We start from the raw sequence: 144,179 nt of genomic DNA, 5'->3' as shown, positions 1-144,179 counted from the left end.
TGTAGCAAAACAAATGGACTACAACGATGAGGCTGTGCTGCTTCCCAGACAAGTCTATGGGCTGAAACTTGACTGCTCCCCACACACTGCAGTAATGAGATGGTGAACCAGTGATGCCAAGTCTATGCACAAAGCCCGGTGTTCTATTCTACACTATAGTAATGAGAAGGCAACTCTTTCAAACAGGGTCTATAGGTAAAACACTCCCTTCAGAATCCTTTAGTAACAAGGCTGTGTCCCACTCCCTCCTCAGCAGGCTCTATAGAGACTGAGCTGGAGTTTGTCAAGTGCTTAATGTACAATTGTGGCAGAACAGAGTATCATTCCAAAGGCTGTTCAAATTAAAATCTTACTTAAACCATCACCAAAAAAAGTAGGCCAGGATATGCATTCATCCTAAGTATAATGACTATTTTCTAAATTAGAAGATATAAATAGATTCTTATAATATATAAAATGTCTAGGATAGCGTCAAAATTACTCACCATATCAAACACCGTGGAAATCTCAGCTTAAATGACAAAAGATAATCAACAAATATCAATGTGAAGAAGTCACAAATATTGGAATTGTTGGACAAATATTGTAAAACATTCTTGAATAAATGGAAAAATAGAATGTCTCAGCAAAGTGATATAAGATGTAAGACAAAATCATACAAATTTTAGAACTGAAAAATATAATAACCAAAATATAAATCTTACTAAGTGGCTCAATAGCAGGATAAAATTAATAGGAGAAAAAAAGAGTGAATTTGAATTTATATTAATAGAAATCATTCAGGATGAACAAGAGAGAAAAATAAAAAAGTAAGAAAAGGATGAACAGAACAACAGGACATCTGAGATAGTAACAAAACATCAGAAACTGCAAAAGAAAAGAAGGAAATGTGGCCTGGAAAACTGTTTAAAGAAATAATGGTTGAACACCTCTCAAACTTTGGGAAAAACATAAGCTTACAGATCCAGGAAGGTTACTGACAATAGTTTTATTTGTGTAAAGACAAATAAATCTATGCCCAAGGATATCATAGTCAAAACTGTGGAAACTAAAGACAGAAAAAAATGGTGAAAGCATTTGGAGAGACACAATGCATTATCTATAGGAGAACAATTCAAATGGTATTGAATTTTGATATGGATGTCAGAAGGAAGCAGCACAATTGCTTTCAAGTGCTGAAAGAAAATTACCAATAAACTATATTTCTATACCGAGTAAAAGTATTCTTGAGTAATGGAGGTGAAACAAAGACATTCTTAGAAAAAAGAGAAAACTACAATACTTTGACAGCATTGTCTGCCTCAAAAAACATTTGACAAACTAAAAGAAAATGATAACAAAATGAGTCTGAAATAGCAGAAAAGATAAAAGAGTAAGGAATAGATAAATATGTGGATAAAGATATGCTTGTCTTAAATTTTTGAATTATAACTTACTGTTAAAACCAACATTAATGTAAATAACACGAATAGCTTACGGACATTATGCTGAGAAAAAAGCCCATTGCCAAAGGCTAGATTATATGTGATACTATTTATTAATTTTCTCTAACAAAATGATAGTCATGAACAGTTCAGTAGTTGTCAAAGGTTAGGTTTGAGGTAAGCATATGACTATTAAGGTGCAACATGAGGAAATTTCTCTGTAGTTATGGAACAACTTTGTATCATGAATGTGCTGATGAAATTCTACATGTAAAAAATTTATAAAATACTACTCAAACATAGTTTTTAGTCAGGCATGGAAACTCATGCCTGTAATCCTAACACTTTCGGAGACAGAGGTGGGAGGATTGCTTGAGGCAGGAGTTTATAACCAGCCTAGTCAACATAGGGAGACCACATCTCTATAAAATAAATTTTTTAAAAAAATTAGCTGGCCTTGGTGGTGCATACCTGTAGTCCCAGCTACTCAGAAAGCTGAGGTAGAGGACCACTTGAGCCCAGGAGTTGGAGGCTGCAGTGAGCCATGATTGCACCACTGCACTGCAGCCTGGAAAACAGAACAAGACTTTGTCTCAATTTAAAATAATAATGATAACAACAACAATAATAATTTTTAAAAAGGAATGCATGTAAAAATTGGTGAAATCCAAATATCCAACCATGTTTATCTGAGTTTAATTACATGTCAATGTCAATTTTTTGTTTTTGACAATGTACTGTTGTCCTGTAAGACATGATCATTGGAGGAGCTAGATGAAGAATACATGAAAAATCTTTGTACTATTGTTGCAAGTTTTTATGAGAAAAACTATTGCAAAGTAAAAACATTAAACAACAAATCAGGATGTATTTCCTTCTCTTATTTTCTGATAGATAAATCTTTTCTGCCATTGGTATTATTTTTCCTAAATATTTAGTAAAGTTTACCAATGAAGTCATTTGAATTTTGAGTAGTTTGTGAAAACAATGTGTATTTTTTTATTCAATCTGTATATTATATATAGGATCCTATACATTTTCTAATTTCTTTAAATTATACTTTAAGTTCTGGGGTACATGTGCAGAATTAGATATTTCTCCTAATGCTCTCCCTCCCCTAGCCCCACACCCACCAACAGACATTTTCAAATTTTTAAGTACCAGTAACTTGTCCATTTTATACATATTTTTAATTATTTAAAGTATGAAGTATAAAGCTCTTAAACATTCATAAAAGTATCAAGAAAGTTTTAAAGTATTTATTAACATTTTAACATCATTACACTTAGCATACAACCATGGGTTCTCTCTTATTATTGATTCTGTAATTCATAGTTTCTCTTTTTGTATTGATCAGTTAATTAATCTTTTATTCCTGTATTAAAATAGGCATAGATTAATTTCATTGACTTTCTAAATTGTCCACCCTATCTCTATTTTATTGGTTTCTACTCTTTTCTATTCTTCCTCTGCTTATTTTGTATTTAATTCACTCTTCTTTTTTCTAATTCTTAGGTACTGAGGTTACTGTTTTTAGATTTTAATTTTGTGTAACAGAAACCTATAGGACTATAGATTTTTCTTTAAGCACAGCTTTAGCTGCATCCCAGAAATATTGATAGGCTGTATTTTCATTTATAACAGATATACAATAGATTGTATTTTTTAAGTCAATATTCCTCCCAACATTACCAAAAATGAAAACATTATAACTGCTAGTAGATCATCAATTAAAGAAAAAATGAGAACTATGCAAGGACAGGGTTGGACTCTTGGTACATTATTCATTAAACAATATTGCCCCAAAATATATAAAGAAAATAAATGGACAACTATTTAAAGGCATACTGATATATCCTAAATTGTGGTGAGATAGGTTAGCCTAATTCTCACTAAAAGTGATAGACTAAGTAAGCATGTATTTGTCCATTCTTGCATTGCTATGAAGAACTACCAGAGACTGGGTAATTTATAAAGAAAAGAAGTTTAATTGGCTTATGGTTCCAGGGAGGTACCATACACTTTTTCAAACAGCCAAATCTTGTTAGAACTTTATCATAATAATAGCACCAAAGGGGGAAATTCACCCCCATGATCCAGTGCCCTCCTACCAGGCCCCACCTCCAACATTAGAGATTACAATTCAACATGAGATTTGGGTGGGGACACAAATCCAAACCATATTATTCTTCCCCTGGTCCCTCCTGAATCTCATGCCCTTCTCATATTTCAAAATACAACCTTGCCTTCCCACCAGTTCCCCAAAGTCTTAATCCAGCATTAACTCAGATGTCCAGAGTCCCAAGTCTCATCTGAGACAAAGCAAGGTCCTTCCACCTATGAGCCTGTAAAATAAAAAAAAAAGTTAGTTACTCCCACGATACAATGCAGGTTTAGGAATTAGGTAAATACTCTCTTTCCAAAAGGGAGAAATCAGCCAAATAAAGGGGCTACAGGGCCTGTGCAAGTGTGAAACTGACTGCAGGTAGTCATTAAATCTTCAAGCTCCGAAATAATCTTCTTTGACTCCATGTCTCACATGCGGGATATATTGGTGCAAGGGGTGGGTTCCCAAGGCCTTGGACAGCTCTGTCCTGTGGCTTTGCAGGGTTCAGGTCCCATGGTTGCTCTCATGGGCTAGCATTGAGTGTCTGTGGCTTTTCTAGGCACATGGTACAAGCTATTGGTGGATCTCCTATTCAGAGGGTCTTGACAATGGTGACCCTCTTCTTGCAGCTCCAGTAGGCAGTGTTCCAATGGGTATACTGTGTGTGGGGGGGCTTCAACCTCACATTCCTTCTCTGTGCTGCCCTAATAAAAGTTTTCCATGAGGACTCCACCCATGCAGCAGGCTTCTGCCTGGACATTCAGGCTTTCCATACATCCTTTGAAATCTAGCAAGAGGTTTCCAAACCTCAACTCTTGCACTGCATGCACCACACAGGCTTAAAATTATGTCAAAGCCACCAAGGCTTACAGCTTTCATCCTTTGAAGCAGCAGCCCAAGCTGTATCTGGGTTCCTTTTAGAGACAGTTGGTGTCTTCGAGTTGGAGTGGCTAGGATGCAGGGAAAGGTGTCCTAGTGCTGTACAGGGCAGCAGAGCCCTGGGCCTGGCTCTGGCACAGGAAACCATTTTTCCTTCATAGTCCTCTAGGCCTGTGATGGGAAGATCTGCGACAAAGGTCTCTGAGATGCCTTTGAGGATTTTTCCCCGTTGTCTTGGCTATCAGCACTTGCCTTCTTTTTAGCTATGCAAATTTCTGAAGCCTGTTTGAATTATTCCCCAGAAAGTGGAGTTTCCTTTTCTAACATATGGCCCGGTTGCAAATGTTCCAAACTTTTAGGCTCTGCTTCACTTTTAAAAATACGTACTAGTTTCAATTCATTTCTTTGCTCACTCATAGGAACATAGTCAGTTAGAAGCAGCCAGGACACATCTTGAACTCCTTGCTGCTTAGAAATTTATTCTGTCAGAGACCTTAAATCATCACTCTTAAGTTCAAACTTCCACAAATTCCAAGGGCAGGGGTAAAATGCCTCCAACCTCTTTGCTAATGCATAGCAAAAGTGACCTTTACTCCAGTTCCCAATAAGTTTCACATTTTCACCTGAGACCTCCTCAGCCTGGCTTTCACTGTCCATATCACTATTAGCATTTCAGTCACAGCAATTAACAAGTCTTTAGGAAGTTCCATACTTTCCCTCATCTTCTTGTCTTTTTTCTGAGCGCTCCACATTGTTCCAACCTCCTCCTGTTACCCAGTTCCAAAGCTACTTCCACATTTTCACGCATCTTTATAGCAATGCCCCACTGCTCGGTACCAATTTTCTCTATTAGTTCAATTTTGCATTGCTAAAAAGAAATACCTTAGACTGGGCCATTTATAAAGAAACAGGGTTTAATTGGCTCATGATTCCACAGAATGCACAGGAAGCATGATGCTGGCATCTGCTCAGCTTCTGGGGAGGTCTCAGAATATTTACAATCGTGGTGGAGGGTGAAGTGGGGAGCTGGCACTTCACATGCCTGGGGGCAGGAGAAAGAGAGAGAAGGTGGAGGTGCCACATACTTTTAAACAACCAGATCTTGTGAGAAATCTGTCTCCAGAAAAGCACCAAAAGGGGAAATCCATCCCCATGATCCAATCAGCTTTCACCAGGCCCCCACCTCCAACTTTAGAGATTAAAATTCAACATGAGATTTGGTTAGGGACACATATCCAAACCACATCAAAGCACAAAGCAATAAGGATATAGACAATTTGTAAAATATTAACAAATTATAAATATAAATCAAATCATTCACTAATGGAAGTATATCAATTTTCTATAAGCATACAGAGTCTGCTTCAATTTGCTCACATACAAAGTCTCAAAAGAAGGCTCAAAGTAACAAAATAAGCTGTATAATTATCTGCATACTTTGTTGTCAATAAAAACTTATGATTTCAAATTCTAAAATTCAAAAGTTTAATGTTTTATTTAAATTGTTTTATTTAAAATTAAAATCATTAAAAGTTTAAGCTTTTTTTTAAATTTATTTTGAGACAGAGTCTCACTCTGTTGCCCAGGCTGGAGTGCAGTGGCACAGTCTCAATTCACTGCAAACTCTGCCTCCAGGATTCAAGTGAGTCTCCTGCCTCAGCCTCCAGAGTAGCTGGGATTACCAGCACATACCAACAAACCTGGCGAATTTTTGTATTTTTAGAGACGGGGTTTCAACATATTGGCCAGGCTGGTCTCAAACTCCTGACCTCAAGTGATCTGGATCTGCCCTCCTCAGCCTCCCAAAGTGCTAAGATTATAGGTGTGAGTCACCATGCACAGCCATGAAAATTTTAAAAATTAAAAAATATACTATTCTTAAGGGATAAATCTGTAGCAATAAGTAAGTATTTTTTCTGTAAATGCAAATGTTTTAAACAACTTAGTATCAATAAGTTAAGTAACTATTTCAGAAAGCAGGAAAAAATGTTTTAGCCAAATCAAAAATACAAAAGTATGAAAACAAAGAATGTAATGAAAAATTAATAAAATAAAAATCAAGAAAAGATCTACAACACTAAATGCTAGTTCTCTGAGTTGAGTCATAATGTAACTCAACATAAAGTAACTCAATATTTAAATTTTAAAACGTAGACAAAGCACACAATGACACAAGGTATTCAAGACAAATTTTGAACATGAATGTAAAAAATATCAGTTATTATTAATAAATACTAATGGTAAGAATCTCAAAACTATCATAAAATGATAATACATGATAACAGAATTACTAGAGAAACACTTTAAGAGGATTGATTTCTCACTTACATGGGAGTGGATTAGCTTTTGAGAGAGCTGGTTGTTCAAAAAACAAAAGTCTGTCTTTCTTGGTTTCTCTCTCTTGCTTCCTCCATTACTATGCGACCTCTTTGCACAAACCCACTTCCTTTCGGGTTCCCTCCGTGTGTGGAGGCAGCATGAGGCCCTCACCAGATGCTGCTGCCCAATCTTAAACTTTTCAGCCACCAAAATAGTGGGCCAAATAAATTTCTTTCCTTATAAATAACCCAGTCTTAGGTTATTCTATTACAGCAGCACAAAATGGACAAAGACTATATATACATATAGTATATACATATACACATATAGTATGTATATGTATATACACACACATAGATAAACATTACATACACATGTATACACACACACATACATGCACATACCCACAAAAAACTCCAGTGTTAAACAAGTTTATAGGTACTGTGCACTAATCTCACAACACCCATATAATTATAATTGATGAAAATTTTTTTGATAGACAAAAAGGTCAGTCAGAATAAAAAACCTAGACATATGAGCACACATGTGCATAATTTTTAGATAATACACTTTGCACTACACAACAGCTAGGAAAACAAAGGTAGAAAGGATAATGCTAGGATAGCTACCAAATATGTATGATAAAATTGTAGTGAAAATTCACACTGGACATCAATTCCACATAGTTTAAAGACTTAAATATGAAAAGCAAAAATTTTGAGATGAAATGTATTTTAATACCAGGATATTGATGTATTTCTAATGCAGTGTGATCATATAAGAAAAATCCTTGCTATATAAAAATATTAAAAGAATATTATAATGAAGTTATGAACTAATTAAAGGATAAACTGGAAATGGCAATGTTTTCAACATAAACATTTCAATAGCTATTGATGTCATCAATATATTAAGTATCCTATAAATATACATTCAAAGAACTCAGTAAAAAAAACATAGTTGAACAAGTACATTTTGGACTAGAAATTCCTAAGACAAAACCCAAGTTGCTAATAACATATAAAAATTTGTACATCACTGCAAATTAGAAAAATGCAAAATACAACAAAGGAATTCCATTTCATACTGATTTGATATTACCTTCGTGTAGCATACATGTTGGAAGTGTGCAGTCTTGTGGATGCTGGAAGTGTAAATTATTGCAGCAACTTAGAAAAGAAACTTGGTATTTGTTACAATATTTTAATTCTCATTTTCTACTACAGGCCCAAAGAGATGCATAGAGTAAGAGTAGTATGTAAGCTTGAAAACAGCAAAACACGAGAAGCAATCTAAAGCTATTTTGGGAAAATAATTGATAAACAACTTGTGATATATTCATAGAATGATGTGTTACACAGAATTAACCAAGAGGAGAGAGCTAGCTCTTAGTAAGTAAAAATAGGTAAATGTTTGAAAACCATGATGAACAACAAAAAAAGTAAGTTTCAAAATGATATGTACAGCAAAATAGATTTTATAAATTATAGTATTATATGTTATATATGAGAAAACATTTGTATAAAAGTTTAAAATTATATATGGATAAGTACTCAAGAAATACAAGATAGTAGATATACCTTAATAGGAAAGAGAAAATATAATCTAATATTAACATTTCCTGAAATCCGCATAATTGTTACATGATTGGATGCTGCATTATTTTTAGTATATTTCTGAATGTTTTACAAGTTTCATAATTAAACACATGAACATTTTTCAAAGAGATGGAAATTACCTTTCTAGATAAAGCATTATACTTTTGGAAGTTCCTGTCACTTTAGATGTTTATTCAATTAAAAAAATAATCCTGAAAAAGTTATGTGGGCTGTTTGAAAAACCAAAACAACCTTAAGAAAAAAGATAATGAGAGATGTGGGAGGTATGGAATTCTAGATCAGGGTGGAAATATTACAAAATTGTTTGCCATACTTTTTGTATTTATAGAACTAATTTGTACCTTTAGTTATACAATTGTAAATTTTTTTGGTGATTTTGAATGTTTAAATCTAATTTAATACCATATTTGGAATTTTATTTAATAAATATTTTTGAAGGTATAAAAAATATATGTAATAAACAAAAATTAATATTTCTACTCTTTTTGCCAGAGGAGATTTGGAATATTCCTAATAGAATAAAAAGATAAATGTTTGAGTTAATGAATATCCCAATTACTCTGATTTGATCATTACCCATTGTATACATGTATCAAAATATCACGTATACTTCAGCAAAATGTACAATCAGTATGTATGGGTTTTTAAAAATTCTCCTATTTCTATCTCATTCTCAGTAGTATCAACTTTACATTTCTCATTTCTTTTATCTACACAGTGACCTGGACAGACTTTTATGTACCTTTTAATATCTGGATTTTTCCTATATTTTTATAAATAATAAAAGTAAAATATAAAAACTATTTTAAACAAGGGCCAAAAAACCTGTTTTCAATGTTTAATTCTTTACCCTTTTCCTTACACGGAGGAACACTTTTGACTTTTTATATGTTTAGCACATTGGATGAATACTTCTAAGTATCACAATGATAAATATCTTTTTATTGCATTTATTGATTTTTCAAAGGTAAGCTTCAGCTATTTTAGCCCTGATGTCAAAGGTGTTTGTACCTTCTAGCGGTAATTTTAGTGCTTGCAAATAATATATTTAATATCTATATCTTAGTTCAATAATAATAGGTCTTTTATGTTGGCACCCCATCATACACACTGAGGAAATGTGTCCCACACCGTTTTTTTCACATCTTATCAGTCCCACCAAATTATCTCATAGATAAATTAATTATACATTGTTTTACATTAATATTTTTGTAACTTTAAGTTATGCATGATCTATTGATTTTGAAAGATACAATAATAATTATAATAATTAAAGTAAGTTAGAAAATTTCTAACTTGCAAAATGTCAACGCTGTAGTCAACCTGAATTAGAGCTTTCAGCAAACACTATGATTCACAAGCTCTTTAGCAAAGCTGTAAATATTTCTCCTGTAATAATTAAAAGGAGATAAGAATTAAGAGTCTGATGTCTGAGGATAGCAGAGAAAAACTATAAAATAAACTCAAATTACTAACCTATATTGGACAAATAATGATGACTCACAACAAAGAGGCATTCACTTTCCAGCTCTGCTTTGCATTCTCTTCAAATCTATAAGACTACTTGTTTTGAACATGAATATTAATCTATTGATTCATGGAAGTAAAATCAACTCTCTGTACTCACGGCATCTGAATTTGCAGATTCCACCAACACTGGAGAGATCATATTTGAAAAAAAATAAAAATATAACAATAAAAAATACAAAATACAGTATAATAAGTGTTTACATGGCACTTATATTGTATTGGTTATGAGTAATCTAGAGATGATTTAAAGTATACAGGATGATGTGCATAGGTTAAATGTAACTACTACAATATTTTATATAAGAGATTTGAGCATCCATGGATTTTGGTATCTGTAGGTTCCTGGAACCAATCCCCCATGGATACTGAAGGCTGACAGTACTGGCTATCACTCCATTCCTCTGCTAATTCTTCCTCCTTCATATGGTTCATTTTCAGCAGGTACATGTGCCTAAACATGTTATAATGATTATTTTAAAGATGTAAATTGGGTCACAAACAAACACGTGTCATAATAAGGAGAATACAGCATGGGTATTGACTTTCCAGCAGAAATATACCAATCCAAGTTAGATATCTTAATAGTTCTTATAAAATAATTTTCCAATCTAAACCTAGGGTACCTCAAATTTTGTAACAGTCCATAAGTCAATTATCTTGATTTCTACAACCCTTATTATCCAGTTCCAACACAGATTCTTCTCCTTTACATGTTCTAAAATGGGGCCCACTCAGCATGAGTTTATTGATCATGGGACGCCAAATTTCTCCTGTTTTCCAGAAATTTATGGAACTCCGGACAATTGCTGTCACCTCTATTCCATACGTTTTCAAAATATTCCTTTTTGTATGCAATAATTGTTACTGATGTTTTGAACCATTTGATCAGTTCATTGTCTTAAACTGGAAATGTAGGCTCCTTATTTTAAAACTGTTATTTTTGAAAGAGTCAACAGTATCCCCTGTTAGTTTAATCAAGATGTAGAAACAACTCCAATTTCTGAATATATGATCTTTTATCAATATTTTTACTAGTGTTTATCCAAATTTACACATGCATAGACATAGTTAAACATTTATGTTTGGTCTGTGTTTGTAAGTATTTCCACTGGAATTTGGAAATGGGGAAGGTTTTATTATTATTATGTTAATCTATTACTTATTAGTTACTTTTGAAGTTTTCCTCATTTACCACATCCAGTGGTCACCAGATCGTTCATTTCTAATGCAAGAAGAAATCTACAAGTAGCGTGCATTTTAAAAATCAATAAGCAAATATACTATATTATTCAAAAAATGACTTATAACTTAAAATTATTGCAGTGATAAAAGGATGAAGTCCTAAAGCTTCATGAAAATGAGTTATGATATAACTGTTTGCTACCTTTAACTTAAGGTAGCTCTAAGTCTTATGTAAAATGTGGAGAAATCATGACATAGTAAATTATTTTTAAGGAATTGTATCTGTGATATTTTGACACAGATTCTTGCGATATTGTCCAGGTTGGAGTGGAGTGGCTTTTTACAGGCACAATCATAGGAGCTACAGCTCCAAACTCCTCAACTTAAGTCTCCTGCCTCAGACTCCAGAGTAGCTGGATCTACAGGCATGCACCGCCATGCCTGGCTTGCAACATTGTAATTTTTTACTTCAATTTCAACTGTGGGTAAATGAATACAAGTACAGTGAAGGGGGTGAGATTTAATTTTCTTGATACCAAAACTAATGGTAAATGGTTTGCACTTCTAAAAAAACTTATCCTTTGGTAAATGCAGTACAAATCAATGAAACAAATATGAAAATTGCACGAAAAGAAAATAAAGAACTAAAGAAATGTTCTGTATAAATTTTGTTTAGTCATATAATGAGCGTGAAAGAAAAAAATTTTTATGCATTCTACGCTATATTAAACTCTAGATTGTTTTAAATAACCACAAATTTGACTATTATTTCTTCTAAATTAAATGTAAGTTGAATTATGAGCATGGTTAACAGTGAAATTTCAATCTGTTTTATGATGATTGATTTATATTAGTTTCATTTAAATTAAAATGAGTTATTTGAATTAAATTCAATCTTCTTTTAAAAAAATCTTCAGTATATTTCTACAGGCCAACTTGCAAATACGGAATGATAGCATTTTAACATGTTTGACTAGTCTATGAAAAATGGCTAATGAGTTCTTTCTTTGGTATATCACTGTTGAAATGGGTAATAGATTTATTTACATGTTAAAATATATGTGTTTTGGCTGTCAATGTAGTTTTACATTGTGACTTTTAAAAAAAAAGTTATAACCTTCTATATAGGGAGTTTTGTCAGAAACTTGCCTTTAAAAATTTAAACACATGCTTTTTTTTCTTTAAGGCTTACTTTAATTGGTTTGTTAAAATATGACTAATTGATTTTTATTTCTACTTACAATATTCAAATATATTGATAACATTTTCTACCTTCTAGTTCCCATTTGGTGCTTTCCCTTAATTTATTACATAACAATAGAGATCCCTCTCTTTCAAAATTGTGCTCACTTAGGTAGTTAGTTACTTTAATTTTACTTAAGCAATTTTTTAAGACTAAAGACAATAGTATCTCAGGCGTATGTTTCTAAATATTTCCTTTAATACGAATATCTCTTTTCATAGCTGTTATACATTTCCACACTTCTTTCAAGACAGTTACTGATATGACATCTGGTTTATAGCAGCATTCCGAAAATGTAGACTTTGTTCAATTGAAATAAGTGTTCTGACCTCTACCCTGCCTTTTTCAAGAGACTACTGGGTCCAAATATATCATGATTTTGATCCTTTCCCTTTTATCTGTGAATAGTGTCATCCATTCTTGATGGAAGAGGGTAATATGGACAGAGTTCATGGCTATAGTGTGCCATTACCAGAACAATATCAATTTAACACACATGTACCATCAAAAAGAACTCCATATTCTCCTACTCCCTGAAGTGATACTTATATGCTGAGATGGAAAGCTACCTAAATCAGTTAACACTGCACTGTATGCATAGATCTGCTATTTGGGCATCAGAAGAAACAATAACATATCTTTCATAGGCAATAACATGGAAAGAGAAAATGAGGTTGGATGACTTGAACACTTGAATCCCAGCTCAACGAGCAGAAGCCACAAAAAGGCTGTTTCTCTCTAAACCATTACACAACATTCTGCAAGAAATGGTATTAACTAGTAAGAAATCGTTCAAAATACAAATGTATGTCACTACATAGTTTATTAAGTTCATGGTCATTACTGGAAAACTTGGAAGAAACTTTTCAGTTTCTCTGGTGTTATCAGACACAAATATGTGGTTCTACAAAGTCATTCAAATAGATAAAATAATAATAATAAATCATTCTCTGTTTTGTTCTCATTCAGATTCCTCTAGATTCCCGCCAGTACTCCCCTCAGGGAAGTTTCCAGGGCTGTATCTGTTCATTTTGTTTGAAATCATTTTATTTTAATACATGTAGAGTTTGTTATCATAGACACCTTGTTTGCTACATATTCAGCCTTGTCATGGCTCTATTCTCATCGGATTTTCTCTTATATATGTACAAATTATATTATCACAGTGTTCAAAACTACACAATTATTAATTCAATTTTTATAAACTTCTTATACATACCAGCTGGATTAACCCCCCCCATGTGTTTCTTTGTTGTGTATAAATCCCAGTACTGCAAGACTCTTTTGCTAAGATGATTAATATTCTTACAACTTGAGTACTATTTGTGACTTCTTAAAGTACAATACAAAGAACGAAGCACACATGCAGAGATACAGATCTATGATCCACTGCATTAGCATTTCCACTTACTATCTTCTCCCATTTCTAGTTGTTCCTTCATTTTATCTCCATCTTCCTACAGCGAGAATTCTTTTACTGTCCTTTGTAACTGGTGCTTCTTATCCAGGAATTACGGTAATATCTTAAATTGTCATTTTATTTATTTATTTATGTATTTTTGAGACATAATCTCGCTCTGTCTCCCAGGCTGGAGTGCAGTGGCACGATCTCCGCTCGCTGCAACCTCTGCCTCCCGAGTTCAAGTGATTCTTCTGCCTCATCCTCCTGAGTGGCTGGGATTATAGGCGCCCGCCACCACGCCCGGCTAATTTTTGTATTTTTTTAGTAGAGAGGGTTTCAACATGTTGACCAGGCTGGTCTCAAACTCCTGAACTCAGGTGACACCACCCCCCCCACAAGCCCCCGCGCCACGGCGGCCTGGGATTACAGGCGTGAGCCACTGCGCCTGGCCTTAAGCTGTTATTTTAAACTGCTATGTTCTGCCAGTTTACCTTAACTGAAGCTTAGCTCTTCTCCAAGGAAATCTTTTTTTTTTGAAGTCCTCCTAAATGGTATTCCTTATTCCCTCTCTCTTACACCTGAGGACTGCAAGGTAGATTTGTTGTCTTACTTTCTCACTAGTCTTATTTCATGACCATTATTCCATTATCAAATTAAGAAAAAAAAAATCTATATCATCTTCTCTACCTCCACATACCTCTCTGACACTCCCTAATTTATTAAATGCTTCCAGACATGATTTGTTATGTATTTCTTCGCTCCAGGCTCAACCGTCTTTATAGATAATTTTTTTTTATTGTGGTAAGAACACTTAACATGAGATGTACCCTCAACAATTTTTTTTAGGTTTAACAGTATTGTTAACAGGCACAATATTGTACAGTAGATCTTTTAAACTTACACATCTTCTATAACTGAATCTTTATACCTGTTGAACAGCAACTTCTCATTTTTTCCTCCCACAAACCCTTGACAACCATAGTCTTATTCTGTGTTTATCAGTTTATTTCAGATTCCTCATATAACTGGAGTTAGGCAGTATTCGTCTTTCTGTAACTGGCTTATTTCACTTAGCACAGTGTCCTCCAGGTTCACCCATGCTGTCATGTAGGGCAGAATTTCCTTCTTCGTTAAAGCTGAATGATATTCCATATCATGTCTACCACATCTTATTTATATTCATCCACTTACGGATATTCAGGGTATTTTTCTGTATCTTGACTATTGTGAATAATGTGCAAGGAATATGAGAATGTGGGTTAACTCTATGAAATCCTGGTTTCAATTACTTTGGCTATATATCCAGAAGTGGGACAGCTGGATTATATGGTTGTTCTGTTTTTAGTTTTTTGAAGAAACTTACAGGGTTTTTCATAGTGGCTGCATCATTTTACATTCCCACCAACAGTGTAAAAGGGTTCCAATTTCTCCACATCCTTACCAACACTTTTTTTTTCCCTTCTTTGTAATAACAATCATCCTGATAGCTGTGAGGTGATATGTTCTTGTGGTTTTGATTTGCATTTTCCTGATGATTAGTGATGTTAAGCACCTTTTTTTTACTTGTTGCCCATTTGTATTTCTTCTTTGGAGAATTGTCTGTTCAAATTCCTTGCCCATTTTCTAATTGGGTTATTTATTGTTTGTTTTTGTTTTGCTATTGTGATGTAGCAATTTATATTTATATATATTATATTTTGGAGAGTAACTCCTGACATGATACATGGTTTTGATAATATGGTTTGCAAATATTTTCTCCCATTTCATGCACTGCATTTTTACTCTATTTTTTTTCCTGTGCAGAAGTTTTTTAGTTTTATTAAATCCCACTTCTCTATGAATGTGGCCAATGTAACACTCTTAAAAAGAAAATCCTAGAATCTGGTCAATTCCAACTCACCCACCTCTCCCATGTTACATTTCAGAAAGTTGCATCACCTTAACTTCAACGAACCGTATCTATTTATCATCTAAACTGTGACTCTCCTGAGAGTAAAAATTGGCATTATAATAAATATGCCAGGAAAATAGTCACAAATGACTACCTTCTGGGACATGATAGGATATATGGCAATCCACAATCTCTTCTCTTCATTAATCGTATATCATTGAAATACAATTTCAAATGAATATGCCATTTGAGTTAAAAAAAGAAAATAATAGAATTATATGGGCATATTAAAGGCTTACTTGAAATACATATGCGTGTGTGTCTGTATATGTGTGCACAGTAATAATGATTGGACATTCTCAGCATAAATGCCTTTTTATATGAATTTGTGTTTTAATTTTAGTAATTCATTATTTCTAATATTTTACAAAAGTATTTGGCCATAACAGAATGCAAATAAAAGACAAAATTACAAACACAAACATAATGTTTTATCACCAATAGTTTAAGCAATAATAATGTAGATAATAGACTTGCATATATTTATGGATATTTTGACATTTTTAGATTTTTATTAAAATATCACAGTTGCACATAATTTTAGGTTACATTGCAGTACCTGTGATATTTTCATACATGTATACAATGTAGAATAATCAACTCAGGGTAAATGCCCTTTTGTGAACCTGCAAATTCATATTGTCTTCTTGGGTGAATAATGGAGCTTCCTCCAATGCCTAGTTGTCATTTTCTAACAAGTTTAGAATGGACAACATAAAAGCAAAATTCAACTTTCCTCTAATGTACTGTGATAACAACTAGTAGATAAATGTTTTCATTTAGTTAATAAAGGCAAGTTAATCGTCCCTGTGAACCTACTGGATCAGGTTGATGGTATTTCTATGCCTGAAGGAAGCATTACTCTCTCTCTCAAATACCTGCTAAGCAGGCATTTTATGTTCCTGAAAGATTTGTTGGGCCCATAAGTGGAGAAACCCAGTGCTGACTTATCTGCTTTCTTTTCATCCTGTCTGAGAACTTCTGTTTTCATGCAGAGGATGCTTCCAGGTCAAAAATGCTTCCAGAAATAAAAATAAATTTGAAACTGCCCAAAAGGAAGCATACCTAGTCCCACTTTCCAAGCGAGAGATTTTTCGGAAAAAAAAATGTTTATGGACTTTCTCTCCTAGTCACGGTTTCATAGTAGGAATAAACATGCTATAGAAAGCAAGTTGTTTCTTGATAAAGGAGAAGGTGAATTTGTTAAGTCTTCCAAGAGCCCAGAGCAATTCTTCGCAGCCCTAATAAGTGTAGCTAAAGCTGACAAGAGCCAGCTGATTGTCAATCTGTTGGTGAAGGCAATGGCCTAACTATTGGGGCAGAATAGTTTTACCTTCCTTAATATCTTCAATGACATAGAGATTTGAACTCCCATGTTTTGATAAAAAAAAGAAGCTGAAGTCCAGAAATGAGACAATGATGAAGGTGATTGTATTAGTCAGGATTCTCTAGAGGGCAGAATTAATAGGATAAATGTATATGTATAAAGGGGAATTTATTAAGGAGTATTAACTCAACACAATCACAAGGTGAGGTCCCACAATAGGCTGTCTGCAAGCTGAGAATCAAGGAAGCCATTCTGAGTCCCAAAGCTGAAGAACTTGGAGTGTGATGTTCGAGAGCAGGAAACATCCAACACGGGAGAAAGATGTAGCCTGGGAGGCTAAGCCAGTCTAGTCTTTTCAGGTTCTTCTGCCTGCTTTTATTCTGGCTGCGCTGGCAGCTAATTAGATTGTGGCCACCCAGATTGAGGGTGGGTTTCCTTTCCCAGTCTGCTGACTCAAATTTAATCTCCTTTGGCAACACCCTCACAATTATACCCAGGAACAATACTTTGCATCCTTCAATGCAATCAAGTTGACACTCAGTATTAACCATCACAGTGATGAGAAGTCTGTTGGCTGTGTCACTGCTTACAAGTTTGATGAGAATGCCCAAACTACAAAATTCCCATGGTGTCTGGCATAATTGCTGGCTAGATGTGCTTAGAATGCATGAAGAAATATTCTGATCATTTGACTTGGAAAAAAAACATACTGTTTAGAATAGACCTTTAGGGATGTTTGAATTAGAAGCCATTGACAGGGAACCAGAGTATTCGTGGATAAGGAGTGGGAAGCTACTTCTGGGTGCTGGGGACCCTACCCTTCACTGTGCTAAAAGAACAGGACAAAATCAATCATGTGATTTCTTGGTAAGTGTTGTGCCAGTCTAGAGATTCTGGAAGGTAAATTCTTCCTTTTGTTTGCCTCCTGGCTCCATGCATCATCCCAAATTCAAATTAATGCTTTCTACATGTCCACTCGATTTTAGTTAATACCTTCTCCACATCAAAATTCAGCCACTGGCCTTGAGGTGGGGCACCAGGAATCATAGCATTTCAACACCTGGGTTTTGATGTGCCTGGATTTAGATCTGCATACACTTTAAAGATCCCACCGGCATTTCCTTGTGTCAATAAACTACCGTGTCTTCTGGAGGGCATGTATTTATGTTTTCTAGATTAAAAATAAGTGACTCATATAGCTGTAAATCTGTTTTAGAATCAGTTTATTTTAATCAGCTTTGTGAATAGTTAATGACATAACATGAAAACAACATAAACATAGTCGAGAATAGGGAGGGAAATAAAGTTGATAATCTAGTAAATAGTAACAATGTATAAATATTGACATATAAAATTATTTTAAAGAAATGTATTTATGCTCCGAATGTGTGATATATCTACAAACGGGACAAAAATAATTGGCATTCAACAGACTCAGAACCAAAAACAGTATATTTAATTGGACAATGTCTTTCTCCATCACTGGCTAGTGATGACTATTATTTTGCCAGGTGAATATATGTCAGTGAATGTTCACTTTCCTTTTTTGGTAATCAACTTTATTATTTCTGTCATATTACTTTTCAGGACTGAATATTCAGCCATAATACTATCATTATGACTGGTACCTTTCATTCAATAATAAAAAGAGTCTGTTGTTTCAAATTAGAACACCAGTGGAGACATTATTTTCATAGGCACAGTGAAAGTGTGATTAAATTAATCAAAACTCTCTGATTAAGAGAATACTTCCCTTGTATCAGTCTCTGATAATTACTCAAAAACCATCGTGTTGCATGATATTTTAGTTGAAAATATTGTTGCCCATGTTTTCTTAGCTGCTTCACTTTTTATGAATATATGACTATGCTTGCTGGTTTAGGATTTATAAAAATATTGCAGATTACTTATGCCTACAACCAATCTGTGTTTAAGTGAAGTGTCTGCTATACGTCTCAATTATGTATTTGTATAACCAAGGGCATGCTAGAAGTCCTCAGTAAGAGGACTAAGAAAAAAATGCTATATATTTGTTTTCACTTTTAAAGGAAAATAAGAAACCTACAAAAACCCTGGAAATCTCTTACCCACATTAACAGGAGAGCAAATAACTCCTTTTGTAGTGGAACATAATTATCTCTGCTTCAGAGCTTACAGGAAATGATTTCACAGACTAAAAATAAGTATTATCTTGTTAAATATTTTCCTATTTTTAAAGCTCTCATCATATGAAGAACTAGTGTAAAATATATAATTTTTATTTAAAATGTGCTTTAAATATGCCAGTAATCCTACGCATACATTTTTCCGAAGGCCTCTTACCTTAATGAGAAAATAGGAGCTGTCAAACGAATCTTGTTCATTATCACACTTCAAATCATCAACCTAGGCTTTTGTAGTGATAATATGTATGTTTATATTTTTACAAAGTGATGTGTTTACTATGGTCTTATTGTTCTTATGTAAGGACAACACATTCATTAAATTATTTTTTGTTTTCCACACTCTATACCTTTTGCAAAAACTTGACTTCAGCATTTCGACCCCCCCCCCCACTGTCATTAATTCCCAATGGCCATTTTCACTGGAAAATTCCCATCAGCAACATATAAATATGCTCTAGCTGTTCTCAGAGGAAATAGCAAGCAAAGACTCAAATACACCCTACTCTGGCTGCCATTCCATTTCTGTCTTTCCATTCATGGCAGGGGAAATAGCACTTCTACTTAATCACTTGTCTCAGATTCTCTCTGGAAGCCCTTTCACCCCTCGTAACTGTATGAAAACTGCTTTTGCATGATTTCTATACCAAATGCAATCGTCTTTTTTCTGGGCTCTTATTGCATATCTTCTAATTAGCATTTGAGCTCTTGATTTGAAAGCACTCTCCATTATTGGCTTTTGTGATAACTCTTGATTGAAATAGATCATTTGAACATTAAATTATTTAACATCCTTGGAGTCATATATTATTTAGCTGAAGATCATACCTGAAGATTTGAGTATAACAATATTGTAGCTTCTCACCACGGTGATTAATTACAAAACAATCAGCAGACACAGCCCTCTTTTCCTAGCACACATTTATCAATGACTATATTTCCAGTTACGGCCTTTAATTACAGTAGGTGGAGACTAGATTAAATTGAAACTATAAACTCTACTGGGCTCAGAGAGGTTTACTTATATTCTTAGGGCTGATATGCACAGGTGATGTATTAAGAGAGATATGTAAATTACCACGAGAATCCATCCATACTCCCAGAATTCTATAAATCATTCATTATAAGACAAAATAAACATTAACTTCATATTATATGATATATAAATGCAAAGTAAATTTGATATATGCTTATTAAAATTAATTTCTCAAAAATTCCTATCACGCTAAAATATGTTAAAATACATAAATTGGTTAGAATTATGAAAATTATAACAGTTTCGAAGAAAAGCAAAAGGACAAAGTAATCAGACTCAGCCAGATAAATGGTAGGAAGGTAAATTCATAATTTCCAATAAATAACTTGCCTATCAGAATAACCTTAGAAATAAGTTGATGAAGATGGAAGTGATGGAGAAAATACTAAGTGGATGAGTACCCCAGCTTTTTTATTTTCAGGTAAGAAAGCTCTGAGACAAGCACTACACAGTCTCCCAGAGGTTTCTAGTTATACAGTTACAACCTATTCTCTGATGCAATTTGCATTGCCTTCCACCGGCTGCTCACTTTCCCATTCACTCAACATTGTTTGCAGGAATTACCTCCTAAATGAATTACTTGCAACCAAGTTCTGCTTCCACTTAGAAGGTGGAAAGCCGCAAGTAGACATTGCTTCCACCCTAAAGCAAACAAACAAACAAAAGGCAACAGGGTAGTCAACAGAATCCTAACATTTCTCAAGTGCATCAGTCAGGAAGCTGTGGTTCCAAGGTTACCAGGTGAACCAAGGTGCCAAGCCTCTCCAAGAAACACAAGGTGGAGCATGGTACCAAGGACTTTGTGTTTCTTTCTTTAGAGTTTCATGCTCTAGAAATGTGAAAGAAGAAAACAATGAAAACTTTACAAATTCTTCAGGGTCAAATGTTGTCAAGTAAGAGAGCGTAGTGGGAGCCTCAGACATAATGGAGTTTACACTAACTTGTGAGGTCTTTTTCACCTCTAGATACTCATGAGATAAACTACATGCAGGGCAAAGAGCTGAGAGAGGAACCTTTGGTTGGACAAAGGCACAAAACTGACAAACGTGGACAGTGACATGAAGCCCTGACCATGTTCTGGAACTTTTCTCTCAGAAAAGTAAACGCCATAAACAGCTCCATTATGGGCAGGAAACAGTTCTGCTCCCAGCGTTGTAGAATAAGTCCACTGCCTCTAGGTAGAAGTAGAAGCAATCTACCTCTGGGGGAAGAGATAACAAACTACCTCTGCTGTCACAACAAGCTTTGCACAAACAAATAAGCAATATCACTGGGAAAGAAGCAGGATACTACCATCTTGGACCTAGTCTCAGGCAATGGTGCACTGCCTCTGAGGGAGGAATAGACCCAAAACCTGGCAGTCTCTGGTGGAGAGCAAGAAGCCTACTGGGGTTGATTGATTCAAAGCACTGATTCAAAGCGAGATCAGTATTGTCATGGTAAGTTGTGAAAACTGTTCCTGCCCAAGGCTCTCTCAGACACAAGGCAGATAATGGCTGTCATAAGTCACACTGAAAAAGCTCCATTTGTAAAGGCCAAGTCAATGAGGCTGACGAAGTGGAAGACAGAACCAACCCTACCTCCACTTTGACACCTGCACCCATTAACAGAAATGACAGTCTACTGTTTATTGTGGAAGGGACAAAATGATATATAAACACTCTCTGTGGCACAGGCTTGTTCAGAAATTACGGAAAGCGGAAAGTAGATTAGGAACACAAAAATCTCTTCAGCACCCCAGACCCCACATCCAGTATATGGTACCAGCTGACCAAGATGAAAGGAAATTGACATCTCAGTATAAAGGTAATAAATGTAGCCACAACAAAACCCAAACCCAACTCAACTCCTGACAACAGTGACTAAATACTTTACAATTACGACTTGACAAAAGAAAGGACAGACCCATTTCAAAACATAAATGTTTACCTCATTCTCCACTGTTCATTTGCACATAATTTTCATTCTAAAATCTAAGATGTGTTACATAAAAAAGTTAGAAAAAATAGCCATTGTTAAAAGATAAAGTAGTCAGCACATCCAGACCTTGAAATTATCTAAATGCTGCAACCATCAGACAGAAAGATGGATTTATATGTTAATGCTAGTGATGACTTCAATAAGTACGTCTATAGGAGCTGTTGTTGAAGAAATGACTGTAGTTTCTATTTTGAGCATGTTAAGTTTAAAGTAAGCATGTGAATATTCCTACAGGCTATTGCTAATATGGGACTTGATTACAGAGACATGAGCAAAAATACAGAAGACTTAGACTATATAAGCATCTGTACAGAAAAATCTTAGAGTATGTGATTTCTAGGGGATAGCTTTAAAATGATTTTTTTAATGAGACAACTTAAAAAACATTTATATTTAGGATGTGAATACTTCACAAATGAAACTGAAATCCAGTTTGTTATCAGTTTAGAATAAAAATCAACTGAAAGATTCTATTACAGATTACAAAGGAGGAAAGAATTTCAAACAGAGCACGTGAATGGAAGACGACACAAAACCAAACCAAAAAAAGAAAAAAAAATACAAGGCAATGAGATGTGCCAAACATTGAGTCCCTGTGTTTTTCTAGGTAGTGGTTTTACTAAACTGATGGTAGAGCAGGTGAAAATTAAAATATATTTTACACTAAACATTTGGAATAAAAAGATTTTTAGGGACTTATTTTATGACTTAATATTTAATACATTATAAATACACATAAAAGCAATATTGATAATATGTTCATAACTATATACTCTAATTATTGAATTCACTTTAGTTTAATGAGAAAAGTAAAAATTTTATATCAATAAAAATAAATACTGAGGAGCAACAAATTGTGCATACAATTATTCTTGTTATTTAGAATAAATGACAAAATGGCATCCTTAAGTCCTGGTAAGGGTAATTTAATAAAAAAATCAATGTCTTGGTCGGGCATGGTGGCTCATGCCTGCAATCCCAGTACTTTGGGAGGCCGAAGTAGGCAGATCACCTGTGGTCAGGAGATTGAGATCAGCCTGGACAATATGGTAAAACCTGTCTCTACTAAAAATACAAAAATTAGCCAGGTGTGGTGATGCACGCCTGTAATCCTACCTACTCAGGAGGCAGAGGCAAGAGAATCCCTTGAACCCAGGAGGTGTAGGTTGCAGTGAGCTGAGATGGAGCCACTGTAATCCAGCGTGGGTAACAGAGTAAGACTCTGTTTCAAAAAAAAAAAATTCAATAATATATACAGATAAAAATCAGCAAAACAAAAGAATATTAAATAAATCAAAGCTGCATCATTGTATGCTCAATAAAAAACAGGAACAATAATATTTTACTAATAATATTAAACAGTTTATATTTTAATTCACAAGTAAAAACTACATTTCAATTCTGTCATTTATTTTTAAATTAGCATTTGTGTATAGAATATCATGTTTAAAAATATTTATTTATATTTTAGTAAAATGCAAATTAGGTGGAAAATTATATGTATGTATATACTCATACACATGTAAGTGTGTTTGTGTTTATTTGATCTTTCTTCTAAAATTGCAATGGAGAATATTGCGGAGTAAGCAATATTCTTATTTTGATTGCTCTAAGTTAAATAATTACCATTTTCAGATATTTCATCAGAAGTAAAATTAAAACATTGTTATTTATACTGCCTTTCTTTTCCTGAGCATCAATAAAATATTCACGTTTCTAGTACCATTCAGGGCCAGATTTATTGTTAATCTGTCCACCATAACTATTTATTGATATTGTTTCCGAAATAATAGACATATTTCTTCTTTATATAACCCAAAACACGGATATATAATAAGTAGTTTAAAATTAATATTCACTGATTAACTTATATTTCTACCATTTATGTTGCCAAACATGCTACAAGCAAATACACTCTAATAGAGAAAGTTTTATTCCATTTTTATCAGTTTCTATTTAGATATAGACTATTTTGTGATAGAAGTTGTCACCATACTTTGGGAATCCATGATAAAACCGTATTGTTTAAAAGTCTAAGAGTAAAACCATTGTCCATATGGTTTTAAAATTTTAAACAGGTTTAAAACAACATTGTAAGCAAATCTAAAACAACATTTTGAACAAATTTCCACTGGGAAAGAGAATCTAGCACATTAGAAGTCTGTTTTTATCTTGAAATTTAGAAAATTTTCTGCTATTAGTAAAATGCAGTTGGAATGAGAAAATTCACATTATTTGCAAATTTCATTACACGAAACACTACAGAAGTATCAACATAATCGAGTAAATCACATGGTTAACTCACAACCTCAACTGTGCCTGTGGCAGAAATGAGAGACTCATTTTCAAACTATATAAAATTTGCTTCACATATATTCAGCAATCCCCTAAATTTTTTTCAGTATGTTGGTATTGATTGTTTTCCTGAGATTTTAAACCAATTAAGAAGGAAAAATTTTATGCATATTATTTTTAAAGAGAGAAAATTGATATTAGTTCATAAATTTAAAATTCAACATGGTAATATACCATAATGATAATAAAAGCTCATTTTTCCTTTGGTTTATTTTATGTCTTTTTTAACCATTAGAAGCATAGTGCTTTATATGTCTGTTTCTGAGGCAAAACTATAGTATATTCAGCAAATTTTAATTAAGATTTAGAGAAGAAAATCCATGAAAACTTAAAACCTTGGCAAAACATTATTTAAGATTCAGAACACATATTTTAAAATTTTATTTTTGATAATAGCACATAAAAAGTCTCATATCATACTTACATGGTTTTAGGCACATGAGTATCAAGACCTACTTTTGTAAACTCTTGGAAAACACATTTGTGAAGTAACATTATGTCCTTCTTAAAGTCCTGTAATCCCTTGACTGATACATGATTTGTACATCTATCTTTCAGGCCCTCCTACACAATCTAAAGTATATAAGCTCCGCTTTTTTTCAAAAAAATGTCCATACCTGCTAATTGCTTCCTGAGTAGGTTTTGTTGTTATTTCAATGAAAGGTATATTTAGCAAACAGATTTAGCCAGCAGCAGATAAAACAATTAGTACAAAGATCTTTTGTGAAAGAAGGGGCTGGCAGTACACCCGCAGCGAAGGCTGAATTTGTAATTTAGAAAACAGATTTAGCAAGTGGCAGATACAACAATTAGTCTAAAAATCTTTTTGTGAGAGAAATAGCTCACAGAATAGAAAGAGGGAAGACACATTTGCATAAAAATGATATGTCAATTCCACTAAAAAGCAAATCATTTTCCATGTTTTAACCTATTCTTTTCCTTATTATTTTCTTTTTTCTCATATATTATAGGTGGTCAAGGCAAAAGACTATTCAGAAATCATGAAATAAGTATTATCGTCTCATCTGATAGGACCACTAAATTTTTAAAGAATAATCACTGCCTTTCCCTGGGTCACAGTATGTACTAGATTGTGGAAGGGGATGAACCCTTTTCGCTTTTCTCTACTGATTTATGCTTTGTTATTCATAGTTTGGACTTCACAAATAGAATTGACAGTTAATAAAAAATGTAGAAACGCAAACTAATGTGGCCTTTCAATAAGAGTAACTTTACAGGATATCATTCGTTATTAGATTCCCAATATAGAAGAAAGGAAATAATATAATTAAAATGTAATAATAAATTATATATATAATTTATATATAATATATAATTTATGCAGATATAATAAAAATAATAAATAGTATAATATAAATATAAACAAAATAATGTAAATAGATTACAGAATGAACTCACAGTAGGTCTCATTGGAGTCTATTAGCTTCAAATTTCTTCCTCTTACTTAAGAAAGGATGCCAATAGTGTGGACACTGGATCCTCAAGGCTAGGCCCTGTGCAACTCCTAAATCAAACTGTTGTCAAGGGATCTATAATAAAAACCAATGGGGTTAATTAAAACAACAGAAACTGTTGCTTCTGTTCAGCAACGGAAGACCTTACTTGTTGAGGTTGAGCTGCCCTTGATGAAAAGTCATTAAAAGCCCTAAAGAACCCACAACTATTGCCAGGGACCTTTCTTGACATTTACAGTTATAAAGTTCTTGGGGCTTACACGGTTTTAAATAATTTAATGATTTCAGAGATACCATGTCAGTCATTTAGGTTTAGAACTCATTTGTGTACATTTGATGTAGACAACCACTTGTGTGTTGGCCATAGTGTTTAACCATCAAGCCTCATGGATAGTTCTGCAACTATTTCACTCTAAGCTTGTTCCAGCTCATGGACAATGGGAAAAAGCTCATAGACCCAGACTGTTTATTAAATTGATATTACACACATATTTATATTTAATTTTTATTTATGTAACTCTACAGGTGAAATCTACTTAATTTACTCAATTCAGAAAAACGCTTTGTACAAAATGCACATTCTTATTCATTTCTCAATTTCTGTTTGTTACTCATACTCACTCTGGCATTTTACTTATTGTTGTTCAATGTTACTGTTTTCTGTGTTTGTTTAGTTCTTCATTACTCTCAAAGGAGTTGACAACTATTTTATATAATGGGCTTTGCAGGCAATATGGTCTGTTGCAACTACTACAATTTTGCCATTGTAGTGTGAAAGGCATCTGAGATAATAGGCATGTAACTGGGCGTGTTGAATCAAGTTTCAATAAAACTTGATTTACAAAACCAGGGATCAGACATGATCTGGCTTATACTAGCCATAGTTAGTCAATCCTTGCTTTAGGGAACCATCAATCAGTGTTAACTTGCATACATTCACTCATGATGTTCATGCTGGCGGAAACCTGATTGGCTATGCACTTAGACAATAATTGCTCACTATAAGGCAACCCATGAAATATGAATTTAGTGTTGAATAATAAAATATCTAAAAAACCAGTATTTTTAATTTAGTGAAAAATCTTCTAAGGCTTCCTGTACTCTGTCATAGTGAAACATATAATTTTATTTATAAAATGATTGATACATTTTAAATTTTACATTTAATGTGTGATGTCATATATTATATATTACATATTTATATATAACAATTTCAAACTGTTTTCATTTTTAATGATTATAAATATAACTTCATACACTTTGGAATAAGGATATTGAAAATAAAAGAAATTGAAGTACTAAATTAACCTACCTCCATATTTCACAAATAGGAAACTGATACCAAGAATGCCATATATTTTATTATTCTAAGGAAAACAAGATTGGGATATGATTTATTTGATTATGAATTATTATTTTTAAAATTTTTGCAAAATTTGTTATTTCTTTTCCCAGTTAATTGATTGATCGGATTCTGACACAGCACAAATTCTGTCAGCAGCCTAAACGATCAAATATTCTACGTATTACATAAACCCCAGTTGTGATGGTTAATATTGAGCATCAACTTGATTGGATTGAGAGATGCAAAGTATTGTTCCTGGGTCTGTGAGGGTGTTGCCAAAGGAGATTAACATTTAAGTCAATGGACTGGAAGAGGCAGACCCACCCTCAATCTGGGTGGGCGTCATCTAATCAGCTGCCAGCATCGCTAGAAAAAAGCAGGCAGGAGAAGATGAAAGAACAGGCTTATTGAATCTTCTGGCCTTCATCTTTCTCTCATGCTGGATGTTTCTTGCCTTTGAACATCAGACTCCAAGTTCTTCAGCTTTAGGACTCTTTGCCTTACACTAGTGGTTTGCCAGAAACTCTTGGACCTTTGGCCACAGACTGAAGGCTGCACTGTTGGCTTCCCTACTTTTAAGGTTTTGGGACTTGTACTGATCCATCACTGGCTTTTTTGCTCTTCAACTTTCAGATGACATATCATGGGACTGTACTTTGTGATCATGTGAGTCAATTCTCCTTAATAAACTCCCTTTCACATATACATATATCCTATTAGTTCTGTTCCTCTAGAGAACCCTAACTAGTATACCAGTAATATAGTTTCTTTCTTTATTTAAATTTAAACATCATGGCTTACATTTTAATATAAATATTATTTATAAAATTAATGATCATTAAATAGAGATAAGTATATGTTGCACTTTTACAGCTTAAATCCTAGCAATAGGTTATTTTTCTTTAGTAAGATCATAAACTGAAATTGCTTCTAATACAGCAAAATACTCCAGTTGTGGTCTATCTATTGTTTAGACAGTAATATGGATTTTTTTGTAATTAAAATATCTACCTATTAAGTTTTAGAGGGTTAGATTTGTCTTCCAAAAATGGCGGAGACCATCAGTAGATAGTTTGACATCGATCATATTAATTAACATTGAAAATAAATCAGCTAATTCAGCATTTCCATAATCAATATATTAAAAAATATATAACAAATTGTCCTTGAGATCAAAAAATTAAAATTTAACACTAATAAATACAACCCAAAACATGTGTCATTTAATTTAATTCAATAGCTGAGCTATTTGATTTAAAATATGCATAATGAACTGGTAGAGTTCCCAGATTCCCCTCACAGGACGTGCAACAGGGGTGTGGCTCACCTGTTGGGTTGCCCTGAATCTCAAACCCTGAGGGAAGGGGGAGTATGCAGATGGATAGATGCCAAAGCCCAAGTAGGTGTGTGTTTCAAGCCTTGCTGCCCGCGGGTGGGTAAGTATTAACCACCTCCCGCCCAGATTTTTGTCCAGCATCCTGGACGACTCAGCTCACATGAACTGTTTGAAAGGTGATGAATGTGGAGACTTTATTAAGTAGTGGAGGTGGCTTTAGGGATCTGGAGTGGGAAGGTGGAGTTGCGGGGAGATAATCTTCCTCAAGAATGGCTGAACTTCCCTCGACCTTCAAACACTTCTTCTCTCCTTCCTCTGCCACTGTTTGCCATTCCCTGATGCTCTGTTCCTCTGCTCCTCTTGGTGTTCAGTCACTTGTGTGTATGCCTGCTAAGGTCTCGGGTTTATACCGGCACAGTATGGGGCGCTTGGCAGGCCAGAGTGGTCTTGGAAAATGCAACATTCAGACGTGAAAACAGGAGTGCCTGTCTTCACTTAGGTCCGCAGGCACAGGCCCGAGGGTGGCGCTCTCACCAGAGACTCTTACCTTCTCTACCCAGCACTTCCCTGCCCTCCTCCCGTATCATTTCCTCCCTCTGAAGAGGCACACCTAACTGCTGTTAGAATATAGACAACGACCGGTCTTAGCTACTTCATGTTGACAGGGAACGTTGTTTTGGGGAAAAGGGAAGTCAGATTCCTTCCAGAGTTCTACCTAAGGGTTCTTGGCAAAGGGGAGCCATTGTCCGAGGCTCCGGTTACCTGACCGTTTGGAGTTCGATAGCCTCTCGGTGTGAGAGAAGAAACAAAACAAATTTTTATAAAGTTACGTATGCATAGGTTAAACATGCGTCTTGGACAAGGAAAGAATTTAGTGCCAACAATTACAGAAATAAGAAGTGAAATATATTAATTATTCTGAAAACACTGTCGTGCCCCGTGATACAGAACAGAACAAAGGTAAGAACAGCAAGCATAGCCAAGACTATATAGAGGATGTCCATGGAAGGTTAATTATTAACACTTATCTTTTGTGATTTTTAGCTCGAGGTCCCTGATCTCTTCACGTTGGTACTTTGGGTACTCTTCTGGGTTGACAGAAGTGGCTCCATCCATTTCCCAGGCCTTTACTTGGGTATAATAAATTCAAGAATCCATTCCAGTGACCTACTATAAAAGACCGAGGTGACCACTTTCAGAAGGTTCTCTAAAGTACTATCTGGTCCCAGGGCCTGTTCCCTCAACTTCCTCCTGATATCAGGGGCTGCCTGAATAATAAACTTATTCTTTAAGATTAGTTGTCCCTCGATGGAATCAGGAGACAGAGAGGTGTGCATTACCAAGCCTTCTCTTAGCCATTCCAAGAAGGCAGTGGGATTTTCATCAAATCCCTGATCGATCATGGACAATTTAGCATAATTGGGAGGCTTGATCCTGGTCTTAAGACCCCGATTATGCATACCTAGAAGTGTCTCCTATTCCAGTCTCTCATCTCATCATTGGGATCCCATCCAGGGTCATTCACTGGTACTGCTTCTCTACCAGTTAGATAATGTTCACCGTCTTCCCTGATGCTATATGTTATACAAAGCTCCTCCCCAAATCTCCCTGTCACTTGCAAAGTGGCTTGCTTCTCAGTATGCATCAGAGTCTGATTCACAAGTAACATAATATCTCTCCAGGAGAGTTCAGATCTTTGGGTGAAATTCTGGAAAGCCTCTATATATCTGTGAGGGTCCTCTACAAACTTGTCAATAGCCCCCTTAATTTGCTTTAAGTCCTATAAAGAGAAGGGGTCTGGACCTTACTGGGGCCAAATTCACCAGGCACTTGTTGCAGAGGCAAGAGTAAGACTGGGGCTTGTCTAGGGTGAGAATTTCTTGGAGGGGAAATGTGAGAGGCTGAAGCTGGATAGGGAAGTTGGGGAGGACCTGAAGGAGCAGGGTTGGAGGGAGCTGGCTCCTCTTCTGGGGGAACCTCTGGGGTTTCTTTCTTTAGTTGCTTGAGATTGCCCCTGGTAGCCTCTCCCGAAGTGGCAAACAGGAGGGCTGGATCAATCCTACACTGTTGGCAAAGATCAGGATTGCCCTGCAAGATATAGAAAGCCTGCACATATGGGTCCTCAGACCACTAGTCCTCATGTTTACAGAAAAGGTCCAATTGCAGGATGGTATTGAAATAAATGGTTCCTTCCTGAGGCCAAGCCAGTCCTTGCTATAAATCATAATTTGGCCAAATCTTTGTACAGAGGACTATGAGACATTTTTTTTCCTCCAGATTCTGAGGGTCAAAGCAGTTCCAATGGTTTAGAATACATTCCAGAAGAGTACAAGCTGGGGGTGGTGAAGAGAGCTGGTTACTCATTCCGAAAGATAGGCTATAGAGCCGTCCCTCACTTCCCTTCCTTCTTTCAGCGAACCTCGGGGTGTGGAGAGAGAAAACAAGTGCCCTCCCTTTCTCTTCCATCTTTTTATCCCTGTGTCCAGGTGACCTTGGCAGGTACTGCTCATGGGTGCCAATGCAGCATGCACCCATAAAACAGGGAAAGCGTAGAGAACAGGAATTTTCTGACCTTACCTTCGCCTCCATCTTTCCCTGCTGTTGACAACCTTTGAGTTTCCTAGGTCTCATTTACGCCACAGAGCATGGCCTGTTTCCGTGGGGTGGGGGCTTTGGTCAGCAGGAATTGGTCCTGTCCATTTACATTGTGCCTATTGCCTGGCTTTGGATCCCTCAGATCTGGTTTTCCTTTCTAGGGCCTCAGCCTGAAGCTTGTAATCAAGTTTGGGACTCAAAAGTATTTCAAGTGGCTGCATGAATCAACTATCTCAAATGAGCCCCGCTAAATTTGCAGTTATCAGCCAGTAGGGGTCGCTTCTCCATTAACTTCCCTAACAGAAGCAGCGTGCTGGGGAAGAAAACCTCTTGGAAAAGGAAAACAAGAGAAAACAGTTTAAGGAACAAAAGGGGAAGGTCCTGGGGGAAGAACCCCTTGCTCAGCGCAAATGTGTCTCCTTAATCATTGTATGCTTCCCCTCTGTTCAGACAGAGCTGAATTCCTTGGCCAGAGTAGAGTTCCACTGGCACACCGGGCAGCAAGCGCCAGCCAGCCAACCGTGCAGGCTCCCAGTGGCAGCTGTGGTTTTTCCCCCGCCCGTCGTGGCCGTTGCCGTGGCCATTTCATCTGGGGGCTCCATCTGGGATATTCATCAGAAGGGTGAGTTGAAATGGAAAACTGTCGGATCTGTCTCTTTTCCAAGACCCTGCCACCTCTCTCTTTCATGCTCTGTTTCCTTTCGGGGAGGTCTAACTACCACATGGGTCGGGAGTAAAGCCCCGGGGCAACTGAAGGCATCTTTTGCTGGAAGGCCCCAAGGGTGAGCTCCATTGGTCAAGAACCCCAGACTTCCTTTGGTGTCTTGTCTTCTCTCATGGTTTGAAATGGTTCTGATCTTTCCTTTATAATGCTAAGCGTTTTGCTACAGATTACGGCTGTAATACTAAATAGAATGAGCATTTGGCTCAGCCATCAAAGGTGCAAATCAGAACAACATGGTTCTGTTTCCACCCCCACATCCACAGGCACTCAGGGAACTTGACAAATTCATGCCCTGTCCCCTCCCAGCTTGGGAACCTGGTCATGTTCACTGCATGCAAAAGCCATGTTCACTGGTCACGAGGGGCGGGAGAAAAACCACGGCTCTCACAGTAATTTGTTACAGACAACAGAAAAGCAATAGGGAAATAATACATTAACATTATTTAATCTGCATATCTCTGTAGGTGTATCAATCTCTTTCTATATATGTATAATTATAATACATATATCTATGCATCTTCCAAAATGATTTAAAAGTGTCTTGAATCAAAAACTATTTTATTTTTTGAGACAAAGTCTCACTATGTCACCCAGGCTTAAGTGCGGTGGCGTGATCACACCTCACTGCAGCCTGGACCTCCACGCCTCAAGCAATTCTCCTACCTCAGCCTCTTCAGTAGCTGGGACTATGGAAGTTCATCAGCACACCAGGTGAAGTTTTTGGAAATTTTTTCATAGAGGTGAGATCTCATTATGTTGCCCAGGCTGGTCTCTAACCCCTGGGCTCAAGTGATTCTCCTGCCTTGGCCTTCCAAAATGCTAGGATTTCAGGCATGGGCCACGGCACCCCAAAAACTGATTTTAATTTGGTACATTTTATATGCCAGGCATGTCCTGAGTAGCTACTTATGATAGAAGTTAAGCTACGGGTAAATGTAAATGACCATTTACATTCAAGTAAGCATAACTTGATTGATTTATTTGGAGTAAGTGGTACACTTATTCCAAAGAAAGAGAGTGAATAGTAGAATTTAAACTAGAATTGGGGAAATGTCACATCACTATTCACCATAAGCACTAATTTAGAAGTTTCCACTTTCCCTTGAAGGCTATTGAGGGTTATTAAATAATTTTATGATCAAATAATATAAAATGAAAAAAGTAGATACAAGTAGAAAGCTTAAGTGGAAAAACAGTCTTCTTCATTCAAAGGGTCGTATTGCTATTTATTGGCGTCACTAGAGTAAAATATTCCGTGAGGTGTATTAAAAATCTTGTTAAATTGAAATTTGACATAGCATTTTATAAAATATAAAAATTTAAATATGGTAGTTCTCTAGGGAGTTTATATCGGAGATGCAAAACCCATTTACCTTTAAAGGAAATCTTAGAAGCTGCTAATGTAGCTATGGTTTATAATATTATATGTCTGTTTTGCTCACCAGTCTATCAGGTAATTCTTCAAGCAGCAGACCCCTGTAATGACCAAGGATTCCTGGCCCCAAAAACACCAGACAGTACATGCAAACTTATGAAATATCATAGGCTTTCTCTGTTATAGCTGACAAGTGGGATCTCAACCCACTACACCTAACTTTGGTGTTTATTCAATTCCTTACTCATACTTTATGTATGAGTGTGATTAAATGCCTGCTAATTACATGGAGTATTTTTAAAATCAGGAGCTCCTTCTATTTATGAACAGAAATGCTGTATGCAAAACCAATGAAAGTAAGATTTGGCGGTTCTCATTTTCACATGACTTTGTATAAACCCATATGAAAACTGAATAAACAGAACTGTACCTTTACTTAATGAGGACTCTAGTCTCATATTATTTATGTCTGCCTCCTGATCTGCCATGCAAAAGGTAAGGTCACAGGAAATGGGTGATATTTTATGGTCATTATATATTGAATATGTTTGTTAAGGGGTCCAGGATAAGCTTTTATATGGTCATGCCAAATAAAGGCACAACTCTGTAATTAGATTTAACAAATCAATCAGTGAAAAGATTGGAAAAGAGACTCTGAGCTAATTTGCTCACTTTAAAATAAGGTATTTTGTTAATTGAATAAATCTAACCAGGTGCAGGATTTTGAACTGTGATTAATTTTAAAAAGAGAGTGATATAAATAGAACATTTAAGAGGTAACAGGGAACAAATATCTTCAAAAAGAAGAAATTTTAACGTGAAAATGTGAAACTATAATACTTTGGGAAACAATAACAATTTTGTAATTCACTGAGTTACAATTTTGGGCCCTCAGCTCATTTCTCCGAGGAGAACTAAACTCACCTACAAGAATAGGTTTAGCAACATAAACTGGTCTTATTGAAAATTCTTTATTTTTTACACATTTAACTGATTTTCCACATCTAATTAATAAAAGATTTTCAATGGAATCTTCAGATTCAGATGTTTTTGGACTAGTGATGATAAAGGATATTATCTGGGTTTCCTACATTGTCAAGTTTTGCTTAATTTTTTTGTATTTCTTTCTCTGCCACTAATGAAATCTGTTCTCTGTATGCCTTAAGATTTGATAAGTCCTTAGTAACATACCAAATGTTTACAATATTGCATGTGTTCAAGATTTGTTATTTTAAGAAGTTGAATGATTGCATGAGATTTAGTAAACAGGGAAATCGTTTCTGAATATTTACAATAAAATGACCAGGAAGTCAAATCTGGCAAACATGTTTTTGATGATTTTGTATCACTTATAACAAATACATTATAGAAAAAATTAGCAAGTGAATTAAAAGTTACATAACATCCAATTTTTCTGGTGATTTCATGTGTGTGTGGGTTTTGTTTGTTTGTTTTGAGACAGGGTCTCACTCTGTCACCAAGGCTGGAGTGCAGTGGTGTGACCTAAGGTTACTGTAACCTCCACTTCCTGGGCTCAAGTGATTCTCTAGCCTCAGCCTCTCTAGTAGTTGGGACCACAGGCTCTTGTCACCACATCTGGCTACTTTTTGAATTTTTGTAGAGACAGGGTGATATGATAAGACTTTACGTCCCCACGCAAATCTCATCTTGAATTGTAATCCCCATAATCCCCACATGTCAAGGGAGAGACCAGGTGAAGGTAACTGAATCATGGGGACAGTTTCCTGTATGCTGTCCTTATGCTGGCCTTGTGATAATAAGTGAGTTCTCATGAACTCTGATGGTTTTATAAGGGGCTCTTCTCCCTTTGCTCGGCTAGTCTCCTTCCTGCTGCCTTATAAAGAAGGTGCCTTGTTTCCCCTTAGCCTTCTGCCATGATTGTAAGTTTCCTGAGCCTCCTGACCCATGCTGAACTGTGAGTCAATTAAACCTCTTTCCTTTATAAATAACCCAGTCTCAGGCAGTGCTTTATAGCAGTGGGAAAATGAATTAATAAACAGAGTTTTGGCACTTTGGCCAGGCTGTTTTTGAACTCCTGAGCTCAAAGCGATTCTCTTGCCTCGGCCTCCCACGTACTGGGATTACAGGCATGAGCCACCTCACCCAGCCAAATTTATGTTGAACACTGAATTTATAGTTTTTGTATTAGTTTTCTATAATCCCCACTCACTCAACTTCAACATCTATACCCAGGCAGTGTTGAAATGCATTAAGTCCTCGCATAACATCGTCCATAGTTTTTGGAAACCACAAATTTAAGCAAAACGATGTGTAAGAAAACCAATTGTACCATAGGTTAATAGATATAAACAAGAGTTAAGATCCTACAGCATGTTTGTTGTCACAAAAACATCTCCAAACTTCTAAATAAATACCTCCAGCCCTCCTAATATAAAGTGTAAAATAAATGTGAGCTATATATATATATAAGAAAGATTAATACAAACAAGTATGATAATTATTTACCCAGTGTTCAGTGAATCAGTCAGTGACTGTGGTTTTAGTGGTGGTGGGTTAAAACCAAGAATAAATGTTTGGAAAATGAAAATTATCAGGAGCATCTCCATCCAGCACTCAATTCAAAAATAATCACAAACATGGTGCGTTCACTGTGTGCTTTGATTCCACCTTGTTTATTAAAGTGCACTTGTGTAATTATAATCTACTTTACAAATTTTTATTTTACAATCATTTATACGCATCATTCCTTTATTCAGTCCACTTATTCTGCTTCAGGGTCACAGGTCGCAGGAGCCTCTCCCAACAGCTCAGGGCACAAGGTGGAAACCAGCATTGGACAAGACATCATCTTATCTCAGGTACACACACACAGACATTCACTCCTCCTGGGATGATGTAGACATACCAATTCACTTAAAGTGTACACCTTTGGGATGTGGGAGAAAACCCAATTACTTGGAGATATTTGAGAACCTGCTATATAAACTCTTCTTATGCTACATAAAATAGGTAATACCTAGAATTTATCAAAATTAACTCTAACTAGATATTAATTTAGTCATTTCTAAAGTCTTAGTGGGTTGCATAAAGCAGTGCTGTCAACTGGTGATATAAAGAAAGTTTTAGGCCATACTCCCTTTCCCACTGTCACCAGTGGTATCAATTTTGTCTACATTTTTTCTCTCTGGCATGTTTCTGCAGTTTTCCTTCTATTAACTTCTTTTCTCTTCAAGACTGCCCATAGTCATTAACAAACATGTTCTTATTGCGGAAATAGAAGAAAGATAAATATGCAGTGTGATCTCTACCGCTTAATCAAATATTTGTCATTATTCAGGGTACTTGGAGACATTTTCAGCTGTTGAAACAGCTGCAAACTTAGGGATTTCCAATGGAAGCAAAGAGAGAGAGATTGATACTCAGATATAGTAATGTAAAATACTCTCATTTTACTAACAAAAAATTAAAACTCAGAGCACTGGTTGACTTAGCAAATGTCATCCATATATGTTGGGGAAAAGTGAATACTTGAACTGGTATGCTGACAAGACAGTGCTTTCCATTCGGATTTTCACATGTATGTCCCTGCAATATAACTTTGCCTATTTTTCAAGATATTTTCTAGCCCTTCTTTTAAGAGGTAAGTACAAGCTGGGCTCGGTGGCTCATGCCTGCAATCCCAGCACTTTGGGAGGCCGAGGCAGGTGGATCACCTGAGGTCAGGAGTTTGAGACCAGCCTGTCCAACATGGAGAAACCCCATCTCTACTAAAAATACAAAAATTAGCCGGGTGTGGTGGTGCATGTCTGTAATCCCAGTTACTCGGGACGCTGAGACAGGAGAATTGCTTGAACCCATGAGGTGGAGGTTACAGTGAGCCGAGATTGCGCCATTGCACTCCAGCCTGAGCAACAAGAGTGAAACTCCTTCTCAAAAAAAAAAAAAAAAAAAAGAGGTAGGACCAATTTCTTCTTTCTATGATATGATATATATTTCTTCTTGCTATAAGTTCTATGATTATATTATTTTTGCTTATGTATTATGAGATAATAAATTAAGATCTCAGTAATTTTAAATTTCTAGAATTTTATATTATTTTAGTCATTTTTGGGAATGACAGAATCTTTCACTCACATTTCTGCTTAATACCTTTAGTGGATGAAATAGCCATCCTCTTTCCACAGGCTGGGAGACACTTTTTTCCTTGTATTCTTCCTCTACTCGCTTCTGCAGTGGCGTGAGGGTATCTGAATAAACAGCCTAACACTCATCGTTGCTTATTCACTGGAGAGTGGGAAGAAACCCTAAATTAAAGGGAGGGACCCAGCTGAAATTTCCTCATTCTCTTTTCGCATTTTCTCACCTCATGCAGCAAGCACAAATGGTTAACCTTGCTCTCCACATACAGTCCTTCAGAATCCCATTCATTTATTTAGCTGCTCATGTAAGTGGACTTGCAGTGGACAGAAGAGTTCTCCTTCAGCATCAGGCCCAATTTCTCTCTCCAAAAAGTATCAAGAAAACATTTTAGGAGGTACGGGGAGAAGTACCATCTATATAAAGCTTTACTACCTTTCCCAGTTTGTTAAAGATGTTTAAATCCACATTATCAGTGAAATCACCAAAGAGGAGGAGATGTACGTTGTACCTCAACCCCACAGCAATATGATCCTGGCAGCAATAATGCAACATGGGTTTGCCAGACATTATTATAGTTTATATTTTGCTAATGAGGAAATGGAAATGATACAACTAATCAAAACATACCCAAGACTCAGACCCAGTCCTTCTCATTTAAAATCTGCCTCTTATCCCATATAGAAAAACATAATTATTAATTTTCATATTAAGCTTAGGAAATTTAAAAAGTACTAATTGGGTCTTAAATTTGCAAAGGTATCTTTCAAGTCTAAATTTTCATTCTGCTCATATGCATAAACTTCCACTATATATGTGTGTGTTTGTGTGTGTGTGAGTGTATATATATATGTATACACACTTCTCCTATCCTCATGTCCTTATGCAGTTTTCTTGGCTTGGAATGCTTTGCTTTATCTATTCAAGGTTCATTTTAAATTTTGGGATTTTTCTTTTTTTAATTTTAGTTTTTATTTTTTTTCTTGATTTCTTCTAAAATTAAAAACCAGGATACATGCGCAGAACGTGCAGGTTTGTTACACAGGTATATGCACGCCATGGTGGTTTGCTGCATCTATTGACCCATCCCATAAGTTCCCCTCCCCTCACCACCCAACCCCCACAGGCCCTGGTGTGTTGTTCCCCTCTATGTCCATGTGTTCTCAATGTTCAACTCCCACTTATGAGTGAGAACACGTGGTGTTTGGTTTTCTGTTTCTGTGTTAGCTTGCTGAGGATGATGTCTTCCAGCTTCATCCATATCCCTGCAAAGAACATGATCTCATTCCTTTTTATGGCTGCATAGTATTCCATGGTGTATATATATCACATTTTCTTTACTAAGCCTATCATTGATGGGTTGGGATGCCTATTGTAATCACATAAACATACATTAAGAACTAAATAACAAATCATTTATCTCACATGTATTCAAGATTTCATGATATTATGAATTTGAAGTAAAATATTAAGTTCTATACCACCCTTTTTATTATGTATAATCAGTATTAATAATACAAAATGAAGTCATAACTGTAAGTATTTTATATCTAACATCTTTCAAAGTAACTTTAAGATATGTAAAAAAAAGAATAAAAGTTCAATGCTCAGAAGCTGACACAGAATTTAAGACAGACTTAGATTTCACAGAGTAGTAATAATATCAGGTACTCAAAATCAAACATATGGAGTCCCAAGGAAATTTGTCTTGTCTCTTTAGATCACCACTTTCCTTTTCAGAGGCATAAACAATATCTCATTCATCTAGATTGCCAATATATTATACAAATACATTCTAAGATATTTTAGACATAAGAAATACACTAGTGTAAAATCCATATTGCAGTGTGATAAAGATTTGGTCAGAAGTCAATTTTTTTAAAGGTTGCACCAGAAAATAAGAATATATACACCATGCAATACTATGCAGCCATAAAAAGAATGATATTATGTCTTTGTTTTTTTTTTTTTTTTGATATGGAGTCTCGCTGTGTCGCCCAGGCTGGAGTACAGCAGCGTGATATTGGCTCACTGCAACCTCTGCCTCCCGGGTTCAAGTGAGTCTCCTGCCTCAAGCCTCCTGAGCAGCTGGGACCACAGGCATGTGCTACCACACCCGGCTAATTTTTGTATTTTCAGTAGAGATGGGGTTTCTCCACATTGGCCAGGCTGGTGTCTAATTCCCGACCTCAGGTGATCTGCCCACCTCGGCCTCCCAAAGTGCTGGGATTACAGGCGTGAGCCACCATGCCCGGCCAATATTATGTCTTTTGCAGAGACATAGATGGAGCTGGAAGTCATTACCCTTAGCAAACTAACACAGGAACAGAAAACCAAATACCACATTTTCCTGCTTATAAGTCGGGGCTAAATGATGAGAACACATGAACACACAAAGGAGAGCAACATGTGCTGTAGACTTTAAGAAGGTGAAGGGTGGGAAGAGGGAGAGGATTAGGAAAAATAACTAATGAATACTAGGATTATTACACGAGTGATGAAGTAATCTGTGCAACAAATCCCCATGACTCAAGTTTACCTGTGTAACAAACCTGCACTTGTACACTGGAACTTAAAAGTTAAAAAAAAGAAAGATTACTACTAAAAGCTGAGTCAAGGTAAAGTTGATTTTTTTTATTGTCGATTATTTTGGCTTATTTCTGATAGACAAGTTCTGAACTTGTTAGAAAATACAAAAGGCCACATATATAGGTGAAGTTGTAAGATGCTTGGCAGAGAAAATAACATTTGGTAGCACTGACCGTGTTTTTAAAGTTCTCAGTTTATGTCAAAAAATTTCAAGTGAATACCTCTAGAGCTTTTCTGTGTACTGCAACTGCTAGCTACATGTGGCTATTTGAGTTTAAATTAAATGAATCTAAAAATCCAATTGTTCAGTCCACTAGCCTCTTTTAATAGCCATATTGGCCTGGTGGATAACATAGCACAACGAAGATGTAAAATGTATCTTTCCTCACAAGAAGTTCCATTGGTCAACAGAAGTCTAGATAGAGAGATGAGTGAATATATGGAGTTTGGAATAAAGTATAGCTAGATAAAAAATACCTGCTACAGGCACAAAACCAAGTGTCCCTTTGGTATTCTACTTTGTACATGTGAGATATTCAGGCATCCCTGATAAAGAGGCCTCTGAAGACAGCTCCAGTTTATCCCTAGAAAAACCTTGTACTTTTGATGTGTTACATACAGAGGATACAATATCTTGCAACTTTATGAAATTCTTTCCTTGGATTCATTGCTTTGAGGATCTTTTTCATTGTCTTTGAGGTATTCTTACCATAAGAAGAATGAAAACTAAAACAAGCTTCAGGTGCTTTTTTGGGACTGGGCTGTCTGCATTGAAAAAGCATAGGTTTGGTTGTATTAGGACAATTTTTCTCCATAGAGTTTTTTTTCATACTCTTTTACTTAGCATTTATATTTTAATGTCTATGCAACTTAGGAAAAAACACAATGAATAAGTTGCCTAAAATAACTGGCAAAGTCAGAGAATATGATTGATTAGTGAATCATTTTGAAACAAAAGCAAGTTTAGTGTATAGGAGGGAGTTGGAATAAGGGAGATGACAGATAGCATTAATATTGTAGAAAAAAGAGGAAAGAGACACAATTTGCCATGTAATAGTTAAGATAATGATGATCTAGAAGGGAGATAAAATTCTGTCCTCTTAAAAAGTTTGAAGAATCTTATAATCAAAGACTCAGAAGAATCCTTGATATAGATGTTAACATCACCGAAGATGATTTCCAGGATCATGTAAAGAAAAAGCTTATACATCTCTATGTATACATCTTGACAGGGTCATACAAGACAATAGTAGATGGCTACGATAATTAAAAAGGGTGAGAGATGGCGGGGCGTGGTGGCTCACGCCTGTAATCCCAGCACTTTGGGAGGCCGAGGCGGGTGAATCACGAGGTAAAGAGATCGAGACCATCCTGGCCAACATGGTGAAACCCATCTCTACTAAATATACAAAAAATTAGCTTGGCGTGGTGGCGGGCACCTGTAGTCCCAGCTACTCGGGAGGCTGAGGCAGGAGAATGGCATGAACCCGGGAGGCGGAGCTTGCAGTGAGCCGAGATCACGCCACTGCACTCCAGCCTGGGTGACAGAGCGAAACTCTGTCTCAAAAAAAAAAAAAAAAAAAAAGGGTGAGAGACACAGGATATGAAGTTTAAATATTAATAAGGAAAGAGAAACACGGATTGATGATGTGGAATGGCACAGAGGAATAAGAACACAGTCAATGTTACAACTACTTTTAGTGGAAATCCAAGAGGAAAAAGGAAAAGCCCTCACAAAAAAAGCATCAGGGCCGAGTGTCTGAAAGAGAAATACATGCATATAGTATTTGCAGAAATAAGGGTAGATCAACATGGGTTACAGTGCAAACTATTGTACACAGAGAATAAGTGAAAGTAACTTTTTAATGAATGAAATAATAATTTGCATATAAAGAACTTATGCAAGTAAAGAGATGAGTTGATTTACATAGTGGTAGACGTGATGAGGGGTAATGATTGAAACACTTGATTAGGAACAAAATACATTCTGACATTTTAAGTCTAACTTACCCGACTGAAAAGAGAGGGTTTATTCTAAACTAGAATATGACCATCTGACTTAAATGATTATCTAATCTTCTGCCAGAGTTTAAAAAACTGTGTAAATTCAAATTGTCATCATGAGATAGGATGAACTCATTTACACAGCATGATATTTGCAAGCTAAAATTTTATTCAATCTTTGTGTCCCAGCTCAATTGTTTTCTCTTTAATAAGACTTGCTTTGATCCCTGTTCATGACTGGATTCATTTTGATATAAGGGGCATAGAACATCAAATTCTCCAAAGAAAAAAAGAAGACATAGAGAGGCAGACAGATGTCACAGAATTACAGAAATAAATGAAAAGCCAGACAGAGAAAGGGTAGGAATCAGGGTATTACTGAAAACAACAGGAAGAGACCATACAATATAACACCAGCATCTGAAATTAACATAAATCGACTGTACTCTACTTTTCTTCATCATTCTGTTTTACTTATTGATTCAGTTAACTGGGATAAATCTCAATTTATTTCCATGCAAAACCACAGGACACTGTCTAGTCAATGACTGATTTGACCATGTGTAAGAAGTAACTACACTGCACCATCCAGCATTGAATGGAGAAAGGAGATTATGAGGGACAGTGGTGCATTCATTGACACATTGTTCATTCATTTGAAACTCTTGAAAGAACAGATTATTTGAAAGAAGAGAAGAAGCAGAGCAGAAATTTCAAGAAAACTCTAAATTATCCCTGCCTAAAAGTTATCTTTCTTTTCTTTTTTCTTTTTGTTTTCTTTTGGTTGTTGTTTCAAAGACAAGGTCTTCCTTTGTTGACCAGGCTGGAGTGTAATAGTGTAATCCTAGCTCACTGCAGTCTCAAACTCCTGGGCTCCAATAATCCTCTCACATCAGCCTCAAGAGTGGTTAGAACTACAGGCATGTGCCACCATGCTCAGCCAATTTTTAATTTTTTATAGAGACGAGGTCTTCTTACATTATCCAGGTTGGTCTTGAACTCCTGGCCTCAAGCAATCTTTCCACTTGGCTTCCCAAACAGCTGAGATTAAAGACATAAGCCATCTTGCCTGGCCATGTTTCTTATCTGAAATGTAGTAGGACTTTATTTATACATACAGCAACTGATACACTTATCAAAGCTTCCCCCATTATAGTAATGAAAGCACATATCTGTCTTTATAAATGTACGTTCCTTGAGGTAAGGTCAATGATGTATCCTTTTAATGTCTTCCCCACTCTCCTTTGGTGACTTCTCATTTTTTAACCAATTGGTGAGTGGTTAAATATGTGACAGAAGACTCAGTCCTTTGCTTTTCTCTAAACACATTCACTCTCAATATGACCCCATATCTCCATGTCTTTAAATATAAAGCTGATGGTGCACATACCTCTTCTGTAAATTCAGCCTAACTATCTTTAAAAACCTTCAAAATTTCAGTTTAGATGTCAAGAAGCATCTCAAAGTTAACATGCCACTAACAGTTGGCTTAGAATCTTTTCTCCCCAATCTGTCTTGTTCTTTGGTATTTTCTGTTTCAGCAACTGATACCATCAGTTGACCCTGTGGCTAAAACCAAAAACCTATGATTCTATCATGACACCTTTCTTTTTCTAATACTGTGGTATAAATCCCAGTATTTAACCTATCAGAAAGTTCTATATTCAAAGTCATATTTTCAATCCAACCATTTTTCTCCACCTGCAATCCTAAATTTAAGCAAGATTGCCTGTTGTCTAGTCCAGTGGTCTTCTGTCTGCCCTCCTGAATTCTACTCTCCCCCTTTTCTGTCAATACCCAGAAAGTTGACAAACTGAGCCTCCAAAAAGTAGAAATCAGATTGGACTATGGACTGCTTTCTAAATATCTCTCAGACTTACCCTGGTTTATTATCTCTATATGATCAGGTTATTTGCCAATTTCTGACATTATCTCACTTTTTAATGTTCATATATCTATTACTTAAATATATTTTACAATATTTAACATATGATTAGGCTTATTTGGATGTAAACATTGAGCTGCATGTAAAAATGCTATTGTTTCACATTTTTAATATTCTCATGAATACATTTACCTCTTGTCATGTTATTAACATTTTGATGAGCTGTGCTTGATCACTGAGCAATTCCCACCTGTTAAAGATAATTTCTGTAGGAGAGAACACAGTCTGCTGTCCAGCAGTTACTTACACTTGTCTTCCCTTCTAAAATGAAATCTTTTGTTGTAGTCATATCTCAGTAACATGTTTCTTTTAATTTTATATATTAGTTCAATTGTTACTTGAAATTGATGGTAGGTAATGACAGAGATGCTAAAATTTTGGTCACAATATATTTCTTAAAATCTTTGGGCACCATCTACATTTATAAAATATTTTTGACATGCGACTTTTCTAAACATAACATTCACAATAGTAATGATGAAAAATCTGATAACCTTCAGGTTATAGTTTGAAAATTAATGGTGCAATGAACAGTTTCTGAGTAAGTATACCAGATTTTAAATAAATGTTGTATATTTATGAGAAGAATTTGGTGTCGGAAAATAAATACAACAGCTGCTTTTTAATGTTATGTAGAAATTATGATTCTAATCTGTTACATTTAATAGCACAATACATTTGAAAGAATGTACTACTAAGTATTCATGTTACTAAGCATTTTTGCACAATAAGCTTCACCAAAATAACTCACACTTTATGTTTTTGAAAATAGATTGGCATTTTTTTAGTGAGTTCCTTTCTTTCTCTAACATGTGCCACTGTCAAATAACCTTGGGCTTGGTTAGAGGAAAGATTTCCACTTTTGTTTCTTAACTCTTCAAGTTAGCCATCCATATCTCTGTACTACAGGTAAAACGTTTTTCCTCTGAGAAGTGACACATCAAGGGTAGACACCAGGGATTAATGCCCCCTTTGCTTAAATACTTTAGTGAGAGAATACAATCACCATTGCTAGAATAAACAGCAAATCTTACTACGTTAAGACTGCATTGTAAATGTTGGCACTATTGACAATAGAACTATCCATGTATAACTTTTGTGGTTATGGTATTAACATACTTTGTTTTACATGGGTAATAAATTTCATTTATTTATTAGGGAATATTGCACATATTCCTTAAAAATTCCAAGATAAATATTCATCACTATTTATAATCTAGGTCCAATAAAAACTTATTGTAAAATGTTATCATTTTAGGAATCTTTTCAGGGCTATTAAAATCAACCAAAGGTATTCAACAAATTGGGAAGTATTACTTATTTAAAATGACTCAACATTGAGTAAGAGCAGGAGCAGTCTGACATGTTATTACCTGGGTGAACTGCTATTTTCTACCCAGATCTATGGCATGGTACTTTAACTAGAACAGGCTGTCTGTAAAAATCAATAGCTTCATAAACAGAGGAATGTAACTTGATTTGAACATCTGATAGTTTAGTTTCCAAAATATATAAGAAACTCAATAGCAAAAAAAAAAATACCCTGATTAAAAATTAGAAAAAGGTGTACATAGACATTTCTCAAAAGAAAACATACAAATGGACAACAGGAATACTAAAGAATGTTCACTATCACTAAGCATCAAAGGAATGCAAATCAAAACCACAACGAGATATAATCTCACACCTGTTAAAACGGCTACTCTCAAAAAGACAAAAGGTAACAAGTATTGGAAAGAATATGGACTAAAGGGAATCTTTGCATACTGTTGGTGAGGATGTAAATTAGTATAGTCATTATGGAAAACAATATGGAGGTCCTTCATATAATAAGAATAGGATGAATGTAAATTCCAGCAATACCACTTGTGGATATATATTAAAAGAACTGAAGTCAGGACCTCAAAGAGTTACCTGCACTCACATGTTTATTGTAGCGTTATTCATAATAGCCAAGGTATGAAATCAATCTAAGTGCCCATCAAGGAATAAATGGATAAAGAAAATGTGAGACACATACACATACACACACACACTGGAATATTATTAGTGTTAAAAAGAAATAAATACTACTATTTGTCACAAGGTGGATGAACTTGAAGAACATTAGGCTAAGTGAAATAAGACAGTCACAGAAAGACAAATATGTTATGATCTCACTTATATGTGGAATCTAAAAAAGTTGAATTTACAAAAGCAGAGAATAGAGTGGTGGTTGCCAGGGGCTGGGAGTGGGAGTATTGCTGAGATGTGAGTCAAAGAGCACAAAGTTTCAGTTAGGCAGGATGAATAAGTTCTGGAGATCTAATGTATAGCAATGGTGACCATAGTTAATAACACTGAATTGTATATTTGAAATTTGCTAACAAATTAGATCTTAAATGTTCCCACAATACACACACACAAAGATACATGTAGAGTGATAGATACATCCATTCACTTGATTGTGTTAACCATTTTACAGTGTATACATAGATCAAAACATAGCATTGTACAGGTATTCCCCATTTTATTGTGCTTTGCTTTATTGCACTTCTCAGATATTGTGTGTTTTACATATTGAAGGTTTGTGACAATTCTGTGTATAACAAGACCATCAGCTCCATTGTTCCAACAGCATGTGCTCACTTCATGTCTCTGTCACATTTTAGTAATTCTCACCATATTTCAAACATTTTTGTTATTATCATATCTGTTACAGTAATCTGTGAGCAGTGATCTTTGATGTTACTATTTAATTGTTTTAAGGCACCACAAACCATGCCATGTAAGGTAGTGAATTAATTAATAAATGTTATATGTGTTCTGACTGCTCCATCACCTGGTTGTGTCTTTATCTGTCTTTCTCTCTTCAATTCTCCCTATTTCCTGAGAAAAATACAATATTAAATTTAAGCCAATTAATAATCCTACAATGGCTCCTAAGTGTTCAAGTGAAAACAAGAGTCACATGTCTCTCACTTTAAATTAAAAGCTAAAAATGATTACACTGAGTGAAGAAAGCATGTGAAGAAAACATGATTAAGCTTGGCGAGGAAGGCTGGGAAGGACAACATTTAGGCATCACATACCAAAGAGTTAGCCAAATTGTGAATAGAAAGAAAATTTTTTGAAGTAAATTAAAAGGGCTCTATCGGTGAACACACTAATAATAAGGAAATAAAATAGTCTTATTACTGATAGTAAAAAATGCTTTAGTGGTCTGGATAAATGATTCTGGAAACCATCCAGAACATTCCATTCAGCCAAGCCTAATCCAGAGCAAGGCACTAAGTTGCTTCAATTCTATGAAGGCTCAGAGAAGTTAGGAAGATGTGGAAGAAAAATGTGAAGCTGGCAAAGGTGGATCAGTGAGGTTCATGGAAAGCAGTTGTATCTACAGCATAAAATCCCAAGATGAAACAGCAAGTGCTGATGTAGAAGCTACAGCAAATTATCTGATGAATTAGTTAAGATAACTGATGGGAGATGAACCAATAGCTAGACTACCAAGAAATGAAGACAGAAGACCCAAATAAACAAAATCAGAAATGAAAAGAAGATATTACAAATGATGCCACAGACATACAAAGGATCATCAGAGACTTTTGTGAACAACTATATGCTGACAAACTGAAAAACCTAGAGGAAATGGGTAAATTTCTGGAAACATACAACCTACCAAGATTGAATCAGAAAGAAATAGAAAACCTGAAGAAGCCAAAAATAAGTAGCAAGGTTGAATCAGTAATAGAAAGTCTTGCAACAAAAACGACCCATGAGCAAGTGGATTCACAGCTGAATTCTACCCAAATGTACAAAGAACTGGTATACCAATCCTCCTGAAACTGTTCCAAAAACTGAATAAAAAGTATTTCTTCCTGTCATGGTTTTTGAGGCCAGTATCATCCTGATACCAAAACTAGACAAGGACACACACAAAAGAAAAATATAGGCCAATATCCCTGATGAACATTAACACAAAAATCAACAAAATACTATCAAATGGAGTCCAACAACACATCAAAAAGATAATACACCATGATCAAGTGGAATTTATACCAAGGATGCAAGAATGGTGCAATATATGCAAATCAACAAATATGATATATCTCATCAACAGAATGAAGGCCAAAAGCCACATAATTATCTCAATAAACACAAAGAAATAATGTAATAAAATTTGACATCCTTTCAAAACAAAAACTCTCAACAAACTTGACACAGAAGGGATATGCCTCAAAATAGTAAAGGTCATATACAACAAACCCACAACCAACATTATACTGAACAGAAAAAGATGAAAACATTCCAGCTAAAAACTGGAACAAGACAAAGATGCAAACTTTCACCTTTCCCATTCATCATAGTACTAAGTCCTAGCCAAAACAATTGGCAAGAGCAATAAATAAAATGCATACAAATTGGAAAAATAGGAAAGGAAGTTCAATTATCTTTATTCACTGATGATATAATTTTGTACCTAGAAAATCCTGAAGTTTCTGCCAAAAGACTCCTGAACCTAATCAACGACTTCAGTAAAGTTTCAGGATTCAAAATCTAGTTACAAAAATCAGTAGCATTTCTGTACATAAATAATATAGCTAAGAAAGAAATCAAGATGACAGTACCATTTACAACAACTACACTAAAGTAAAATACCCAGAAATAAATTTAACCAAGAAAGTGAAAGATCTCCACAAAGAAAACTGCAAAAACGGATGAATGAAATTGAAGATGACACAAATAGAAAAATATCCCATGCTCATAGATAAGAAGTATCAATATAATTAAGATGACCATACTGCCCAAAGCAATCTACAGATTCAATAAAATCCCCATCAAAATACCATAATTTTTCACAGAATTACAAAAAATTCTAAAATTTATATGGAAGCAAAAAGACCCCAATAACCAAAACAATATTAAGAAAAAGATCAAAACTGGCATCACGTTATCTGACTTCATAATATATTACAAAGCTATAGTAATCAACATAGTATGGTATTGGTAAAAAGATGCACAGACCAATTAAAAAGAATAAAGAACCCAGAAATAAAGTCATATATTTACACTCAACTGATCTTGACAAAGCTGACAAAAACTTACATTGGAGAAATAAACCCTTCTTTAATAAACAGTGATGAGAAAATTAGATAGTCACATGGAGAAGAATGAAACTGGACCCCTATCTCTTACCGTACACAAAAATCAATTCAAAATTGATAAACAACTTACATTTAAGACCAAAAACTATAAAACTACTAGAAGAAAAAACCTAGTGCAAACTATCATGGACCTTGGTCTAGGAAAGAATTTATGACCCAGACCCCAAAATCATAGGCAACAAAAACAAAATAGACAAATGGAACTATTTTAAGCCAAAAACCTTCTGCACAGCAAAGGAAACAATCAACAGAGTAAAGTGACAGCCTATTGAATGGAAGAAATATTTGCAAACTATTCATCCAATGGGAGACTAATATCCAGAATGTATGAGGAATTCAAACAACTCAACAGGAAAATATAAATAATCTCATTAAAAATTGGAGACAAGACATGAAATGGTATTTCTCAAAAGAATACATACAAATGGACAGCAGGTATATGAGAAAATTTTCAACATCAATGAAGAAACACAAATCAAAATTATAATGAGATGTGTTATTAATCCAGTCAGAATAACTATTGTAAAAAGGCAAAACAATAACAGATGTTGGTGTGGATGTGGAAAAAGAGAAACGCTTATACACTGTTCACATAAATATAAACTTGTACAGCCACTGTGGAACACAGCATGGAGATTTATCAAAAAACCTAAAGATAAAATTATTGTTCAATCCAGTAATCCCACTATTGGATATCTACCCAAAGGAAAATAAAGCAATATATCAAAGGACACCAGCACTCACATGTTTATTGCTGCACTATTCACAACAGCAAAGATATAGCATCAACCTATATGTTTGTCAATGGATGGATGAATAAAATGTGGTGTATATATACAGTGGAATACTTTTCAGCCATAAAAAAATGAAATCGTCATTTGCAGCAACACGGATGGATCTGGAGATCATTATCGTTAGTAAAATAAACAAGGCACAAAAATACAAATATGGCAAGTACTCACTAGTATGTGGGAACTAAAATCTAGTTGATCACATGGAGGTTAAGAGTGGAGAAATACTTAACAGAGATTGGAAAGGATGAGTGAGAGCTGGGATGATGAAGAGAACTGGCTTAAAGGGTACTAAATGTAGGAGAAAAAGCAAGAGAACTAGATGTGACTGAATTGCTGCAATTTCATGATAAAAGTTGAACGAATGAAGAGTTGTTTCTTATGGATAAGCAAAGAAAGTGGTTTCTTAAGGTGAAATCTGCTCTTGGGGAAGATACTGTGAACATTGTTGAACTGACCACAATGGATTTAGAATACTTGTATGGTAAATATATACAATTTTTATTTATTAATAAAGCTGAGGGGAGAAAAATCATATAATTGAGTCCAGAGACATTGAATAAAGACATTTTCAGATAAGGAAAAAAGAAATAATTTATCACTGGCAGAGCTGTTTACCAGAAATATTAAAGTGGGAACTTTAGGCTGAAAGGAAATATCACCAGGTAATAATACAAGTATATGCAAATACAGAGAAAGCACCAAAAATGCAAATATTTAGGTAAATATAAAAGTCCATATACTTCTTTTAAGTTCTTTATAAATAATAAAATTGTATACAATAATTATTTTAAAAATAAGTTTATAACATATATAGATGTAATGCACAGGCATAACTCATATTGTGCTTTGTTTTGTTGTGTTTTAAAGATATTGTGTTTTGTTTTTTTCACAAGTTGAAAGTTTATGGCAAACTTGTGTAGAACAAGTCTATCAACACCATTTTCCAACAGCATGTGCTTACTTTGTGTGTCTGCACAAAGAGATTTTTTAGCAATAAAATATTTTTCAATTATGATATGTACATTGATTGTTTCAGACATAATGCTTGCATAGTTAATAGAATACATTATAATGTAAAAATAACTTTGATATGCACTAAGAAACAAAAAACTTGGTGTGACATGCTTTATTGTGATAAGAGCTTTATTGCAGTGGTGTCCAACCAAAGCCTCAATATCTCAGAGATATACCTGTGTGTGACAATCATAGCCGAAAGTTGAGGAAGATGAAATGGAGCTATATTGAAGCAAATTCTCCATAGTTTAAGGAATTAAAGCTACTATTATTCTTAAATTGAATGCTATAATTTGAAGTTCATATTGTTGTTCCTAGAGCAATCACTAACAAAATAAATCACAGGGACAAGATGGCCACCTATAAGCCAAGAAGGGAGGCCTCAGAAGAAACCAACCCTCCCTACACCTTCATCTCAGACTTGCAGCCTCTGGAACTGTGACAATAAATTCCCGCTGTTTAAACTACTCAGTCTGTGGTACTTTGTTATGACCACCCTATACACAATACAGTCACCTAATAAGATTCTGTTGTAGCATTATAAATGCATCAGTCAGTTCTGAAATGGTTAAAGAATTATAAGCATCAAAAGAAACAAAGTCCTGAATGATTTCAAATCATAACATGAATAGAAAATCCCCAATTAAAAAAAAGTAAAAGAAAATAAATCAAAAAGTATAGTGGATTTGAATAGCTCTTTCTTCAAAGAAGAATTATATATGGCTAATAATCATATAAAAAATGCCCAACATCACTATCCACTATGAAAATGCACATGAAAACAAGAAACACCACTTCTCAAACACTAGAATGGCTTTAATAAATAGGCAAAAGACAACTTATGCTTATATATTATTTTTCCAAAAATGTCTCAAGTATATGATTCTGTAACTTTTTCTTTTAATGAACACTTCTATACAAACTTAGCTCTCAAACATAAAATCAAAAGGCCAAATCCAATTGAATAAATTCACTGCAATTGCCAGTTCCATCCTTTTGGAAAGTTCTGTAAGTTTAAGTGATTACATGTGAATTCATCAGGTTGAAATTTCAGTTTTTACAACCACTTACTTATATTCAAAGGGCTTCCAATTTGAGTCACCATTATCATTAATAATAGTACTATAGGGATGTGGAGATAATTACCATCAGTCTCCCTTATATGGAAAGTTATTGCTTGTATCTGAGATGGAACATATAAACTTCCCTCTCAATTTGTGCCTTTTTCAGAAGCAGGAAAGAATCAGTAGTCAATGTGCTTTATAGGGTACAGGAATATTATAAGTCTTGGTTTATTCAAAAACTCAGCCGCAAAAATTCAATTCTAGTAAGATAATCAGATCATTTATCTCCATATCTGGCACTTACTGTCTATAAGATAAAATCTTATTCTCCTTTAAATGTTAGTTAACTAGATTTTCATAATTTTTATGTAAATCTGGAAATTATGAAGAAAATACTAGGAGTTGTAGATAATTTTTGAGGAAGGAGAGAGAGGGTTTTCTTGCTGATTATTCCCAAATCTTTTTCAAACATGTACACATGGCAGTCTCAACTAAATTCAGGTAAGTGTTGGGTAGGAACATTATTTATTATTTTATTTTCCTTTCAAAATGCTAGGCTGTGCAGAGATACTTTCATAAACTGAGGAATTGTATGATGATTCATCTCAGAAGATTAAAAATTAATAAACTTGTTCTGAAAGAATCAGTATGAAGGGGCAAATCAGGCTTGTCCAATATTCCTCTAGTGTAGGGATTTGTAACCCTTTTCACACCAAAGACTGGGAAAATCCAGTGAAGCTTACAGGCTTGTTCTCAGTATATGATTTTTACTGAAGTAAAACATACATATCATACAATTTTCCACTTTTAAGGGTATAGTTTAGCAGTGTTAAGATCTCCAAAATGTTTTTATCATGCAGAATTGAAACTCTGTATGGATTAAACAACAAAGTTCCTTTCCCCCTGTTCCCAGCCCCTGGTAACAACTATTATGCTTTCTATATCTACACTGTAAATAGTGTTGCTATGAACATGCATATGCAAAGATCTCTTTGAGAACCTCACTTTTTGGGGGGTAAATACCCAGAAGTGTGATCGCTGATTATCGTATGATATTGGTATTTGTAATTTTTTGAAGGAAGTCAGTATTGTTCTCCATAAAGGTTGCACCATTTTACAATCCAACCAACAATGCACAAGGGTTTCAACTTGTCCATATCCCTGCTAACACATTTGTTACTTTCTGGTTTTGTTTGTTTTTTATGGTTTCTATCCCAATGGATGTGTGGTGATATCTCACAGAAAAATGAATTTCTCTGATGATTAGTGATACTGAGCATCTTTTCATGTTTGCTGGACTTTGCATATCATCTTTGGAGAAATGTTTATTCAAGTTTTTAACCTACTTTTAATTGGGTTACTTGAACTTTTGTTCTTGAATTGTAGGAGTTCTTTATATATGCTAGATATTAACCTCTTATCAGCTATGTGATTTACAAATATTTTCTCCCATTTCATGGGCTCTCTTTTTACTCTGTTCGTGATATCCTTTGACAAATGAAAACTTTTAAGTTTGATGAGGCCTCATTGGCCTATTTTTGCCTTTGTTTCCTGTGTGCTCACTGTAATTTTTATACATTTATAAAATAAAATACTTAGGATTACAAATAAATTTAATTATTTTGAAACATATTAGTCAAACTATAGAGATTATAAAATTCAGTTATGTATGTGATCATACTGACACATCAAATGATGAAGTCTTAAGGCTGGACTAATAAGTAGCAAAATATTGTGGTAGCTTTGATTTTAAATGTGAAGCAGGTTCACTCTGCACTGGTTCCCAACTTGCTTTTGTTTGATGAGATAGAACACCTATACATAATGAGTTATATGAAGTAGATTTATTACTTACAAATATACAGAAAGAGACAATAGAAGCCTAGTATTGCTTGTAAGCCAGACTGCCATGGATCAGGAAAGCTGCCCAGGGTAGACAGAGTCTTATCTGTGCATACCTTAATTGCACCATGGCTAAGAGGCCCTGGAAACCAGCACATAATGGGTTTTATAACCACAGAGTTCCATGGATCACTGGGTTAAAGCATTGAAGGACATTCTGTTTCTAGGGAAGGACTGGGAAAGAGACCAGGCTGTTCCAGATAGTTCTTTCTTATCTCAGGACATTGCATTCACAACACATTCTGCAATCATTCTTGAGAACTCTAAGTGAGAAAATGGGGAGAAACGGGTTGGTCTAAGGTCACCCAGAGAATTATTCTCCAGTCAACATATTTCAGTATATCTGCAGCAAGGTAATGTGATATGAAAATATACAAAATTTTAATTGGCAACAAGATAGGCCAGGCACTCTAATACTACTTTGTATTGTTTGCATATATCTAAGATGTACTAAATTTCAGTTAGATATATTAGTGAACATAAAGATTTAACTTTTTTGTTCCCCTACAAAGTTCATAGGTTGAATCCCATTGTGGGCTGTGGATACAGAACCATTGTTGTAGTGCTTGGGTGCATGGTTCAACAATGGCTATTAAGAAAAGTGAAATACTAATTTTCCCCCACCACATACCCCTATTATACTCTTCGAGGGCCTTCTATCCAATATTGTCCAAAACAAATTCCACACGTAAGGACCTTAAAATCAATATGGTGCAGAAGACAGGCTGCATAGCAGAAGAAACAACTCTGTCAATGTGTTTATTAAAAAGTCCTTTAGGTGTCAAGATTATTTTACTGACAACAATTAATTTTACTGACAACAATTAATATGTAAATTAACCTTACAAATATACACATTTAAAAAAATTTTTAAATCTTTTGCAATATTCTTTTCTTACGGATTTTTATAACAAGAAACATAAAGATTTAAGGCCATTCAATAAAACATGTTTTCACAATAGGCATATATGAGTACTTAGCCTAGCCAATCCCCATATTGGCAATGAAAAAGTAATTCCTTGCAAGAAAGAATATTTGTAAAGGAGATATAACTCACACATATGTCTCATTCCTTGGAAACTGATTCAATCAGAGAGCCAAGAAAAATACTGAATAAAATATAAGTTTTCACACTTTATGAACTAGGGAAAATGGAGTGCATTAAACACAAAACTCCAGGAACTACTTCTATTGAATAAAGCAGTAGGGATTCTTGAGTTGGTCAGTTGCCCTAATGAATAGAGTCTATAATTAAATCAAGACCCTAACAAAATGACTTTTATGATGAAAGAAAATGGCTGACAGGAAATAAAATGTGTGAATGTGTCTTAAAAGCTTATCAAAACAAAAGAACAATATTTTCAAAGGAACTTTGTAAAAATATAATTTACAGAAATAATCAAATTATAAGCAGACATATTAAGAAAGCAATTTAATTGTCCTTGACCTACTTTAGCAATTGAGTCCTTCTTGATATTCCTTCTCTTTTAGGGATTTCTTTTCATTTTATAATTTTTTTCTGAATTAAAATGTAAAGTGACATCAGGCATACCTTATGATTTTTATTTGAAATTTAAAAGGGTTTATAAGGCTAGAGTTAGCATTTTATATATATATATATATAGTATATAAATATATACACATCTGTATGTACATAAAACACACATTATGCAACCACATATATAGATATATAGCATATCTATAATAATGTTTATATTAATTAAAATAGTTGTTTTTTTGGTAATGTTAACTTCTCTGAAATTAACACAGCTTCACAGTAAAAAATAAAGGGGGGTACTGCTAAAGAGTATTTTTAATGTCCTTAAATAAGCAACTTACAATTTCCATAAAATCAGTGAGTAATAGGCAAATTTATTTTGGGATTTATAGTTAAAACCAACACAAAGAAAACAAACTTTAACCAGACATATGAAATCATTCAGACCAGTGTTTATGATGTTACTTGCTGGATGACATTTATTTCATTTACTCTAATTTGTAGTATATTTGCTTCCTATAAGTGCTAATTCCTATGAGTGCTAATATAATAACTATGTATTGTATATTTCACTTTTATAGATCATATTTCAAGTGTGCTGGTAGAGCTTCTCCTTTGATGGAAACATTTGTTATACAGGTAACTTTTATATGCTTATACAGCAAACATTGCATGGGTGAAAGTTTGCTCTTGGGTGTGTGTGAAACGTTTCTTTAAAATGATCACTTACTAGGAAATGTATTTTTTTTCTAAACACAGGCAACTGTTCTAGATTTTGTGTATGGCTTTTTTGATACCCTTATAATTCTCACAACACAATATCCATTCAATAAATGTGTGTGACAATATATTATTTCACTTACATTGCTCAACTATTCCATCAATTTCATCAGTTGAGTATGAAACAAGAAAAAAAGTACACATATATAAAAGATAGATATATCAGTTGATTGGATGGATAGAAGGATAGATACGAAATATATAGATAGGTTGGTAAGTGGGAAGGCAAAAGATAGAATTGTGGATGGGAGAAAGAGAGAGACAGAATGAGAGAGCACAAGAGAAAAGAGAGATGACAACATGGCATTTTAAAACATAGCTTTCTAAAATCAGATCTGTGGATTTGATTGCCTCAATCAGAGTCCTGGATTTATACTTGACTCTGTGGTCATAGAAGAGTCTTTAAAAAAAAAAAATATATATATATATATATGTATGTATGTATTTAAGATTCATTTTTTTTCCAATTTAAAAAACATAATAATTTAAACAGAAATATAAAAATCAACCTAAAATGGCCAGGCACAGTGGCTCACGCCTGTAATCCCAGCACTTTGAGAGGCCGAGGCAGGTGGATCACCTGAGGTCAGTAGTTCAAGACCAGCCTGGCCAAAATGGTGAAACCCCGTCTCTACTAAAAATACAAAAAATTAGCCGGGCATGGTGGCGGGCACCTGTAATCTCAGCTAGTCGGGAGGCTGAGGCAGGAGAATTGCTTGAACCCGGGAGGTGGAGATTGCAGTGAGCCAACATCACGCCATTGCACTCCAGCTGTGGTGACAGAGCAAGACTCTGTCCAAACAAACAAACAAACAAATACAAACCTAAAATGTGTATAAATGCCTTTAAAAAGTTCTTATAAAAAGGGCTTACTTTTAAGTGAAATTCTTGCAATTACTTCAATATCTTTTTTCTTTTATTTCTTTTATTTTTTTCTTTTTTGAGACAAGATTTCACTCAATCTCTAAGGCTGGAGTGCAGTGGCACAAACTTGGCTCACTGCAACCTCCACCTCCTGGGTTCAAGCGATTCTCCTGCCTCAGCCTCCCAAGTGACTGGGACTACAGGTGCACATCGCCATGCCTGGCTAATTTCCATATGTTTTACAACTTAAAATAACACCCACTACAAAGAGTAAGAAACAAATGTTTTCAGAAAAATGGGGAGAGTATAGTTATACTTTTTGAGGCATTCCTAATGTTATTAGCATGTTTTCTTTCTACATTAATCCAAAGAGCACAATTTCCTGAAAATACAGTGCAAAGAGGTATATTGTGAAGAATGAGAGTAGAAATGCATAGTCTTGACCAGTGAAACTGACTTTGGGGAAAAAGAAGTATTTTAGGGAAGGGAATAATTCCACAGGTGGTGCACATTGGAGATTGTTTATGCACTTATGTTTTCAAGTTTCATAATAAACCAGAGAAGTAAGCAGAAATTGTAACAAGAGAATATATATTTCTAGATGATGAATCTTGTAAAATTAACTTCTTTCAGAGATAAATATATGAAAATTTTCAAACATGGGCCTTCTCAGTGGAAAAAAACTATAAAAAAGGAAAAGTTAAAATTATTATGTCTAGACATGATATACACAATATTTCAGAGACAGTTTTAGAAATTTCTTGTCAATATTAATGAATAAAGGAAGATTGCTGCAAGAGATTTTCATTTACATAAACTCCACTTTCCCTGTGGAGGGATTACATCTTGAGGAACATTGCCACCTTTTTGCTGTGCCTGTTCATCATGTTGGTGAATGGCATCCATTTCTTAACTCTTCTCGATTAGGTAGAAGTAATTTACTATAAGTTGCAAGCGTTAACTGAATCATTCATGTTCTTGTTTTATTGTTCTACCCTGTTTAACAACAAGTCTAGCTAAATACATGAAGCTTGAAAATGTGCACTTTCCTAGGTGTGATATCCTGGTATTGAGACTGGTATTGTAAGCATTGCTGGAGATGGAGAGTTTGCAAGGACTTTGGCCACAGATTTTAAATGTTCTTTACCAAATCCACTTTCAGTGTCAATGCTTATATTGTAGTTCCATCTGAACGTATCTACTTTTTTCTTAGATTGGCACAGACCCAGGATGTAAAGAAAAACACACTATTTTTACCTCTCCTTATAAAATAACATCAGAAAATTATAATCACTACTTTTTTTTTTTTTTTTGAGATGAAGTCTTTCTCTGTTGCCCAGGCTGGAGTTCAGTGGCACAATCTCGACTCACTGCAACTGCAACCTCTGCCTCCCTGGTTCAAGCAATTCTCCTGCCTCAGACTCCCAAGTGGCTGGGATTACAGGCGTGCACCACCATGCATGTCTAATTTTTGTATTTTTAGTAGAGGCGGGGTTTCACCGTGTTAGCCAGAATGGTCTCCATCTCCTGACCTCGTGATCCACCTGCCTCGGCCTCCCAAAGTGCTGGGATTACAGGCGTAAGCCACCACACCCAGTCATAATTACATTTTAAAAAATATAATACCTATGAATTATGTAAGATAGGTAGAACACAGAATTACTGTCATGAAAATTAAAATGTATTAAACATTATTTTAGATTAAGATAGAGGCTATATAAAATTGAAGGAGTAATAACTTAAAAATCTTTGAACTATTTTTGCTATAGAAGATAGGGAACATATAAACACAAATGAAATAAGTAATGATATAATGGAAAGTTAATGATAACTTATTATAGGATTAATAGATAATCTTGGTTGATTTTAGAAAATAAACACCAATTCTCCACTAACTAAAATAAAAATACTTATGAACTAGGAAAAAGGCAAAAACTCTCATGAATGCACGTAGAAAGGTAGATGCATATTCAAAGAAAAATAAAAGCAAAGCAGTGCAAAACAAAAACAACAGCAATTTCTATACCTTGATGACACTGGCAAATTTGAATCAAAGAAAAGCATAGAGAAATAAAAGTCAGATTAATGTAAGACGTCTTTGTTATAGAAATAAATTTCAAAAAACAGTTGGGCAACATTTCTAAACTTTGAGGGCAAAATGTTTTGCCCCAATACTGGAATATTGAGATAAGTTTTCTTTCATATCTTTATATGATCTTGGACAATTTCGGATATCCAGCATCTCAGGGGATCTGAGATGATTTAGGAATAGGAATATTGACTCAGGTTAGGTACCTTGCAAGGAAAGCCTAAGAGAGGAATTCTTGTAAAGGCAATTCTTAAGGTAGCATTCTTAGAAGCGGAATAGAGAAATTGACTGGCTAGACAATGAAGAAAGAATGAGATCTTAATTAGAGACAAGAAGTGGCCCAGTTTCATAGGGCAATTGGAGCATGAGTGGCACCATAATGTTGGAGCTTCTTTGAGGGCACACCACCAGCCTTTGTACCTCTGTGCCAGTCAGAGGGACACTGGATGACTGGCTGCCCTGGGAGCCAAAACTTCCCAGATGAAACACCTCTTATTTAAGTGAGGGCAATAACCTAATAGAGACAACTGTGTGCCACTAGCAGCCAGCAATCAAAGCAAGCAGAGAATGGGCACGACAGCTCAGTGAAGCGGCTCTGACTGGGGTCCAAGACATCCTTACATTTCCTCCCCTACAATGCTTAGTTTAACTTGTTTATTAATAACATTACTGTTCACAATTTCTGTGAAATGTAGTAAAAGGAACATTAATGTGAGGATCTGGAGTCTCTGCTGCTTTAGTTGCTACCAAGGCTATAACAAATATCTATCATCCCTCTTATTCTCTTTGATTCTAGATTCCAATTTCATGCACCAAACACTTCTGCTGAGCTCACTTCTGAGCAACTAAATAGTGGCTTCCCTAGTAGATTAAAACTGAACCTTATCCATGAAATGTCTGGGTTCTTGATAACCAAGCTTATCTAAGGCTCCGTGTGCTAACGGCATTACAGTTAAGTGTGTCATATGGCAGGGGCAGGGGACCAAGATGGCCAACTAGAAATAGCGGCAATCAGAGGCTCCCATCGAAAAGAGCCAAAACAAGTATGTGAATCTTTCACCAGCAACCAAGGTATCCAGCTTCTCTCATCAGAACTGACTAGGAAGCTGGCATGCTCCACAGAGAGAAAGGAGGTGCAGTGTGGTGTAGCAGCCCACCTGAGAGCCACACGAGCAGGGGAGCCTCCACCACCCAGCCAAGGGAGGTGGTGAGTGAGCATGCTACCCAGGCTGGGAAACCGTGCTTTTACCACAGAAATGTGCAACACATGAAGTGGAAGATCCCACTCACAAACCCATGCCACGGAGCCATGCAGATTATCAACAGCCTCTCAGCTGGAATAGGCTTAAGCCTACCAATCTCCCAGGGGGAGGGGCGACCAGCACCACAGCTGCAGCTGCCTGCTGTCTCAGCCATCTGAGCTTCTTGGGGAAGGGGCAGCATTCAGCACTGGGACTCACAACTTCCTAACACACTAAGGTCCCTGGGCAGGAGAAGGGTGGCATTCATCTCTATAGCTCCAGGCTGTGCTTTTCCCCTGCTGGAGCCAGGGAGGCTGGACGGCTTGGTCCCAAGATGTGTCCCCCACAGCCCAACACACCAGCTGTGGAAGACTGCAGCCAGAGTGCCTCTTCAGGCCTGACCCCGACTCATTATTCCTCACTGGGCGGGGCTTCCATGCAAGAACTCCCGTAACTCCAGCCAGAGGCTCAGGGACAGAACCTGAATCTCTCTGGGCCTGATCCCCTAGGGGGATGGGTGGCCACAGACTCTGTGGACCAGGAGACTTATCCTTTCCTCCTGGTAGTTCTGAGGAATATGGGCAGCCTAGTTGAGTGGGTTTCCCCCCAGCAAAGCACACCCCCTCCACCAAGGGACAGTCAAGGTACTTTGTTAAACATGTCCTGTTTCCCGTTTCACCCAACTGGGTAAGACCCTCTGACAGGGGTTGTCAGACATCCTATACAGGAGCGATCCTACTGGCATCAGGTTGGTGCCTGCCCCTCAAGGTCAGAGATCCCAGAAGAAGGAGCAGGCATTCATCTTTGCTGTTCTCCAGCCTCCTTGAGTGACATCTCCAGGAGTGGGAGTGAACCAAGTGAATAGAACCTGAAGTGAACCCCCAGCAAACCCCAGCGGCCCTGCAGAAGAGAGACATGACCATTGAAAGAAAAACAACAAACAGAAAGCAACAATAACAGCATTGACAACAAGATAAAAGCCCCCCCCCAAAAAACCCCATCAAAGGGTTGGCAGCCACAAAGATCAAAACTAGACAAACTCACGAAGATGAGAAAGAATCAACAAAAAACAGCTGAAAACCCAAAAGGCAAGAGTGCCTCTTCTCCTCCAAATGATCACAGTGTCTCTCCAGCAAGGTCACAGAATTGGATGGAGGATGAGATAGACGAATGGACAGAAGTAGGTTTCACAAGATGGGTAATAAAAAACTACCCTGAGCTAAAGGAGCATGTGCTAACCCAATGCAAGGAAGCTAAGAACTTTGACAAAAGGTTAGAGGAGCTGCTAACTAGAATAACTAGTTTAGAGAGGAACATAAATGACCTGATGGTGATGAAACACACAGCATGAGAACTTCATGAAGCATATACAAATATCAATAGCCAAATTGACCAAGCGGAAGAAAGGATGTAAGAGTTTGAAGAACACTTTGCTGATATAAGACATGCAGACAAGATTAGAGAAAAAGAATAAAAATGAATTAACAAAGCCTCCAAGAAATATGGGACTTCATAAAAAGACTGAACCTACGATTGATTGGAGTACCTGAAGGAGACGGGGAGAATTGAAACAAGCTGGAAAACACACTTCAGGATATTATCCAGGAAAACTTCCCCAACCTAGCAAGGCAGGCCAACATGCAAATTCAGGAAATACAGAGAACACCGCTAAGATACTCCATGAGAAGATCAACCCCAAGACACGTTATCACCAGATTCTCCAAGGTTGAAATGAAGGAAAAAATGTTAAGGGCAGCCAGAGAGAAAAGCCAGGTCATCTACAAAGAAAAGCCCATCAGACTAACATTGGACCTCTCAGCAGGAACTCTACAAGCCAGAAGAGATTGGGGGCCAATATTGAACATTCTTAAAGAAAAGAATTTTCAACCCATAATTGCATATCCAGCCAAACTAAGCTTCATAAGCAAGGGAGAAAGAAAATCCTTTTCAGACAAGAAAAAGCTGAGGGATTTCATTACCACAAGGCCTGCCTTGGAAGAGCTCCTGAAAGAAGTCCTAAATATGGAAAGGAAAAACCAGTACCAGCCACTGCAAAAACACACCAAAATATAAAGACCAATGACATTATGAAGAAACTGCATCAACTAGTGTGCAAAATAACTAGATAGCATAATGATGACAGGATCAAATTCACACATAACAATACTAACCTTAAATTCAAATGGGCTAAATGCCCCTATTAAAACACACAGACTGTCAAATTGGATAGAGTCAAGGCCATTGGTGTGTTGTATTCAGGAGACCCATTTCATGTGCAAAGACACACATAGGCTCAGAATAAAGGGATAGAGGAAAATTTACCAAGCAACACAAACAAACAAACAAACAAAAACAGCGGGGGTTGCAATTCTAGTTGCTGTCAAAACAGACTTTAAACCAACAAAGATCAAAAAAGACAAAGAAGGGCATTATGGTAAAGGGAACAATTCAACAAGAAGAGCTAACTATTTTAAATATATATGCACCCAATACAGGAGCACCCAGATTCATGAAACAAGTTCTTAGGGACATACAAAGAGACTTAAACTCCCACAATAATAGTGGGAGACTTTAACACCCCACTGTCAATGTTAGACAGATCAACGAGTCAGAAAATTAACAAGGATATTCAGGACTTGAACTCAGCTATATAGACATCTACAGAACACTCCACCCCAAAATCTACAGAACTCTCCACCCCAAATCAACAGAATATACGTTCTTCTCTGTGCCACATGGCAATTAATTTAAAATCAGCCACATAATTGGAAATAAAACACTCCTTAGGAAATGCAAAAGAACGGAAATCATAACAGTCTCTCAGACCACAATGCAATCTAATTAGAACTCAGGATTAAGATGCTCACTCAAAACCACACAATTAGATGGAAATTGAACAACCTGCTCCTGAATGACTACTGCGTAAATAATGAAATTAAGGCAGATATCAAAAAGTTATTTGAAACTAATGAGAACAAAGAGACAACATGCCAGAATCTCCCGGGACACAGTTAAAACCATATTAGTTGAAAATTTGTAGCACTACATGTCCACATCAGAAAGCCAGAAAGATCTCAGATCGACACCCTAACATCACAATTAAAAGAGGTAGAGAAGCAAGAGAAAACTAATCCAAAAGCTAGCAGAAGGCAAGAAATAACTAAGATCAGAGCAAAGTTGAAGGAGATAGAGACATGAAAAACCCTCCAAAAATTCAATGAATCCAGGATTTGTTTTTTTGAAAAAATTAACAAAGTAGATAGACCACTAGCTAGACTAATAAAGAAGAAAAGAGAGAAGATTCAAGTAGACACAATAAAAAATGATAAAGGGGATATCACCACTGACCCCATAGAAATACAAACTACTACTATATAGATAATATTATAAACACCTCTATGCAAGTAAACTAGAAAATCTGAAAGAAGTGGAAAAATTCCTGGACACCTACACCCTTCCCAGACTAAACCAGGAAGAAGTCGAATCCCTGAATAGACCAATAACAAGATCTGAAATTGAGGCAGTAATTAATAGCCTACCAACCAAAAAAAGCCCGGGCCAGACAAATTCACAACCAAATTCTACCAGAGGTACAAAGAAGAGCTGGTACCATTCCTTCTGAAACTATTCCAAACAATTGAAAAGGACAGACTCCTCCCTAACTCATTTTATGAAGCCAGCATCATCCTGTTACCAAAACCTGGCAGATAACACACACACAAAAATAAAACTTCAGGCCAATATTCCTGATTAACATCGATGCAAACATTTTCAATAAAATGCTGACAAACCGAACCCAGCAGCACATCAAAAAACTCACCCATGACAATCAAGTAAGCTTCATCCCTGGGATGCAAGGCTGGTTCAACATACACAAATCAATAAACACAATCTATCACATAAACAGAACCAAAGACAAAAACCATATGATTATCTCAATAAATGCAGAAAAGGCCTTTGATAAAATTCAACATCGCTTCATGTTAAAAACTCTCAATAAACTAGGTATTGATGAAGCATATCTCAAAATAATAAGAGACATTTATGACAAACCCACAGGCAATTTCATATTGAATGGGAAAAAGCTGGTAGCATTCCCTTTGAAAACCAGTACAAGACAAGGATGCCCTCTCTCACTACTCCTATTCAACATAGTGTTATAAGTTCTGGCCAGGGCAATAAGGCAAGAGAAAGAAAGAAAGTGTATTCAGATGGGAAGAGAGTAAGTCAAATCGTCTCTGTTTGCAGACAACGTGATTTTATCTTTAGAATACCCTATCATCTCAGCCTAAAACCTCCTTAAACTGATAAGCAACTTCAGAAAGTCTCAGGATACAAAATCAATGTGCAAAAATCACAAGCATTCTTTTACACCAACAACAGACAAGCAGAGAGCCAAATCATGAATGAACTTTCATTCACAATCGCTATGAACAGAATAAAATACCTAGGAGTACAGCTTACAAGGGATGTGAAGGACCTCTTCAAGGAGAACTACAAACCACTGCTCAACGAAATAAGAGAGGACACAAACAAATGGAAAAACTTTCTGTCCTTATGGATAGTAATAATCAATATCGTGAAAATGGCCATACTGCCCAAAGTCATTTATAGATTCAATGCTATTCCCTTCAAACTACCACTGACATTCTTCACAGAATTAGAAAAAACTACTTTAAATTTCATATGGAATTAATTGCTTGTTGATAGAACAAGGGGATACCAATGTTAAAATTGTTTTCAAAAGAGATTTTACTTAGCACTTCTACAAAGAGTATATATGAGTCTGTTTAAATTCAAAGTAATAAATTGGTATTATTATATTTCCTAGATGTTTCCAATCAAGTAAGTGTGAAATAGTATCACATTGTGGCTTAATTTACATTTTCCTGATTACTAATGAGGTTGAGCATCTGTTCATATGTTTACTCAACATGCGTTTTCTTTTTTTTGCTGCTATATCTTTTCCCCATTTTTCTCTTGCCTTGCTTGTGTTTTTCATATTGGTTTATAGAAGTTCCTTATATACTGTAAACATTAACTTTTTGGCAATTATGGAAAATCTTTTTAAAGTTTAGTCTTGTTTTACTTTCTTTTCATAAAATGAATTCTTAGTTTCCATGTGGTAAACTTTGTTATTCTTTTATTTTATGGTTAACAGAATTTGTGTTTATTTAAGAAATTCTTGTTTAATAAATTTACTCAGATCCCAACATCAGAAAAATACCTAATACACTCTTTGAAAATATTTAGAGATCTGTTTTTTACTTCTAATTGTTTGATTCTCAAGTGATGGATTTGTGGTTACTAAGGTTGTTCTTACATCCCATTGTGCATCTGTATCACTTAGATGGTTCATTATAACATGAATTGTTGTCCCACCTAACAGAGTTTGTGATTCAGCCATTCTGTGGTTGGGCCCAAGATTATAGATTCAAACATGTTCTCAGTTTATATTGATGCTCTGGACTAGGCGCCATGCTTTGAAAATCAATTGTGCACACTCTGAGGCTGGAAAACCAATTTAACTTATATTCTCTAAGGATAGTCAATGTAATTTATTTTCTGTAAGGATAATTTATTTTCTATAATTGTTTTAGAATGTCTACTAAAGTAAGTCTATAAAGTTTATAATTTCCCCAGTGACCTAAAATGCCAAATGTCATACATAATTTTTATTTCTTTGTGGTTTTATAGCTCTTTTATTCCATTGATCAATTTGTTTATTTCTGTTTAATAGCACATTAACTTATTTGTATGGCTTTATAGAATAGCAAGTTAACCAATGTATTCTTACTTAGTAAGATTTGGGGTATTCTTGGCACTTAATTCTTGTATACATTTCATAATCAATATGAACATGTCACAAGAAATCCTATGGGTTTTTTGTTGAAATTGCACTGAATAATACAACAATTTTCTGAAATTAGATGGCCTTTTTGTATTTTTTCCTCTGTACATATAATGTAATTTAATTATTTCTCTTAGAATTTTCTTCAGGTAGTACTGAACATCTTTTTAAATTTTAATTTGTCACTAAGTTAAATTTGTATATCTATGTCTATCTTTCTATCTAAACTTATAAATAAGCAGAATCTATAGCTATGTCACTGCTTTTTTCAGTTTTTATTGTGAAATATGTGTATGTTCATAGGCAGATGCACAAATAAGGTAGTGAGATCTGGTGCAGCCTTAACTTCATGTCCTCTTATGGTAACATGTAATTATAGTACCATATGAAATTTATAAAATTAGTCTTTGTACAATCCAGAGAATTTACTCTGATATTTTAAGGTTAACATACACTCATTTGTGTAGTTTATATGTATTTGTGGTTTTCTCATATGTGTAGATTACTGTAATGACCACTCAATCAAGATAAAAAAAAAAACTGTTTCATCACCACAAAACTTCTTTGTGCTATCTCTTTATAACCAAACCCATGCCCTTGTGCACTCTCCCCTAAGCCATATCAACCACTATTCTATTCTCTATCTCCACACAATTTTATCATTTTGACAATGTTATATAAATAGAATCATATATAATTTGTTTCTGATATTGAGATTTTACTTAGCATAATTCTGTTGAGATGAATCTATTTTGATTCATCTATGGAGATTTTGAATGTACCTCTTTGGAGAGTTTTTAGAGGTTGTTCTAGGAATCACATTATGAAACTTAATGTGTTAATGTTGCTGGACTTCACAACAAAGCATTTGTAGTCTTGATGCAATTTATTGAACACATAATCACAGCGTCTAAAGGAAACCACACATGATAAACTCTGCTATGCATGTATCTGCCACATCAAATCTGGAAAAGGCATGAAGCTACAGAGATGTCAATGTCTCTTGAAGACATGACACCTTGGTCAGTGTGTCAAAGGTCAACTCACGTACAGTTACTTGAGGTGGCTTTCTTTCCATTATTTTTACCTTAAACAGGACAGTTAATTGCTTTTTCCCCCTTCCCTACAGTTTGTTTCAATCCCCAGGCAAGGCCTTGAAGTAAGTGCTGTGTAGTCATCCTTGCCACATGGCATGGTTGCATGGGTAGATGTTCAAAGACAGCCCACAGTGAAAGCCTTTCAAGGGGGAATTTACCAATATCCTAGAGCTCACCACAGCAAAAAGGAAACAAAATCTTCTAATTTAATTATTTTTTTTTAGAGTATACCAAACATGGGGGAAAGTATACACTCAAGCACAAAGTAGGTAACAGGTTTTCCAGAGAAGCTGGTGAGCAGGTGAGACCCAATTATTCCGTGAGCTGTTCTTAATTTTGGTTTTGCTACCATGCATCACATGCTTATTATCTGCTAAGAGCTTGATACCCAAGTCTTTCTAACAAAATTACAAAGTAGATGTTATTTTTTCCCATTTTACAGATGATTAACTGAGGCTCAGAGAAAGGAAGTAAATTTGCTCATAACGGCAGAACCAATAGGGGAGGAGTCGAGATTCACAGTGGGTCTGGTCTCTTTTCAGGCACTTGTTAACAGTCACTCCACAATCCTGTGGGCTGCTGACCATCCCTCTTCCCATGCCTTGCATCTGTTTGCTGTTTAATAGTCTATAGATCTCTCAGCCTGTGAAATCTCATTTGTACATCCCTCCTATCATCCTCCAAATCAATTTAAAAATCTACAATATCCAAGGTGGCTCACATTTTAGTCCAAGCATAACTTTGCAGCCCAACTTCCTTCAATCACTACTTATATATCCTTTACTCTCAGTTTTCCAGAACACCCTTGACTAATTTTTTAAAAATAATTTCAACTTTTATTTTATATACAGGGGGTACATGTACAGGTTTGTTACACGAGTACACTGAGTAATGCATCCATGCTGGCCCCTTTGCACGAGGATTCACACTGAAAGTAGAGTTCCGGGAGGAGGAGGAGACAAAGAGCACGTTACTTCCTGGAATGTAAACTGTACCAGTAGGTTTATAATGGCTTTTGGGGAAAACCTCAGCAAAATGTAGGCAGTGATTATACAGTAAACCACCATATCAGAAATGTGAAATTGAGAAAAAATATACATCTTAGAAAAGAGGAAGTAAGATATACTCTATTTGACTGGTGACGTCCTGGTAAAACGATGCATCTTGCATGAATGAAGAACTGCATTTTCAGGTATAACACTCATATGATAACCAAGGAAACCAGTGCTTGGAGATTTCAGCCCAACATCTTCATCTCTTTGCCATGAGTAAAATATTTTGAAGGCATTCTTAGTCATCTTTGATGATATGCAATCACATATAAGGAATATAGCCTCCTTGGCTTTTTGGCATTTTAAATGTAAGTTTCCATGTCTTAATTACTGAATTATTAAAAACCGAAACTTACTTCAGCGTGGAGTATGAGTAAAGTGGTAAGAATAGGTTAGCAGTTCTACTATTTTAGTGATATGAAGGAGAAACATAAAAATAAATCAAACTGATTTCAGTACTCTTTTAAAAATATTGTTTTTAAAAAGTTTGTCCTTACAAGTTTTTAGGTACATTTTGGCTTTTGTTTTCCTAAATATAAGTAAACATAATTATACATGTAGTTGATTGGTAATGAACAGTTTTTTGTTAATGAAGAAAAACAATATCACATGTACCTCAGCTCTCAATTCCTAGTTCTTTCTAATTGTTATTAGAGTATTCTAACTTCTAATATCTTTAAGATGGAAAGTCTTATGTATCTAATTCATTTTAATTTTATTTAGTTTACTGAATAAGTTGTAATTTTTCTCAATTTTATATTACAGTTGTACAACTGTTACAATAATAATCTATACCATTTAATGACTCCTAATATATGTGCACAACTTTATATCCAGTTAGAATCTGTCTTATAAGTTACCATTGAGTTTTATTGCAATTCTGAAACTTTGTAATATTTTACAGAATTTCAGAGGTGTGGAGGCTAAGTTACCAAGTAAGTAAATAGCAGAGCTAGCCTCTGAACTTATTCTGTGAAAATTGCTGAGCTATTGTTATTCTAAGGAATATTTTGTTACAAAATTTATTTATAGTTATTTACAAAATTTATTTATAAAGTTATTTATAGATAAAGGTTACAAAAATTATTTATAGAGAAAAGACCCAAATAAGGGGGTAATTTGGGACTGAGATTCAGCCCACACGCTGCATATCTATGTGCTATGGCTCCCAGCAGGTTACTTCTGCTCATATAGGTGACCTTTCTGATTTGTAATCAAACAGCTTAGGAATGGGCTAGTGGCAGCCCACTGCAATATACATGTTATTACTGGTGATCTTCTTATGCTGCTCTACGTAAAGAAAACTCTAAGCAGCTGCCCTGTATTATTAAGTGTAATCTACTACCCCCACTCCTATTAATGAAAATTGAGAATCTTTGAATAAAAAAAATCCAGCCTTGACAAATGGTCATGTTGAAGGAATTAAAATAGCAACCTTTTAAATGCTTGTGAGTCCTTTAATTAATGTGAAGCATGGTGAAGGCAAATATTCAAAGATGATTGTGGAGATAGGATTTACACCTAAAGAATCATGTAGTAGCTACATTGAGGCATGGATCCCATTTTCATTTAAATTTATTTTATTCATTGAAAACCTAAATTCAGAAATGATAGCTAGAGAAAATATGTAGGTCATTACAAATCTTAATTCATTTTCTTAAATTATTTTTGCCTGCATTTTTTTACTTCTCTTGGATTAATGCCACATACTGAATGCTTATATATTTATTTTTCCTCTTGAGTAAGCACATGAATATGAGTAAATCAGTTTTCCATAGGGTGTTGTGAACCTTATTCCCATTAATAATAACTATATCTATTAAGTGCTTTAAAAAATACGTTGATTTTTGTAATCTCAAATGAGATTTATTTATTTTTTTGGAAAACAAGACAAAATATTCTTATTTATAATATCTTGTGCTAAGTAAGAAACCAACATACCATTTTTTAAACCACATAGCATAACAAATGCTCTGGTCATTTTGCTACGCTGATAAGAAAATTGGTTTGGCTCAGTTAAAATGGGGAAAAAGCTGAAAGCCACTGATGTATGTCAATGTGCTTAAAGTGGCTGGACATTTTGACCATAAAACATTGATTTGCACAGACTTACTGAAACCACCTTTGCAAAAATTATAACAGTGAGAAAATTATAACAGTGAAACAGATCTGTTCTAACCAACTCCAACTTGCCTTAACCTCCAAACTGCCCTTGGTCATTCCTGTGTGTAGGTCAAACTAACTTTGGGAGATATTTAGTTTACAGTTTAGATGATAATAACCCTTTCCAAAACTAAATCATTTTTGTAAAACTAATTATGAAAGACCACCAGGTTAGGAAGATGAGAGGGTCCTGAAATCCGCTAAGAGTATAGTTGAATGATTAGCAGCCATTATTCTGGAGGTCACAAAATTTGTAACTCCTCCAATTGTTCCTGCAAATAACATCACTATTATACAATCTAAGATTGCCCTTTTGAGATGCCTTTTCAGGCTTTTGCATTTCTGATGACCAAATTGCTCCACCTGGACCAGTGACTCCTCTGTGGCCTGCACACACAGGCCAACTCAGCGAATCAGGACCATGTTGCACAGACCTGTGATTGTATCCCCAACCAATCAGCAGCTCCCATTCCCTAGCCCCGTGTCCACCAAAGTACCCTTGAAAAATTGTAGCCTCCAAATTTTGAGGGAGGCTTAATTGTGTAAAAACAAAACTCTGGTCTCCCATTTAGCTGGCTCTACCTGTATTAAACTCTTTCTCTATTGCAATTCCCCTGTCTTTATAAATTGGCTGTATCTGAACAGTGGGCAAGATGAACCCTTTGGGTGGTTTAATTGTTAGTGATGGCTCATTCATAAATATTTTTTAGATATTGTTCTGAATATAAAAGACCAAAATTAAATGATATGATTAGTAATATTGAAAGGCACAATATCAAAGAGAAAATGTGTACTTTTAGTGTAGTGATCATCGGATCAATCATTTGAATCAGATATTCTCCAAAAAATGGTTCTGATCAAAAGAGATCAAAGGCGAAGCCATTCTTGGAATAACTTTACTGATCTGGAAAAGACTTTTCAAGATAATTTGCTCTAACCCAATCATTTCATCAACACTGATGTAGAACTCAGGCTCAGATAAAGCAATAGATGCTTAGGATTAAAAGGCAAAGATGATCACTGTAAAATCTCAGGGGATTTTCCATGGCATGTGCTTTCCCTAAGACATCAATGAGACCCTAATGATAAGTTCATTGATGATGAACTTACTTAAAATCATGCCAAAGAGAATTTATTAGAACTGGAGTTAAACTGTATATTCACTTATATTATTTGAACAAGGAAAAATTAAGTTTGTAAAACATCCTCCACATTACAATTATTAAAACAAGTCTTTTATTTTACTTAAGTAGCCAATAAAAGTGGCCAAAATATAAATTAGACCAAAATGGAATTTCTTCTTCAATTAATTGATAGGAAGTCACCTTTTTAGCCTTATGACTATTCATGCTTATTTTATTTTGTCAGTGTGACTTTAGTTTGATCTCAAAGCCATGGACTCTGTTCAAAATATCCATAATGAGCTGTATCCATTTTTACAAAAGAAGTATAAATTGGCAGAGAATAAGCTGTTAAAGCTATCTGAAATTTACACATAAAGCCAACCTCATGTTTTCTTTTCTGCCTCTCTGTAGGCTTCTGTATAAGGATGAAGGGACCACCTATGATTTTTAAATATACTTTTCTTGCAGTAAAAACATTGTTAATGTTCATGACGGTTAATTACTCTTGTGGGAAATATGTTTACTGATAATTTACAAATATTTACACATTAATATGTTTTCCACATCATTACACAAATGGTGAATTTAAAAAGTCCAATGGGGCTGTGCTTCATCACACCATGGTGACCTCATGGTGGTCACACTAATTATATAACAGGTCAGGACTCTGAAGTTCAGTGACCAAAGAAAAGCAGATGGAAGTGGAATGTTTTAACCGCAGAAATCACAAAATACCAATTCTGTTATACTCTGTTGATCAGGGCATGTGTAAGCCCTCCCAGATTCAAGTGGTCAGGAAACAGACCCCACCTTTTAACAAGAACCCACCTTTTAATTGCTTGCAAGTAATTTAAAAACTGTTTTAAAACTGCCCTGAGAAGGTGGTTATTTACCTACAAATTTCCACCCAAAAACTAATTTCTTCTAAAACTTCAAAAATACATCCGGTTATTGAAAGCTCAAATTTCCGAGTCTATTGCTTAACAAAAAACAAGTGCATATCAGAGAGCAGGAAGGAATTGTGTCAAAAACTGGAGGTAAAATCAAGCAGATTTTGTGGGCCTAAGGAGTAGGGAATAGTTCAATGTAAAAGTGGAACCGATTCTGACAAATGAAGTTGTATCATTCAGTGACAAGATCATGAAGCTTTTTGTGTGCCATAGTACTTTTTATGGCTTCTCTTTACTTGTATTTTTCTTATTTTGGATGTCATATAATTTCTTCAATTTATTTATTTATTTATTTATTTTTTTTTTTTGAGACAGAGTCTTGCTCTGTTGCCAGGCTGGAGTGCAGTGGCACAATATCCACTTGCTGCAACCTCCGCCTTCCAGGTCAAGCGATTCTCCTGCTTCAGCCTCCCAAGTAGCTGGGCCTATAGGCACTCCCACCACTCCCAGCTAATTTTTGTATTTTTAATAGAGATAGGTTTTCACCATGTTTGCCAGGATGGTATCCATCTCTTGACCTCGTGATCTGCCCGCCTCGGCCTCCCAAAGTGCTGGGATTACAAGCATGTGCCACCACACCCCGCCAATTTCCTCAAATTTTAAAGGTGTCAGTGGAGAAAAGTATATGTCTATGATTCCAAATATTCCTGCCAAATAATTGCCAGGAATTATCTTTCTTGGTAATTTACTACTGGGTTACCTGACTTTAAAATGAATCTAGTTATGCACAGTTTGTGACTATCATCTATCACAGCATTACTTTTTCCAGGTTCTCTTTTGTATTATTTCTATTTGCATCAAAAATAACTTTGTTTTAAAAGATATTTATTATGTGATCATAGTCATGTCTTCATTTTCCTATACACAAAATAAAACCATTTAAAAATCATCTCATAACTTTTCCTCTGTTGAGATTTTCTACATGACTCTTATTCTTTAGAACTCGCCTTATATGTCACTCAATCTGGAAATCCATTATTGCCTTTCCCAATTTGGGATTATTGCCTTTATTCTGGGTTTTTACAGCAATCTAAGCATATTTTACTGCCAAGCAAAAGTCACACAATTTAACATTAAACAATAACTATTTAAACATTAAACAATAACTGTCCCTTTGGAATTCTTTTGAAAAGAATCAATAAACAGACCTATAATGTAGCAGGTGGTTATATGACTTACACCAATGGAGAGTCTGACTGTGATATGGAAAGATCCTTTCTACTGGAAATCCCAAGGAACCGGTTACCTTAACAACAGGCAATTTAAAATAACATAAGCCACCCTAAAATGCCCTTTAGCGTTTATAAAAAGTTTGTGATAGCTATTTAGGAAACACAAATACTATATGACATACCATTTTAAAAGATTTGAAAATTTGCTCCTTGCTTTTTGTCTCATGTATTCCAATTGACATTTCTGGTTTGTCAAAAAATATATAATTATTTAATAAAAACATTTAGCAGTAATATTAATACTCATTTAAGCCTATGCATCATTTTGCTTTCTCTAGAGTGCTTTCTCATGCTTCAATTAATGATTTTTCTGTGTTGTTGGCAGATGTATATATATATATATATATATATATGTATATATATTAATGTGTTCATTTAACAGATAAAGTATCAGAACCTTAGATAGGTTAAGTGACTGTCAGGATTGCCCAGTGAGTAGTGGAAAAGAAAGAAGAACGTATTTGGAATGATATACCCATACTTTTCTCCACTGGCACCTTTAAAATCTGAGAAGATTAACTTGAACCCGGGAGATGGTTGTTGCAGTGAGCTAAGATCACGCCATTGCACACTCCAGCCTGGGCAACAAGAGCAAAACTCTGTCTCAAAAACAACAACAACAAAAACAGCAACAACAAAAAACTGAGATGATTAAATGAAGTTCAAAATAGAAAAAATGCAAATAAAGATAAGACATAAAAAGTACTATGGCACACAAAAAACTTCATGATCAGGTCAGCGAATGCTGCCACCTCATTTATCAGATTGTGTTCCGCTTACACTGAACAATGTCCCATTCCTTAGACCCACAAAGTCTGCTTTATTTTACATCTAGTTTTTGGCACAAATCTTTCCCGCTCTCTAATGTGCACTTTTCCTCTGTTAAGATTTTCTACATGGCGTTTACTCTTTAGAACTCACTGTACATGTCACTCAATCTGGAAACCCATTATCACTTTTCTGAATTTGGGATCATGGGTTTTTATAGCAATTTGAGCATATCTTTATTTTACTGCCAAGCCAAAGTCACACTACTGGAAATCTCGCTAACTTGCTGGGGCTCTTCACTAATCTGCTAGCAATTTGACAGCACTGTCTGTCTTTAGAAAAGCATTTGTTTATGAATTTCCTAGTTTTACTTAACACATAGTACCTAGCCCACAGCTTATTCAGAATGACAAAGTCATTGAAAATTAAGAAGAAATTGATATGTATTGGTGTCTTTATTTGTACACTAACTTTAATTGTAAACAGCCTGAAAGTTAAGTTACAAAAATACCTTACTGCCTTGCTTTTTTCCTAAAAGCCTTATATTAACCAATGATGTGACAGTTCAATAAATACTTGGTGAGTGTTATCAAATTGTACATGTGGAATTCCAATTGTTTTCCTCTTTATCATTGTAGAAAATTTTAGATTCTTAAAATTTGTGATCCTAGATTATAAAAATAATAAAAACGAAAAAGGAACATCTAGATAAATTTGAATTTGAGATAATTTATAATTTTATATAGTTATTTCATGTTTAATTAGTGTATACTTCCTAAGGTGTAGTTTTTCTTTCTTCATTATAAAACATTTATTTATTTATATTTCAAGCCCTTTTCTTTTAGCAACATGTGATTTGGTCTTGTCTTTTTTATTCTATCTGACAATCTGCCTTTTAAGTGAGATATTTATACTCTTTATGATATGGTTAGTTTAATTCTGTCATCTTTCTATTTTAAAAATTGGTACTATCTGGCATTTCTTCCAGTTTTCCTCATTAAAAAAATCTTACTTGAATCAATTATTTCTATTTTATTCATTTATTTGTTTATTTATTTTTAGTAGGAGAAAAAGCATACAAATGTATTTAACGTGCATACACGGGAGCCTTCAGAATGAACACTCAACTTCCTACTGTTACAGAAATTTATAATCATATTGAGATTACAGAAAGAATGAGGGTTTAGGCTCTGATAAAACATGTTTTGGAAAGGGGAGAAGAAGCTTAGCTAGCAACTTTGTTACGGCCTTTGTAGGCAGCTTTGTTATGTGAATAAAGACTTGCTTAGAAAGAATAGATGGTCAGTGTTTCTTTTCAGCCTTTTAAAACTGGCAGACTCTCAATTGCTCTTGGATTGGAGAAAGGTATAGAAAGTGGAGGTGGCATGGCTGTCTTAACAGAGATTCTCTACAGATGCAAATGTTCCCCACTTAAGATAAGGCTACTTCTGTCTGGTAGCCAAATGTAAACCGTTTTTAAATATGTCAAAGAAATATATTTTGAGGTAAAATATTTTAATTTCCTTCAGCCCCGACTTTGAAACTTAAAATAAGTTTCACATATTAAAAACCTAGCTGACAGTGCTAGCAGAAAGGGGTCAAGATGTTGTAGGACTTTTTCTTAGTTTAGCTAAAGACAGAATCCTTGTCATAGGACCATGAAAAATTAGGCTTGCAGGCAATTTGAAGGGTGAGAAAAATGAATTTCTTGGGCAAAAAGGAAAAATAAAAAGGAAACAGGGACTCTCAAGCAGAGCGAGAGTTCTGCTAATATAGGTTTCCCACCACACAAATTGAATCTCAGGTTCCACCCAGGAAGATGAGGGGCCAGCTTCCACCCCAGTGTTCATTGCAACTAGCTTGCAGAGCAGTCAGAGGTTCTCTGGGAACCCTTTATAATTGGCTGTCTCACTGATCCAGACCCCAAGAGACGGTTCTTGGACCTCACTCAGGAAAGAAATCAGGGCAAGTCCATAGAGTAAAGTGAAAGCAAATTTATTAGAGAAGTAAAGAAACAAAAAAATGGCTACTACATAGGCAGAGTTATTTCTTGATTATATGTTAAACAAGAGTCTTCTGGGGAAGGGGCAGAGATTTCCTGGAACTGAGGGCTCCTCTCCTCTTCAGACTACATAGGGTGACTTCCAAACATTGCCATGGCATTTGTAAACTGTCATGGTGCTGGTGGGAATGTCTGTTAATGTATTATAATTAGCATATAATGAGCCACTGCTCATTGAGTGTTACTGGAAAGGGGTCCCTATCTAGACCCCAGGAGAGGTTTCTTGAACCTCGTGCAAGAAAGAAAGAATTCAGGGCAAGTCCATAGACTAATGTGAAAGCAAGTTCATTAAGAAAGTAAAGAAACAAAAGAATGGCTACTCCATAGGCAGAACAGTGACATGGGCTGCTCCACTGATTGTACTTATAATTACTTCTTGATTACATGCTAAACAAAGGGTGGATTATTCATGAGTTTTCTGGGAAAAGGATGGAATATTCCTGGAATTGATGGATCCTCCCCTTTCTAGAACATATAGGGTAACTTCTTGATGTTGCCATGGCATTGTAAACTGTAATGGCACTGGTGGGAGTGTCCTTTAGCATGTTAATGCATTATAATTGACATATAAAGAGCAGTGAGGATGACCAGAGGTCACTATTGTTGCCATCTTGGTTTTGGTGGGTTTCTGCCAGTTCTTTTAACACATCCTTTTATCAGCAAGGCCTTTGTAATCTGTACCTTGTGCCAACCTTCTATTTCATCCTGTGATTTAGAATGGCTAACCTCCTGGAAATGAAGCCTAATAGGTCTCAGCCTTATTTTACCCAGCCCCTATTCAAGACGGAGTCACTCTGGTTTGACCGCCTCTGACAAAAGCTTTGGAGAGTTTTGGGTTAGAGGTTGTTAGACAGAGATAGACAAAGGAGTGGATAAGACAGAGATAGACAAACTAGGATAAGTAGAAAGGAACAAATTTAAATATATGTTTCTCTCTTGCTTTATTAGCTATAACTCTTTATTTTGTTATTTCAGTGCTTGTTTTAGGGTTTATGACATGCTTATAACTTGTCATGGTCTGCCTTTAATTGACACTAAACCATTTCACATAGAAAATAAGTCCTTTAATTTCTTCTCTTCTGGCCTTTTTATGCCTTCATTATCTTACATTTTACTTATGTATCAATGTATGTTATTTACTCCACATTATATTCTTACTATTATTGCTTTTAAAACAGCTAATTAAAACAACTAATTATATTTTAAAGAGATTTGATGAATAAGAAAATAACATGTATATGGTTATATAAACATATATATCCATGTGGTTACCATTTTCAGGGTTCTACATTTTTAGAATATATCCATATTTTTATGGGTAAAAATTTTGTTTTTTTCCATACTTAGTTCAGGATGTCCCATAGGCAGCCAAGTAGGCAGGTAACAGAAACAGGTTATGACTAAATTTATTGCTTTAGCTGTAGCAGGGCTAGTCTCTTCTGTATAATCAGCATAGAACACATCACTTAAGATCTTTGAATTAATTTTAAAAAATAAACTATGTGAAGAACCAGACACATATATGCTAAAGAAATAATTATAGACATAATAATTAACATCATGTACATATTAATAAACCAATCTTTATATTTATGAACATTGAAATTGCCTTTGCAAAAATTATAACAATGAGAAAATTATGACAGTGAAATTGATCTGATCAGACCAAATCCCATCTTTCCTTTAACCTCCAAACAGCCCTTTGTCATTCCTGACCTTGGGCCAAGCTAACTTTAGGAGAAGTCTAGTTTATAGTTTAAATGATAACAGCCTTTCCCCCAAACTAAACCATCTTTGTAAAATGAAAGGAAGTCCACCAGGTCTAGAGAAGAGCCTGAATTCTGCTAAGGAGTAGATGTAAACAATTACCAGACCTTATTCCTGGAGGTCACAAGATTAGGCAACTTTCTCAATTTCTCCTGCAGATAACATCACTATTGTAGAACCTAAGATTAGCCTTTTGAGATGTCTTCTCAGGCTTTCGCATTTCTGAAGACTGATAACCCTATCTAAAACCCACAACTTTTGACTCAACCAGCCCTGTGGCCCCTACCCAGAAGTAGAATCAGCACACAAGGACCCTTTTCCACTCCCCTATGGTTGCATTTTCCCACCAATAAGCAGCGCCAATTCCCTAGCCTCCTGCCACAAAACTTTTCATGAAAAACCCTAGCCTCCAAATTTTGGGAGAGGCAGATTTGAGTAACAATAAAGCTCTGTTCTCCAATTTAGCCAGCTCTAGGTGTGTAAAACTCTTTCTCTATTCCAATTCCCCTGGCTTGATAAATTAGCTTTATCTGGGCAGTGGGCGAAGTGAACTCATTGGATGTTTCAGTGTGAAAATGATGTGTTAATTCCATCAAAATGTTTCTGTAAGAATGAACAGAAAAAAAGAAATGTAATTTCAAATGGTTCCTCACAGGCTAAAATATGAAGATAGACATGGAGTTGCCACATGTGATAACTGATGCAGAAAGTGACCAAACCTTCACAAAAACCTTCAAAGATGGGTTTAATAAGTCTTAGAATTATATTCTTTTACACATTTAATATAATTAAATTAACTGTAAAATATATGTATGTAATTATCTGTTTCATCTTCATAAATTTATTTCTTTGATTTTTTTGTAATAGGTATATCTACTGAATAATACACATTTTGGTTGTTACAGTTGAAAATTTGGGGAGTATAAGTGGACATGTGGTAAAATATACATGAAAGAAAAGTAGGAAATGTAAGCAGCTTTCAGAAACTTTTAAAAAATTACTTAATTTTAACTCAATATTCATATTTTCTATTATTGACTTACATTCAAATCCATGTCTTTATAAAAAGAAAATTCTGCTCTTGTAAACAATTATGCATTTTACTTTAAACTCTGGGTAGACAAGTTACAACACAATGCAGATAAATTTTTTAACATAATGTTGAGTAAAATAAGACGCAAAAAAAGGATAGAGTGTGATTCCTGCCGTATAAAGTTTAAACACAGGCAAAACTATCTTATGCTGTGAGAAGTTAAGATAATTTCTAACCCTAGAGCTAGGAGAGGTAAGTACTGGAAAGGAACAGCAAAGGAACTTTGGGGGCCCTTGTAATGTTCCGTCTCTTGATTTGTATGCTGGAAAAGAGAGCTTAATTTATGAAAACATATTCCTGATAACATGCAAACTTTTCCAAATATATATTACACATCAGTAAAGTTTAAAACATTCTTAATCGAAATACTGAGACGCCTTTTTAGGATGTAAAAATGTTGCTTTCTCTTTACCATCCGTCCACCAATTGCTCTTTCTATCATAACTTATTCCTATTATATTCATGATTGTTATCTCCTTTTGGCAATCTAAGGTGCATCTCCAACTTGCACTGAAAACAAAATAAGGCAAAGCAAAAAAATTTTAAATTCTCCCTAAAAACAAAAACCTACAAGCCGTTTTTCTTTTACTCCTAAAGCTAATTTACCAATACCTTAATAATGTCAGCAAAAAAATACATGGTAAATCTATCCACTACTTTTCATTTCTCCTGCTTTAATCTGAAATTAAGCGTGTGTCAGGAAAACTGTTGTAATAATCTCTTAATATTTATCCCTTTTTAAATTTTATTGCTCTAAAGTCCCCTCTTTATACAGCGACCAGCATGAGCTGGTTCTGATTGTGTTACTCTGTTGTCTAAAACGTGTTGATGGCATTTCTTTATACCTGGCATAAAATGCAAATTTGGATTAAACACTGCATGCTCTGCCCTATCTACCAGTATAAGAGCACCATGGAAAGTGGCAATCTAGTTTCTGCTTTAGTGTTTTAGTTGTAAATATAAATCTGCAGAATGCATAGCTTTTCATTGCGTCTTTTCTTTTTACCCTGAAGATGTTCATGACAGCTTGTTCAACTGCTAATTAAAAGTATCCACTATGACTCTATCACCTCTCTCTATTTTAATTTTCTGTCAGTCTTAAGATTTGTTTGTTTAGTATTGTCTCAGTTCACCAGAATGGACAACTTGTAAAAGAGCTGTGACTTTGTCTCATTCCTATTATAGGTATAATTTCAAAAAAAGATACATAAAATCTGATAGGTGCTTAGCATTTTTTCAATGAAAGAGAGAATAATTAAAAGAAGTTATAAACGTACTTCATACTCAATTAACCTTTATTTAATTTTTACTTTTGTTATTTGAAATGTACCTATAGATCACTTTGATATTAAATTTCATTTTTACATTAAACATGAATATTATTCTCTCATGTAAACTACTAGAAAATCTATATAAATCATGATAACATTTTTCCCTACAGTCTTTATTAGCTTCTTAAATATAAAGCAAATTTATCACTTTCAAAGATAAGACCTAATTATAAAATTAAAAGAAAAAAGTAACATTAAAAATTTAAAAATGTGTCACTTTCATCTTCATTATAGCCTCTAGTATTGTCAATTTGATTAAAGGGTAATACCAGCTCGGAGATTAAAAATAAAAAGGCAAGAATGATTTTGATGAGATCATTTCTAATTAGTTTTAAGATAAAATCAGTCTTTTACTACTGCATGTTTAGCCTTGGCTGGGAGGTGAATGTCATCCATTTTGCATTACCTATAACTGCATTATAAATAAACCCTAGACTTAAAAAACGTTTTTTTCCAGCAAAAAGTTGAAATCTTTGTTTGTTTTTTAGCTGTTTAAGTATACTAGGAATAATTACATTAGAATTATTTAGTGTATCCATGTGCGATTTCAGATTTCTAGTTCGGTGAAATCAATTGTTTTTACATGGGTGACAAATTTATCTTTGTTTCATTAATCAATATATCTTACAAAAAAGAATGCATATTGTGTGCTTTCAACCTGAGGAGAGCAACACTATTACCTTTTCATTTTGCATAATAACTGACCTGGAATATAAAAAAATACAGAAAATTAATTTTCTAATTTTCAATACCTATAAATAAACACTTCTGCAACTATAAATGTGTACAGTATTAACATATGAATGTTAAAACATGGAGAATAAATTCATGACATTATCAAAATAGTTTTCAAATTAATAAGAAACTCAGTAAAATGTCAATCATGAAAAATGGCTTATAGCTTCTTGCTATATGATTATAATTATTTTTAAAATATTGAATATGCTTCATTAAATTTAAGAAATATGTTTAAGCCAATTTACCCTTTTATTTTTGCTTTTGTATACTATTCTCTTAGCAATGTTAAATATCAGTTAATAATTGATGTATTAACCTTATAATAAAAAAATCAGTGTGAAAGACTCTGCATTCAATCAAATGCCGAGGATATTTTAGCAAGTATAGCATTATAAGGTTGTTCAGATATTACTCACTTTGATGTTAAGGGTGGTTAGGTCTTCCTAATCATTTTATATAAAGGGATAAACTATTTTTTAAAAAATAATTATTGATTTTAATAGAAACATATAGATATATTTTCATTAAAAAGTGAACAAATATTAACCTTAGTTGTGGTCATTTTACCATATATAAAAATATTAATAGTGAATATACTTATATCATCCACACAGCTAATATAGAATTTTTTTATTCAAGCCACACTTTCATGCAACCAATACTATTGCTAATTTACCTCAAATCCTCTCAGCCCATGCCTGAATTTACCTGCAGATGTAATCGATATTTTGAAGTACTTTGAAGCTTTGACAATTGATAGGAACTTGTTTCACAAAGCTGTGTTGTGGTGAGAAACCCCAAATGGTTAACATTTACTTTTTCGTAGGCCCAATGGAGAGGAGGTTAAATTCTATTTTAGTAAAATAGATAATCCAATATACAATCATTGTCCATCTAACTTTAGGATTGGTAATCACAATCATTATGACTGATAAAGACACTTGTCATGGAATGCTAGTATAAAACACTGTCTTCTAATAACTGTTTATGGTAGGAAGAGACTACACATTTCAAAATGATTGCTATATACTTCAGGAACTGCATTTACTGAATTTTAAGTTTTCAGTAGAATTTAAACAGGTTACAAATCAAATAGTAAAGATCGCAGGAGGGTTCCTCAGAGTCACTCAGTGAAAAATACTCGACTTGAACCCTGTTCTCACTCCTTTCTCAAACCCCCTTATTTCTAATGGAGTAAATATTGATACAGTAAAAAGAACCCTGATTACTTCACAGGCTTTGTTCATCTCTGCACATTTCCTAAGGCTCATCCCAGTTTCTGGTCTAGAGTAAACATTTATCAAACAAAAAAATTAATGACTAAATAAATGAATCGATGATTCCATGAATACTGATATGAGAAAGTATTGCTCTTTCATTATTACAAGGAAATAATCAAAAATATCTGAGCATAAGTCTATTAGCGTCTAAGATTGTACAATAGGTATGTGTGGGAAAAGAAATCCCGAAAATGGAACAGGTTACAAAAAACCAGGATCCATTTAGTGGATCCTTGATTACCAACTTTCCTAGACCTTTTTGAAAATATAAAACTTACAGATCCTGTTAAACATTTAACTATTTAATTCAATAATGGAAAGTATATTCTCTACTGATACTTTGTGTGTTATAAGAAGATACCATTTTATTTCATTCTGATATTTACAGAGCACTGTTTTGTTTTATTTTTTATCCTCACTAAAATCCCTCTGTGTCTGTTGTTAAGTCTATCTGAAAAATGAGAACACATGGACAAGGGGAGGGGAACATCACACACTGGGGCCTGTCGGGGGGTGGGGGGCAAGTGGAGGGATAGCGTTAGGAGAAATACCAAATATAGATGACAGGTTGATAGGTGCAGCAAACCACCATGTCACGTGTATACCTGTGTAACAAGCCTGCATGTTCTGCATGTGTATCCCAGAACTTAAAGTATAATAAATAAATAAATAAATGAAAGTAAGCTTTAAGGAACAAAAAATAGACAAATGAAACATAAATGTAAGTCTTTTGTTTCAACCGATTATTTTCTACCCATGCCACATTTATATGAAACTAGTGAGTTCTCTTTTACTTTCCAGTGGAGCCTCACTACATAATGAAGTATGCATTTAATTCCTATTCTTGATTTACAAGTTGTCTGTTGTCTCATCTTTGACCAGAAAGACCAAGTGGAACATGTGAAAAGCATGCTTGCTGTACAGATTGGTCTAGCAATTCTTCATGTCTTAGTGTCAATACTAAAGAAAGATGCTGCCAACATTAAGATCTGAGCATTGCTGATAAGATAACCTAATAATAAAGTGTGAATTAAAGTTTTGCAGACCCCTAAAAATAAAATAAAGGGAGTTTCAGTAATCACAATCAAGCTTTCTTACAAAACATGACACACTCTTCCAAATATTTTAGGCTCTTTAGAAGCAAGGACTAAAATTATTATGAAACATAATTTGTCTCAAAGACGTTCTAATATTTTCCTTTTTTTCTTTTTTCTTTTTTTTGAGACAGGGTCTCACTCTGTTGCCAGACTGGAGTGCAGTGGCACCATCTCAGCTCACTGCAACCTCCGCCTCCTGGGTTCAAGTGATTCTCCTGCCTCAGCCTCCCAAGTAGCAGGGACTACAAGCACGTGCCACCATGTCTGGCTAATTTTTTGTATTTTTAGTAGAGATGGGGTTTCACCATGTTAGCCAGGATGGTCTTGATCTCCTGACCTCGTGATCCACTCACCTTGGCCTCCCAAAGTGCTGGGATTACAGGCGTGATCCACCATGCCCGGCCCTCTGATATTTTCTTCTGCTTCCTATACAAACAAGCCAAGTGAGAGTTAAGGAAAAAAAGACCATCAGAAAACAGAATAAAATACTGTGATAGGCACATGTAATTGATAATATTTCTTATTTAAAATAGTGAAAAAGTATAACATGATAACACAATCTAGCTTTGAATATATGAACACCTTTATAATATGATGTTCCAAACCAGAAAAAAAAATTTCTTAGGTGTGCATGACTTTAAAAAAGTTAGAGAAAATTTTTGTTAAGAAGTATTGGAAATGTTTAAAAATCACATTCTGATGCTTACCTCTTGATTCTTTGAAAAACTAACATCTGAATACAGTTAACGTATTTGATTTTGAGAAGTTGTGAAATACTTTTTCTCTGGCCTTAAGAGGTAATTTACAATATGGCATTGGTATAATGTGAGACTGCAGATTGTTGATTTAGAATCTTGCTGCATCATCATTAGATTTTAGACGGTAGTTTTTTTTTTCATGTTACATAGCAACCTTTTTAATCTACTTTAAAAAATATCTGGGAAGTTAATAAAAAGGTGCCAACCTTCTAAGATTTCTATCCATAAACTATTTTCAATAGTTTTACTTTAATATTTGTTAAATACAAGGTAATTCAGAAAATATATGTAAAATACTTCTAATTCCAATTAAAGCTTGGTTACCTAAATTAAAAACTTTTGGGAAAACCATTAAAAAGTTGATAAGAGCATTTAAACAAATTTTATTAGCATTTGGAAAAAGACATTACCACCATAGAACATGCATTTTTTTCTTCATGTTTAATATATTCATTAAGAAATCAAATGAGTAAACAGAATAAAAAGTTCACGGAGATAGAAAATAAATGAGAAACAAATTAGTGTTAGTTCTAATTTTTCAACAAATTAGAAGAATGTTGAGTTATGTAGAGAAAATAATTCAGAAAGTATTTATTTAGTATTCAGAGGTAATCAAGATACTTCATTGCTCATTGTTTAGCAACATGGAATAGGTTAGGAGGTGGAGAGAAACAGAGCCATAGATCACTAAACCCCAGGGTTTAGAATGACAATTACCATAAATGAAGAAAAAAGTGAAGTGAATATACAAAAGAGAAATTATATCTGTTTAGTAAATCAACAAAGCTTCAAAAAAAGAGGCTTGTCTAAGGTAGTTCTTGAAAGATTAATTGCTGTTTCATGGGTGTATTGTGTAGGAAGAGGATTTTCGATGATGTGAATGGCAGGAATAAGTGTTTGCTAATTTGGAGCATTTTAGGCCATCTCAAGTAGTTCATGTTGACTCTAGCTTTTGGGTCACCTAGAAGGGTCCACTGTGAACCAAGGCAAGTGAAATATTTTGGGGTAGACCATGACTGCCTTTAAAGCCAGCATTAATGTATTCATTTTTCAATCAGCAGGATAAATGGAATAAAAGCTTTCTTTGTCATCTGGAAATATTTTTGTATTAAGCTCTCTAGAGGGGGCTGCCCAGATGAGTCCTAATCACATTGTATATTCCTTTTTTTCTCTACAATTTTATAGAGTTAAATTTCCACGATTTACATTGAAATTAAGAGAAATCTAGCATTATTTTTCGAGAACCTGGTAAGTCCCTATATCAAGCTGATTGTTAAAACTGCTTAAAAATGCTTTTCTTTGGTTGGTTCTTGACTGCTCCACATAACTATTTCAGACCTCTATACTGTTCAAAATACACTCACACTCCCTTCTCCTTCAAGTGGCTAATGACTATACAACCACTTTACTGTGAAGTCTGATTTCATCTTATAGAAGTTTTTTTTTCAATTTTTCTTTCTTCTCATTTAATTTTTTTGAATTCCCACCAGTTATATTCTCTTCTACATGTATAGTGGAATTGTTTCATCCATACTCCTCAAGAATCGCATGTTATCTACATACTGTTCCTATGTCCTTCTTAACCCAATTTCATGTTTTGTGCATCTCGTGTTATTCAATTTGCAATTATTCTTTCTTGGAATAATATTATTAATTCAAAAACTTAACTGGCATAAATACTTTCATTTAAACTAGGTTTTATTCTCTTTCTAGATTTTCTCTTTAATTATTTCATAAAACTTGTTTATGTCTCCACTAATACTATCTCAAAACGCTGTGCTGAAAGTAACCAATGATCTTCTAATTACTCATCCAATAGTCTTTTGCAGTGATCATCCAGTCTAATTTTTGTCTATGTCTATTGTCAATGACTTTTTAAATAAATGCACTCTTTGGTTGACTTTTAGGACATCACATTTCACCTGTTCTCCAACAGGATTCTTTATTTCTACAACATAATTTTGACAACATGAGTCTTTCTTGATAACTGTGACAAGTTAAAGTCAAGGGGTGACATGGAAGCCCAAGAGAGTAGACTATTCAGTACTATACAAATATTTTACAAATGCCTTCCTCTTTCAGGAAGTCTCCTGTTTTGCCTTCTTAATGTTCTCATGAAACAGTTTAGTGCACCAATTAAAGGTTGAGTAGGCATGAAATTCAGGCAAAAATGGTGCAAATTTCTGTTTCATCATTTATTCACTGGATGGGCAACCTTGTCCTTTAGAGCAACATGAACTCATAAGGCTGTTGTGATGTTTCAGCCATAAATGCTTATGAAGTTAAAAGTATTAGTGATTTTTATAAATTAATCTGTCAAATCTTCTGCTTTTCATTGAAACCCCATTTGCATTCATATAATCCATTTGCATAACTCCCTACATCTAATAATGACAAGCATCCCCAAAACTTTCCCTGGTGCATTTTCTTTATCTTCTTCTCTGTTCAAGATGATTGTTCAACCAGCAGATACTTTTTAAAATCCTATTTCAATTTTCTTTCTTACTTAATTGTAAACCTGTGAAAGTACAGTTAGTTACGTTGTTTTGATACATTTTTAACTTTATTAATCAAAACCTTGAGGGTGATTATGTGGATTAAAAATTGAACCTTACAACAAATGTGAACACAGCTTCAAAGAGCTTTCACATTGAGACAAAGCAAAGCAAGAATCATTAATTCTGGAAAGTACCAAATCATCTTAATTACCTTATTTAGTATTTATTCATGTCCTAACTCAAAAAATTGTGCAACATAGTCCAAATTATTTAACATGATTGTATTAATCAAAATAGGGATAAACCTCAATCTTTAATTTCAAAGATCTGTAACAAGACTTCAAATCAGGCATGAGACATAGTCAGAGAATAAAGTCTATTTGAATGATTAGAGAAAGCTTCCTGAAAGGCAGTTCATGGAGAAATATCCTTGTAAATAAGTAACATGCTTTTTTTTTCTATCAATTCATCTTCCAAAGTTGTAAAAAACACCTTATTTTTTTTTAGTAGGGAATAAATAAGAGCAATATATGTTGCCTTTCAGAATAAAGAAATCTTCTCTAGGTTTAGCATGTCAGTGGTTTTTAGATTTTCTGTTTTCTAAACACTAATTTTGCAGTAGCCGTGTGTTGATAAAGCCCTTTTATCTATTTGGCTCTTTTTCCTATATACAGTTTTTTTCAATTACAAAAAGAATGAGCTGGAATAAGTCACCATGTAATCCATGGCTATGAATGGACACAAGGATTTTAGATTTTAATTGAATTTAATGTTGAGAGCCAAGACAGAATAAATGAGAAAATCAATTAAAAATTACAAATGGACCAGTACAAGGACCAGTACATAGTTTAGTACAGGATTGAGCTCTATATTTAGATAATTTTGTAAGTGAACGGATACTGACAAAATTTCTAGTGCCATCTTATTTTCCAAATCAGAACACTGAAACAACCAAAGGATTAAATAACTCATCAAATGTCATGCATTTGATTTAAAAAATTGGAACTAGTAATTATATCACCTGATTTATCCATGGTATTTCAGTATTATGTACCACGATTCAATGCTGTCAACCCCGGTAAACTGAGAAGTTCCATTTATGTTGACTGAGTTACAAAACCTTGGAAAGGAGCTGTGTTTTAAAATCTATGGGGAGATTTTTTTTTTCCAAAAAGTTTATTTTTAATCTCTTCACATTCTTCCTGAACCCTAATGAACAATTTTGTTGAACTACAGTTGGGTTATTTTAAGTAAATCAAATTAGTTATTTTCTCGTGAATTGACAGACTTAGAAACTGCTATGGTTTGAATGTCTGTTCCAATATTCATATTGAAATTGAATTGCCATTGTAACAATATTAAAAAGCAGAACCTTTAACCAGTAATTAGGTCATGAGGACTCCATCCTTGTAAATGGGTTAATGCTGTTATTGTTAGAGTGGGTTCTTAGTGAGAAAACAGACTAAGAAAAGAATGGGTGACCCAATATTGGCTGATAAAATGTGAGAGAAATTCAATTACTGTAGTCATGGGAATTTGGAGAAAGGTTTCCTTGCTCTTGAAATATAAAATATAAATTTCATATATTTTTGTAATTTTGTGCATGAAGATATAATATCTGTTGTTGCTGCATATATCTTGTAACCTCAAGGAGAGCTAAATAACATGATGACGGCAGAAGAGAAACAGAAATTACTTTGGTCTTTGATGGTAGCACTGAGCCACTAAATTAAATCTGGAGCTTCATTATCTTAGAACCATATTTAAAGTGAGAGAATAAATGTTTCTTTCTGGTAAAGCCACTTTCATTGGGTTTTCTGTTATAAGTAAAAAAATATCAACTGATCAGATTAATAAAATCCACAAAGGAAGGTAAGTGCAGGACATTGCAACGATCAAAAAAATTCAAAGGATAAAACCACCAGGATGTGAAGAGAAACCAGGGTAATTACAGTAACCTGTGAAGGAGGAAGTACTAAGCAATTTCATAAGAATGTTACCAAGGAAAGTGAATATATTATTTTCTGTTTGTGATTTTGCTGAAGATATAAACGCCAGAAAGGGAGCATTTGATTGCCCTAACTTCTATTATGTGTCTACCCCTTGGCTACAAGGAGTAAAGATCTTCTGATTTACAGTCCCTTGAGACACTATCTAATAGAACAGAGGTAGTTTCTAAAAAAAAAAGGAAAGAAAGAAAAAAAAGAAAAGAAAGGAAAGAAAAGAAAATACAAATAAGAAATGAATATATTGTTAAAGATTTGGGGTTGGATAATGTTGAACAAAAGTTAAAAATTAACAAATGTCCACAATAACAAAAGTTAAAAATTAACAAATGTCCACAATAATTGTGAGAATTTTACAGACATTTGTTATGTCCATAACAGTGCATGAGAAACTGTTCTAAGTACTGGAATTTTACTAGGGAGTCAGCAGTTCTGCTAATCCTCATGGAGCTTAGAATTAGGAAGGCAGACAATAAAATGTAATAAGTTCCTTAATAGAATACAAGTAGATTACAAAGGTAAAGTATAATGGTGGCTTTTGAATTGGTGCAATTTAAAAGGAAATTTCTCTGACATGGTAACATTTAACTGTGAACCCAAAGGGTAAACAAATCAGCATTGCCAAGACCTGTGGAAATTTTCCAGGCAGAAGAAAAGGCATAGGTAACAACTCTGACCAGGATAGCTGTCAGTGTTTTAGAAAGTCAAAGAAGGCTGCTGGGCTTAAAATGTCATGAGACCAAGAGACAGTGGAGCAATGCATGTTTGAAAAGGTACAAAGGGCTCAGATCAAACATAGCTTCTAGATCATAGTGAGGAGGTTGGAGTTTATTTGAAATCAATGGAAAGTTTAAAGATTTTTCTTTACCATAGTGGCATGGCCCAGTTAATGTTTTAAGGATATCTATACATGACATATACAACAGATATGAAGGACCAGGAATAAAATTAAGAAGATATGTAAAGATGCTGTTTGATCTCTAACAGGGGGAATGTGGTTTCATTTTTGGAGGCTTAGACAGGACCAGTTTTGGAACTGGTTTGAGAGTTTGATTTGAGAGTGCTAAATTTAAGATAGCTGTAAGATGTCCAAATGTCAATATGTAAATATCCAGTATTTACATATAATTTAAAGGCATGGAAATGTATTAATTACTAAAGGGAAAGAGAAAAGAAGCTCAGAAGGAATTCCAATATTCAGATGTGACATATAGAAGAAAGTGTCGACATGAAAGAATTATCCGCCAGAGAATTCAGAGGAAAATCAAGAATGCATTATATCATGAAAGTAAAGAAAGGATAATGACCCAAAAAAGAGGTAGGAGAAACTCTTCTTCCTAATATTTAGCTGAATTTTTGCTCCCTGTTCTGATTCATGGCTTTTGCCACATTGTGGAACATCAGTAACAAAAAGTGACTTTTAGCTCCTTCTTGGCCTTTAAATAGCATGAAAACTTAAAATAGTCGGTGTATATAGTACTAGACTTTGCAGTTTATTTTTGTAAAACTTCAACAATATTTTGTGGTTAATTCCTGTGCTGTAGTAACCTAGTTCAAAAGGTTGAATGATATGCAGTTTTCTAGAACAGTTTTCAGTAATCAGCAACTAAAATTAACTGTCTGGTATTTGTTAAAATGTCTAGTATTTCTGAGCTAAGCTACCTGTAGTGTACTGATAGGAAGGATAAAGAGATGTGAACTGGATTTTAAGTTCAATTGAACTGGTATCAGGAACAGTCTAACTAAAATGAGAATATTACACATTATCCCAATACTTCATAAGCATCTTTTGCTTCATCATCCAAGCAGATTTGTTGTTTTCATTCTAAATTAATAATCCATTTATCAATTTCCCAAGTCTATATTTCTTTTTCCTTATTCATATGAAGGTATTAAAATTCTGTTAGAGCTTACTGTGAAAGATAACAAAAGTAGATTTGGGTTGCAAGTTTGCTTTTTTTTTTCTGTTATTCACATTTAAAATAATATAGTTATATTTGGGTAAATAAGGCGCATTCATAATATGTTTTGTGACATCGTATCTTCTTTTTTTCATGTTGGATGATACATAATAGTTATACATATTTATGTGGTACATGTGATAATCTAATATATGTATACGATGTATAATGATCAATTCAGGGTATTTAGCAAATTCATCACCGCAAGCGTTTATCTTTTCTTTCTGTTGGGAGCGTTTCAAATTTCCTGCTCCAGCTATTTTGATCTGTGCAGCAAACCACCATGGCACATGTTTACTTATATAGCAAAACTGCACAACCTACGTGGATACCCCTGAACTTAAAAGTTAAAGAAAAATAAATAAATAAAACAAAATAAATTATTGTTAACTATAGTCACCCTACTGTGCCATTGAACACTAGAATTTATTCCTTCGAACTATGATTACATCCATTAGCCAACCCCTATCTTATTTATTTATTTATTTAATTATTTATTGTTTTATGATACTTTAAGTTCTGGGGTATATGTGCAGAACGTGCAGGTTTGTTACATAGGTATACACGTGCCATGGTGGTTTGATGCACCCATCAACCCATCATCTGCATTAGGTGTTTCTCCTAATGCTATCCCTCCCCTTGCCTCCCACCCTCTGACAGGCCCTGGTGTGTGATGTTCCCCTCCCTGTGTCCATGTGTTCTCATTGTTCAACTCCTACTTATGAGTGAGAACATGCGATGTTTGGTTTCCTGTTCTCGTGATACTTTGCTGAGAATGATGGTTTCCAGCTTCATCCATGTCCCTGCAAAGGACATGAACTCATCCTTTTTTATGGCTGCATAGTATTCCATGGTGTATATGTGCTACATTTTCTTTATCCAGTCTATCATTGATGGGCGTTTGGGTTGATTCCAAGTCTTTGCTATTGTGAACAGTGCCACAATAAACATACATGTGCATGTGTCTTCATAGGAGAATGATTTATAATCCTTTGGATATATAACCAGTAATGGGATTGCAGGGTCAAATGGTATTTCTGGTTCTAGAAACTTGAGGAATTGCCACACTGATTTCCACAATGGTTGAACTAATTTATACTCCCACCAACAGTGTAAAAACATTCCTATTTCTCCTCATCCTCTCCAGCATCTGTTGTTTCCTGACTTTTTAATGATTGCCATTCTAACTGGCGTGAGATGGTATCTCATTGTGGTTTTGATTTGCATTTCTCTAATGACCAGTGATGGTGAGCTTTTTTTCATATGTTTGTTGGGTGCGTAAATGTCTTCTTTTGAGAAGTGTCTGTGCATATCCTTCGCCCACTTTTTGATGGAAACAAACCCCTATCTTCTATACTTCCCAGACTCTGGTAAACATCATTCTACTCTCTGCCTATATGAGGTCAACTATTTTGGTTCCCACATAAGATTAAGAATATGCGAAGTTTGTCTTTCTTTACCTCACTTATTTCATTTAGCATAAGGACTTCCAGTTTCATCTATGTTGCTGCAAATAACAGAATTTCATGCTTTTCTGTGACTGAATAATATTACATTATGTATATATACCACATTTTCTTAACTGAGGGACACCTAGGTTGATTCTATATTTTGACCAGTGTGAACAGTGCTGCCATAAACATAAGATACAGTTATCTGTTTGTTATGCGGATTTCCTTTCCTTTGGATCACTACCCAATAGTGGAATTTCTATATCATATTGTAGTTCTATTTTTAGTTTTTGAGAAACCTCCACACTGTTTTCCAAATGACTGTACAAGTTTACATTCCCATCAATAATATATAACAGTTTCCCTTTCTCCTCATCATTGCTAGCATTTGTTATTTTTTTGTGTTTTTGATATAACCATTCTAACTGGTGTGTTATATTGTGTTTGTTTTCATTTTCATTTCCGTGCTGAGTATTGATATTAAGTTTTTTTATATTCCTATTGTCAATTTGTATATTTTCATTTGAGAAATTCTATTCAGATCTTTTGTCCACTTTTTAATGCAATATCTGTTTTTTTTCTCTTGAGTTGTCTTGAGTTCTTACATATTCTGAATATTAGTACCTTTATACAGATATTTGTTATGTTTCCATATATGCAAATAAATAGTTTACAAATATGTTCTATGATTCTACAGGTTATCTCTTCACTTTGTTAATTGTTTTCTGTGCTACGCAGAAGATTTGTAGTTTAATAGAATTGTTTGTTTATTTTGTTGTTGTTGCCTGTGCTTTTAGGCTCTTAAACTTAAAACCTTTGCCAACATCAGTGTCCTAAAGCATTGCCCCCATGTTTTCTTCTAGTATTTTTATAGTTTTGGGATTTAACATTTAAGTCTTTAATCCATTTTCAGTTGATTTTTTTATATTGTGAGAGATAGAGATTCATTTTAATACTTCTGTATCTGGATATCCAGTTTTCCCAGAAGGATTTACTAAAGAGGGTGTCCTATCCCTAATATGTATTTTAAGCAACTTTGTCAAAAATCAGTTGACCATGAATATGTGGATTTATTTATGGTTATCCAGTCTGTCCCATTGATCTATGTGTCTGTTTTTATGCCGGTATTATACTGATTTGTTTATTGTAGCCTTGCAGTATATTTTGAAGTCAGGTGGTGTGATACCTAAGTTTTGTTCTTTTTGCCCAGGATTGGTTAGGCTTTTCAGGTTGTTTTGTGGTGCAAATAAATTTTAGGATTTTTTTTTTTCTGTTTCTGTGAAGCATGTCTTTGGTATTCTGATAGGGATTGCATTGCATCTATAGTTTGCTTTGAGTAGTATGGACGTTTTAGGAATATTAATTCTTCCAGTGCATGAGCATGAGATGTCCTTCTATTTGTCTGTGTCCTTTTCAATTTCTTTCATTAGCATTTTGTAGTTTTTATTGCAGAAGTCTTTCATGTCTATGGTTAAATTTATTCCTAACTATTTAATATATGTAGCCATGGTAAATAGGACTGTTTTCTTGATTTCTTTTTCAGCTAGTTTGTTATTTGTTTTACAGAAATACTACTGACTTTTATATGTTAATTTTGTATTATGTAACTTTACTGAGTTTATGAGTTCTAAGTTTTCTGGTGAAGTCCTCAGTTTTTTCTATGTATAAGATTATGTCATCTGCAAAGAGAGACAATTTGGCTTCCTCTTTTCCAATTTGGATGCCTTTTACAATGTATCTACTCTAACTTAATAATCATATGTACTTTAAAACTACATAATAATGACTACACAATTCTGTTTAAATTTTTTAAATATGATTATATTTACAATTCTTTTAGAAATAAGAGCATAAGTAAGTTTTTATGGCTTCTACAGCTAAGAAGCACAATGTAGCCAATGAAATGTGCAATGAAATATTTTCAACATTTTGTAATTAATGCTCATGTTCCTCAGTTTCAAATCCACCGCACAATCATTCTTTTTCTTTTTGGCATTTAATATTAAATGTGGTGAATCTCACAGCTTGTCTTATCACAATGCCAAATTAACAATTCTAAAAGCAGTAAGTAGATGAAACCATGAATAGGCATTTTTTAAAAGCAAATAATGTTGCTTGCTCCACAAAACCTCTCATCAAAATACTTGTTTCAAACCAGTTTATTTTGTATAGTAAAATAATGTTGCCTGCCCATATTCAATTTTTTTCTATTTCTCTTAGGAATGAATAACTTTTACTGTGTTCTATTGGAGAGTAAATATTCTATCCCTACATCTTAAAAATGAAAATTTTAATCAATTTGTAGGAGTAGAATTTATTAACAATTATACAACAGCCCAATCTCAGAAAAGATTAAAGGGAATGACTTTGATTCTGTAACATTCTGATTACTTTCTTAAGATTTTAATCTTCTGGCTGGGTGCAGTGGTTTACACCTATATTCTCAACACTTTGGGAGGCCCAAGGTGAGCAGATTGCTTGAGCCCAGGAGTTCCAGATCAGACTGGACAACATGGCAAAACTCCATCTCTACAAAAAATTACCTGGGTGTGGGGGTGCACGCCTGTAGTTTCAGCTACCCCAGGAGGCTGAGATGGGAGGATCATCTGCCCCTCGGGGGTCAAGGCTGCAATGAGTTGTGATTGAACCACTGCACTTCAGTCTGGTGACAGAGCAAGACCCTGTTTCGAAAAAAACAACAAAAAGATTTTAATTTTCTCATAGCTTGTGAGTTTAAATCTTAAATCTTCGCTGTGAAGCAGCCAGAAGAAACACAAAAAATGAAACCTCAACACAGCCACTAAGTTGGGCAACTAAAGCCCAGTCACTTTAAATTTCAGGGTTTCGGTTTTGTGTTGGAGAACTTCAAAAGCTAGAGCATAATGAATTTTAAATCTCAACCGTGCTTTTTAAATTTCTCAGATTGCCTTTTGAATCATTACTAATTTCTAATAAAATATTTTTCAGTCATGTTTTATAACATATTATACATACATGTAGTTACATGTGTATTTATATATAATATATGCAAATATATGTCTACATACACATATATAATTTATGAGCTTGTAAAAACTCATGATATTCCAGTTCTAAACAAAATTATTAACAATTCTACTAGTTAAGATTCAAGATAACTCAGCAGTTTATTTTTTCCTCTGATGCAATCTTCCAAGGGAATAGTCAGAGCACTATATCCAGAAGTTGCTTAAATCGATTTATCTTTTTGTCTTCATTGGTTCTGTTATGAATGTTAAATTTATATCCATTGCTATTTGTTTTGCATTCAATTATAGTCCTTGTTTATTTTTTTAATTTTTGTCATTATTTTGGGTAAGGTATATGTTTTGATCATATAACATATTTATCTTTTTCTTTTTTTGCTAAATTGAAGTGTACAGTCATTATTTGCTAGTATTGGGGGTTGGTTTGCTTGCATTTTTATCATGTTTTCGATCCCTTAATTTTCACGTTTTGCTTCCTTCTTTCCTTTCCGTACCATGTGTAAAAGGATACCTTCTGTTTCTAAGCAGATTGCTTTTTGCCCAAAGGCTGTACCCTCTAAATATTGCTGCTTATTCTTCACATTTTTAAGACCATTTCTTTCAAAAATACAAGGCAATGATTCACTGAATTAGAAATTTGTTCTTAGTATTTTCCACTCCTGATGGGATGCTCTGTATCGGATGAGATTTTATTTTCTTTGTCAGAATACATAAAACTATAAACCAAATGGTTTTTATGGTTCAGTATTTGTTAAGCTGATATTTGCATGTACTGTTTTTAGCAATACATTTTGTTAATATAAAAATATTTACTTCTAATCTATTACAAGGAAAACATAAAATAAAAACTGCAGCCTATTAAAAATTAGTCATTTAGGTAATGAATTTCTCAATATTGGGTTGGATTCTATCCTTCATAAAGATTCTTTATTGAATTTTTCCTTTTTATCTTCTTGGATAAATAACAGATAATTATGAAATATATGTTATATCATCAAAAAATTCAGTGATTATTTAAATTGCTTTCAATTGTTATTCAATATGTCATTTTGGGACACCATCTCATCAAGTTGCCTGTTGTTCCTGAAAACGTTAATGGTGTGAAATCTGTTTCTGAAGAAACTCTGGTTCCCTACAGAATGATGTATCTCTGTGTTTATTTTGGAAAGCTTACATGACGTCTTATACCTTATTTTAAAATTGTTTATTTTGTATTCATCTAATTTATTCTAGAAGGGCTTTCTTTTCTTGTCATATGCTAATTATAAATTCTTGATATACTGATTGAATTCAAATTTTACTGCTCAAAACTTAAAAATAGTTATTAAATATTTCAAAGGTAGTTAGAATAATAATTCATTAAATAATGATGCATATTTCACATATAATGATTCTGTGAGTCAATTTTCATTAAGAAAATCATAATTTATGATGCCTGTATTCAAGTGAGTCCTCTTGTTCTAAGTCTCAGGATGTACCTCCCTGGAGAGACACTCATTCAGTTATTTTTACAAAGAAATAATAGATTGTTATTTTTGTAACTCTTAAAAGGGAAAAAAAATGTGTTTGTAATTCATTATCCTATGTCAGAAACAAAATAAGTAAACTATGGTTGAAGTATTTAAAATAGTCCATGGACGATAGAGAGTGTTGGAGACAGTTTAGAACTCATAATTATCTCACTCTAAAACCAATGTTTCTTTCACCCACACGAATTCCAGAGGCACTATCATTATAAATTTCATTGTTTTAAGAGCACTGTTAATTGGAGTAATGAGAAACATAAGTTTACATGAAGCTAAGAGTGAAAGTACCAGTATTTAATTTGCTTAACGTGTTAAGTTTTTCATATTTGTTTCTATTCACTCATAGTGTTGTGGGGTTTTTAATGTCATTAATAACTATTCAGTAATTAAACATTATTAAAAATACTTACTTTGCATACACTTCCATTTCTTCTTCTAGGATCTAAGAAATATAATAACTAGATTGGAAAACATCACACAAAGTAGTAATCTATTTTAAGTAAAACTTTTCTTTCTTTTTCTTATCCTATCAATGATTCTATCTGTAATAGGTATAGAAAATGTTAGAAATGAATTTTGTCTAATGCTCATGATGATTTAGACCTGAAGGATGGGATTTATAGTTACTTTAACATTATTTTTCTCATATATTGAATTATTCTTAATCACAGTGTGATCTACCAAAAATACATTTAATTTTTTAATGTTCAACATACTTAAATATTTGAGTATTTAACTCATATTTATGAGAGAAAAATTTCAGTTTATAAGACTATATTACTCCATTTGTCCAGCATCTTAAATTGAGTATATTAGTTTTATATTCAGATAATGTTATGGACTGAATGACTAAGAGAGAAATTAGTACCGAGAGTGGAATGGTTCTATAAGAAATACCTAAAAACATAAATGTAGCTTTGGAACTAGGTTATGGATAGAAATTGGAAGGGTTTTGAGTAAGTGCTAAAAGAAGCTAATACTGCCGTGAAGGACCTTTCTAAAGGCAATTCTGGTTAGAGCTCAGAAAGGGAAGAGTGGAGTTGTCGAGAAAGTGTTCATCTCCTTAGAAAACACGTAAGTAATCATGAACAGAATGTTAATAGAAATATGAGTTATAAGGGTCATTCTAATGAGGTATCAAATGGGAATAAGCGAGATGTTTTTAGAAAGCAGACGGATAATCTGTGATATAAAGTGCCAAAGAACTTGGCTGAACTGTGTTTGTGTAGTAATGTTTTGTGGAAGGTAGAATGTATAACTTGTGATATTGAATATTTAACTCAAAGCATTTCTAACCAAAATGTTTACGGAATGGTTTCATTTCACCTGAATGTTTACAATAAAATGAAAAAAGAGATAAATGAATTGGAAAAGAAATTGTTAAGCCAAAAAAACCCAGGACTTAAATATTTAAAACATTCAAAGCATATATACATATACACGTGTGTATATATGTGTATATGTGTGTATATATATACACACACATAATGTGAATGAGTGTTTGTTTGGAGGAGAACAGTAATGGTGTGGCAAACCAACCATTTGATAAGGAGATTAGTGTGGGGGTAAACCAGAAATTCCCAGCTCTCTCAATAGAAGCCCAGAATAGAGATAGCATGATTCCAGGAAAACACTAGGACTAAAGGAAACACGGAAAATGAGATGTAATGAAGCAAGACTGTAAATGTGTGCTCTTCTTCAAGAAATGTGTGCTGTTCTTCAAGAAAAGGGAAGAAGAATCACTGAAAGTGATTCAGAGACCATCAGGGACACTGTCTAACTTTCAACAGGGCAGAAGTCTTCCTAAAGAAATTGCGGAGGCAAAGCCACCCTGCACATCTCTGGAGCATGACCTCCTACCCATTAGAGCCTCAGCATGGGTGGGGCCGCTACAGATTGCCACAGCATGGGGCACTGAGCTGTGGGGATAACAGTACTACCCCAGTGGGTATGAAAGGCAAAATATCAGGCCAAAGGAGATTGTTCTCAAGCCTTAAGAACTCATGAAGTTTTCCTTGCTACATTTTAGAATTGCTTGGGACAGATCGTCCCTTCCTTTTTCCCTATTTCCCCCTTTAAAAATGGAAATGTCTTCTCTATGCCTGTCCTATAATTATATTTTTGAAGCAGATAACTTGTTTGGTTTCACAGGCTCACAGCTGCAGAGAATTTTGCCTTAGAATGAATCTCACTTCAAGTATTATCTCTACCTAATTTAGATGACGTTCCAATAAGACCTTGGACTTTACCCTTTATAGCTGATATTGGAATGAATTAAGACTTTGGAGATTATTAGGGTAAAATAAATGTATTTGGCATGCAGGGATATACATTTTGGGCAGCCAGGGATGTAGTGTTATGGGCAATGTCTGTGTCCCTCAAAATTCATATGTTAAAGTCCTGATTCCTGATGTGATGATATTAGGAGGTGTGGACTTAGGGAGGTATTTAAGTTGTGAAGGTGGAGCTCTCAGGAATTAGATTAGTGTCTACATAAGAAGAGACCTGAGAGCTTGCTGTAAATCTCTGCTTTCTGCCATGTGAGTATAATATGAAAAGAGGGCTATCTGAAAATCAGGAAGAGTGTCCTCATTAGACAACAGACTTACTGTCACTTTGACCTTTGACTTCCCAGCCTTCAGAACTATTAGAAATGAATTTACCTGGGTGAAGCCACCCATTCTATGGATTTTTTCTATAACGGCATAAACTAAGACATACAATAATGTCTAAACATATTTATTGTTTTTTGCATTTTCCTGAAGAGATAAATTTTCATATATCATTTTTTAGTTTTATTATTCTTTACATTTAAAAAATGCTGCCATGTACTCAATAACTGTATTGAAAATATTTATACAAATACATATTATATATTTTAAAATTAACATTTATATTAGACAATAATACTTCATATTTGGTGATCTGGTGAGCAATCACTATTATAATCATTATAAGACCATTAATAAATAAATTAATAATATATTCGTGTACATTATTTTAGCTAAAATCTACTGAATTTCTTCTTCATCACCAGCATTAACTAGGCCCTAAGCTGAGTCCACACTTTCTAGAATGTGAGAGTTTCAACAAGAAAAATAAAAGTATCACAGAATGGTGGGGGTAGGGAGTTTGGAATAAGTAGTTAGTTTTTCAACAATACTATTGTGATTTTTGTAGATTCCTACATGTTATAGATTCACTTTTGAAATAGCAGAATTAAATAATGTAAAGCATGTATTCATGGTTTTGTAAATCATTAATAAAATATTGAAAGTAGTAGTTGCAGCATAGGTACTCAAATTTTCTTGTTTCAGGTTATGGTTTATGGGACTCATGAACATTTAGATTTCAGAAGTGCATGCCTATTATTGACCCCAAGCTGCTGCATGTTTCATGCAGATATGATCTACTATATTTAGTGTGCATATATGATCTACTATATCTAAAAGAGAATGTTACCAGAAGTCTCAGGGCACTACAGTATCAAGCATAATATATACGTTACAACTGTCGGGAAGAATAAAAAGATTCATTGGTATCAATGTTTACAAATTTCCATATATCATTACAATGTTTCGTTGTTCATTACTTTGTAATAGTAACTATAGAAGAATAGAAAAGAAAAGCATATATCTCTATAACTTAAATAGGAAAATGAATATTGTAATTAGGTATTATCACTGATGATCCTCTTTGTTTAAAAAAAGAGATGTAAGTATTCTTGATGTAGAAAGGAGAAAAACAAATTTATGTCCACAGTGCTTGTCCTTTATTCTCTGATTAGTCAGTTATAATGTAATCTATTGAAAAATTAGATTTTTGTCTGAAATGTGTCTTGGCATCAGATTGGTACAGGATTAAGAAATTGATATTATAAGGAAATTTACTGTTTTTATTACCATAATAACTGAACTCAAGTATCACTTTGCATGTTATAATACATATTTTATTTTTTCCTTTGTAAATTTATTTGTATGTTGGTTTAGAATGAGGCCCTAGGAAAGTAAAATAACTATATATTTATATTTAGGGGTAGGAGGAAAAGACAGGGAGGCATCCTAAAAGAGTCAATGGTCGAAAATACGAATAAAAATGAGTTACCTCCATCTTCAATCAACTTCAAAAACAAACAGTTTCAGCAATTAATTCATATGCAACTAAGAATATAAGAAAATGTATGAGATGTACTCAAAGATAAGAAGTTTACTAAATATATATACTTAATACGTATTATATTTTTACTTTCTATGTAATCAAGAATTATAAGTTTATTAAATATATATTTTCTAGAAAGAATATACATACATGTAAAAATAGAAATATATTTATTTTACATATATGTAAAAATAATGATTTCTCTATATATTTCTCTGTTATATACGTGTGTGTGTGTGTATATATATATAAATAAATATATATATTCCTTTGTAAACCTCTAATTTCTAAGATAGGTTTGCTAGGGGTTAAAGGCAACAGCTTGGTAAGTGTCAGTAAGTCAGAGGATGAGTTGGTTCATGAATTATTCCACTGATTTGACATTATGACCCACTGCGTTTGTTTGGACCTCTTGATAAAAGCATTCTGAAATGCTCAGCACTACACACTAATGCATTTTACATTAAACCTAATCAGCTGGATATCCAGAATCTTGGTTTTTAAATGCCAAGAAGAAAATTTTCAGTATTGTTTTTAAGAGCTAAATTTCATTTTGTTGCACTAAAATATTTTTTAAGTCAAAATCCTCAAATATCCTATGCTATAATTAATAACCACTGAAAACATATATTAAATTGGAAAATTGTAGATTCAATGAATGTTTTAAATCTTTAAAAATCCTGGCTGGCTCACACCTGTAACCCCAGCACTTTGGGAGGCTGAGGTGGGCAGATCATGAGGTCTAGGAGTTCAAGACCAGCCTGACCAAACTGGTGAAACCCTGTCTCTACTAAAAATACAAAAATTAGCGGGTGTGGTGGCAGGCGCCTGTAGTCCTAGCTACTCAGGAGGCTGAGGCAGGAGAATCACTTGAACCCGGGAGGCGGAGGCTACAGTGAGACGAAATCGCGCCACTGCACTCCAGCCTGGGCGACAGGAGACTCCGTCTCAAAAAAAAACATCCCATTGACCACTTTCTCATTGTTAAAGCCATGTTTATCCTTACTTCCTCCTTGTCTAAATATAAAATAACTATATATATATATATATATATTTTTTTTTTAGACAGAGTCTCACTCTGTCTCCCAGGCTGGAGTGCAATGTGCACGATCTCGGCTCACTGCAACCTCTGCCTCCCGGGTTCACGCTATTCTCCAGCCCCAGCCTCCCGAATAGCTGGGATTACAGGCGCCCACTACTGTACCCGACTAATTTTTGTATTTTTAGTAGAGACGGGGTTTCACCATGTTGGCCAGGTTTGTTTTTGACTCCTGACCCCAGGTGGTCTGCCTTCCTCGGCCTCCCAAACTGCTGGGATTACAGGCATGAGCCACTGTGCCCGCCCTAAAATACTAACTTCTTTAAGTAGTCAATAAGAACATAAGTTGCTAAAAACTGCAAATGTTACTATGTCTTAAATTTCCAAATAAATTTTAAGTAAATTGAAATTTAGGTATCAACAAACTTAAATCAATGACACTTAGGATGAATTAAAAAATTCGGTGGAGGAATTTTTCTTCTCTGACTTATAGAATCTCTATTCTTTAACTGTATTACTGCAGGATATTTTAATATTCAATTATCTTTTATTTATGTAATAGTGTTTTCACCTTCCTTTTTCACGTATACTTTAATAATTATGTCAAAAATTCGTGGTGCTTGGAAAGATGTTTTCATTTAAATGGGGTGATTATGTTGATTCGTGCTGTTATAATAAAATATATAAATGCAGGAAGAAACATGGGACTCATGGAGGAAATTCCAGAACAGAGTGCGCTGGCCCAACTACAGAGTGTGCTTTTTAGCCTGCTCTCTCCACTCCTTTAGTTTATTGGTTGAATTCAATTCAAAAACTGTGAGTGTGCATCACTGACCTTTACCCAGCTTGGGGTATAGCTACAATCATCCTCTAATTAGTACTATAATTACAAGAAAATTGAAGGGTAAAGTAGGTTAGAGTCTTTTCCTCTCCATTTATAGTAATGTAAATATTGAAAATTACAGTTTATCAACTCAATTTTGCATATGTTGTCTTCAGTACTCACCACAAGCTTTCAAATTTATTACTCACATTCAACAAGTCAACAAAACAAATAATGAAAGAGGTTAGATGATTTGTTCAATTTCTCCCGATTGGTACTTTTCAAGGCTGGATCTGCATGTTGGTCCAGTGTGCTCCTGCCACCTGTTGCCGAGTGTGCTTAGATTTCCCATCCAGACCAAAAAGGCCCTCTTCCTAACAGTGATGTATCTGCTTGATATACATCTTTGCTGTTTAACAATGAAGTCTTTTAGTTAAAGACATATTTTTGTGTAAATTCCAGCTGCTATAATCAAGTACCATAGAGTGTGTGGCTTATAAAAACCAGAAATAGATTTTTCACATTTCTGGATCCTCAAAATCAAAGATCAAGGGATGATCAGGTTTTGGTGAAGGCTCTCTTCCAAGCTGCAAACTGCTGACTCCTCACTGTATCTTCACATGGCAAAGAATAAAGAGGGGAAATAAGCTTTTTCATGACTCTTATAAAGGCACAAATCTTACTTGTGAAGGCTCTACCTTCATGACCTTATGTAATCCTAATCACCTCCCAAAGTCCTCATCTCTAAACACCATTGCATTGGGGATTAGACTTCAACATATGAGTTTTGGGAGGACATAAATATTTAGTTCATAACAAAAATCTGTAATTTTACATGTGTATACACACACAGACATACATATATATGTATGTATGTGTATAGATAGAGATATAAAATAGATTTTTAAGGTATGAGAAAAAGTCAAAAGAGAAGGAAATATTTATGAAAAAAGGGTGACATTATCGTACCCTTGAAAATTGTAATTAAAACTCAGTGAATTTTTTTCATCAAGTAGTATTCATCACGCAACACAATCATATCTCCAATGTCTATTAAGGAGACTTTTTATGAGCTATGCTTTACAGCGTTTGGGAAGAAAATAACCAAGAGTTAGTAGTAAAAATACAAAAATTACATAAAAAACATAGTTTTTATGAAAGAACTGATTAAATTAGAAGAGACAAAATCATAAAGGCAACTGAAATAAAACAGTAATTGTTTTTCAAACCCCTAAAGAAATTGCATAAAATTTTTCCTGCTTAAAGAGAATATAATTCATCTTTTGCGAATCACACTTTTAGAAGAAAATTTATAGTTAGAATGGTAGTTCAGTATAATTTGTTTAGACTGTTGCTTAAAAAATATTGTGTTTTTTCATTTCCAAAAAAAATTATTTCTCTTGTTTTATACTCAGAATCTACACTTTTTCTGACAAAAATAATGGCAGTATTTTGCTTTATGTGTTCACAAAACAAAAATCTCAATTGTAATAGTATATCGTAAAAATTAACATGATTTTTATTTCCAATATGATTGATTTTATATTTTCTTTATTGCTCTCACTTTAAAATTTGTAAATAATTTCAAGTGTATAAAAAAACAGTACAAATAACATTTTTGCCTTGAACTATTTAAGAATAAATTGCTGTCAAATCTCAATATTTCTTTGTTTGACATTTATTCATGATTAGATTTATAGTGTATGTTTGATTTTTGCTTTTAATATTGTAAGGTGACTTTGAAGAAGCTTTTAAAGAAATAAGTACATAATTTCCCTCAGTCTTATGATTGTATTATGCTTGTGAAAGATAAAATAACGTCTCTGTAATATGCAAAAGTCCTGTTACATAAGGTCTCATAACATATTAATATTACTCTATAAAAATCACTTCTGGATTGAAGCAATGAATTAGACAACAATTTAACTTAATCTAGGTGTTCTATTCCTCACACATTGTTTCATTAAATCAAATTTAATAAATATTATCCATGTAAAGCACACATTTTGAAGAGTTGTGACAGATGTATATACTCATAAAGTCACCGACATAATTAAGATAAGAGAATGTGGTCATAATCCCCTAAAGATTCCTTTTGCCTCTTGCTAGTTGATTCCTTCCACTGACTTTGGACCTATGTAACCACTAATGATTTGCTTACATTTTATTAACTTTTACTAAATTTAAGATCTGCTATTTATGTTACTTTGTATCTGACTAGGTTCACTTAGCAAAATAACCTAGATTTATTCATGTTGTGGTTGACCAGTATTTTGTTTCTTTGTATTGCTGAGTAGAATTACATTGTACGCATATAACAAGTTGGATTTATCCATATACATGTGGATGGGCATATGGGTTGGTTTCAGTTTGGAATTAGTGAAAAGTAAAAATCCTATAAATATGTGAAAATAAGTTTTTGTGTGTAAATATGCTGTCTTTTTGTGGGGGGTACATGTCTAGGAATGGAAGGAAAACATTATATGTTAAGTGTATAACTTTAAAAAAATAAATAGTTGCCCAAAGTGTCATGTTTTATGTACCAACCAGTAAGTTTTCATATTCCAAATATTTGTCAACACAGATTTGTCAACACAGCTGCACCATATTTCTGCTTGGAGACATCTTCCAGAATATTGGCTTGGGAAGAAAACCTAAATTGAGTCTAGCAGATTTCCAGTAGGAGAAAAAAATATCAGAATTTAGGGAGGCTGAGACTACAGGAAATAACAAGGCAGAGCTGTGGAAAGAAACAAGCAAGAAAAGAGCTCAAAAATGCATACTGGGTTCCTTCTGGGTCAAAACTAAAAACAGCACACTGGTAAATTTAAAGCCAACCATACTTTAATCATATTAAATATATGTGCTATAAACATTACAGTTGATAAAATAGAAAACAAAAACAAAGCACCTTCCAACTATATGCTATCTACAAAACAGAATGGTTTGACCCACCATCTTATGTACTAGAAGCCGTATTTATGTATCACTTCAAATCCTTGAAAAATAGTACCAATGTTTCTCCTTATTATGATACTATTTTCTGACTCTTCTAGTCAACTGATATCCAACAGGTTCATCAAAGTATATTCATTATTGTTGTATCTCTCTTTAAATCTATTATTAATGGATACACAATTATGGATATTATCTTTTTCCCAAAAATATATTTTCTGTACATAAATCCCTCAAAATAATTATGTTGTGTAATTATAAACATAAAAGGAATAATGTAAAGTACAAAAAAGTAGGAGGGAAACCAGCTTTACTAAACTGACTGATTTTTCTCTCATCACCTTGCTCTTTTCCTTTATTTTAGCACATAGATTAGTTTAACTAAAGAGCAAGGGAGATGATGGCCAGCCAATGTGTTCAGACTTTGTCAGAAATTGAAATACTCTCTGATGTAACAGCAGTTAAATTTTGGAATTTCTTTGTAAACTCAAAATGCCTACATACGAGTCTCTCCATTCCATATCAAAGAGACAATTGTATCTACACCTTGGAAAGGACAGAAATTCAGATGTAATGTTCAAATATGACATCATCTTTTTATCCATTGTGGATTATCAGGCAAAAAGGAGAACATAAACCAATACATTTTCAAATTATATGTGTACAAAATTAACTTTGAGAAATATTATATTATCTAGTAAACACAAAGAAAGATTTTTAATATAAATTATCTCTCTCTTAATTCCAATCAACTTTGTAAAGAATCATGTGCTTTAACATAATAGCTATAAATTGTTTTACAGTTAATTGTCTTTCTGTCCTTTTGTTTCAGCATATTCGTTTCTTCATTTATTCACTTATAAATATCTTCTAATTTCAGTCAGGTGTTCAAATTTTCAACAAAAACTGAATATTTATAATATTACCTGTGAATAAGCTCCAGTGCTGAAGTAGCTAGATTTAAAGGGCTCGTAAGTTAATAGAAAAATAAGTTGCCAAACATAGGACTAAACAGTAGTTTCTAATATGTTAAATTTTTTTTTTCTTTTTTTTTTTAATTATACTTTAAGTTTTAGGGTACATGTGCACATTGTGCAGGTTAGTTACATATGTATACATGTGCCATGCTGTTGCGCTGCACCCACTAACTCTAATATGTTAAATTATTTTTCATGCTTGGTTGCTTACTGGAAGAGCTTGGCCTTACCAGTCTCTGCAGGCAAAAAACCAGGGTAAAAGATCTCTTTTTCATCTGAGTGTTTTAAGAAATTAAATTATCATGTAAGGCACTCCCTAGGAGAATGTCCTGTTCTCTTTTGTCAGCATTCCCCTTTTCATGACCTTTGAAAACATTTTGCTTTTCAACCATATCTCTCCTCCCACTATTCTTTAGAAAATAAATTGAAAGTTCACCTGATGGTGATCAACTAATAAGAAAGACTTTTCAATGTCAGATTGAAATTGGAGAAACACATTAACATTTGTCATGATTTTAGATATATTTTTCCCCTGAATCTAAAGCATTTTTTCTCAAGACTTCTGCTTTTTTCTGCTGAAAAATTAAATTGAAAAAAACCTCCTTTTTCACAGGGTATGTGAGCAGATGAAATGAGGTACTCTGTACATTACTTTCTAATGTATCACACACTTCTTGATGTATAGTTTTAGAGAAAAATTTATAAACAGAATTGCTTTTTCTTCCTTTGCTTATACTATAGTGATTTATGTGCATGCTCTTTCCCTTTAAACATAAAATTTTTAAGTTAGGTACCATGTCTGTTTTGTTTGCATAATTACTCATAGCTAATACAATGGTGAATTTCACCCACAAAGCACTCAATAAATGTTAAATAGCGAAAGTAATACGTTATATTTTTTGTAAGTTTTGATCATACCAAGTGGCTATAAATTTACTATTTATGTTGTTTATTACATAAAACATTGGAGGCAGTCATCTTTATTCCCATTTTACTGATAGATATCTAAGATTTTCAAAAGTTAAGTGATGTGCTACATAAGGTCATATGGTTGATTGTAAGTATGTTTTACAGTTTAGAAAACAGTGTCAAATATCATTATACTTGACGGTCAATACCTCAGACAGATGGTTAATATAATTGTAAACAGTGATAAGTTATGTTGATGACATGTACCCTTGATATATTATGAAAATGACACTTTGCCTCTGTTATTTTTCTGCTGAAAACACATAACCCCAAGAACAGTCATGATAAAAACATCAGAAAATTTCCAGTTGAGAAACATTATTTAAAATAACTGACCAGTAGTGTTCAAAACTGTCAAGGTCATAAAAAACAAGTCTGAGAAACTGTCATGGCCAAAAGGAGTTTAAGGAACATGATGATTAAATGTAATGTGGCATTCTGAATGATATTCTTAAACAGAAAAATGGCACTTCATAAAAACTAAGGAATCTTAATAAAGAAGAGACTTCAGTTAATAATGCATCAACCTTATTTATTGTAATTTATTAACCTTATTTATTATAGTTCATTCATTGTGACAATGTACCATAGTAGTAAAAGATGCTCTAAAAATTTGAAAAAGAATCTTTCCTCATTGCTGTCAAGTATCATGATGAATCTAAAAATTGTAGTTACACCTAGTTTAGTAAAAATCTTAAAGGTGGATTGACACATTTTAAGCAGGCAAAGAAGATACTTGCTCTTTCTTACATTTTCATTAGCCACTATAGCTAAGCTTTAAATTATTTAACTGACTCATGTGCCTGCTGACAATAGCTTCTTTTCAATAGTACATCAGTTAAATCAAGATAGATATTGCCCTGAAGGTTTTTTTTAAATAATAACAGCCCTTTATATTGGTGTGATGCTTATAATGTCCGAAGTGCTTTTACATTCGTTTCTTGATTAAATTATTAAGAAAGACTATTTCAAAAAGTCAGCAGTCTTCAAAACTATTCCCATTTATGTGGTGACCTTTCACATTATCTCCATTTACACCAATGTTCTTCCCAAAGTGGATGCTCTGTTGTGCTTCTCATATTCTTCCTTCAGGGTAAAGGCACCTTTTTCCCAGGTACTAGGAGTCTTCAGTGCTACTAGTTCACAAGAAAATGCAGTCTGCACAGGGAAGTTTGCTCTTTCATTTTATGCCCCCTCTTGGGGGCACTCTGCATCCCATTTATTAATCTATCTGGAATTCAAAATTCCATGCCATTTTCTCTTTCTGGGAAATTCTGAAGTTTCATGCCAATTTCAATTATTTCTGTAGTTATCTTTGTAACCGCATCTTAGTTCAACATTTCTGTTATTCCAGTTCTGCTTCCTTCACTTGCAGAGAGTTGTTGTTATGATGAGTCTCCAATGAACCTGCTGCATCCCTGCTGCATATCTATTATCTGGGGTAATCTTCCTAAAAAGCAGAGTGTCAAGCAGCATGCCTGGTTATTCCAACTTATGCAGAAATAGAAGTGTCCTAAGGTAAGAATGAATGAACTTATGGGTAATGAGAAATAACATAGATGATTATCAAGAACATGAAAAGAGGTCTGTGGAAGAAACGTGGGTGTGTCTACGTGAGTTGGAACAAATTGTGTAGATCTTTGTATTGCATTTTAAGTTTACAGCAAGGATTCATCATAGAAGAGTCAGTCCCAAAAAGCCACACAGAAGCAGTGACTTGGCAAGTTCTCATTATCCAGGTTCTGTCATTGGCTACCCCATAGCAGGCACAAAGTACATATATGAAGTGGACATAGTGTTAGAGATAGAGAATATCCATGGATTAACAGCGTAACCTCCCACCCACAAAAGCTAATCTAGTTAATGCTGCTGCAGAATACCAAATATCTAAGAAACAGAGATCTTTGACATGGCATAATTTTTCAAGGAGAATTTCCAGCTACTTCATAAAAATCTGGTGCATGCAACACTCTCAACCTGGAAGGAAAGTTGGTTTGTCACTATTATAACATGTATCTTTCTTTCCTCTGTGCAAGGCATTGTAAGCACTAATATCAAAGGATTTACTGAATGTTTGAAATGTGATCTGGTAATCCATCAATACCATTTTTTAAAACAGAAGAGTCACTTTACAGCAAAGGAGATATGGTGGTACAGATATGACGATGGGACCCATAAATACTGTTATGTACTGCACTGCCAAAGATGAACAGGCAATAAAAAAAGCCAGCATGTTGTCAAGAGTAATTAACCCTGATAATCAAGGGGAGGTAGGGCTGCCATTATCCTATTGACCCACAGCTCTTTATTTTAAAAATGGCCCTGTACTCATTATTCTTCTTTGTTATAAATTAGTTCCTTTTATACCTGTCTGTTTCTAGAGATTCTATTCTGTTCAATTTTTTAACTTACCATTGTGCTAATATCACATTTCTGTGCTTATTGTAGTATGTAATAAGCCATGTGTTCTAGTAGAATAGATTCTCCATCTTGTTCTTTTAAAAATGTTTCCTGACTTTTCCTGACCATTTTTTATTTCTTGTAAATTTTAGGATTTGTTGGTAAATGTTCACAATAAATACTGCTTGCATTTGGTGGGACTGTATTGAATCCATGATTGTGTTAGAAACAATTGCTGTCTTTGCAATGTCTTCAACTCATAAACTCGATATGACTTTATTTATTTATGAAATTTGTATAATTTATAATTTTCTCTGTAGATATCCATCTCATTAGGTTCAATTCTAATCCCTTCATACATTTATAAATGCTGTCTTTCTTCTAAAATTTCACTTTCCAAATATTATTGTTTCCATATAGAAATAAACTTGGTTTTTACATCAAGTTTAACTTGTATCTATAGCCAATATCAAAGTTGACGTTTAATTATAAGAATTCTATAAGTTACACCTGCCTTTGGATTTTTAGACAATAATTTCTTTGAAAAATTACAGTCATATGTTTTATTCCAATTCTCATGAAATTTATTTTCTATTTCTGTTTTCTTTCTCTGCTTAACACTCTTAGCTTGGGGCAAGATGGCCGACTAGACACAGCAAGTGGAATTACCGCCAGCAAGGGACTGAGACAACTGGCGCACTCCTAACAAATCATCCGATGGAAGGCACCAGGAGTGGCCGAGGGAAGACACAGAAGGAAGCTGGGCTGAAACAGGAGGAACATTGCACTGGGCTACCATGCGCTGGGACTTGTTCCTGGCCCCCAAGGACTCTCAGGGAATGGGTGAGTTGAACTTGCAAGGAGCAACCTGTTCTAACCACGGACCTCTGGAATTCCAGCTGCAGGAGGCCCCTCAACTGCCATGGACACTCAGGTTGGCAGCCAGAGCTGCTTAGAGAAGTGGTAGGGGCAGCAAGCCAGCGGATGTAGAACCCAGGGAGTTTGGTGCGAGAACATTTGTAGCGGAGCACGGTCAGGGACTTCCATCCCTCTAGGCTTGACATGCTTTCATAGGAGACTTTAGTTCTAGGGCAACAGTCGGACTTGAACTCTGCAGGGTGGTCTTGACCATCAGACAAGGTTGGCCCAACATGAGCACCCTTTAGTTTGCTGGCCTCTCCCAGAGCCCGAGCCTGGCAGCACCTGCTTGCAGGGAAGCCTCAGGTACCCTGAGGGCCTGCATCATAGCTTCTGTACTGGAAGGCCTTCCATGACAGGGGGTAAGCGCTCCAGAAGTGCAGCTGCCATGGCCACACACCAGCCTGCCCACTCCCACCCCACACTACAGCTTCCTGTGTGTCTACAGCAAACACCCACATCACTTTGCTGACACATATGTGCACAGATGGGTTTTGCTTTCTTTACCTTGCCAGCATATATGTGTAAGTGCACCCTGCCGTGCTACTGCTGCAAGAAGAGTGCAGTCCACACCCCCTACCACCACCATGGCAGTTAGAACCTTGGTGGTCCCAGAGCCAACCAGTCCTACACCGACCATCACTGGCCATTTTGCCAACACTGCCATGGGAATGAAACTAGTCACAGGGAACAGCAGACCTCCCCACCCTGAGTGACCACCCCTGCCTGTGGCACATAGAAAACACAAAGAGAATGCACACAGACCTGTGCCCATCAGCGCCCTCCCCTATTGCCAACACTTGTGCAAATACAATCGCCAGCAGGGGCCCCTGCCCCCATAAGTTGCCTTTCCTCTGCCACTGTAGTCTACACTTGAGTGGAGACAGGCATGCAGGCACCTGCTAACACCCTGCTGTAGCTGACCAGCATGCACCCCACTGTGCTTCTGCTGCTGGCACATGCAAATGAGGATGTATTCCATTGTCACCAAACTAGAAAAGGCTTTGACTGGTACCACCCATCAGAATGTAGGGACCAGTGGTTGGAGAGCACCATGGCTCCCTCAGTGCAAAGGGATTCGTAACCTCAAGGAGACAAACAACAAGATTTGCTGGATACAAGTTCCCCAGAATTAGAGCAGGCAATCCAAGAGTTTGGTAGCTGGGTGTTGGCTATCTAGAATCTTCCAGAAATGAAGCAAGTTGGCTGAATTCACCTTATACCACAATTATGTCCTCAAAATTATCAAATAGGATAAAAGAAAAAAATGCATCCAAAGGTCAGCAACTTCAAAGATTGAAGGAACATAAGGAACGTTAAGTCCAAAAAGATGAGAAAGAACCAGTGCAAGAACCCTGAAAACTGAAAGAGCCATAGTGCCTTCTTTCCTTCCAATGACCACACCACCTCCACCACCTCCTCTCCACGGGTTCTGAACCAAGCTGAGATGGCTGTAATGACAGAAATTGAATTCAGAGTATGGATAGGAGCAATGCATTGAAAACCAATCCAAGGAAGCTAAGAATCACAAAAAAATAATGCAGAAGCTGACAGACAAAGTAGCTAGTATAGAAAATAATGTAAAGGAATTCATTACCAGCAGACATGCCTTACAAGAGCTCCTGAAGGAAGCACTAAACATGGAAAGGAAAGAATAAAATAGCCAGTATAGAAAAGAACGTAAGGGAATCCATTACCATCAGACCTGCCTTACAAGAGCTCCTGAAGGAAGCACTAAATATGGAAGGGAAAGAACATCACCAGCCACTATAAAAACACACTTAAGTACACAGACCAGTGACATTATAAAGTAACCACATAAACAAGTCTGCATAATAATCAATTAACATCATGATGACAGAATAAATGCACATATATAAATATTCACCTTGAATGTAAATAAGCTAAATGCCTCAAGTAAAAGGCACAAAGCAGTAAGCTGGATAAAGAACCAAGACCTATTGATACACTGTCTTTAAGAGATCATCTCACATGCAATGACACCTTTAAAATCAAAATAAAGGGATGGAGAAAAACCTACCAAGCAAATGGAAAACAGAAAAAAAGCAGGAGTTGCAATCCTAGTTTTACACAGAACGACAAGCCCAGGACCAGATGGATTCACAGCTGAATTCTACCAGATGTACAAAGAAGGGCTGGTACCATCCTTGCTGAAACTACTCCAAAAAAATTGAGGAAGTGGGATTCCTCCCTAAATCAATCTATGAGGCCAGCATCATCCTCATACCAAAACCTGGAAGAAACACAACAAAAAAAGAAAACTTCAGGCCAATATCCTTGATGAACATTGATGCAAAAGCCCTCGAAAAAAAAAAAAAAAAAACTTGCAAACCAAACTCAGCAGCACATCAAAAAGCTTATCCACCATAATAAAGTTGGCTTTATCCCAAGGATGATAGGTTGGCTGAACATAAATAAATCAATAAAAATGATTCATCACATAAACAGAAATAAAGACAAAAACTACATGATTATAGATGCAAAAAAAGCTTTTGATAAAAGTTAATACTTCTTCATGTTAAAAACTCTCAGTAAACTTGGTATTGAAGGAATATACCTCAGAACAGTAAGAGTTATCTATGACAAAACCACAGCCAACATCATACCTGAATGGGCAAAATTTGGAAGTGTTCCCCTCGAAAACCAGAATAAGACAAGGATGCCCTCTCTCACTACTCCTATTCAACATATAATTAGAAGTCCTGGCCAGAGCAATCAGGCAAGAGAAAGAAATAAAGGGCATCCAAATAGGAAGAGAGGAAGTTAAAATATCCCTGTTTGCAGACATGATCCTATATCTAGAAAATCCTATAGTAAGGACCCAAAAGTTCCTTAAGCTGATAAACAATGTCATCAAAGCCTCAGGATGCAAAAATCAGTGTACAAAAATCACTAGCATTCCTATACTCCAACAAGGGTCAAGCCAAGAGCCAAATCTGGAACGCAACCCCATTCACAATTGCCACAAAAACAATAAAATACCTGGGAATACAGTTAATAAGGGAGGTGAAATATCTATGCAAGGAGAACTAACAAACAATGCTCAAAGAAATCAGAGGTGACACAAACAAATAAACATCCTATGCTCAGCTCATGGATTAGAAGGATCAATATTGTTAAAATGGCCATACTGCCCAAAGAAATTTTTTAATTAAATGCTATTCCTATTAAATTACCAATGACATGCTTCACAGAACTAGAAAAAACTATTTTAAAATTTATGTGGATCCAAAAAAGAACCTGAATAGTCAAGGCAATCCAAAGCAAAAAGAACATCCAGCTTAGGATACCTCCTAAGCTGGAGCCAACGCTCTACCTGACTTCAAAGTATAATACAGGGCTACAGTAGCCAAAACAGCATGGTCATGGTACAAAAACAGACACCTAGACCAATAAAGCAGAATAGAGAGCCCAGAAATAAAGCCACACAACTACAACCATCTGATCTTTGACAAAGCTGACAAAAACAAGCAATGGGGAAAGGATTTTCTATTTCATAAATGGCCCTGGGATAGCTAGCTAACCACATGCAGAAGATTGAAATTAGACCTTTCCTTATTACCATATACAAAAATTAATTCAGTATTTAAAAAATACCTAAATGTAAAACCCAAAACTATAAAAACCCTGGAAAACAACCTGGGCGGTACAATTCTGGACATAGAAACAAGCAAAGATTTCATGAAGAAGATGCCAAAAATTATTGCAATTAAAACAAAAATTGACAAGTGGGATTTAATTATACTTAAGAGCTTTTGCACAGCAAAAGAATCTATCAGCAGAGTAAACACACCACCCACAGAATGGGAGAAAATTTTTTCAAACAGTGTATCTGACAAAGGACTAATATCCAGTATCTATAAGTAACTTAAAAAAATTTACAAGAAAAAAACAAACAAACAGGCAGTGTGCAGTGGCTCACAACTATAATCCCAGCACTTTTGGAGGCCAAAGCAGATTGATCACTTGGGCCTAGGAGTTTGAGGCCAGTCTGGGCAACATGGTGAAACCACATCTCTACAAAATAAATAAATAAAAATAAAAATAAAAATTACAACAACAAAAACGCTAGGTGTGGTGGTGTGTGCCTGTAGTCCTAGCTACTTGGGAGGCTGAGATGGGAGGATCCCTTGAACAAAGGAGACAGAGGCTGCAGTGAGCTGAAATTGCACCACTGCCCTCCAGCCTAGATGACAGAGTGAGATCCTGTTTCAAAACAAACAAATAATTCCATTAAAAAGTGGGTAAAAGATATGAATGGACACTTTTCAAAAGAACACATACATTCAGCCAACAATCATATGAAAAGAAGCTCAACATCACTGATGATTAGACAAATGCAAATCAAAACCAAAGAGAAAAACATCTCACACAAGTCAGAATGATTATTATTAAAACTCAAAAACTAACAGATGCTGCCAAGGTTGTGGAGAAAAAGAAACACTTATACACTGTTGTTGGGAGGGTAAATTAGTTCAACCATTGTGGAAGACAGTGTGGCCATTCCTCAAAGACCTAAAAATCGAAGTACCATCCAACCCAGCAATCTCATCACTGGGTATAAACCCAAAAGAATATAAATCATTTTATCATAAACACACATGCACACATATGTTTGTTGCAACACTATTCACAATAGCAAAGACATGGAATCAACCTAAATGCCCATCAAAGGTAGAGGGGATAAAGAAAATGTGGTACATATAGACCATGGAATACTATGCAGCCATAAAAATGAATGAGATAATGTCTTTTGCAGGAATATGGAAGGAACCGAAGGTTCTTACCCTTAGCAAACTCACATGAACAGAAAACCAAATACCACATGTTTTGACCTATAAGTAGGAGCTAAATGATGATTACACATGGACACGTAGAAGAAGGGAACAGCAGACACTGGGATCTATTGGAGGGTGAAGGGTAGGAAGAGGGAGAAGATCAGGAAAAATAACTAATTGGTACTAGACTTAATACCTGGGTGATGAAATAATCTGTACAACAAATCCCCATGACACAAGTCTACCTATATAACAAATACACACAGGTACCTCTAAACTTAAAATAAAAGTTAAAGAAACAAAGGCACTCTTAGAATGCTGAATTGAAATGGAGTCAGTGGGCAGGCCCAGGCTTCCATCCCAGAAAAATGATGGAGATTTTTTTCCACTCTTGAAAAAGCACAATGAGATACCATCTCACATAAATCAGAATGGCTATGTTTAAAAAGTTTAGAAAACAACAGATGCTGATGAGACTGCAGAGAAAAGAGATCACTTACACATTGTTGTTGGGAATGCAAATTAGTTCAGCCACTGTGGAAACAGTTTGGAGATTTCTTGAAGAACTTGAAACAGAACTACATCTGACCCAAAAATCTAAAAGAAAATAAATCATTCCACCAGAATGACACATGCACTTGTATGGTTATCATGGCACCATGCACAATGGCAAAGACATAGAATCAATCTAGGTGCCCGTCCATGGCAGATTGGATGAAGAAAATGTGGTACATATACACCATGGAATACTATGCAGCCATAAAAAACAATGAGATCATGTCCTTTGCAACAACATGGATGCAGCTAGTGGCCATTATCTTAAGCGAATTAAGACAGGAACAGAAAACCAGATATCACATGTTCTCATTTATAAATGGGAGCTAAACATTGAGTACTCATGGACATAAAGATGGGAATAATAGATCCTGGGGACTATTGGAGGGGCGAGGGAAGCAGGTAAACAAGAATTGAAAAACTAATTGTCAAAACAAAGGTTGAAAAAGTATGCTCACTACCTGGGTGATGGGATCATTCAAATCCCATACCTCAGCATCATGCAAAATACCTATGTAACAAACCTGCACATATACCCCTTGAATCTAAAAAAAAAGTTGAAATTATTTTAAAAATTTTAAAATAAAAATACTTAAAAGAATCAATGCGTGCATGGGTGGTGGTACCCATCACTACATGGACATAAGCCATAAATGTTTGGCAGCTTACTACAGTTTCACTCAATGTGGCCTTGGCAAACAGGGGTGATGGGAAATCCTCCCTCTGGCCAGGACTTCAGGTAGTGTATCTGTTATTACAGTTTGTGGAATATATAGAGACTCCTTAGCAGTAGCAATTTTTCTAGCCAAATGGTTACAAATACCAAGAAGAAGAAGGAGAAGAAGAGGAAGAAGAGGAGGAAGAGGAAGAAGAAGAAGAAGAAGAAGAAGAAGAAGAAGAAGAAGAAGAAGAAGAAGAAGAAGAAGAAGAAGAAGAAGAAGAAAAAGAAGAAGAGGAAGAAGAGGAAGAAGCAGAAGAAAAGAAGAAGAAGAAGGAGGAGGAGGAGGAGAGGAAGAAGAAGGAGGAGGAGGAGGGGGAAGGGGAAGAAACAGGGAACAAGGAATTACAGAGTAGAGACAGTGAGTAATATTTATCACATTTTAACGCCCACCAGAGAGCACTTCAACACAGCACATGCAATAAAGAGCCAAATATAAAAAATAGCCAGGTGATATGGTTTGGCTTTGTGCCCCCACCCAAATATCATCTTGAATTGTAGCTCCCATAATTTCCACGTGTTGTGGGAGGGACCTGGTGGTAAATAATTGAATCATGGGGGTGGATCTTTCCTGTGCTATTCTCATGATAGTGAATAAGTCTCATGAGATCTGGTGGTTTTATAAAGGGGAATTTCCCTGCACAAGCTCTTTTCTCTTGCCTGCTGCTATGTGAGATGTGACTTTGACCTTCCGCCATGATTGTGAGGCTTCCCCAGCCACATGGAACTGTGAGTCCATTAAACATTTTTATTTTGTAAATTGCCCAGTCTAAGATATGTCTTTATCAGCAGCATGAGAGCAGACTAATACAGCAAGCAAATTTTATTAGCCGGGCTTAGTCACTGGACACATCAATATTGGCATGTTGGGCACATGAACAAAGTGGTTTTAGTGGCAGAGATGGAGGCTAAGTATGAAGATATCGATATGACTATTCTAGCTATTAGCACCACCAAATGTCTATCCCAGCAGCAAGAAAGCTGAAAGCTAAACCCCAACGGGAATTTAATTCTCAAGGAGATCAGATGGCCTCTTGAAGACAAGTTGCCTAAAATCAGCCTTTCTACTCTGCAATGGTGGGTGGCTTATTCTCATGTAAATATACATGAATTCTGGATCTGAGTTTCTTTTTCTTACATGCACGGCCTTGGCCTCATGTTCTATGCCTTACAGCAAAGAGTGAGGAAAGGGGCTCAAGTTTATGATACCCACTGATCTTATACCATCCAGAAACTTCTACTCTCATAGAGCATTGCCTGCTCAGAGTCTATATGAAATTCAAGTGTGAATATAATAACAGATGAAACTTGGGTGCCATCCTTCTAGATGTAGAATACACAATGAATCAAAGACATTGTGTTCCTAGCATGAAGCACCCATAGGCCTGGAACCAAGTCACAGAAGCATGAGCATTCCCACTTACTGTCATTCACAATGATCCATTGAGTTTGTGCTTCTTGTTCCTACATGTAGGGTTCTGCAGGATTAGAGGTCTCAGTCTGTAATGGCAGCACAATTTCTCTAGGAGACATAGCAAAAGTTCTATTTAATTCTAATTTAATTATAAAATTACATTTCTGTTTAATTTAATTTAATGATGGCTGTTTCCTGTGAAATTTTGATTCTTTGGGTAAAGGGAAGAGTAGGCAAAAGAAAGAAGTACTAAATTGGCAGGAATTAATTATCAGGAGGAGGTAAGGTTGCTCTAGTACAGAGAGAGAGAAAAGAATAATATGCCTGGGAACCAGATGATCTATTTAGTGCCTTCCTTTGTGAAAATATGAATGTAAATGGACAAGTAAAACAGCCTTTGGGTACATGGTGACCAGGAGGCTCAAGCACATCATGAATCAGGGTAAAGGTCACCATACCAGATAAGCAAAGTTTCACTAACTTCCTTATTCTAAGTGTCTCTCAGGAAGGGTGGTCCATCACTTCATAGCAGAGCCACCTGTTCAATGTTCACGTGGAATTAGAGATGATCTGTCTAAGGGTTACACTGTGGTAGACATGGTGACAGGCTGCTTACATACTCTTGCGAGGGAAAATGTGTCCTATGGCTCTGGGGAGTTGACCTGGTCATCAGACACTTCGGGATCTTCCAGATTTGCAGACAGCTCACTGGTTCAAGCTCTCAACCTTCTCAGGGGATGATCTAGGTGGAGAAGAAAAAGTCCAGCCAGTTTGGCCTTATGGAGGACAATTCTCATATGAAAATCTCAAGCCATGCTCTTTGCAAATTGTCTGCACATTTGTCATAGCTCACATTCTCCCTCTGCCAATCCTGTTTCTTCCCATTCTTTTCACAGGTGTGGATCCTGATAAATACCTTAAGACTCACATTCTGTATTATTTTCTGCTTCCGGAGTACCCATCATAAGGCATCCACTGTAAAAAATAAAAAGGAATCTGATTTTCAATAAGCAACTTGTTGCAACAAGGCAATATTCTTTACTCAAGTTCTAGAGTTCTCATACAAAGATGATTCCAAGCAAGCATTAGATATTTTTGTTTATTATTTTATTTTAATTTTATTTTATTTCTTTTCTCTCAACTTTAATGTTAGGTTTAAGGTGTACATCTTCAGGTTCAACACATGGACAAATTTTGTGTTACTGAGGTTTGGCGTATGAATGATCCCATCACCCAGCTAGAATTCAAGCCTTAGATATTTTGAGTTTTTAAAGGTAAGCCAACAACACATTCTAGAAATAAACAAGCTATACATGCAAATTTCCTTTTTAACGAAACACAACATTCACTTCTAACACAGCTCAGAAAAATATATCGCTTGAGGAGAAAATGTTAACACGCTTGCTACATTCCAAACTGTGAATCTGTATGTGATGTGTTTAGCACCAAAAATCAGCATTGGCACTTATCTGAAAAAGAGTAAATATATTAGTTATTGAAAATTCTACTCCTCCATTATCATTTATTTACGTGGAATGTAAAATTCCTGGGTTATAAAAATACAATTTAAATGTTAAATTTAACCAATTTGATATCTTAGGTGATTCCAGTAAAATGTATTATATTTTTCAGTAGGTATAGAGGAAAAAATGTTACTGTAATAAAGTAGCTTTAAATAGTTATAAAGTGATAATTCATCCCGAATTTTTTGCTATTTTGTTTTTGTTTAATTTTCTTGCTAATATTATTAAATTGTGGGACAAAAGTTTGATCTTTGACTATGTATGTTGTACCTACTTCTAAATATTTATGTTCCCAAGTGTGTTTATTCTTCACTAATTGGGAAAGTTATAAAAATGGCACTAGATCACCCTTTTTCATACCAGTGAATACCGAATATGTGAAAGATTAGATCTTAACAGTTTTCATTATTACATTTTCTTTTTTATAATATAGCTAGTTATACATTTGGTATTGTTAGTTTTAATATTTTCGTAATGCATTTCATCAATGTGAGAGGGCAGGAGGCAACCAAATGCCTAGGCAGATAGGGGTGGGTCCCTGGTGAAACGTCACCTCTAAGCCGAAGACAATTTAAAGCCTGAAAGTCAAGCTACAAGTTAAATCCTCAGACTGGCTTGGCAACTTGTCTCCCTGTTTAGTGGGCTTTCCTCTGATTTCCCCACCCTTCACCTATTTTACATATACCTACCCTTCCCTAATTGGTTTCTACACTGTCATGCCCACCTTTGAATGATGTCTTCACTTTAACCTTTTATCGTTATTGAAAAATTACATTTAAAAATTATCTGTAAATATTTGGGAGAAATGTCATAGGCAATCACTTAATTTGCTTATGATGGTTGTCCTTCTGTGCAAAAAATACTGACTATCCAATGTGAGACACAGAAAGGGTTGTGGAGCCATGTTTTTCATTTCTTCCAGCAATAAATGTTTAATTTGCTTGGGAAAAGCAAACACTAAGTTGACAATGACTCAATTTTTATGGTACATGGAAAGATCTATCATTTTCAAATATGTATGTCATTCAATATTTTCAGTAAATACTTCCATATTGGTAGAACATGCTGTAAACCAAATTATTCTTACAGTTTAGAAGTCAATTTTTCAGAAATTCCACGAATTAGATTATCATTACCTTTTTTTTTTTTTTTAATTATACTTTAAGTTCTGGGATACATGTGCAGAACGTGCAGGTTTGTTACATAGGTTTACATGTGCCATGGTAGTTTTCTGCACTCATCAACCTGTCATCTGCATTAGGTATTTCTCCTAATGCAATCCCTCCCCTAGAGCCCTAACCCCCAACAGGCCCCGGTGTGTGATGTTCCCTCCTTCCCTGTGCCCTTATGTTCTCAGTGTTCAACTCCCACTTATGAGCAATTATGAGTGACAACATGCGGTGTTTGGTTTTCTGTTCCTGTGTTAGTCTGCCGAGAACGATGGTTTCCAGCTTCATCCATGTCCCTCCAAAGGACATGAACTCATTCTTTCCTATGGCTGCATAGTATTCCATGATGTATGTGTGCCACATTTTCTTAATCCAGTCTAAAATTGATGGGCATTTGTGTTGGTTCCAAGTTCTCGCTATTGTGAATAATGCTGCAATAAACATACATGTGCATGTGTCTTTGTAGTAGAATGAGTCATAATCCTTTGTGCATATACCCAGTAATGGGATTGCTGATCAAATGGTATTTCTAGTTCCAGATCCTTGAGGAATCGCGACACTGTCTTACACAATGGTTGAACTAATTTATACGCCCACCAACAGTGTAAAAGCCTTCCTATTTCTCTACAACCTCTCCAGTAACTGTTTTTTCCTGACTTTTTAATGATCGCCATTCTAACTGGCATGAGATGGTATCTCATTGTGGTTTTGATTTGCATTTCTCTAACAACCAGTGATGATGACCTTTTTTTCATGTTTTTTGGCCGCATAAATGTCTTCTTTTGAAAGTGTCTGTTTATATCCTTTGCCCAGTTTTGATGTTTTTTTTTTATTTTCTTGTAAATTTGTGTAAGTGCCTTGTAGATTCTGGATATTAGCCCTTTGTCAGATGGAGAGATTGCAAAATTTTCTCCCATTCTGTAGGTTGCCTGTTGACTCCGACGATAGTTTCTTTTGCCATGCAGAAGCTCTTTAGTTTAATTAAATCCCATTTGTCTACTTTGGCTTTTGTTGCAATTGCTTTTGGTGTTTTAGTCATTAAGTCATTGCCCATGCGTATGTGGAACAGAACAGAAGACTCAGAAATAACACCACACATCTACAACCATCTGATCTTTGACAAAAACAAGCAATGGGGAAAAAATTTCCTATTTAATAAATGGTGTTGGGAAAACTGGCTAGCCATATGCAGAGAACTGAAACTGGACCCCTTCCTTATACCTTATACAAAAATTAACTCAAGATGGATTAAAGATTTAAACGTAAGACCTAAAACCATAAAAACCCTAGAAGACATTTTATGTCTTAAGTGAAAGTTTTGTGATAAAATGTTTATTCTATCATTTTATGATGATGAACTTTGGTTTATTTTAAACCCCTATAATGATTGGAATTTTATTTTGTTTTACCAGTCTTCATAATAAAGGAATAAACAAAATCATGAAAAATAACCTACTGCATTTAAATGAGAGTGCAGTGAGCCATTTAACATTATTCGTGTTATATCATGAACATGTGAATTGCTTGGCAATAGCAGACTCATCCAAAAAGTTCAGACAATTAAAATGGAGAAATAGTGTTGTCCAAAGCATGTTTAATTCCCTAGATTGCTTTCAGCTATGATTTTTCAAATTTACTCACTTCAACATTTCTGATGTTCAATATTGACCAATGATATTTCCTTGCCTGAAACTATTAGCCAAAAATAAGGAAATAAATAAAACAAGCTTGAATTTGGGTGAAATTTTATATAAAGATGAAATGCTATACATTGTTTATATAGTGTATGAATAGAATAACAATTTGTCAACCCAGTCTAATGCAAAGTTAGCCACATAATTGTCTTAAATATTTGAGGAAGATATTTAAAGTAATGCAAGTGAGATATGTGATTTTGTTAAAATGCCATAATGATAAAAATGTACTATAGACTGTGTGGCTTATCAATAATGGAAACTTATTTCTCATAGTCTTGGAGGATGGAAATTGGAGATGAGCACCATCCTAACCGGGTTTTATGAGGAGCCTTTTCAAGTTTGCTGATTATTATTATTATTATCATTATTATTATTATTTGAGATAAAGTCTCGCTCTGTCGCCCAGGCTGGAGTGCAGTGACATGATCTCGGCTCACTGCAACCTCCGCCTCCTGGATTCAAACGATTCTCCCACCTCAGCCTCCCCAGTAGCTGGGATTACAGGTGCCTGACACCGCGCCTGGCTAATTTTTTGTATTTTTAGTAGAGAGGGGGGTTTCTTCATGTTGGTCAGGCTGGTCTTGAACTCCTGACCTCAGGTGATCCGCCCACCTCAGCCTCCCAAAGTGCTGAGATTACAGGCATGAGCCAACGTGCCCAGCTGACTACTAGTTTTCATTGCATCTTCACTTGCAGAAAGAGCTAGAGCTAGCTCTATGGCTTCTTATTAAGGCACTAATCCCATTCATGAAGGCTTCACCCTTGTGGCCTAACTACCTCCCAAAGGCCCCACCTTCAAACACCATTATTCAGGGACTTGGATTTCAACATATGAACTTTGCAGGGGGATGTTTGTGGGGGGGTTACAAACATTCAGATCAAAGGCTACATCATAGTCACTTTTCTTTGTCTATTTTGTGTCCTACGAAGACATAGATTGGAACTTAATGCCTTTAACATGTTTATAGAGGCTAGTTTTAATAGGCTTCTTTAATTGTTACCTCTGAAGTTTGAGTGATCTCTTGGTATTTGAAAATCTTATCTAAAAGATTTACACAACTGTCAAGAAAAAGAAGTTTTAAAAAGCTTATATCCACTACCAAAAAAAAAAATAATTTCATTAGGTGTTTTGAAACAACATGCTCAAATATGTCAGTCAAGTTGAGGAGCTGTGAGCTCACCTATATATCAATTATTGCAAATCTATTCAAATAATACTAAAGCTTTGCATTGTCTTAGCAGCAAATCATCTAAATATGTAAAACATTTCTTTCTTTTCTTTTTTTTTTTTTTTTGAGATGGAATCTTGCTCTGTTGCCCAGGCTGGAGTGCAGTGGTGCAATCTTGGCTCACTGCAATCTCCGTCTCCTGGGTTCAAGCAATTCTCCTGCCTTTGCCTCCTGAGTGTCTGGGATTATAGGCACAGGCGCAGGCCACCACGTCCAGCTATTTTTTGTATTTTTAATTGACATGGGATTTCCCCATGTTGGTCAGGCTGGTCTCAAACTCCTCACCTCATGATCTGCCCGTCTCGGCCTCCTTTTAAAGTTCTGGGTTTAGAGGCATGAGCCACCCAATATACCCAGCCAAATGCTTCCTTTTTAAATTTCTTCCTCTCCTTCTCCATCTCTCTCTTCTGTTCCCCACCTCCACAATTTGGAAGTAGCGGAGCACCTGCTTATGAATGCTAAGACTATAATATTAAGGGAGACTGCTAAAATATTAAGTTACTTTCATGCATGCAACCTGACATGTGTTATAAGAAAGCTGCATTTAGGTACCAAAACTCGAATGCAATGTATATGCCAGATTTATTCTCTTCCAATGTAGAGATCTTAGAGTTTTTTTTTCTTTTTCTTTTTTTTTTTTTTTTGAGACGGAGTCTCACTCTGTCGCCCAGGCTGGAGTGCAGTGGTGCAATCTCAGCTCACTGCAAACTCCGCCTCCCGGGTTCACGCCATTCTCCTGCCTCAGCCTCCCGAGTAGCTGGGACTACAGGCGCCCGCCACCATACCCGGCTAATTTTTTGTGTTTTTAGTAGAGACGGTGTTTCACCGTGTTAGCCAGGATGATCTCGATCTCCTGACCTCATGATCCCCCCTTCTCGGCCTCCCAAAGTACTGGGATTACAGGCGTGAGCCACCGCACCTGGCCAAGTTTTTTTCTTAATTTACTAGAATTTATGTTGTGGATCTTTTGTAGAAAACCTGATGTTTTGCTCAGCTGCATGTAATTAGACTATTTTTAATAGAAAGGATAACACAGTTTTCAGTTCAGCAGAGGAATGAAGGACATACTCAGGTCACTTAATAGTTGCCCATCACCTGGTCATGCCTGCCCCAAAGATTACTTTTCTCCTTTCCCCTCCTCAGGTTTCTGAAAAAACATGTGAGCCAAAAGAGTTAGTTACATAAGTTAGGAAACTATCATAGAATATTGCTTCTTTGATTCAAAGTATAAATTGTTCCCGCTTTCCAGTTCCTTGGAACCCCTAGTGTGATTTTGAGTCTAAATTATTGGGATAATCATCTCAATTCCTCATTTCCCTCAGTTATGAAAATTTGCCCTGGGTGTTTTATGTGAATGAGAATATGTAATTGAGCTGTTAAATGAATATAAGCTTAAGACATTTAAAAATTTTGATAGAATTATTTGGTGTGTGCACTTAATACCACCGGACCCTTCCAACCATTTATATAAATGCAACTACTAATCACTTATATTAGAATGAACTGATATGTCAATAGCACCATCTTTAAACTCTTGAGGCTTTTGTCTTCTATATGAGGTATTTAATTTCATGCTTTAATAAAACTGCTGATTTATATTCTCTACTAACTAATCCTTCTGACTGTTCAATAATAATTAAATTGTATGGTGTTTTCCAAAAAGACAATTTTAAGCTGTTACTGGAAAGAGAAAAGAGCTGCTTGCATAAATGTCAGCTGGCTTTGTTGTTTGTTAAAGTGGCTAAAAGTCTTTACTAAATTGAAATATGTCAATGTTAGAGTGTAGAAGTTTAGAAACTTTTCAGTTAGTTTATGCTTTATACTTTTATTATGTTTCAGTGCAAAATTTAAATAAACAACTCAGAATTTCCATTATTTTCTGTGGCAAAATAAATCACACTATTTGTACTTGCCTATTCATTTATGTAATCTTTCATAACTCCAACCAAACAAAACTACTTAAATACCTAATTCATTTCCTCAGTTTGATCTTTTGTTAATTTTTAAATCCCAGAGTATTATTGTGATTGTTATTTAATTTGATGTTTTTCATTTTTGAGTTCATGGCATTCTGGCTTACTCTTAATAAAACCAAAATTCATGGGTTCAAAATTTAATTTCAAAAAACTACACATTATGTTAAAAATTAAAAAAAAAATTTAGAGTACATATTATACTAAAATTTTAGATTTTCTCTAAAATTTGATTACTATACTGAGTTTAGATTATCTGCTTTAGAAATATGTGATTAAATATGCATAAGCAGTACTATGAATATATACTTTTTTTTTCAGATTATAAACCTAAAGTAATGTAACATTTTAAACATTTAAATATTTTAAAAGGAAATTAATATTTCTGCTTTTGATTTAGGTTCTACTGACTTTGAGTATTTGAATTATTTGTTGGAATGGTACACCTAAGCAAACATATTATGCTATTTCTCAGAGAAATCAGTTCTTTCAATTCAAAGCAAACTAAAAATCTGCTATGTGCTGGGTAATTTAAAAGAGAATAGTGAGTGAATTTCTTTGCTAGAATGTGTTAAGTTTTAGGTATGTTCTGCTCCTTACTTCTACTCATATTTGCTAGATTGTATTGAATTATGGGGGAATGTAGTAATGTCTATTTTAGGAAGAAAGAAAAATACCGTTTCAGATATCTACTTTTGAAATACTACAAATATCATATTTACTTTTTTACCTAAATCAACTATTTTGGTTTTGTTTTTATTTATTTATTTATTTTAATGGCATACTGTCCTAGATATATGGGTGTTTTATCTTCTTTTATCTCTATGAAAATATTGAGTTTTAAAAAACATTTCCTGCTTCTTGTTTGGACTATCTGCTGCAATTTGTTTGTCATTTAGTTTGATTTTACTCTTTTTCATAGCATATAATTTTCTCTAATTTTGGCCATCTTAGCTGGCAGGTTATGTTGAAGAGTAAGACAGGGAAAGAGACTACTATGCATTTGTACAGGAAGACTAATCAAAGGGTCCTCAATTTAGGGTGTGGTATTATTGAGTTTTCCCTTGAGGACAAAGAAATGCCATTAACTAGATGCTTTTCTCTGGTATCATTATTTTCTTCATTTAAAAAACTATCATTCATCTTACTTGTTGGCGAAAGCTTGAATTTTTGCATGCTAGATTTAAAGTAGGAGAATAGAGCTGGAACAACGGCCGCATCATTAAATTAACACATTATCTTTTAATCTTTCGATTTTCCATATGGTAGTCCCACCTCAGCTGTGCCTGATTTCCTTAAGTACATATTACCTCTGGTGGGTAATTTTCTAGAAGCCTATTTGTATCTTTCAAACCATTCTCCTAAATTAAACCTTGCAGCCACTTTGAGGGCACTTGGTGTCATAAGAACCTGAACCTATTCTAGATTTTGCAAGACGCATAGATGACATCTGAGCTTCCTATTGGTTTTTATCTCTGCTTTCTCAGTCTAAGTCAATTATCACAAATTTATTTGCTTTTCAACTTTCAAGAAAAAAAATTTAACCTGCCATTTTTCTACTATTCCGTTCGTTCTTGTAAACTGCATGCTTTCCTCCTTTTCAGGTCTTTTTATTGTGTTTTTTATTGTTGGGAATTCAGAAAGTATTAAGGAAAACACATGTTAAATCCACCATCTTTAAGTGAAAGACCTTATTTTAAACTACGTAAGGAAAATAAGAGAAATTTACTATTTTCATTTGTTTTAGTTAGTTATTTTATTTTTTAATTTTTATTTTAAGTTCAGAGGTACAAGTGCAGTTTGTTACATAGGTAAACTTGTGTTATGGGGATTTGTTGTACAGATTATTTCATCACCCAGGTATAAAGTCTAGTATCCATTAGTTATTTGATCTTCTCCTTCCTCCCACCCTCCACCCTCCAAAAGGCCTCAGTGTTTGTCATTTCCTTCTACGTGTCTGTGTGTAAAAGACAGAAATAGCCCTTGACTCAGCAATCCCATTACTGGGTGTATGCCCAAAGGAATATAAATCATTCTATTATAAAGACACGTGCACACATATATTCATTTCAGCACTGTTCACAATAGCAAAGATATGGAATCAACCTACATGCTCATCAATGATAGACTGGATAAAGAAAATGTGGTATATACACACCATGGAAAACTATACAGCCATAAAAAATAGTTCTTTGCAGGAACATGCATGGAGCTGGAAGTCATTATACTTAGCAAGCTAACACAGGAACAGAAAACCGAATACCACATGTTCTCACTTTTAAGCAAGAACTAAATAATAAGAGAAAATTATTTGAGAAAAATATTTTAGAAAGTTAAAATATGATAAATATATTTCCTCAATTAGAATGCTTCAATATATATTTTTCTAAAAATAAAACAAAAAGTTATATATCCCAATTTGACCAAGGTTGCTCTTTTTTGGGGGAAAGAAGCTAATATCATTTTGATTGTACTAGTCAAGAAAATGTCATCATTAGTTACTAATATGTTCCTCAAAGTTCTAGGTTCTAAGGATGAAAAAAGAATTATAAGCCAAAATTCTTCCCCTTATGAGATTTATAGTATGAAATAAAACTCTCTCTGGAAGTTTCTTTTGATCTTAATTTTTGGTGATTCTTATAACTCAATTGGCATTTTTTTCTTTAATTATCTTGTTAGTGTTGCTATGTGATTGGAAATTCAGTTACTTTTCAAAGTCTTAAGTAAAATTTTCAACACTGATTTTCTTGTAAAACTTTTTTTTCAAAAACTGCAGTTTTGATGGACAGTTTTCTTGTATTTAAAATTTCTTAAGGTCTTTGATTCAAAGTAGGGGAGTAGATTTTAGACATTCAAGTGTACCAGAGGAAGTAAAGCTGAACAAAATGCTAGATATTGCAAATACTGAATCTTTCAGTAATAACATCCAGTTCTCCATTACCTTAGTTTCTTCAGCAATAGCTTTGGAATTGTGTATGTTAGTTGAATATTTAATGTATCTCTTAAATCTAAGGAAAATACTACTTGATATTTGTAGGTCATTTATTAATTTTCCTGATAACTGTCTTATTGCCATTATGAATTAAAATGTCTGTTTTGTTTGTTTGTATCACATTGTTCATAAATAATGTTGCCTCAAATTTGCATTATGTAGTATTATACCTTCAAATGTATATTTGAAGTTTTTTGTTTTTTATTTAACAAGGACTTTATATTTTGCAGAGATATTTTTAGATTTCCCAATCTTGAGAGTTTTTAGATGCTTCAGAAAGGATCTACAAAATATAAAATAACATGGAAAACAGATGAGGAAAAAAATGAAATAAAGTAGATCTGAAAACAAAATTGTTAAAGTTCCCAGGAAACCCAGAATAATTGTATATTTAGGTACTTTAGTTATCTTTTTTTCTGTGATTCCATGGTTAATTCACCTTTGTAAAATCATCCTATTCTCTGTCATTTCTTTATTTATATTTTCCTTTTAAAAATTATCAAAATGAACTGTTGCCTGTAACCATAGCACGCTCAGATGTTTTTCATGTAAAACATTGCAACCCTGTCTGCTTTGTTGTATTGGTCAAATTTGACTCATCCGTTAAATCAAGAGTTAGAAATGGGAGACTTCCTCTTGATGTTGCAGAAGTGAACACTCCACATGAAAGCAGGACTGCAATGGACTGTAAGCAAGGTTTGCTTTAGAGAGCAGGATTCTGTCATTAACATAGAATTTGGAAGCCCAAATATAACACAGGCGTCATGTTCGCCAATAGGCTCACTATGAAGGTGTATAAACATAATGAGGAACAATCTTGGCCAGGATCATAGAGCTTGCCATTAACCTGGCCAAATTATGAATACAGAAATTCAGATTTGCCAGTCCATTTCTCCTATGGCTTTTAGTAGTTTATAGATAATATTTATCTTAAACAAACAAACAAAGGGCCATTCAGAAGCATTGGAATGTAGCCATTATACCCATGACCAGTCAGTATATTTCGTATTAAAAAGGTTTTTCAGCAAGCATATTTATGCATCCCTTACATGAATGAAATAGTAAATTACTTAAAGGTGATTCAGACTTTTATGATATAATTAGACCTTAACATATATTTATATCTTTAAATGATTTAAATACGTGAAATGTAGGGAGGTGCCAGACATTATATCAGAGGACAACTAAAATATTTATATTATTACTAAAATGGTTCTTTTTTATTATCTCAAAACAGTTACTAAATATTTTAAATTACAGAGAGCAAAATAACGTTTATTGCTTTTCTTTCATATTTTTATCTTCATAGATATCATTATTTCCTCATAATGCAGCTACCAAATTCAGATACTATGATTTCTCTCTCTCTCTCCCTCTCTGTGCGTATGTATATATGTTATATGATATATGCATATATGATTTGTTTATAAATACAAAAGATTATTTGTATTTTATTTATAAACATGATTTATTTGTATTTACACACAAACATACATATATTTGTGCTTATATATTATATGACTTTCATTAAAATTTTGCTTTGCCACATTGTGTCAGATTGTTTCAATTAAGATTTTCAAGTGTACATTTTATTTCACTTATTATGTTCCATTGATATTTTACTTACATATTTAAAGTTTTTTTACTCTTTTTCTTATTCTTTCATACATGTCTCATGTCTACTTCCTCATGCCAGTCACTCTAATTGCTCAAGGGAGTTCTTCTTTGTAATTTAGGCAATTTTGACATGTTCTCTCTATATTTGAAATATCCAAGGTAATGTACAAATACCTCAATTTTTTTTCATTTATTAACTCTACCAGTAAAGGTAAATAATTTTAGAAACATAAGCACTAGCTTGAATCTTGGGATTAGAAGCTAGCAACATCTTTTTCTTTTTCTGGATCTGAAGGCCTCTGGCATTAATTTACATATGAAATTATTTTGGTTGTGTAATCTTAACAGAATTACACGTATAGATATATTTGTCGTTCCTTGAAATGAAACAAATAAATACAAAATGTGTGATCTCTAGGTTTGGCAAATAATTATTGAAGTAGTATGGAAAAATAATTTCCTGTTAACTAGGAATTTAATTCCACTGTAAGACCGAAGAATCATTTTAATTAAAAATATTAATTTATTCCTTGGAGTAGAATATAAGTTTTTCAGAATATTGTTTAATACAAGCCACTGAAAGCAAGATTAGTTGATCTGCTTAACAGTAGAAATAAAAGGCACTTGGAGAATAGAATAAAGCAAACTCTGAAAGAAAAAGAAAGGGATAAGGAACAAAAAGCATCATCCTCAGACCATTTTATAGAACTAACATACAATGAGACAATCAGAAAACTATTGTTCATAGTTCTCTCTCATTTCTCTATCTCTTTTGAGCAGAGTTGTTGACAACTTTTGTTCTGGACTATCTTTTTGAGATTACTTGTATAACCAAATGCCTTGGAAAAGAGAGATATTGTCTCATTCCAGAGCAGAGGACTGATTTGTCTGTTGTCTAGTTTAAGAAAGATAGTTTCCATCTGTTGGAAAGGTTGAGCTGATTTCCTTGCAGCCCACTTACTACAGATGGCGTTTCTTAAGCCTGGGCTTTCTCAGCTGGAGCTTAAAGCCACTAGATGTGTACCATTCAGCTGGAATAGCCCTCCCCTCCATATCGCCACAGAGAGACTCGTGGGGCAAGAAGAATCTAAACAAACATGAATCTCATGCTGTGTGCTGTGCCCTGAGTAATGAAGTCTGTTTCACTGAACCAATAAGATTTTGTCTTCTTCCAGCATGCAATTAACTGTATGGCAAGCTAAATTGCTTGCAAGTAAGGCAACATCACAGACACTTCACAGTTCTTGAAAAGGTCTCTTTGAAGATCTTTTCATTTCTATTATGAATTATAAAACCCCAAATTTCTCATTGGATTTGATTTCCCTCCTTCTTTTTTTTCTCTTTCTTTCTTTCGTTTGTTCTTTTCTTTCTTTTTTTCTGTCTTTCTGGATTATTGTGTTCTTGTTTTCAGTGGAAATCAGAGAAATGGTCTCAGTTACCCTTCTGGATTTAAAAAACCCAAGAAGTACAATGTCTGAGTCATAGTCATATGATAACATGAGTAACTATTTAGGATTTTGCAAAGTAAAATTATGAGGTCTGAAGTGTACATGAAAACATAAACCTCATGAAATTCACAGAAAAAATGAGAAGGATGTAGAGTTTTCTTACAAGTAAAGAAAAGTCCAAATCTATCTGGTGTTGATAAAGGAAAAATTAAAACAGCTGCCATCTGTGTTTCACTATTTAAGCACAAATAATGAAACAATGTATGCATTCAAAGAAACGTGAGTTCTTAATTCACAACAGAGATTTAGAGTATGGCTATATATACGTGCGAACACACACACACACATATATATATATATATAAATTCTGTGATTTATGGTTGATTTTTCCTCACATTTTCTGGGACTTTTAAATTTTCATCAACAAAATTATTTAACGCTACAGATTTTGCCTGTTTTCCTTTTAATAATCTTTTACCCAGAAATTTCCCTCTCCATTGTAACAACCTGTAAAGAAGCTATCTCACCAAGTCAAATCAGATTAAACACTTTCTAGGTTAATTGTTGGAATTCTTATCAATTCAACCAACCAATATTTATTATCAGAAACAATTATGCATGCAGGTAGATTCAGAATTATCAAAATACATATTACAGAATTGCCCAATTTATTGACTTTTTTGTTACTTTTTTATAATACTGGGGAAATTAAAACAATGAAGCAAAGAGACATTTATAATGACCTGTATAAAATCAGATCAAATGGGAAATAGAAACTAAAGATTTTTAGTAATAACTGAGAAGAAAAAAATGTTCTACTCTCTCACAGTGGTGTTCCCCCCTAACCACTATTTTTTGTTATTAAGGTCTTCTGGGATCCTTCCGATGCGATATTATTCATTTAAACTATTCAATGAAACTTGAAATAGCATTCATTAGAAACAAACTTTGATTTATTTTTAAATTGTTTTCCATTAAAGTTACAAAAGTTTGCAATTAGAATAGACCCTAGAGAATATCTTGTTCAAATCTCTTATTGTACAGATAATGAGTTAAAAAAATTGTTAAGATGAACGAAATATTCCCTAATCCCTTTTCCTACCACAGAGAATACTAAACGTTGTCATTTGCATTCAGTCCACTGCTTCTTTCTATCATATTATCCTACATTAGAGACATGATCTTATTCTGAATTCAGGGAAACAATGCCTCTTATATTCCCTAAAGTAGTGCCTACTCTCAGGAATTTTCATGTATTTTCATTTCTAATTTTTCTCTGATATTTTATCATTCAGTGAGCCATATATTATAAAAATACATTTTAAAAAATCCGAAGTTATACTTGCTAAAATGAGTAAAAATTATAGTGATTATTTATTAGGCAGTTAATTCATACCATGATATAACAGACTTCTAAAGTTACACACATACACACACACACACACACACACACACTCACACGAAGGCCAGATCATGAAACAATCAAGTAAGCTATAAATATGAAAATACCAATAAAGACAAAAAGAAAAGAGCTTCATAGGATAGATACAAAGTAGACATAAAGTCTTAATAAAAACCTAGCCTGGCACAACATAAACTAATTTTGTGTTTAACATCTGTCTACTTTGCATTTATTCTGAAGTATCTTAATATATTATAGCTTTTGTGTTATCTTTATTGTTGTTAATGTTGTTATTTTAGTAGAAAAATAGAAATTTAAATAAAAGAAAATCATACCTTTGGGAGAATTATTAGCTTCCAAAATATATATGTGAGATGGTTAATACTGTCAACTTGATTGGATTGAAGGATACAAAGTATTGATCCTGGGTGTGTCTGTGAGAGTGTTGCCAAAGGAGATTAACATTTGAGTCACTGGGTTGGGGAAGAAAGATCCACCCTTAATCTCATGGGCATAACCTAATCAGCTGCCAGCGAATATAAAGCAGGCAGAAAAACTTGAAAAGGAGAGACTGGCCTAGCCTCCCAGCCTACATCTTTCTCCCGTGCTAGATGCTTCCTGCTCTCAAACATCAGACTCCAAGTTCTTCAGTTTTGGGACTCGGGCTGGCTCTGCCTCCTCCTCAGCTTGCAGACAGCCTATTGTGGGACCTAGTGATTGTGTAAGTTAATGCTTAATAAAGTCCCCTTTATATATATATTGTATTAGTTCTGTCCTAGAGAACCCTGACTAATAAAGATTTTGTTACGAGGAAGGGTTATAGAGAAACAGAATATTAAGGATGGAGTTCTTTCACTGGTTTTGGGGTTATCTGGAGTTGGCTGCTTAATATGATTAGATCCAAAAATGCAAAAGACTCTACTTCTCACAGTATGGAGAACACTGATAGTCCTTGGCGTGAACTGTCAAGAGAGTAGTGCAAAATAAATGCATTTGACACTCCTGATTCACCACTGGCTAAGAGGCAAGAAGTTTAGTGACTCTATACATAATACCTTTGACTATATGTGGAGATCCAAGGAAAATAATGAAGGTGGTTGGCTGCTCCTAAGTTCAGTGGACATAATGATGAAAGAAAATGATGAACTTAGAGCTTCTGTCTTCTAGCTTCAGAAGCAGACACTGAGCCTCAAATCTGCTAAGATTGCCCTGAGTGAGAGTCTTATCTCCTGTAGAGAAAGAGCTGAAACTGTGAAAAAACAGACAAGCTCTTATCATACGAGTGAGTGGTGTACCTGCAAGGAAAGATGCATGCACAGCCTTGCCAGGTGTCTACTGTTAAAGTGAGGGCATTGATTGGAAAATAATGGGATGCTGCAAGTTGGAATGGGGATGTGTGGGAGGACCCTGATGAAGCTGGGGACACTGAGTTTGTGAACTCTGATGAACCTTTTTTGCCAGAAGGAACAGCTTCCCCATCCCCAGTAGTGGCATAATTTCCTCCCCAACTCATGCTGCCGTCAGCCTTTCCACTTTTGTCTGAGGAGATAAACCCTGCGCTGCTTGAGGCAACAATGATGGCCTCTCCTGAGGCAGTTGCCAGGCAAGATAATGTTGGTTCTCCTCAGCAGCCACCCCAACCCTTCTGTTTGCTTCTAGACCTATAACTAGACTAAAGTCCCTATGGGCCCCTAGAGGCGAGGTTGAGAGTGTGACCCATGGGAGGTGCACTACACTCAAAAAGAACTGTTTGAGTTCTCTAATTTATATAAACAGAAATCTGAGGAACAGGCATGGGAATGGATATTAAAAGTATGGGATAATTGTGGAAGAACATAGAGTTGAATCAGACTGAATTTATTGATTTGGGCCCAGTAAGTAGGGACTCTGTCTTAGTGCTGCACTCAGGGAATTAAAAAAGGTTCTAACAGTTTATTTGCTTGGTTAGCTGAAATATGGATTAAAAGATAGCCCACTGTGAGTCAGCTGGAAATGCCTGATCTCCCTAGGTTTAATGTCAAGGAAGGGATCCAAAGGCTTAGGGAGCTTGGGATGGTGGAATGGATTAGTCACTTTAGACCTACACGTCCCAGCTGGGAGGGTCCAGAAGATATACCCTTGACCGATGCCTTGTGAAATAGTGAGGGCAGCGCCTGCATCGTTGAAGAGCCCTGTAATTGCTCGTCTCTCTATTTCAGATCTAACGGTGGGAACCTAAGTCACACAACTACAAAATTTAAATACAATGGGAATAATTGGATGCTGAGGTGGTAGGCACCAAGTGACAGCACTCAACTATCAACCTCAAGGTAGGCATAGCTACCATAATGGACAGCAGAGGCAAAGTGGCAATCAGAATAGTCTGACTCGTGTAGAGCTCTGGCATTGGCTAATTAATCACAGTGTTTCTAGAGCTGAAATTGATAGGAAGACTGCAGCATTCCTGTTTAATTTATATAAGCAGAAAATTTCTAGGTCGAATGGACAAAATATTAATTTGAATTATAAAAACAGAGAATCACGGCCCCTCAAACAATTTCCAGACATGAGTCAGTTTACAGACCCAGAACATCTTGAATGCACGGGGAGGGTGGATCCTGTTTAGGAAGGACCCCACTACATTACCGACAATATGCAGTGAATCTTTCTCCCATCCTTCCCCAAGGAGACCTCTGGCCTTTACCAGGTAACTGTGCAATGGGGAAAGGGAAATGATGAGACATTTCAGGGACTACTGGACACTGGCTCTGAACTGACGTTGATTCCAGGGGACCCAAAACATCATTGTGTTTTTGTTTTTGTTGTTATTGTTTTTGAGACGGAGTTTTGCTCTTGTTGCCCTGGCTGGAGTGCAATGGCGGGATCTCAGCTCACTGCAACCTCCACCTCCAGGTTCAACCGATTCTCCTGCCTCAGCCTCCCGAGTAGCTGGGATTAGAGGCATGCACCACCACACCCAGCTAATTTTGTATTTTTAGTAGAGACGGGTTTTCACCATGTTCAGGCTAGTCTCAAACTCCTGACCTCAGATGATCTGTCTGCTTTGGCCTCCCAGTGCTGGGATTATAGGTGTTAGCCAAAAAAGGTCATTGTAATCCTCCACTTAAAGTAAGTGCTTATGGAGATCAAGCAATTAATGGAGTTTTAGCTCAGGTCCGACTTACAGTGGGTCCAGTGGGTCCCTGGACTCATCCTATGGTCATTTTCCCTGTGCCAGAATGCATAACTTGCATAGACATACTTAACAGCTGGCAGAACACCCACATTGGCTCCCTGACTGGTAGGCTGAGGGCTATTATGGTTGGAATGGCCAAAGGGAAGCCATCAGAGCTGCCTCTACCTAGAAAAATAGTAAATCAAAACAAAATCAATAGTAAATTAAATGAAAAACAATATGGCATCCCTAGAGGGATGCAGAGATTAGTGCCACAATGAAGAACTTGAAAGAGGCAGGGGTGGTGATTCCTACCACATTCCTGTTCAACTCTCCCATTTGGCCTGTGCAGAAGACAGATGGATCCTGGAAAATGGCAGTGGATTATGGTAAACTTAACCATGTGGTGACTCCAGTTGCACTTGCTGTGCCAGATGTGGTTTCATTGCTTGAGCAAATTAACACATTTCCTGGTACCTGCTATGCAGCCTTGTAAATGCCTTTTTCTCCATTCTTGTCCATAAGACCCACCAGAAGCAATTTGCCTTCAGCTGGCAAGGCCAGCAATATACCTTTATTGCCCACCTCAGGGGTATATAACTCTCCAGCTTTGTGTCATAATCTTATTCAGAGAGGCCTTGATTGCTTTTCTCTTCTGCAAGATATCATATTGGTCAATTACACTGATGACATGATGTGGATGGATCCAGTGAGCAAGAAGTAGCAAACACACTGGACTTATTGGTGAGACATTTGCGTGCCAGGGGATGGGAAATCAATCTGACTAAAATTCAGGGACCTTCTACCTCAGTAAAATTTCCAGGGGATCCAGTGGTGTGGGGCCTGTCAAGATATTCCTTCTAAGGTGAAGGATAAGTTGCTGCATTTGGCCCCTCCTACAACCAAGAAAGAGGCACAATGCCTAGTTGGCCTATTTGGATTTTGGAGGAAACACATTCATTCCTCTTTTGGGTGTGTTACTCCATCCCGTTTATCGAGTGACCTGAAAGGACGCCAGTTTTGCGTGGGCCCAAAACAGGAGACGGCTCTGCAACGGGTACAGGCTGCTGTGCAAGCTGCTCCCGCTTGGGCCATATGACCCAGATCCAGCAGATCCAATGGAGCTTGAGGTGTCAGTGGAAGATAGGGATGCTGTTTGGAGCCTTTGGCAGGCCCCCAAAGGTGAATCACAGCGGAGGCCTCAAGGATTTTGGAGCAAGCCCTTCCATCTTCTGCAGATAACTACTCTCCTTTTGAGAGACAGCTTTTGGCCTGCTACTGGGCTTTGGTGGAAACTGAACGTTTGACTATGGGTCATCAAGTCACCGTGAGAGCTGAATTGTCTATCATGAACTGGGGGCTTTCTGACCCATCTAGCCATAGAGTGGATCGTGCACAGCAGCATTGCATCATCAAATTGAAGTGGTATATACATGATCGGGCTTGAGCAGGTACTTAAGGCACAAGTAAGTTACATGAGGAAGTGGTTCAAATGCCCATGGTCTCCACTCCTGCCACTCTGCCTTCTCTCCCTCAGCCTGCACTAATGGCCTCATGGAGAGTTCCCTATAATCAGTCAACAGAGGAAGAGAATACTAGGGCCTGGTTCTGCACAATATGCGGGCACCACCTGAAAGTGGACAGCTGCAGCACTACAGCCCCTTTCTAGGACATTCCTGAAGGACAGTGGTGAAGGGAAACCTTCCCAGTGGGCAGAACTTTGAGCAGTGCACCTGGTTGTGCACTTTGCATAGAAGGAGAAGTGGCCAGATGTGCAATTATATACTTATTCATGGGCCATATCCAGTGATTTTGCTGGATGGTCAGGGATTGAAAGAAGCATGGTTGGAAAATTGGTGACAAAGAAATTTGGGGAAGAACCTCTCAGAGTGGTCAAAAACTGTGAAGATATTTGTATCCCCTGTGAATGCTCATCAACGGGTGAACTCAGTGGAGGAGGATTTCAATAATCAAGTGGATAGGGTGACCCCTTCTGTGAACACCACTCAGTCTCTTTCCACAGCCACCCCTGTCATCGCCCAATGGGCCCATGAAAAACGTGGCCGTGGTGGCAGAGATGGAGGTTACACATGGGCTCAGCAACATGAACTTCCATTCACAAAGGCTGACCTGGCTATGGCCCCTGCTGAGTGCCCAATTTGCCAGCAGGAGAGACCAACACTGAGCCCTCGATATAGCACCATTCCTTGGGGTGATCAGCAAGCCACCTGGTGGCAGGTTGATCATATTCAACTTCTTCCATCATGGAAAGGGCAGAGCCTTGTCCTCACTGAAATAGACTCTTACTCTGGATATGGGTTTGCCTGTACTGCATGCAATGCTTCTGCCAAGACTGCCATTGGTGGACTCATGGAATGCCTTATCCATACAATATTGCCTCTGACCAAGGCACTCACTTAACGGCTAAAGAAGTGCGGCAGTGGGCTTGTGCTCATGGAATTCACAGATCTTACCATGTTCCCTATCATCCTCAAGCAGCTGGATTGAAAGAATGATGGAACAGCCTTTTGAAGGCACAGTTACAATGCCAACTAGGTGACAATACTTGCAGGGCTGAGGCAAAGTTCTCCAGAAGGTTGCGTATGCTCTAAACCAGCATCCAATATATGGTACTGTTTCTCTCATAGCCAGGATTCATGGGCCCAGGAATCAAGGGGTGGAAGTTGAAGTGGCACCACTCACCATCACCCCTAGGGATTCACTAGGACAATTTTTGCTTCCTATTCCCATGACACTATGTTCTGCTGGCCTAGACTTCTTAGTTCCAGAGGGAGGAATGCTGCCACCAGGAGACACAACAAGAATTCCATTAAACTGGAAGTTAAGATTGCCACCTGGACACTTTGGGCTCCTCCTACTTTTAAGTCAATAGGCAAAGAAGGGAGTTACAGTGTTGGATGGGGTGGTTGGCCCAGATTATCAAGATGAAATCAGTCTACTACTCCACAATGGAGGTAAGGAGTATGCATGGAGTACAGGAGACCATTAAGACATCTCTTAGTATTACCATGTCCTGTGATTAAGGTCCATGGGAAACTACAACAGCCCAATCCAGGCAGGACTACGAATGGCCCAGACCCCTCAGGAATAAAGGTTTGGGTAACTCCCACCAGGGAAAAAAACCATGACCTGCTGAGGTGCTTGCTGAAGGCAAAGGGAATACAGAATGGGTAGTAGAAGAAGGTAGTCATCAATACCAGTTATGACCATGTGACCAGTTGCAGAAATGGGGACTATAACTGTCATGAGAATTTCCTCCTTCTTTTGTTAAAAACATGTTTGTGCATGTATACACTTGTACTAAGAAATCATCTTTATTTTATTTCCTTTTCCTTTATCATATGTCATAATACTTACTGACTTCACGTCAGCATTTAAGTATTGTTAACTTTATGTAATAGTATTTGAGTTGGGGATTGGTGTGTTTCTGGTTGTATGAAGGATAGTTATAGTATGTTAGGCATAATTAGGACCTTATTATTGTCTTTATTTGAAGATTATGTATGATCTCAGATGTGTATGAGTTCAAGTTGACAAGGGGTGGACTTGTGATAGTTAATACTGTCAACTTGATTGGATTGAAGGATGAGTCAGTGGGCTGGAGAAGGCAGATCTACCATTTATCTGGTTGGCACCATCTAATGAGCTGCCAGGGAATATAAGGCAGGCAGAAAAACGTAAAAAGGAGAGACTGGTCTAGCCCCTCAGCCTACATCTTTCTCCCATGCTGGATGCTTCCTGCCCTCAAATATTGCACTCCAAGTTCTTCAGTTTTGGGACTTGCACTGGCTCTCCTTGCTCCTCAGCTTGTAGACAGCCTATTGTGGGACCTTGTGATCATGTAAGTTAATACTTAATAAATTCTTCTTTATACATATACATGTTCAGATATATATATATGTATATATATCCTATTAGTTCTGTCCCTCTAGAGAACCCTGACTAATACAACATGTAAATGAAATAAATATTTTATTAAAATTAATTCATATAAATTATATTCTGTATCTATATAACAAAAGCTGAAGCTTGTTGGGGTTTTTATAGAAAAAGCATAATATAAGACTTTTTCAGATGCAGACATTTTATAACCTGGATACTCTAGAAAAATAGAGGTAAAGCTTAAATGCAAGTATTCAATGTGGGTGCAATCTCATGGGACTCACTTTTGAAATCCGTGCCTTAATTGGCAAAGAGATGCCCTTCTATCTTTTGCAAGCACAAATATTGCCTGTGTTTCCTCTGGAGAGAATAACATGCCTGTCTTAGGGCACCAGGCAATGGTAGAGCTAGCCAATGCTATTTACTGAACAAAAAGCTCAGGGAGCAAGTGTGATCAAGCCAATCTAAGGCAAGTAGAAAGCATGTGCAAATGGCACCAAAAGTATACCCAATGCAAAGTTTTTAGTTTGATGTGTTTTTGTTGTTATTTTACTTCTATATTCATCCCAATAGTGAATATGCATACCCAAAATTTAGTGAATAATTTTTAACCAGGCAGTTTACATTGCTTCTTCTTATATATAAAGGTACAATTTTGATCAATGCACTTTTATAAAACAATTTGATGTGTATAGATAATATATGTCTACCTTTGTAAGTCCTTCAAAGTTGGTCTATTCGTAGACTCACCCTTTTGTGCACCAGAACCCAGAATAAAATTGGAATCACATAGTGTGGAATGAGGATAAGTAGCACATACCCCATCCTCTCACCACAGCACAAAAAACCATACTGGTGGCTGGGTGGCCTGTGGGGCAGGCGGAAGGCTTGTGTTCCAGTGCAGAAACTCCTCCGTGTTGTTTTTCTACAATCAATAAAATTAAAGTGTCTACAATTTTGACCAATATTTAACACAACCCTTAAAAAATGTAAAATATATTGACATAATTACATTTAAAAAGACAGATAAGGCCTCAATATTTAAAACTCAAGCACATTAGATAATTGTGTTTATTCTATATTGCTATGAGAAGGTAAATTAAAAACACACTTCTTTACAAAATGTATGTCTATCCATTTTTTTGGCCAAGTTTAAAATCTATTAATAAAATAGAGTAGATAAATTATCTTATAAATGAAGTAAATACTACCTTTTCGCATCAATTCTTTGAATAGTTTACCAAACCAGTACTTAAAATATTTTATGCTTTCAAATAAATAATTTAAGTAAATTAATGTTTCACTTCACATTTCCAAAGTAAGCTTGGCATTGACCTGGATTATAAGAAAGAGTTCTAATTTTCTTAATAAATGTTATATTCAAGTACACATTAGATTTGTTATGAAAAGAATTTTGACCTACTTTACCACAGCTGTGTTTCATGAAGTCTATAGACATTTTTCTAATATATAGTGAATATATTGCAAGAATGTATACCTACAAATTCAATGTACTAATGTAAGATTATGCAGGCCACTAAAACTCAATTTTTAAAATTAATAAATGATAGAGGACTTTTTCTTTTCCCAGAACAAAAAATAATAATGCTTAATATCAAAATGCATGTAAATATAATATCAAAATGCATATAAATATATGTTTATAACTACACACACATATCTCCTTACTAAAGCCAATGCTTCCAAAGTTAAAATATATTAGTGATTGATACAAGGTGATATAAGTATATGTATGGAATATCATATCTGATATTTTTATCTTGTAATTACAATTTTCATAGTATTCATGAGTCAGTCATTTACAAAATTAATTATATGTGTTAGGTACCATGTAAGTTTCAGACCTATATCTACCTGAATTTTTAGTTGTGTTCAGAAATAAAATGCATTTCCCTTGATAATGTCATACTTGCACTCTTGAGAAATCTTACATGATCTAGAAAGGTCTTAAAACTTTTGTTTCAATGAGGAACTGAGGGGTCAGACATGCAATAACCAATTTTATTAAATAACTTCAGTAACAACCATTTCATTATTACAATTATTACAAGAAAATCCAAATTATCTAGGTCAAAACTGAAAAAATAAAAACATCACTTTCTTCATTTCTCTTCAATCTGCAAACAAACCTCTGTCACCTCTAGCCCTGATCTTACTTTATTTTTGTTGCAGGTCATCCTACATTGGCCAAAGGAATAAAGAAGAATGACAGGGTTAATGATGGATATTTGAATTATTCTGATTTTTCTGACGTGCAAGGTGTAGATTCCTTTTGTTAGTCATTCAAACCAACAGCAGCTTTAAGTATGTAATTTGTGATATCTAATTAATCAGTCATTCATATCCAAGGTTATAAAAACTCATACTGTACAATAGAGACTTGTATCATGTATAAAATAAGAATGTAATGTTCTTTTAGCACCACCCAATTGGTGGGTCTGGAAATAATGACTTCTCTGACGAGTCCAAATTAAATTGGAACAAAGGTAAAAGTTCTCTCCAGGAGGCCAGACAATGAAGAACAGGCAGTTTCTTACACATCTCTACTTTAATTATAGCAAATGGCCCATCTGCTTCAAAACCAGAAGTAGGCAATGACTTCTCACTCCTCTGCTTGAATTTCTCGCCCTCCGCCTATCTTCGTGATACTATAACACTGTCTAGGTATTATCGCATTTATAATGATGTATTATAATTTATTTGATTATTTATTTATTTATTTATTACCTCAATTTGATGAATTATTTAAGGGAATAAAATACACTCTACACTTGTTTACTCACAGTATCTTGCATCTGGGCCATCCCTACAGGAATAAAGTGCCCTGGGAAAGTTCAGTTTGAATCTGTTCAAGATAATAATATTTGCGGGAAAATAGGCACTGCTGGCATCTTCAATGGTACTTAGACATCATAAAAAAAAAATGGAAATCAGACGCAAGGCCATAGCCCACATTCCCAAGCTCTGGGCCCAGAAAAGTCATTCCAACATCAGTATTTTTTATAGCTCACCAAGTCTAAGGTGTTTTGTTATACTCATACAAATGTACTAAGACATACATTGGTACCAGATGTGAGATGTTGACATTACAAATATGAAA

The 144,179-nt window shown here is 35.1% G+C and overlaps 2 long non-coding RNA genes and 1 pseudogene across 2 annotated transcripts, besides 1 other annotated feature; 2 read left to right on the top strand and 1 right to left on the bottom strand.

Moving 5' to 3' along the window:
• On the top strand, positions 16,475-17,035 carry LOC100420035 (phosphoglycerate kinase 1 pseudogene; annotated as a pseudogene).
• LINC00308 (long intergenic non-protein coding RNA 308) lies at positions 36,082-53,993 on the bottom strand. The gene is made up of 6 exons (NR_038400.1): positions 53,898-53,993; positions 43,057-43,164; positions 40,784-40,839; positions 37,712-37,850; positions 37,498-37,632; positions 36,082-36,274 (listed from the first exon to the last, which is right to left on the bottom strand). It is a non-coding gene; the product is annotated as a long intergenic non-protein coding RNA 308 (long non-coding RNA).
• Positions 53,994-54,150: 157 nt separating this feature from the next.
• LINC01687 (long intergenic non-protein coding RNA 1687) lies at positions 54,151-143,452 on the top strand. The gene is made up of 6 exons (NR_109959.1): positions 54,151-54,297; positions 56,024-56,081; positions 109,502-109,665; positions 111,175-111,390; positions 136,200-136,310; positions 143,252-143,452. It is a non-coding gene; the product is annotated as a long intergenic non-protein coding RNA 1687 (long non-coding RNA).
• Positions 75,710-76,310: an enhancer, noted in NCBI's record as "OCT4-NANOG hESC enhancer chr21:23448619-23449219 (GRCh37/hg19 assembly coordinates)". NCBI's record gives its function as "activates a minimal SCP1, AML or CMV promoter by ChIP-STARR-seq in primed H9 embryonic stem cells {active_cell/tissue: H9 hESC(primed)}" and the evidence as "EXISTENCE:reporter gene assay evidence [ECO:0000049][PMID:30033119]".
• Positions 143,453-144,179: the final 727 nt, after the last annotated feature.

This window comes from Homo sapiens, chromosome 21 (genome assembly GCF_000001405.40).
Source record: "Homo sapiens chromosome 21, GRCh38.p14 Primary Assembly".
In the NCBI taxonomy this organism is placed as follows: Eukaryota; Metazoa; Chordata; class Mammalia; order Primates; family Hominidae; genus Homo; species Homo sapiens.
The sequence above is the reverse complement of the archived record's forward strand: the minus strand, read 5'-3'. Positions and strand labels throughout refer to the sequence as shown.